Source organism: Mus musculus, chromosome 4, assembly GCF_000001635.26.
Source record: "Mus musculus strain C57BL/6J chromosome 4, GRCm38.p6 C57BL/6J".
Lineage (NCBI taxonomy): Eukaryota > Metazoa > Chordata > Mammalia > Rodentia > Muridae > Mus > Mus musculus.
Window position 1 is genome coordinate 143,842,892 of NC_000070.6, and position 144,179 is coordinate 143,987,070.

At 41.4% G+C, this 144,179-nt stretch overlaps 3 protein-coding genes and 3 pseudogenes across 5 annotated transcripts; 2 read left to right on the forward strand and 4 right to left on the reverse strand.

Moving 5' to 3' along the window:
* Positions 1-3,605: 3,605 nt before the first annotated feature.
* On the forward strand, positions 3,606-10,746 carry Pramel27 (PRAME like 27). Of its 2 annotated transcripts, none has more exons than NM_177571.3 (4): positions 3,606-3,677; positions 7,789-8,099; positions 8,622-9,188; positions 9,864-10,746. In NM_177571.3, exons 1-4 carry the CDS (start codon positions 3,648-3,650, stop codon positions 10,429-10,431), a joined length of 1,476 nt encoding a protein of 491 aa, NP_808239.2. In that variant the 5' UTR covers positions 3,606-3,647; the 3' UTR covers positions 10,432-10,746. The 2 variants fall into 2 exon arrangements, with proteins under 2 accessions (NP_808239.2, XP_030109227.1); XM_030253367.1 differs by having other exon boundaries at positions 8,622-8,763; positions 9,864-9,902.
* A 40,599-nt stretch (positions 10,747-51,345) lies between these two features.
* Positions 51,346-57,489, reverse strand: Pramel11 (PRAME like 11). Of its 2 annotated transcripts, NM_001085414.2 has the most exons (6): positions 57,418-57,489; positions 54,748-55,039; positions 53,837-54,424; positions 52,531-53,017; positions 51,800-51,829; positions 51,346-51,363 (listed from the first exon to the last, which is right to left on the reverse strand). In NM_001085414.2, the coding sequence occupies exons 2-6, from the start codon at positions 55,032-55,034 to the stop codon at positions 51,346-51,348; spliced, it is 1,410 nt and encodes a 469-aa protein (NP_001078883.2). In that variant the 5' UTR covers positions 55,035-55,039; positions 57,418-57,489. The 2 variants fall into 2 exon arrangements, with proteins under 2 accessions (NP_001078883.2, XP_017175573.1); XM_017320084.1 differs by lacking the exons at positions 51,346-51,363; positions 51,800-51,829; positions 57,418-57,489 and having other exon boundaries at positions 52,468-53,017; positions 54,748-55,034.
* On the forward strand, positions 70,941-73,855 carry Gm13100 (predicted gene 13100; annotated as a pseudogene).
* Positions 73,856-85,642: 11,787 nt separating this feature from the next.
* On the reverse strand, positions 85,643-87,845 carry Gm13106 (annotated as a pseudogene).
* Positions 87,846-105,291: 17,446 nt separating this feature from the next.
* Positions 105,292-108,125, reverse strand: Pramel16 (PRAME like 16). Its single transcript, NM_001126315.2, has 3 exons — positions 107,791-108,125; positions 106,725-107,315; positions 105,292-106,446 (listed from the first exon to the last, which is right to left on the reverse strand). Exons 1-3 carry the CDS (start codon positions 108,114-108,116, stop codon positions 105,879-105,881), a joined length of 1,485 nt encoding a protein of 494 aa, NP_001119787.1. The 5' UTR covers positions 108,117-108,125; the 3' UTR covers positions 105,292-105,878.
* On the reverse strand, positions 121,238-124,045 carry Pramel28 (PRAME like 28; annotated as a pseudogene).

Below are 144,179 nucleotides of genomic sequence, written 5' to 3' on the forward strand. Positions count from 1 at the left end.
CAGAGTGAAGCTATATCTTCATTAATATTTGTGAGATGACAGGTGACTCAGGTGTTTAGAGCAGAGACTGATCGTTCAGAGGACTCAACTAAAATTTCCAGTTCCCATATCAGGTACAACCACCTAAAACTCTATATCGAGAGGGACCCAACTCCTTTGGCCTCTGGGAAGTTTCATCCATGTGAACATTTCTCATTAAAGACACACATATACACATAATTAAAAATTAGAAAACTTTAAAGTGTGATGAATGAGATTATCACCCCAGCAATATAATGAATGAAGAAGTAAATGAATAAATGTGTATATATATGTATATATATACAGAGGTGTGTACTAAAATCAAATTAAAGATGATTTCTAAGCAGTATTTTATTTATGCACAGGAGACCAGAGCATCTGTGATAAAATATTAATATTAGTGATTTTCATTTTAAAAGTAGTCTTTATTTTGTTTTTTTTTTGGGGGGGGGCAGTGGTCTTCTTTGTTTCTTTCCCTCTATCTTTCTTTTGACAGTTTATTTGGGTAATGCTGGCTGTCCTAGAACTTTCTTTATAGAAAAGTTTGGCCTCCAACTCAGAGATCTTCCTGCCTCTACCTCTCTAGTTAAGTGGAAACTTCTAGTTTCTTTGGGAAGTTCGTTATATCAAATGATGTTTTGCTGGGCTACACAGGTGAAAGGTTGTCTTACTAAAGCAAACACTAGGAAGATTGTTTTCCTGAGGCAAGTCCAGGTGAAAAAAGTTTTGCTGGAGCAGACACAGGAAAGAATGTTTACCTGAAGCACACACAGGTGAAAGGATGCTTTGACATAGCAGACAAGTAAAGAATACTTGATAAAGGAGTTAATGTAACCTCACAAACAGTGGGAGACTAGCATTGACCTTTGTTTTGGATTGCTCTTCCCCACTATTTTTCCCTAACAGCACCCATGTTTTGGTTTGCCTTACATAGCAATGCTGAGGTCAACTTGTGATTATGTCACTATTGAGAGAAATTTGCCAAGAACTGCTCATGAGTTACTTGTGCCAGCTTGATGCTTCTGTGGCCACTCCTGAGACCAATGGGCAAGCCTGGTGATTTCTTCAGGATTGAACTACAGCTGCAGGCTCTTTGTCTGCCTGCTAAAAGGACTGGAATGAAGATGCTGGTTCCTGTGTCTTGGGCTGCCTTGGTCTCCCTTTAATCTCTCGGTGTGCACAAGCTCTGGACATTACTCATTATAGATCTCCACAGAGTCAGAAGGGGTCTGGTAAAATACTCAGTTACCATATATTCATGCTATAATTTAGTCTCCTCCCCCCATCCCAGGAACCACCAGAAGCCCAGAGTCCCTGATCTGCAATACTAGAGAACTCAGTTTACCCTGTTGTACTCTGCTACATCCACTCCAGTAATGACTCACATTACAGGTTTAGAAACCTGAAAGCAGTCCTGAGGCAAAGAGTTTCAAGGACAGTTTGCCTCCTGGAACCTTGGCATTCCCATAGGCCATATACTCAAACCCTGTCGCCATGTTAGTCTGGTGTATGGATCTGTGTGCTTTCTTGTATTATAGCTGCTTCCAAGTAATGATTTTACAAATACTTAAATCAGGTTGAATTTTACTCCCTGGCCTACACCAGTGTTCGATAATCCTTGAAGTCAACTCTGAGCTTGGAATTCAGTAAGAATGTTACCTATTCAGTAACATTCAAATTCATTTCTAATAGAGACAGTGAAACTAAGTAGGCATTACAATTTACTTGAACAGAGCTAGAAAAGCTCAGGGCTAGTCTGCATAGTAATTACTTAGGACAATAGCCGAGTCACACCCAAACACAGGAATATACATTGGCCTAGGAAATAAGTAGATTGTAGTATTATTCATGAAAGGGTTAGTAGAATGGAATTCCCCTCGTGCAGGTTTTTCCACTAGGCCCAGAAGAATAGCATAATCATGTATTTACTAAAGATCCCCTGGTGGTGGGTTTAACAATATTCTAGCATTGTATCAGAGCATTCACCTGGCTCCTGTGTTTAGCTGATCTTAATTAGGGTTGTTCCTATTCACAGTTGTAAATACTGCCTGGCTCCCACCATCTTTTTATGTATACGTTTTCTTTGTTTTGTGTTAAGAACCAGTGTACCTTGGGATGTACTCACCTAGCCTTCTTGTTTTTCTTCTGTATTGAAATCCTGGTGTTGCTTGGAAAAAAAATACATTCAGATTCAACACTCCCTTGTGTCTGTTTCCTTTTGTCAATTCTCGACAACTCTTTGCCCACCTATCTGGAATCTTAATTCCCCACAGGTTGAGAGAAGCCAACTGAGCCCGGTCCATGGAAGTACTCTCTAGTTGTCTCAAGTCCAAACACTCAACAGCCTCAGGATATGGAGCTCCCAGAAGAACCGACCCAGATACAATTAACCTTTGTCTCACCAGGTACCAAAGCCTGCTTCTTTGACTCTCATTTCCCTTTGGAAAGGTTATTCAGGAGAAGCCAATGTGACCAGCTTCTTGTCATGGCAAAAAGACAGGCCGTTAAAAAAGGCAGTACTACTGTGGTATGCCCAACAACATAGGTTCTGCTTTCCACAGATTGAGTCTTCCATGGACTGAGTGAAGAGAATCTCTGAAATGTATGGCATTTGTCTTTACTTTTGAAGTTATTACAAGGTCCTGTGGACATTGTGCTTTATTACACTAATTTGGAGAATCATGTAGAAGGTCTGTTAACTAGTGACCACCTGGCTGCCCATCCAGACTGTCTAAAATTTAAAAGTGAACCAAGATATGTAAGTTCCTCTGGCAGCTCTGGAGCCATGTGAATCTGAGATAGACTTGTCAGTGAATATCTTCAGCTTGCATTGCTCTCCCTCCTCTCCTTTCTGCTCTCTCTTTCTTGCTGTGGGTAGCTGTGAAATTTGTACACTGAGACAGGATGCTCTAGACTTTAAGACAAATCTGGGCTGTGTGGCGAGACCCAGTGTCAGAAATCAAAGAAGAAGGAATCAAATTCAAATGAATGTTTGCAAAGCCTACACAGGAGAAAAGTGCTAGAACATGGAGGGGGAAACACAGGAATCACTGCAAAGGGACTGGATAAGGGTGAGTGCTTATTGAGGATGCAAGATACCTTTCTATATGAACCATGTTGGCCTGATACAGCCATTTATGTGGTTCCCTTACATACCCTGAATCATGTCCATGGTGATGCTCACAGGCCTAACACTAGCAGTTGTGTGGTCAGAAAACAGAAGTCCTTGCGGTTGACCTAAATTTATAGTCAGGATGTGATTGGTTAGTGCCATATGCTTGGAGACAAGAGTGATCTTGAACTCAGAGATCTACCTGCCTCTGCTTTGCAATTGATGTTATCAAAGGCATCAAGCTCAATCACTTGGCTTCAATAAATAAGTTCTTGACTATCATTCTGGACAAAGATTCTTCCTGAGTACAGATCTGATCCAAATTATCTACAACATTCAAATCTGAATATGAGCAAGTGGTTGGAGACTCAGTTTTTAAATCAGAGGCATACTTTGGCTTGGGGGGGTGTGGCCACAAAGGGGGACTTCACCTGGAAGTTATATAAAGGGTCATACAGGTAGAGGTAGTCTCAGTCTCTTGGAGCTTGGAGTCACAACCTAACTCTGTCTGATTATGGTGATCTGTCAGCAGTGTCCAGATCAAGTAAGTCTTTCAGCTCCATAAGGATACCTCATCTGATAGAACCTAGTCTAGCCTTGCCCTCACTTGAAATTTTTTGTTTTGTTTTGTTTTTTGAGACAGGGTTTCTCTGTATAGCCTTGGCTCTCGTGGAACTCACTTTGTAGACCAAGCTGGCCTCGAACTCAGAAATCTGCCTCCCTCTGCCTCACAAGTGCTGGGATTAAAGGTGTGCACCACCAAAGCCTGGCCCTCACTTGAAATTTTGTTCACATAATTTTTTACTTGCTAGTTCTCTCTCTCTCTCTCTCTCTCTCTCTCTCTCTCTCTCTCTCTCTCTCTCTCTCCCTCTCCCTCTCCCTCTCCCTCTCCCTCTCCCTCTCCCTCTCCCTCTCCCTCTCCCTCTCCCTCTCCCTCTCCCTCTCCCTGTCTCTCTCTCCCTCTCCCTCTCCCTCTCTTTCTCCCCCTCTCTCTCTCTTTGAGATGAGTTCTCTCAACATAAGATTGCCTTGCCTGTATCCTAGATACTCTATAATTTTTACCCAATGGCTCACTTACTAATTAGTACATAAGATGCTTGTCATTTTGAGTCTCATTTACCTCACTCAGGGTAATATTTTCTAGTTCCATTCATGTGTCTGCAAAATTCATGATATCCTCATTTTAAGTAGCTAAATAGTATTTCACTGTGTAAATGAACTACATGTTCTATACCCATTTTTAGGTTGAGGGCTATCTTAAGTTGTTTCCAGTTTTTGGCTATTACAAATAAGCCTGCTGTGAATATAGTGGAGTATATTTCTTTGAGGTATTTTTGGGTATCTTCTGGGTATATGCTCCAGAGTGGTATATCTGGGTCTCCAGGTAGAACTGTTTCCAATTTTCTGAGAAACCACCAGATTGATATCCATTATGGTTGCACTAGTTAGCAATTTCACCAGCAATGCATGTTCCCCTTTCTCCACATTCTCACCAGAATGTGCAGTCACTTGGGTTTTTTATCTTAGCCATTCTGATTATTGTAAAGTGGATTCTTAAGTTCTTTTTGATTTGCATTTCATAATGATTAAGGACTTTGAATATTTTTTAAGTGCTTCTGGACCATTTGTGATTCCTCCTTGGTTGAATAAGGGGAAGATTTAGAGAAGCTGAAGAGGAGGATGACCCCAAAGTAAGACCACCTGTCTCAACTAACCTAGACACTTGGCAGCTCCCAAAGACTGAGCCACACAGCCAGGCAGGATACCCAGCACATACAGGGTAGAGGAATGCCTTGTTTGGTTTCAGTGGTTGAAGATGTGCCTTATTCTGTAAAGACTTGTGGCCCTAGAGAAGGTGGATGTGGAGGATAGGGCTTGGGGGAGAAGAAGAGAACCCTCTTAGTGGAAACAGGGAGGAGAAACTGGATGAGGAACTATAGTGGGGTGAACAATGGCTGGAATGTAAATTTGAAAAAAAATAAAAAATAAAAAAAAAGGATTGCCTGACCTTAAATTCAGAGATTCTCAGCCATGTGAGAACTGCTTAATCAGACTACCGAAATGTGTTCTAAATTATACCTAATTATTAATTGGGTCATTTGGTTTCTGTGGAAATTTTTTAGCTTAGTCTGGATTTTGTTTTTTGAGACAGTCTCATTAAGAATGTCTGGGTGGGGCTGGTGAGATGGCTCAGTGAGTAAGAGCACCCGACTGCTCTTCCGAAGGTCAGGAGTTCAAATCCCAGCAACCACATGGTGGCTCACAACCATCTGTAATGAGATCTGACTCCCTCTTCTGGAGTGTCTGAGGACAGCTACAGTGTACTTACATATAATAAATAAATAAATAAATAAATCTTAAAAAAAAAAAAAAGAATGTCAGGGTGACCTTGAATTCCAGACACTCTAGCCTGGAGTGTCAGATGTGAGTTACACAAGTGCCTTGACTACTGATCTTTTTGTCACTTTAAGCCTGGCATTCTTTGGTGTGCTTTTAATCCCAGCAACAGGGAGGGGGAGAAAGGCTGTGAGTGTCAAAATACCCAGGAATTATATGTGTCTTTAAAAAGGCAAAATAGCTCACAGTCAGCTATTGGATAGAACACAGGGCCCCCAATGGAGGAGCTAGAAAAAGTACCCAAGGAGCTTAAGGGGTCTGCAAACCTATAGGTGGAAGAACAATATGAACTAACCAGTAACCCCAGAGCTTGTAATGTATGCTTCTGCATATTTAACAGAAGATGGCCTAGTTGGCCATCATTGGGAAGAGAGGCCCCTTGGTCTTGAAATTTTTATATGCCCCAGTACAGGGGAACACCAGGGCCAAGAAGTAGGAGTGGGTGGGTAGGGGAGTGGGGGAGGGGTGATATGGGGGACCTTCGGGATAGCATATGAAATGTAAATGAACAAAATACCTAATTAAAAATTGGGGGTGTGTGCAAAATAAGGATCTGGAGAGATGGCTCAGTGGTTAAGAATACCGAGTGCTTGTCCAGAAGTACAGGCTTCCATTCCCAGCAGCCACATGGTGACTCACAACCATTTGTAATGGGATTTGATGCCCTCTTTGGGTGGGTCTGAAGACAGGAAGAGTATACTCATACACATTAAAGAAATAGATAGATAGATAACTTAATAAGTAATGGGAAACAAAGAAACAAACACACAATACCAAAAAACAAATGGGATTTGCATCTGCTCACTAATTCTAATGGAACTCAGGATGTCTTCAAACTTGCAGGAAGAAACCTATATGTATACATACATACATGTATACATATGTGTGTGTAGTGTATGTGTATATATGCATATATGTATATATGTGTGTGTGTGTGAATTTAATAGACATTATGACACAATCACGGCCTTGCTCCCTCCTTCCCTCCCATACTCACTCTTAACAGCAACAGGAAGGCAAAGGCTGGATAGTCTCTCAGTTTGAAGGCAGCCTAAATTATATAGCACATTTCAAAACAGCTGTGGACAATACCATGTCTCAAAGAACAACAACAAAAAAACCCAGATAAACAGAAACAGACAAGGTATTTCTATCTGTTGGTTGATACATGGTCTATTTTTTTTCCAGGAACCCAGCATGTGTTCAAAATTTCAGGAAGAAGCCAGCTGTATTTTATTAAGTGCTCAATGAAAAAGTGTGAATATCAGTTAAAATTGAAATTTCTGCTCCATTTTCTTACTTTTTTGGGTCTTCCTTTACTTTCTATAGGTATCAGGCTAGCTATTCGGGTGCTGTAGAATTAATTGATTATGACATTGAGCTAGTGAGCCTTCTGCATTCAACATGTGAATTATAATCTCAACCTCATAGTCTCTTCTTTAAGGATGCTTTATAAAGAGTTACAGACCATGCCAATGGCTACTGAAAGATTACTGACTTTAGTGTTTCTTTCCCACTCTATTTAGCTCTGTAGTTTCCAGACCTGAAGCTTAAAATTTTACTGTCATACTCTCCAAAAGGCCTGTATGGGTCATGATCAAAGATTGATGTCAATAACTAATGATTATGATTTCAAAGATGCTATGACTTATTCCATGCAGTGTAGATAGATAACTAGAAATTGTGGAAAATTTGGAAACTGTTTCCTTTGCTTTCTTTGAGGGCCTGGAGAGCTAAACACAGTCTATTCATCATCTGACAACTGACTGAGGCTTCAGAGTTCCTGGTGATCCTTTACCAGTGGAATATATTCACCCCAGCTCTGGCTGCAATACGATATGGCTTTTGGGAACTAGGCTACTTTGGAGACACTTCGCAACACCAGAGACAATTATGGCTTTAAAACCAACACAGGCCAGTCCAAGCAGTTCTGGATTAGATATGCTATAGTGGCACAGGCTGAGCAGCGATGGAACACGCATTTAATCTCAGCCTTTGGGAAGTAAAAGCAGGCAACTCTCTGTAGGGTCCAGGCCAGTGTGGTCTATAAAGCAAGTTTCAGGACAGCCAAGGATATACATAGTTCTATAAAGACATTATCTAAAAGAAGAAATAAAAAACAGAGGGTGCTCAAAATGGTAAACTGAGTTCTGAATCCTTATCAGTAGTAATCTAGCCCTCACACTTCCCTCTGTGGGCAGAACGGCTTGCTAAATTTCATGGCAATGATGGTATATTTTTATTCTCTTCTTCCCTAGGATGACTCTTCAGAAGAAGAAACAATTGATGTCTACTCCCCACCCACCCTGCTGAAGCTGGCAATACACAGGCTACTGAGAGAGGAGGCTTTAGCCATTTCTTCTCTCAAGGACCTGCCCAATATGCTGTTCCCAGTGTTGTTTGAGGAGGCCTTCATTTTTGGTTATACAAAGATCTTGAAGGCCATGATACCTGAGTGGCCCTTTTCATACCTTTCTATAGCAGTGCTGATAGACAACTGCAACCTGGAGAGTTTGAAGGCTGTTCTTGAGGGACTAGATATACTTCTTGCACAAAAGCTTCACTCCAGGTAGACAAGATTTGCTGGGGTTGGAGGAAGATTCTCTAATTGCTGAAAGGGAGCAACTAGAGACAGATAATATTTACTTGAGTATGGATCATAGGCTTCTGATCATCAATTGTTTCTTCACCCCTCAATCTGGATTATGCTCTTCTGGGTTTAGAGGTTTAGAGCCGTGTAGAGTCTTGGTCTATGTCTCATATCTCTGGGCAAAGAGTGGATAATGTATTACACAGAAAAGAGTAGACACACCCAATGAAAAATGGGCTACACCTGCATCCCTTAAAGGTACAAATGAAATGACATTGGGTTTAAAGGGCTTGGAATGAAGGGAACTATGACAGGATTAAAGATGCCCCTCTTGCAAAGAATGCTATTCATTTACTGAGCATGAGGCTAGAGGGTTGATTTTAGGCACAGGAAAAAGCAAAATTTTGGAAGAAATAGCTGAAGTGTGATATGTGGGAGAGAATCAGATTGTAAGATGTGTCTTCTTTTACCTTCTGAAAATTATACTCATTTCCCCCACAGTAGGTGCAAACTCAAAGAGATCAGTTGGAGGGATAAAAACCATGGTTTGGATGGAATACGGCCTGGATCCCATGAAGTTGAAGGTTTATCAGAGTTCATGGAACAGAAACATCCTAATTGTGTGGAGAAGAAAAAATTGAAGGTAACAACTGAACTCTCTGTCATGAATGGCAGACTTAATGAATCTGACACATACTTGTTGGAGTGGACCCAGCAAAGAAAAGATTCCATTCATCTATTCTGTAGGAAGCTGGTAATTCAAAGCTTAACCAAAGCCACAGTGATAGAAAACTTCAAAATTGTAAATGCAGATTGTATACCAGAGCTGGAGCTATGTTCTCTTTGCCTACAAGATCTGGCGTTTCTTAATCCCTACCTGAGACAGATGGACAATCTTCTTGAACTCACACTTGATCACATCACAGATTCCCTCAGTATTGGTGATTCTGAAATGCTTGAGGAAAGAATGATCACATTGGTTTCTCAGCTTCCCACATTTCCCTGTCTCCAGAAACTCTGTATAAATGATGTCTACTTTATATACGGCAATCTGAAAGAATTCCTCGGGTAAGGTAGGACTGAGGGGGTCAAGTCATACTCCCAGACAAAACACATCTGTTTTCATTTATTTTAATTTCTTTTGCCTCCATTTGTTTTTTTTTTATTTTGTTTTGTGTTTTGGAAGCTATGGAGTGCTTTATGGTCTGGCCACCATAAACCTAGCACTGTTAGAGACATAGTATATCTGAGCAGATGAGCCCTGTGCTAAGATATATATTACTAGGCATAAGCATGCCTCTTATTGCTCATATGTGAAAGATTTTGAGTCCAGAAACATGTTGACTAGATGAGAAATATGTAACAGTGTGTTTCAGGGTGGAGACAGAATTATGGACCTGGGAGGAGCAAAACCTCTGAGAACTCTTAGCAATAGTACAAAGAAGTTACTCAACTTTGTTTGGGATAAGTAGTCCTTCCTACATCTACCATGTTAACCTGAAATATCCATTGCTGTAGTTTCCAGCAAGGCACTAAATCATGAATATGTTGATATCTACAGGCCTCAAACTAGAATGGTCTGAGTTGTATGAGCAGATAATAGAAGGACATGTCCTGGGTGGAGGGTTGACCACAATATATACTCAGAATGAGTTTGGGAGAAGTGTCATCTGCTTAGTTGCCAAACTTATCAACCTTTTTCAACAAGATTTGCCAGAAAGTAATCATATATTCTCTCCCCAGGTGCCTGAAGAAGCCATTGGTATCATTTTGCATCAGTAACTGTGAACTCTCACAATCAGACTTGGATTACCTGCCCTATTGCCTGAATATTTTTGAGCTAAAATGTTTGTACATTATTAATATACATTTACAATATTTATGCCTTGAGCCTCTTGGGTTTCTCCTTGAGAGTGTTAGACATACCCTGGGTTGCTTGGCATTAAAGTCATGTAATATGGGGGAACCTCATTTCAAATCCCTGCTGCCTGCCCTAAGTCAATGTTCCCACCTCACAGATGTCAATTTCCAGGAAAATGAACTCTCTCTGCTGTCCCTGAAACAACTTCTACAGCACACATCCAAGGTGACCCAGCTGAGCTATGAGATGTATCCCGGCCCTCTTGAGTGCTATGATGACAGGGGTGTAATACTATCACACAGAATAGAACAATTTTGTCCTGAAGTCCTGGATATACCCAGGGCCAAACGACAGCCCAAGGATATCAACTTTGTTACAACCCAATGTTCTAAGTGTGGTATATATTATGTTTATGATCTGGAGACCCAACGTTGTCGTTTTTTAAAATGACTCCTGTAACGTTGATTGTAGAACAGAGAAATGGAAGCTTCCTTAGTATTGGGGATTGATGAAATCTTAATTGAATTTCCCTTGCTTAAAGGAGCATGGATATGTCAACCACCTAAAGGTTTGAGATACACAATTAAAAGGCAAGATCTTCCTCTGAGCTGGTGAATAAATGTAGCATCTGCTAAAAGTTTCAAGCACTCTTCTTCTCTAGCATTATTGTAGTTTGAGTGTGTTACAATAGAGGCACACTTCCATGAGGATATTGTTCTTCTTTGTTGACTACATACAATAAATGTATTAACTTTTTTTCTTTTTATAAAGTTTTTTAAAGATTTATTTACTTACTACATGTAAGTACACTTTAACTATCTTCAAACACTCCAGAAGACAGCATCAGATCTTGTTACAGATGGTTGTAAGTCAACATGTGGTTGCAGGGATTTGAACTCAAGACCTTCAGGAGAGCAGTCGGTGCTCTTAAACACTGAGCCATCTCTCCAGCCCCATGTGTTGACTTACTGAATGGATGGTATGTCCCTATCAGACTACACAGCTTACCCAATCTCAGCATTTCTGTACCTGTGTCTTGTTTCTTCATTCTTCATCACCATAATAAGGTCAATCTCAGATTTGAGCAGTTCCTTGCATCCCAGGAACATGACTCAGGAATGGGACCCAAAGCACTGGGCTTCACAAAGTGCTCAATATTTTGGAAACAAATTAGTATGTAGTACATACAGATCAGAAAAACTGAATAAGATATGGAGAATAATGGGATGAGAGGACAGGTTTTTCAGTAGTCAAGAAAAACGAGGACCAAAGCAGGCACATTTCAGTAACAATATTCTTGTATTTAATCTTCACTGGAAGACATTATTTGCAATATATGAGCACTCAGAGACCCGATATCAAAATGAGAAGGGCATGATGTGACCTTAAGCTATCTAGTTCTTCATACTTTCAGACAGTTTTTAAATTGACTAAGATGAGCTTCACTTAGTCAAAGACATATTTCCTAACACTATCCCCTGATTCCCTGTGACAGGTCCTCATGGGGGTCTCCCAACTTTCATGTGTAGTGCAGTGTCTTTAAGATATTGAGGTGACTCATAGAAGGCTTCTGAGAAGAGGATGTTCTCTCTGAAAATTATCACAGTCTCCTTACTCACTTTAGTTCATCTCTTTAAAATCAATGCTGGCCGCTGTGTATGGACCTAATGCCATGGAGCTTTGCCTCACTTGCTTGTTATGGGTCTTAGTTTCCTCTGTAGAGTCCCTAGAGAGATGAGATTAAATATGTGCATGTCCATGCCAGGCTATTTTCTTTTAAAAAAAAAAGTACCACAGTGTTCTTCATGAGATTGTATGAATAGCCTGAGACAATTTGAAACCCTGATTTTTCTCAAGGAATGCCCATACAGAATGAAAGATGTTTCTGGCTGGAGTCAGGAATGAAATTTTATGTAGGTATCCTCATAATGATGCCAAGATATGCTCAAACCAAGTTCTCAGCACAAAGGAAATCTGTGTGCCTCAGAGAGACAAAGGGAAAGGATAAGAGGCAATGGCAGGAGATAGAAAACAAAGGAGAAAGGGAAGGGAACAAGGGAGAGGGTAAAGGAGTATTTATCCTTGGGAGCAGGGCAGGAGCAAAGGACTGCCTCTGGATAGAGAATAATACCTAGCCCATTGGCAAAAGGCATGTTATGAAAATAAAATTATCAGCCCCATGTGAAAAAAAAAGTATTTTATTCTAATTCAGCTTTGTAATTAGTAAGCCAAAGAAGTGTTTGATTGCTGGACTTGAGAGCTGGGTGTTAGTAGTGAGTCTCAAGAGGAAGAGGTTTCAAAATAAAGGCAAAATAAGTTGGGGGCTACCTTTTGAGTGTAAACTAATGGTTTTCAGCAGGACACAGTGATGGCAGACAAGGACAAAAGCTGCCAGGACCAAGTTTGCTATTCTCAGGCTGGCTAGAGTCCCATCATTGAGGCAGGAGAATTGTTGAGACTTAAAGTTTCAAATTAATCTACAGATCAAGACCCTGTATCAAAAGAAAAGACTTATCAAAAAAAATTCTCCTAAACAAAATACATAAATAGCACCTCACTCAACTTATTAATACAATACTAAATAACCAAAGTTGACTCAGGGATAGGAAATGATTCGATGAATAGGCTCTTGAATCTCAGGCTAGTGTGAATTATTTGGCTTTCACAAAGGGAACTCCAACAATGGAGATAATGAGAATAATCACTGGCAACATCAGTTTGGAACAAAAGCAACCGATCAGAAGGCAGGTTTTCATTGGAATAAGGAGCATAGAGGGAGAGTGATAAAGTTTGAATGAGCCCAGTTATCAGTTTTCATGCACATCAGACTGTATTTAAAACCTATAAATTACATAAAAGGGAATTTTGTAAAATCGTTTTGATTTCATTAGAGAGACAGGTGCAGAGGATTTTTTTGAGAAATAATGTGAAATACTCTAAAATTTTGATTGGTACTTCTTTATAAATCCATGCAAAAGAAGTAAGATACTTCCAATTACAACACACACAAGGATGTTTAGGTATAACATGAATAGAAATAAAAATCTTTGTCAAAAAAAAAAAAAAAAGGAAGCAGAAAAGAAGAATGAAAATTGCTCAGATGGATTTGAAACTGAGTCCCATTGCTCTTCAGGAAGAATCATGGTGATTTCAATGGGTTGGGAGCCAGCCTAATCTAAATAGTGAGTTCTTGTCAGGACTTCTTTAGTGAGATCTTTTCTCAAATGACACTACCACCACCAACAACAAAAAAAGATACAAAACCACCGTGTTTACAATCAAAGCCAGTGTCTTCAGCCAGTTCTTCTTAAGAGACTCTGAATTTGAGCTCCTCTATCCCATCTCCTGTCTAATGATTCTGGATCTCATGGAGTATCCCAGTGGAGGAAGGTGATCTACAGGCAGTGAAGACTGGTAACAAGAAGCTAAATCCAGGACCAGCCAGTAAGTCTCAGTTTCTCTATGCCCAGAGACTTCTCTGATTCTGAAGCAATGAAACAACCATCCCTCATAAATCTCCCTTCCAGATCTACCTGCAACCCAAAAACTGCCATCTTATTGGATGCCTGAGACCTACCAAATAATAAATACATTTTGTTAACTGTATAGATTTCTGATGTTCCCTCAATTAAAAAACAAAATACTTAAGACTTGCTTGAACACCAAGTGCCAATTCATTAAATCTCTGCCCAACGCTGTTTTATTTTATTTATTTAGTTTTGAAAAAATATAAAAGCAAAATTCTAAGCCTTTAGGCCCAGGCTTGGGAATGTGACCTCTGTGACTCAATGCTCCAAGGTATGCTAATCATAAAACAGATAGTGACATTCCTCTACCCACCTCCTTCCTGGGTTTAAAGAGTGTTCATTCAAAGAATGTGCTATTGTTAGGGGCTCTTAGAAACTGTCTTGAGAGATAACCCAAACAATTACCAGGTATTCCTTGTGACTCTTGTGACTGTGCACTTCCTTGTGACTCTTAACTGGTATCTTATTTTTTTTTAAGAAAGAATACCTTTTTTTATTTTAGACTAGGCACTGTGGTGAAGTGACACATCTCATATAGCAATCTTCACAATATATGATTATCACATCTTCACAATATATCATATATCACATCTTCACAATAGCTAACTTTTAAATGACAGGGTATTTTCGAATGTTCCTTTATTCTTGCTGTTCCTGTTTTAGGCAGTAAATTCTGTGAAGGAAGTACAAAATAAGCAGCTACAAGCCATAGTATAGCTACAGTTGTTTGAATACATTTGTTAGTGAGAAAGATTGAAAACTTGGGATTTGCTTAGCTAGTACTAATGAAAATTGTGAAGTTTAACTGACAAAAGCTAGAGAGACCACAGAGACAAAATATTTTGTTCTTCACAAGGGAGAATTACAGACATGGTATGGAAATATGACTCTTTCTTTTTTTTTCAAGAATAGTGGAATTCTTTTTTTTAATTAGGTATTTTCCTCATTTACATTTACATTGCTATCCCAAAAGTCCCCATAACCCCCCAATACTCCCCTACCCCCACACTCCCACTTCTTGGCCCTGGCGTTCCCCTGTACTGAGGCATATAAAGTTTGCAAGACCGATGGGCCTCTCTTTCCAGTGATGGCCTTCTAGGCCATCTTTTGATACATATGCAGGTAGAGTCAAGAGCTCCGGGGTGCTGGTTAGTTCATAATGTTGTTTCACCTATAGGGTTGCAGATCGCTTTAGCTCCTTGGATACTTTCTCTAGCTCCTCCATTGGGGGCCCTGTGATCCATCCAATAGCTGACTGTGAGCATCCACTTATGTGTTTTCAAGGCCCCACCATAGTCTCACAAGAGACAGCTATATAAGGGTCCTTTCAGCAAAATCTTGCTAGTGTATGCAATGGTGTCTGCATTTGGCAGATGATTATGGGATGGATCCCTGGATATGGTAGTCTCTAGATGGTCCATCATTTTGTCTCAGCTCTTTGTCTCTGTAAATCCTTCCATGGGTGTTTTGTTCCCGATTCTAAGAAGGGGCAAAGTGTCCACACTTTGGTCTTCGTTCTTCTTGAGTTTCATGTGCTTTGTATCTTGTATCTTGGGTATTCTAAGTTTCTGGGCTAATATCCACTTACCAGTAAGTACATATCATGTGAGTTCTTTTGTGATTGGGTTACCTCACTCAGGATGATGCCGTCCAGGTCAATCCATTTGCCTAGGTATTTCCTATATTCATTCTTTTTAATAGCTGAGTAACACTTCATTGTGTAAATGTACCACATTTTCTGTATCCATTCCTTTGTTGAGGGGCATCTGGGTTCCTTCGAGCTTCTGGCTATTATTAATAAGGCTGCTATGAACACAGTGGAGCATGTGTCTTTCTTAACAGTTGGAACATCTTCTGGATATATGCCCAGGAGAGGTATTGTGGGGTCCTCCGGTATTACTAAGTACAATTTTCTGAGGAATCGCCAGACTGATTTCCAGAGTGGTTGTACAAGCTTGCAATCCCACCAGCAATGGAGGAGTGTTCCTCTTTCTCCACATCCTCGCCAGCATCTGCTGTCACCTGAATTTTTAATCTTAGCCATTCTGACTGGTGTGAGGTGGAATCTCAGGGCTGTTTTGATTTGCGTTTCCCTGATGATTAAGGATGCTGAACATTTTTTCAGGTGCTTCTCAGCCATTCGGTATTCCTCAGGTGAGAATTCTTGGTTAAGCTCTGAGCCCCATTTTTAATGGGGTTATCTGATTTCCTGGAGCCCACCTTCTTCAGTTCTTTATATATATTAGATATTAGTTCCCTATCTGATTAGGATAGGTAAAGATCCTTTCCCAGTCTGTTGGTAGCCTTTTTGTCTTATTGACTGTGTCCTTTGCCTTACATAAGCTATGCAATTTTATGAGGTTCCATTTGTCAATTTTCGATCTTATAGCACAAGCCATTGCTGTTCTATTCAGGAATTTTCCCCTCTGCCTGAAAGATCCTGGCAGAACGTAAAAGGACACAGAAGCCCTGAAATTGGCAAGATAGATGTCAGTGTTAGCAGAACTAGCTTCACTGATTTAGAAAAATAGAGGTGCACAATGCTCTGGCCACTCCTTGAACCTATGTGTCTGCCAATGTTCTGACCAGGTGTGTGCCCATTGCTGCACCTTTATTAGACTCTTTCCTTGTACCCCTCCCATACCCATTTCTTGAGAATAGACATTGTTTAGATCTGGAAATCCCCTAATCTTCCCCTTCTCCGTTCCCCCCTGAGGGCCTATAAAAACTGGGAACTCTTTCCCTTCGAGGTTGACTCCCTTACCCCTGCGTGGGATATGAGTGGTCCCCAGAGCTCTGGCTTTCCCGAGTAAAGCCTCATGTGGTTTGCAACAAGCTCGGTCTGTCATGAGTTCTTGGGTGTCCTGAGGCCTGAGGGAGGGGCTCCTCTTGGAGTCTTTCATTTGGGGGCTCGTCCCGGGATTGGCGTGACCACCCACGTCTCCGAAGACCCTCTTGGAGGTGAGATTTTTTTATCCAAAAATATTTCTGTAAGCCGGCTAGGTTCTGTGCTGAAATTTGCAGCCAAGACGTTTTGTGAGAAATGGAGACCTTTGCCTTGGGATGAGGCACTGAGTGTGAACAGCAGACGTGCTGGAATCACAGGCTGCTGCTTGCTCTGGGGGACGCCCTGAGTGAGGGGAAGGACTCCAGGAGTCTGTCTGAGGCGGGGAGTGTACTCCCTCGAACATCTGCATTTCTGAGTTGGTTTTGTCTGTTTGATGGAAAACAGGCATCTGTCAGTGTGTGTTTGTTTTTTGTGTCTGTTTTCAGGCATTTGTCAGTGTGTATTGGTTTTTTGTGTCTGTTTTCAGGTATTTGTCAGTGTGTGTATGTGTGTTTTTTGTGTTTGTTTTGTGTTTTACGTGGTGTCAACAATGGGGCAGACTATAACGACCCCCCTAAGTTTGACTTTAGACCACTGGACTGAAGTTAGATCAAGGGCCCATAATCTTTCAGTAGAAATTAAGAAGGGACCTTGGCAGACTTTCTGCGCCTCTGAGTGCCCGACTTTTAATGTAAAATGGTCACTGGAGGGGACTTTTGGTTTACTCTTATTTTTGAAGTTAAAGCCATTGTTTTTCAGAGAGGGCCTGGGTCTCACCCGGATCAACAGCCTTACCTCATTCAGAATTCACTGCCATAAATCAAACCATGGGTTCCCCCGCACCTCTCAGAGCCCTCCCCCCGGCTGTTCCCATGCACGCGAGTGGGTCATCACAGTGCCCTCACTTTCTGCCCTAAGAAGCAGTCCCTGCACCCAGCTCTGAGATTGCTAAAGGCACAGTCTGAGGACCAAGGACCTACAGCTGGGACCCGGAGCCGACAAGGCAAGAGTCCCCCAGCAGATAAAGCTCCTGACATGACATCTGCCTTTTTCTTTGCGAGCTGTGGGCAACTTGCCCACAGACAGGCAGTCTCTGCAGACCCTCCAATATTGGCCTTTCTCATCGGCCGATCTGTACAATTGGAACGCTGGGTTCCCTCTTGACCAGCCAGATTAGAACTACAACACGGTGCAAGGTAAGGAGAGGTTGACAGTTTACCGGCCGGGCTCTAGTCTAAAGGGAGCGATGAGATGCCCCACCAATTTGGCTAAGGTAAGAGAAGTGATGCAGGGCCTTACAGAGCCCCCGTCTGTTTTTTCTAGAAAGATTGATGGAAGCTTATAGATACTATACCCCTTTACTGTCGGTAAAGAAACCTGGCATGAGTGACTACCGACCAGTCCAAGACCTGAGAGAGGTCAATAAGAGGTTCCAAGATATTCACCCAACTGTTCCTAATCCCTATAACCTCCTCAGCTCACTCCCTCTGGAGCAAAAATGGTACACAGTACTTGATTTAAAAGATGCTTTCTTTTGACTGAAGTTATATCCTTCCAGCCAGCCCATATTTGCCTGAGTTGAGAGATTCTGACACTGGACAAACGGGACAATTGACCTGGACACGGTTACCCCAGGGGTTCAAAAACTCTCCCACTCTTTTTGATGAGACTCTACATCGAGATTTAGCCTCCTTCTGAGATGAAATCTCCCAGGTAACTCTGCTTCAATATGTTGATGACTTGCTTCTTGCTACAACCACGGAGAGAGAATACTGGCAGGGGACCAAGAGATTGCTAGCAGAACTGGATGAATTGGGTTACCGGGCCTCTGCTAAAAAAGCCCAGCTATGTCAGATTGAAGTGGTCTACTTGAGATATACCCTCCAGGATGGAAAACGGTGGCTGACAGAGGCTAGAAAAAGGACTGTGACTCAAATACCAACACCAGCTACTCCAAGACAGGTGAGAGAATTCTTGGGCACCGCTGGGTTCTGCAGACGTTGGATACCTGGGTTTGCAACACTGGCCACCTCCCCCTGCCCTATACTCCCTGACCAAGGAAAGTGGATAATTTAGATGGACATCAGAACATCAGAAAGCCTTTGAAAATATTAAGAAGGCCCTGCTGACTGTGCCAGCCTTGGCATTGCCAGATCTAACCAAGCCCTTCATCCTCTATGTTGATGAGAGGGCAGAGGTGGCCAGAGGAGTTCTTACCTAGGCTCTAGGGCCGTGGAAGAGGCCAATAACATATTTGTCTAAGAAGCTAGACCCAGTGGCCAGCGGATGGCCCACATGTTTAAAGGCCGTTGCTGCAGTAGCCCTACTCATTAAGGAGGTTGACAAATTAACTCTGGGACAGCAAATAACTGTCCCAGATGACAAATGCCCAGATGACTCACTACCAGAGTCTGTTGCTGACTGAACGGGTCCTGTTTGCTCCTCCTGCTATTCTCAACCCTGCCTGCAAAGTGATCTATGTGACCAGCCATGGCCAGGTGTTCCAAACTGGTACACAGACGGAAGCAGTTTCCTAGTGGAAGTTTTTGTAGATACCTTTTCAGGATGGGTGGAGGCCTACCCAACAAAAAAGAAACTGCCAATGTTGTGGTTAAGAAAATCCTAGAAGAAATTTTTCCACGGTTTGGAATACCTAAGGTAGTAGGGTCTGACAATGGACCCACCTTTGTTGCCCAGGTAAGTCAGGGACTGGCCATCCAAATGGGGATTGATTAGAAATTACATTGTGCTTATAGACCCCAGAGTTCAGGACAGGTAGAAAGGATGAATAGAACTCTAAAAAAAAAAAATACCTTGACTGAATTAATCTTAGAGACCGGCAGGTATTACTGGACAACCCTCCTTCCTTTTGCCTTGTTCCACGTTAAGAACACACCAGGAACATTTAAGCTCACACCATATGAAATCCTGTATGGGGGGGCTCCCCTGCTCACTGAAGTAAAGAGAGTGTTAGATCCTTTAAAATTTAACCCTGGTCCTTCATTGTTTACATGCATGAAAGCCCTAGTAGTGGTCAGAAACACCGCCTGAGAGCAGCTCAAAGAGGCCTATGAACCAGGAGACTTGATGATACCACACCAGTTCCAGGTGGGAGATGCAGTTCTCGTCTGACGACATTGAGCTGAGAATCTGAAACCTTGTTAAAAAGGCCCTTGCATCGTGCTGCTGACCACCCCCACTGCTCTCAAAGAAGAAGGCATCTCTGCTTAGATTCATGCCTTTCAAGTAAAGCGAGCTCCTAAAAAATAAATCCCCTTGGTTGACCACCCTCATTTCTACTCTGATAGACCCTCTAATAATTTTGCTCTTACTGCTGACGTGTGGCCCATTAATTCTTAATAAACTAATGACCTTTGTTAGAGAGAGGATTGGTGACATCCAGCTGTTAGTATTAAGACAACAATACCAGTCTCTGCAGAACTTTGAAAAAGAGGTTGCAGTTTAGTTCTAAGATTAGAACTAGTAACTAGAAGAAGTGGGGAATGAAAGATCCTGTCAGAATGTAAAAGGACACAGAAGCCCTGAAATTAGCAAGATAGACGTCAGTGTTAGCAGAACTAGCTTCACTGATTTAGAAAAATGGAGGTGCACAATGCTCTGGCCATTCCTTGAACCTGTGTGTCTGCCAATGTTCTGATCAGGTGTGTGCCCATTGCTGCACCTTCATTAGACTCTTTCCTTGTACCCCTCCCATACCCATTTCTTGAGAATAGACATTGTTTAGATCTGGAAATCCCCTAATCTTCCCCTTCTCCTTTCCCCCCTGAGGGCCTATAAAAACTGGGAACTCTTTCCCCTCGAGGTCGACTCCTCTACCCCTGCGTGGGATATGAGTCATCCCCAGAGCTCTGGCTTTCCCGAATAAAGCCTCATGTGGTTTGCAACAAGCTCGGTCTGTCATGAGTTCTTGGGTGTCCACTATTGTCCTGAGGCATGAGCAAGGGGCTCCTCTTGGAGTCTTTCATGCCCATATCTTCGAGGTTTTTCCCCACTTTGTCCTCTATAAGTTTCACTGTCTCTGATTTTAGGTGGAGTTCCTTGATCCACTTAGATTTGACCTTAGTACAAGGAGATCGGAATGGATCAATTAGATTTCTTCTACATGTTAACCGCCAGTTGTGCCAGCACCATTTGTTGAAAATGCTGTCTTTTTTTCCACTGGATGGTTTTAGTTCCCTTGTCAAAGATCAGGTGACCATAGGTGTGTGGGTTCATTTCTGTGTCTTCAATTCTATTCCACTGGTGTACTTGTCTGTCACTATACCAGTACCATGCAGTTTTTATCACAATTTCTCTGTAGTACAGCTTTAGATCAAGCATGGTGATTCCACCAGAGGTTCTTTTATCCTTGAGAAGAATTTTTGCTATCCTGAGTTTTTTGTTATTCCAGATGAATTTGCATATTGCTCTTTCTAATTCATTGAAGAATTGAGTTGGAATTTTGACGGGGATTGCATTGAATCTGTAGATTGCTTTTGGCAAGATAGCCATTTTCACTATATTGATCCTGCCAATCCATGTTCATGGGAGATCTTCCCATCTTCTGAGAATTTCTTTAATTTCTTTCTTCAGAGAATTGAAGTTCTTTTCATACAGATCTTTCACTTCCTTAGTTAGAGTCATGCCAAGGTATGTTATATTATTTGTGACTATTGAGAATGGTGTTATATCCCTAATTTCTTTCTCAGCCTGTTTATTCTTTGTGTAGAGAAAGGCCATTGACTTGTTTGAGTTAATTTTATATCCAGCCACTTCACCGAAGCTATTTGTCAGGTTTAGGAATTCTCTGGTGGAATTTTTAGGGTCACTTATATATACTATCATATCATCTGCAAAAAGTGATGTTTTGTCTTCTTCTTTTCCAATTTGTATCCCCTTGATCTCCTTTTGTTTTCGAATTGCTCTGGCAAGGACTTCAGGTAAAATGTTGAATAGGTAGGGAGAAAGAAGACAGCCTTGTGTAGTCCCTGATTTTAGTGGGATTGCTTCCAGCTTCTCACCATTTACTTCGATGTTGGCTACTGGTTTGCTGTAGATTGCTTTGATCATATTTAGGTATGGGCCTTAAATTCCTGATCTTTCCAAGACTTTTATCATGAATGGATGTTGGATTTTGTCAAATGCTTTCCCCGAGTCTAACGAGATGATCATGTGGTCTTTGTCTTTGAGTTTGTTTATATAATGGATTACGTTGGTGGATTTCCATATATTAAACAATCTCTGCATCCCTGGAATAAAATAAAATAAAATAAAATAAAGTGAATAAAATAAAATAAATAAATAAATTAAATTAAATTAAATTAAATAAATAAAATAAAACCTACCTTTTCGGGATGGATGAATGTTTTGATATGTTCTTAGTTTTGGTTAGCGAGAATTTTATTGAGTATTTTTGCATCTATATTCATATGGGAAACTTGTCTGAAGTTCTCTATCTTTGTTGGATCTTTCTGTGGTTTAGGTATCAGAGTAATTGTGACTTCATATATTAACTGGTATCTTTGGTATTTTCCAACAATGCCCTCCCCACTTCCTTGAGTTTGTGGTTTCTTCCTTTAAATACCCCTTTACCCAGCTACTTGGGGCACCACAGTCCTCTACCCTGAGTGGTGTATGACCATGGGCCCGAGAGCGCTCTTGAATTGAAAGTCCTCTTGCAGATTGCAGCAAGACGGATTCTCATGAGTGATTTGGGGTGTTGCCTCTCCTGAGTCAGAAGGTGGGGGAGTCCTCACATTGTGGGTCTTTCATTTGGTGCATTTGCCGGGAATCACGACTACCCCTCACACCTGGGAACCAACTTGGAGGAACGGGGATCCCCTCTTGTGTGCATGCCGGTAGTGTCTCTGTTTTGAGTGTCTGTTTTCTGAACTAAACATGGGAACATGTGCTTATTGTGTTGTGTTGTTTTTGTCATGTCCTATGTTTTTATAGCATGGCACAGTCTGAGTTTTCGATTCTGATCCGTCTGAGTTTATACTGATCAGCCCAAGATTGGATCTGCCTGAGTTTGGTTTCTCTGGTTCTGGTCATCTAGGTGGAATTGGACAATGGTGTTTGTACACAATGGGGTTTTCTGAAATGAGCGCAGTTTGTATTTGCAGCTGTCCTTTTGGGCCATAAGGACTGGAAGACTGTGGTCGGCAGATGTGCTAGGAGACCCACAGGCTGCAACTTGGAAGACGTTCTAAGGGTAGAAGGGGGTTGATGTGGAATCCAACCCCCATCAGGAAGGGGGTGGACGTGGAACCTCACCTCCTCAAAGGTCGAATTTGGCTGGCTTGATAAGTCCGGATGCAGACAAGCGTGTTCAGAAGTACTAGTGTCTTGTGTCTTTGTTTTGTTTCTGTCTTTTTCTGATTTTTGTTACGTGATTGACAGCATCAATTGGCCTTTGGAGCCCTGCACATGTAGTTAGGAGTCTAGTGTGGCTGAAGAAGCCCTGCTAGAAGATTATTGTAAATGCTTCTCTTAAAGGGACCAGCGGCTTCTCACGTTCTATGGTAAGGTAACTGATGACTGTATTTCCTACAAAACTCTCTGTGCTTGTGAATATTAGATTCATCAGGTGACAAGGTGCTCCTCTCTGGAAATTACAGCTAGAAAAATTAAGAATTTTGTTTGGTTTAAATAAGCAAATGTATGCAGCCATTTCATTTTTGTTTCTGAATAGTTTTAAAGATATAAATATGTTTTATATGTCTTGGTTATAGATTATTGGTTCATAAGTTATTGGTCATGAATAAAATTTGGACCATTGGTAACAAAAGTTGACTTAAAACTGGTAACTCTGGGTTAGAGTAACTTAGAAATACAACATGCAGCATGAGACAACTCATGGAAACAGGTCTCTAAAGATACACCTGAATTGGGTAATATTCTATGTAATTCTTATCCTGGAAGCCCGATTTATAAAAGATAGGATTTAGGGTAGTGTCTTTTTGAGGTATTGGTGGCTACACCTTCTTGTGTTTGTGTGCAGGAACAAGCAGCCACACTTTGTAGCAAGTAATATTTTTGGAGTTCATTTTTAAAGAGAATGGATTGTTTGCTCTGTTAAAATTGGGTTTTGCTTCTCAAAATTGTGGTTATACTCTCTTGTTACAAGAGAAATAGAAGGCTTCTCCCAAATTGGAGCCACAAGCTAAATCTATAGGGTCCTCCAAAATCTATGAAGCCTCCTGACTGGCCTAGTCCTGAGTAGCCTAGTTCACAACCTTCCCCTTATCCACAGCCTCAACCCCCCAATGATGGGGAACCCTGAACCCCTCAGCTGCAGCGGGAGGAGGACCGCTGCAGGTACATGGAGCTGCAGAGTCTGGACCCGCCCAAACTTCAAACCATTCAGTACTGGTCATTTTCCTCTGCTTGTATTTATAACTGGAGAACTAACCACCCCCTTTCTCAGAGGATCCCCAACGCCTCACAGGGTTGGTGGATTTTCTTATGTTCTCTCATAAGCCTACTTGGGATGATTGTCAACAGCTTTTGTAGATGCTCTTCACAACTGAAGAGCGAGAGAGAATTCTGTTAGAGGCTAGAAAAATAGCCCGGGAGCCAATAGGCGGTCTACACAGCTACAAAATGAGATCGACATGGGATTCCTTTTGACACGCCCCAGTTGCAACTGCAACATGACCGAAGGTAGGGAGAGCTTTAAAAAAATTTATCACCAGGCTCTGGTCTCCAAGGTACCTCAAGATGGGCCCACTAATTTGGCTAAGGTAAGAGGTAATTCTGGAGCTGATCGAACCTCCCTCAGTGTTCCTTGAAAGGCTTATGGAAGCCTTCAGGCGGTTCATTCCCTTTGATCTTACCTCGGAAGCCCAGAAGGCCTCAGTGGCCCTGTCCTTCATAAGGCAGTTGGCTCCCAATATCAGAAAGAAACTTCAGAGATTAGAAGGTGTATTACAAGAGGGAGACAGTTAAGCAATCTAGTGAAAGAGGCAGAGAAAGTGTGTGTGTGTGAGACAGAGAGAGGCGGGAGGCAGAGGAAAGAAAAAAACAGGAGGGATCCTAGACAAGAAAGAAATTTGACTAGAATCTTGGTCACAGTGGTAGGAGAGAAAGAAAAGACAGGATCTAGGCAGGAAATCTGGGCAACAAAAGACTGAGCCTCAGCTAAAATGGCTCAGCAGTGTCAGACTGAAGTTACTTATTTGGGATACACCCTTCGAGGCAGGAGGCAGTGGCTAAAGAAAGCCAGAAATGAGGATGAAGAGATGGCTTAGTGGTTAAGAGCACCAGCTGCTCTTCCAAAGGTCCTAAGTTCAAACCCCAGCAATCACATGGTGGCTCACAACCATCTCTAACAAGATCTGACACCCTCTTGTGGATTGTCTGAAAACAGCTACAGTGTGTATTTGCATATAATAAACAAATCTTAAAAAAAAAAAGAAGAGAAAAAAAAAAAGAAAGCCAGACACTGTAACTCAGATCCCCACCCCAGCTACACCAAGGCAAGTAAGAGAATTCTTGGGTACCGCTGGCTTCTACAGACTCTAGGTACCTGGGTTGGCGACCTTAGCTGCCTTGTTGTACCCCCTAACCAAGGAAGGGGAGGTGTTTGTGTGGACCCCAGATCACCAGAAAGCCTTTGAAGAAATTAAAAAGGCCCTACTGATGGCCAGTCTTGGCCTTTGCCTGACCCAACCAAGCCCTTCACTCTTTATGTGGAAGAGAGAGCAGGGGTTGCCAGAGGAGTCCTTGCTCAGACTTTGGGACCTTAAAAAAAGGCCAGTGGCTTACCTATGCAAGAAGTTACACCCTGTTGCCTGCGGGTGGTTTTCTTGCTTGAAAGCTAATGCTGCCATAACTCTGCTTGTCAAGGATGCTGATAAGCTCACTCTGGGACAGCAAATAACTGTAGTGGCACCCCATGCTCTTAAAAGCATTATTCGACAGCCCCCTGACCGATGGATGACTGAACGAGTGACCTTCACTCCTCCTGCTGTCCTCATTCCCACTACCCTACTGCCTGAGACTTCACCTACTCATCATTGTGCTGACATTCTGGCAGAAGAAACTGGTCCTTGAAATGATCTGAAGGATCAGATCAGCCTTGGCCTGGGAGTTCAAGCTGATAAACGGATGGTAGAAGCTTCCTGGTTAAAGGTAAGAGGAAGGTGGGGGCAGCAGTGCAGTGGTGGACAGAAAGCAAGTGATTTAGGCCAGCAGCCTCCCTGAAGGGACGTCAGCCCAGAAAGCAGAACTTGTGGCTTTGGTACAAGCTCTATGAATGGCAAAAGGGAAGTCTACACTGACAGCAGGTATGCTTTTGCCACTGTACGGAGCAATATACAGACAAAGAGGGATGTTGACATCTACAGAGAAAGACCTAAGATGCTGTGGCTAAAGGAAATCAATTGGCAGATCTAACCACCAAACAGGTGGCCCAAGGAGCAATGATCCTGGCAGTCCAGGAGCCTAAAGATTATTATGATGTCAGAGAGACCAGCTTCAGATACACCCCTGAGCACTATCAAGTTATGGACAAATTAGGACTGGTAAAGGAAACCCTGTATGAAATAGTAGAAACAGAAAAAGGAAAACTAGTCCTCCCATGGGAAGAAGAAAGCAAATATGTTACCAACTTACTTTACTTGACCCACTTGGGGGCAAAAAAATAAAAGGCGTGGTTAGGTCCTTTGACTACTATGTTACAGGACTTTCTGACTTGGTAGAAGAAATAGTCAAAAGCTGCAAGGCTGTGCTATGACTAATGCAGGATACTCCATGTATATGCTCCTGAGAAGAGGGTCAGGGGTGATTGGCCTAGAGCCTACTGGGAGGTAAAATTTACAGAAATTAAGCCAGCTAGATATGGCAACAAGTACTTAGGGTTAGAAATGGACACCTTTTCAAGGTGGGTAAAAGTTTGTCCAACCAGGACTGAGACAGCCAATGTGATGGCCAAGAAGATCCTAGAAGAAATCTTCCAGAGATTTGGGATACCCAAAGTAATTGGGTCCAATAACAGACCTGCCTTTGTTGCCCAGGTAAATCAGGGACTGGCCAAGATATTGGTGATTGATTAAAAGAAACATTGTGCATACAGGCCCCAAATCTCAGGACAGGTAGAGAGAATGAATAGAACCATTAAAAGACCCTTACCAAATTGACAGCGGAGGCTGGAGCTAATGATTGGATAGCTCTCCTACCCTTTGTGCTCTTCAGGGTTAGAAACACCCCTTGACAATTTGGACTGACCCTCTATAAATCACTCTATGGGCAGCCCCCTCCACTGGTAAAAATAGCTTCTGTACATAGTGCTGACATGCTGCTTTTCCAGCCTTTGTTCTCTAGGCTGAAGGTGGGTGAGACAGAGAGCGAAGAAGCAGCTCCAGAAGAAGACCTGCAAGCCCCACATCACTTCCAAGTTAGAGATTCGTTCTACATTAGACATCTCCACGCAGAAAACCTTGAAACTCGGTGGAAAGGCCCTTATCTTAAACTCTTGACCACCCTACTTTCTACCTTTATGGGACCCCTTTTGATTTTGCTTCTGCTTTTAATTATAGGTCCATGTGTGTTAAATAGGCAAGTCGCCTTTATTAGAACAAGAATTAATGCAGTGTGGCTTTTAGTTTTGAGACAACAGTAACATGACCTAAAGGATCAAGTGTGTCAGGGAAAAGATAGTGTCTAGTTCTAAGATTAGAACTAATAACAAGTAGAAGTGGGGAATGAAAAAATATAAAAGCAAAATTCTAGGCCTTTAGGCCCAGGCTTGGGAATGTGACCTCTGTGACTCAATGCTCCAAGGTATGCTAATCATAAAACAGATAACGACATTCTTCCACCCACCCGCTTCCTGGGTTCAAAGAGTGTTCATTCAAAGAATGTGCTATTGTTAGAGGCCCTTAGAAACTGTCTTGAGAGATAACCTGAACAATTACCAGGTATTCCTTGTGACTCTTGTGACTGTGCATTTCCTTGTGACTCTTAACTGGTATCTTTGGCATTTTCCAACAATGCCCCCACCCCACTTCCTTGAGTTGTAGTTTCTTCCTTTAAATACCCCCTTGCCCAGCTACTTGGGGCACCACAGTCCTTTATCCCTGCGTGGTGTATGACCATGCGCCCGAGAGCGCTCTTGAATTAAAAGTCCTCTTGCAGTTTGAAGCAAGACCATTTCTCGTGAGTGATTTGGAGTGTCGCCTCTCCTGAGTCAGAATGTGGGGGAGTCCTCACGTTGTGGGTCTTTCAATTTCTGCTTGTTTACTTAGTCTTCGATGTATTTTTTAGACACAGTCTTTTTCTATGACTTAGATTGATTTCAAACACCACCTCTGAGGAATCATCCTACCTCAGCCTTCTTCCTACTAGGATGACAATTTAAAGCCAACCCACCAGGCTGAGCTTTATTTGCCTGTGTCCCACATAATTCAAATATGTCAATTTGGTGTTACCCTATCTTTGAATTAGGGACATGCACACCAAATCTAAAAAAAAAAAAAAATCTTCAGAGAAGCTTGTGGAAAAAACTTGTTACAACTGTGAAATCTGTTCTGAAATATATAATACCTAAGTTGGGAATATCCATCACTCATTGGCTTTGTTGGGTACTCAAATGGCTGAGGCAGGAGGATGGCTTGAATCCATTATTGGTAGGCATAGGTTGTCAATATGTAGCAGAGTACAAAGAGACTTTGAAAATAAATTACAAACTCAGGGTCACTTTCTCCAGCATTGCATAAACTAGATACCTTTAGATATGCCTGTCATCCCAGAATTCAAGCATTTGTGGCATGAGGATCAGAAATTGAAGCACAACTTTGGCTATCTAGCAAGGTTATAGCCAGACTGGGCGTTCCCCCAGCCTTGAGCAGGCAGATTCATATCTATGTTGCCACAGTGAATAAGACCTCCTGGGGTGAAGTCTTCCTTTCTATTGCTCTGTCACCAGAGTGTAACTACCTGCTGAGAGGCTGAACCTGTCTTCCTAAGATATTTCTGAGATAGCTGACAACATGTGGAATTGGTAACCTCATGCTAACACTTCTGGCAGACTAGTGCAAACATCTTGGCAAAAAAGAATCAAGAAGCCTGGCTTGGAAGGGGACAGGCCTCCCCTCTTCACAAGCACAGACTTTTAGTAAACATTGGGCCTTAATCTGTTGTGGTCTCATTTCTTCTCTATTTCTCCCTTACAGCTCCAGCCTCTCACTCAGGAACCCAGTTTTTGTGGCCTTGAGTGTCTACATTTCAAAACTATTTTTCAAAAAAATTTTGAAACTGTGTTAGTAAAGAGACAGCACCCTTGGATCTCTGTCAAGAAGGGCTGCTTTGTTTCCACCAGAGGAGAGGTGTCCACCTGGGAGGGCTCTGACTGCCAGAGCAGGTGAGGGAGCCATCTTGTGTCCCAGTTCCCTCTGAGATCAGTCTGCACAAGTCAGCTTGCTGACTACGAAGGGTGAGCGAGCAGTCTGCAGAAGTGACACAGCTTCTGGGACAGACCCATTTTCGGGATACAGACATCCAGGCACCTTTCCAGCTAGAGAAGAGGAGCCTGCCTAGTAGGACTTGGACTGCCGGAGCAGGTGAGGGAGCCATCTTGTGTCCCGGGTGCCTCATAGAGCAGTCTGTGCAGGTGAGAGTGCAGATTGCAGAGGCAACGCATCTTCTGAGACAGGCCCTATTTCAAGCCTTCATCTTCAGCCAGGAGACAGGTCTTAACACCAGACCTCTGCACCTTCACTGCAAGAAAAGAGCTTGTCTGCAGACAGTACTCTGACCACTGACACTCAGGAGAGAGCTAAACTCCCAGGACTGCTAACAGAGGCTAACATAATCACAGGAGGAACAAGCTCCAACCAGAGACAACTATGACAACTAACGCCAGAGATTACCAGATGGTGAAATGCAAATGTAAGAATCTTACTAAAAGAAACCAAGATCAACTCACCATCATCACCCAACACTCCCACCTCAGTCAGTCCTCGATACCCCCAACACACCTGAAAAGCAAGTCATGGATTTAAAATCATATCTCATGATGCTGGTAAAAGACTTTAAAAGGACATTAATAACTCACTTAACGAAATACAGGAGAACATTGCTAAAGAGGTGAAAGTCCTTAAAGAATTAGAGGAAAACACAAGCAAACAGGTGATGGAATTGAACAGAACGATTCAAGACGTAAAAAGGGAAGTAGAAACAATAAAGAAAACCCAAAGGGAGACAATTCTGGGGATAGAAAACCTAGGAAAGAAATCAGGAACCATAGATGTGAGCATCAGCAACAGAATGCAAGAGATGGAAGAGAGAATCTCAGGTGCAGAAGTGTTCATAGAAAACATGGGCCCAACAATCAAAGAAAATGCAAAATGCAAAAAGATTCTAACTCAAAACATCTAGGAAGTCCAGGACACAATGAGAAGAACAAACCTATGGATAATAGGAGTAGATGAAAGTGAAAATTTTCAACTTAAAGGGCCAGCAAATATCTTCAACAAAATTATAGAAGAAAACTTCCAAAACATAAAGAAAGAGATGCCCATGAAAATACAAGAAGCCTACAGAACTCCAAATAGACTGGGCCAGAAAAGAAATTTCTCCTAACTCATAATAATCAGAACAACAAAAGCACTAAATAAAGACAGAATATTAAAGAAGTAATGGGGAAAGGTCAAGTAACATATAAAGGCAGGCTTTTTAGAATTACACCAGACTACTTACCAGAGACTATGGAAGCCAGAAGATTCTGGACAGATGCTATACAGACACTAAGAGAACACAAATGCCAGGCAAGGCTATTATACCAAGAAAAACACTCAATTACCATAGATGGAGAAACCAAAGTGTTCCATGAAAAAACTGAATTCACACAATACCTTTCCATGAATCCAGCCCTTCAAAGGATAATAAAAGGAAAACACAAACACAAGGACAGAAACTACACCTTAGACAAAGCAAAAAATAATCCTTCAACAAACCTAAAAGAAGACAGCCGCAAGAACAGAATCCCAACTTTAACAACAGAAATAACAGGAAGCAACAATTACGTTTCTTTAATTTCTCTTAACATAAATGGAGTCAAATTCCCCAATAAAAAGACATAGACTAATAAACTGGCTACACAAACAGGACCCAACATTTTGAAGCTTACAGAAAATGCACCTCAGGAAAAAAGACAGACACTACCTCAGAGGAAAAGGCCGGAAAACAATTTTCCAAGCAAATTGTCCAAAGAAATAAGCTGGAGTAGCCATTCTAATATCAAATATAATTGACTACTAACCCTAAGTTATCAAAAAAGACAAGGAGGGGCACTTCATACTCATCAAAGATAAAATCTACCAAGGTGAACTCTCAATACTGAATATCTGTTCTCCAAATAAAAGGGCAGCCACATTCATTAAAAAACCTTTAGGAAAGCTCAAAGCACACATTGCACCTCACATAATAATAGTGGGAGACTTCAACACCCCACTCTTACCAATGGACAGATCCTGGAAACAGAAACTAAACAGAGACCCATGGACACTAACAGAGGTTATGAAACTAATGGATTTAATAGATATCTACAAAACATTTATCCTAAAACAAAGGGATGTACCTTCTTCTCACCACCACATGGTACCTCTTCCAAAATTGACTATATAATTGGTCAAAAAACAGGCCTCAACAGATACAAAAATATTGAAATTGTCCCATGCATCCTATCAGACCACCATGGACTAAGGCTGATCTTCAACAACAACATAAATAATAGAAAGCCTACATTCACGTGGAAAATGAGCAACCCTCTACTCAATGATACCTTGGTCAAGGATGAAATAAAGAAAGAAATTAAAGACTTTTTACAGTTTAATGAAAATGAACTCACAACATACCCAAACTTATGGGACACAATGAAGGCAGTCCAAAGAGGAAAATCCATAGCCCTGATGCCCCCCAAAAGCAAATAGAGAAACCATAAACTAGCAGCCAGACAGCACACCTAGAAGCTCTAGAAATAAAGGAAGCAAGTTCACAGAAGAGGAGTAGAGGGCAGGAAATAATCAATCTCAGTGCTGAAATCAATCAAGTGGAAACAAAAACAACAATTCAAAGAATCAACCAAACGAGGAGCTGGTTCTTTGAGAAAATCAACAAGATAGAAAAATCCTTAGCCAGACTCACTAGAGGGCAGATGGACAGTATCCTAATTAAGAAAATCAGAAATGAAAATGAAGAAATAACAACAGAACCTGAGGAAATCCAAAACATCATCAGATCCTACTACAAAAGTCTATACTCAACAAAACTAGAAAACGTGTATGAAATGGAAAACTTCCTAGACAGATACCAGGTACCAAAGTTAAATCAGCATCAGATTAACGATCAAAACAGTCCCATTTTGGCTAAAGAAATAGTAGTCATCAATAGTCTCCCAACCAAAAAAAAAACCCAGGACCAGATGGGTTTAGTGCAGAGTTCTATCAGACCTTCAAAGAAGACCTAATTCCAAATCTCCTCCAACTATTCCACAAAATAGAAACAGAAGATGCTCTACCCAATTTATTCTATGAAGCCACAATTACTCTGATACCTAAACCACACAAAGATCCAAAAAAGAAAGAGAACTTCAGAAAAAAATCCCTTATGAATATCAATGCAAAAATACTCAATAAAATCCTCGCAAACAGAATCCAAAAACACATCAAAATGATCATCCATCATGACCAAGTAGGCTTCATCCCAGGGATGTAGGGATGGTTTAATATATGGAAATCCATGAACATAATCCACTATATAAACAAACACAAAGACAAAAACCACATGATCATCTCATTAGATACTGAGAAAGCATTTCACAAAATCCAACACCCCTTCATGATAAAAAGTCATGCAAAGATCAGAAAAGCAATCTACAGCAAACCAGTAGCCAACATCAAACTAAATGGAGAGAAACTCGAAGCAATAACACTAAAATCAGGGACTAGATATGGCTGCCCACTTTCTCCCTACCTACTCAATAGAGTCCTGGAAGTCCTAGTCAGAGCAATTCTACAACAAAAGGAGATCAAAGGGATACAAACTGGAAAGGGAAAAGTCAAAATATCACTTTTTGCAGATGATATGCAAGTATATATAAGTGACCCTAAAAATTCCACCAGAGAATTCCAAAACCTTATAAACTGCTTCTGTGCATTAGCTGGATATAGAATTAAGTCAAATAAATCAATGGCCTTTCTCTACAGAAAGTATAAACAGGATGAGAAAGAAATTAGGGAAACAACACCCTTCTCAATAGTCACAAATGATATAAAAATACCTTTATGTGACTCTAACTAATGAACTGAAAGATCTGTGAGAAAAGAACTTCAAGTCTCTGAAAAAGAAATTGAAGATGGAAAGAAGATGGAAAGATCTCCCATGCTCATGGATTGGCAGGATTAATATATTCAAAATGGCTATCCTCTCAAAAGCAATCTACAAATTCAATGCAATCCCCATAAAAATTCCAACTCAATTCTTCAACTGAGTTAGAAAGGTCAATTTGCAAATTCATCTGGAATAATGAAACATGTAGGATAGCAAAAACAATTCTCAACAATAAAAGAACCTCTGGTGGAATCACCATGCCTGACCTAAATCTGTGCTACAGCACAATTGTGATTAAAAACTGCCTGGTACTAGTAAAGCAACAGACAGATCAATCAATGGAATAGAATTGAAGACTCAGAAATGAATCCATACAACTATGGTTACTTGATCTTTGACAAGGGAGCTAGAACCATCCAGTGGAAAAAAGACAGCATTTTCAACAAATGGTGCTGGCACAACTTGCCGTTATCATGTTGAAGAATGGGAATTGATCCATTCTTATCTCCTTGTACAAAGATCAAGTCTAATTGGTCAAAGACCTCCATATAAAACCAGACACACTGAAATTAATAGAGGAGAAAGTAGGGAAAAGCCTCAAAGATATGGTCACAGGGGGAAAATTCCTAAACAGAACAGCAATGAATTGTGCTGTAAGATCAAGAATTGACAAATGGTACCTCATGAAATTGCAAACCGCTCTAAGGCAAAAGACACAGTCAATAAGACAAAAAGGCCACTAACATATTAGGAAAGGATTTTTATCAATCCTAAATCTGGTAGGGGACTAATATCCAATATATGCAAAGAGCTCAAGAAGCTGGACTCCAGAAATTCAAATAACCCCATTAAAAAATGGGCTACAGAGCTAAACAAAGAATTCTCAACTGAGGAATACCAAAGCAGAGAAGCACCTGAAAAAATGTTCAACATTCTGAATCATCAGGGAAATGCAAATCAAAACAACCTTGAGATTACACCTCACTCCAGTCAGAATTGGTAAGGTCAAATATTCAGCTGACACAGATGCTGGAAAGGATATGTAGAAAGATGAACACTCCTCCATTGCTGGCGGGATTACAAGGTTGTACAACCACTCTGGAAGTCAGTCTGGAGGTTCCTCAGAAAATTGGACATAGTACTACCAGAAGATCCAGCTATACCTCTCCTGGGCATATTTCCAGAAGATGTTCCAACTGGTAATAAGAACACATGCTCCACTATGTTCATAGCAGCCTTATTTATAATACCCCGAAGCTGGACAGAACCTAGAAGTCCCTCAACAGGGGAATGGATACAGAAAATATCCATTGGGGTTTTTGCTATCCTACATGTTTTATTATTCCATATGAATTTGCAAATTGCCCTTTCTAACTCAGTGAAGAATTGAGTTGGAATTTTTATGGTGATTGCATTGAATTTGTAGATTGCTTTTGGGATTTACACAATGGAGTACATTTACACAATAAAGTACTACTCAGCTATTAAAAAATGAATTCATGAATTTCTTAGGCAAATGGATGTATCTGGAGGATATCATCCTGAGTGAGGTAACCTAATCACAAAAGAATTCACATGATATGCACTCACTGATAAGTGGATATTAGCCCAGAAACTGAGAATACCCAAGACACAATTTGAAAAAACACATGAAACTTAAGAAGAAAGACCAAAGTGTGTATACTTCATCCCTCCTTGGAATAGGGAACAAAATACCCATAGAAGGAGTTACAGAGATGAACTTTGGAGCTAAGACGATAGGATGGACTAGCCAGAGACTACCCCACCTGGGGAATCCATCCCATAATCAGCCACCAAACTCAGATACTATTTCATATGTCAGCAAGATTTTTCTGAAGGGAGCCTGGTACAGCTGTCTCATATGAGGCTATGCCAGTGCCTGGGAAATACAAAAGTGGATGCTCATAGTCATCTATTAGATGGAAAAAATGGCCACAAACGGAGGAGCTAGAGAAAGTACCCAAGGAACTGAAGGGGTCTATAACCCTATAGGAGGAACAGCAATATGAACTAAACAGTAACCCCTGAGCTCATGTGTCTAGCTGCATATGTAGCAGAAGATGGCCTAATCGGCCATCATTGGGAGGAGAGGCCCTTGGTCTTGCTAAAATTATACACCTCAATACAGGGGAATACCAGGGTCAGGAAGTGGGAATGGATGGTTTGGAGAGCAGGGTGGGGAAAGGGTATAAGGGACTTTTGGAATAGCATTTGAAATGTAAATGAAGAAAATATCTAATAAAAGTAATTCAGGAAAAAAACAATGAATTTATGAAATTCATAGGCCAATAGATGGATCTGGAGGATATCATCCTGAGTGAGGTAACTCAATCACAAAAGTATTAACATGATATTCACTCACTGATAAGTGGATATTAGCCCAGAAACTTAGAATAGTCAAGAAATAATTTGCAAAACACATGAAAATCCAGAAGAAGGAAGACCAAAGTATGGATACTTCATTTCTCCTTAGAATGGAGAGCAAAATACCCATGGAAGGAGTTACAGAGACAAACATTTGAGATGAGATGGAAGGAAGGACTATTCAGAGACTGCCCCACCCGGGGATCCATCTCATAATCAGCCACCAAATGCACACACAATTGCGTATGCCAGCTAGATTTTGCTGAAAGGACCCTGATATAGCTGTCTCTTGTGAGGCTATGCCAGTGCCTGGCAAATACAGAAGTGAATGCTCATAGTAATCTATTGGATGGAACACAGGGCCCCCAATGGAGGAACTAGAGAAAGTACCCAAGGAGCTTAAGGGGTCTATAACCCTATATGAGGAACAACAATATGAGCTAACCATTACCCCCTGAGCTAGTGTCTCTAGCTGTATATGTACCAGAAGATGGCCTAGAATGCCATCCTTGGGAGGAGAGGCCCTTAGTCTTGCAAAGATTATATGCCCAGTACAGGGGAATGCCAGAGCCAGGAAGTGGGAGTGGGTGGGTTGGGGAGGAGGAAGGTGTGGGTATACCCACTTTCAGGGTAGCATTTGAAATGTAAATGAAGAAAATATCTAATAAAAAATTGTTTAAAAATATGCCTCAAAATACATTTTAAAAAAAAGAGAGAGAAAGTAAACAGAGACACAGTGAAACTATCAGATGTTATGAAACAAATGGATTTAACAGTTATCTATAGAACATTTTAACCTAAAAGGATATAACTTCTTCTAAGGACCTCATGGTACCTTCTCCAAAAATGACACCAAACAGGCCTCAACAGATACAAAAGTATTGAAGCAATTCCATGCACCCTATCAGATCACCATGGACTAAGGCTAATCTTCAATAACAATATAAATAATAGAAAACTAACAAACACATGAAGGTGGAACAACACTGTATTCAATGATAACTTGGTCAAGGAAGAAATAAAGAGAGAAATTAACGACTTTTTAGAGTTTAATGAAAATAAAGCCACAACATACAGAAACTTAAAGGACACAGTGAAAGCAGTCCTAATAGGAAAACTTTTAGCTCTGAGTGCCTCCAAAAACAAGCTAGAACAATCAAAAACTAGCAGCTTGACAGTATGCCTGAAAGCCCTAAAACAAAAGGAAGCATATTCACCAAAGAAGAGTAGACTGCAGGAAACAATCAAGCTAAGTCCTGAAATCAACCAAGTGGAAACAAAAAGAACTATACAGAGAATCAACCAAACCAGCAGCTGGTTCTTTGAGAAAATCAACAAGATAGATAAACCCCTAGCCAGACTAATAGAAAGCACAGGGACAGTATCATAATTAACAAAATCAAAAATGAAAAGAGAGATATAACAACAGAATCTGAAGAAATCCAAAAATAAATAAATAAATAAATAAATATCATCAGATCCTACTACAAAAGCCTATACTCAAGAAAACTGCAAAACTTGGTTGAAATGGACAATTTTCTAGACAGATACCAGGTACCAAAGTTCCATCAAGACCAGATTGAAGATCTAAACAGTCCCATATCACCTAAAGAAATAGAAAGTCATTAATAGTCTCCCAACCAAAAAAGGCCCAGAACCAGATGGATTTAGTACAGAGTTGTATCAGACCTTCAAAGAGGACCTAATTCCAATACTACTCAAACTATTCCACAAAATAGAAACAGAAGGTACTCTGCCCAGTTCATTCTATGAAGCCACATACTCTGATACCTAAATCACAAAAAGACCCAACAAAGAAGGGGAATTTCCAACCAATTTCCCTTATGAATATCAATGCAAAAATACTCAATAAAAATCTTGCGAACCAAATTCAAGAGTACATCAAAACAAACATCCATCATGATCAAGTAGGCTTCATCCCAGGGACGCAAGTATGGTTCAATATATGGAAATCCATCAATGTAATTCACTTTTTAAACAAACTCAAAGACAAAAAATCACATGAACATCTTGTTAGATGCTGAGAAAGCATTTGACAAAATCTAACACCCCTTCATGATAAAAGTCTTGGAAAGATCAGGAATTCAAGGTCCATACCTAAACATGATAAAAGCAGTATGTAGCAAACCAGTAGCCAACATCCAACCAAATGGTGAGAAACTGGAAGCAATCCCACTAAAATCAGGGACTAGACAAGGCTGCCCACTCTCTCCCTATTTATGCAGTATAGTACTTGAAGTCCTAGCCAGAGCAATTGAACTACAAAAGGAGATCAAGGAGATACAAATTGGAAAGGAAGAAGTTAAAATATCACTATTTGAAGATAATATCTACTTTGAGTTGCTCTAAACATTCCACCAAAGAACTCTTAAACCTGAAAAATAGCGTCAGTGAAGGAGCTGGATATAAAATTAACTCAAACAAATCAATGGCCTTTCTCTACCCAAATATAAACAGGCTGGGAAAGAAATTAGGGAAACAACACCCTGCACAATAGTCACAAATAATATCAAATATCTTGGTGTAATTCTAACCAAGGAAGTGAAAGATCTCTATGATAAGAACTTCAAGTCTTTGAAGAAAGAAATTGAAGAAGATGTCAGAAGATGGAAAGATCTCCCATGCTCATGGATTGGCAGGATTAATATATTCAAAATGGCTATCTTGCCAAAAGCAATCTACAGATTCAATGCAATCCCCATCAAAATTCCAACTCAATTCTTCACAGAGTTAGAAAAGGTAATTTGCAAATTCATCTGGAATAACAAAAATCCTAGGATAGCAAAAACTATACCCAACAATAAAAGAACCTCTGGGGGAATCACCATGCCTGACCTCAAGCTGTACTACAGATTCTGATAAAAACTGCATGGTACTGGTACAGTGACAGACAGGTCGATCAGTGGAACAGAATTGAAGACCCAGAAATGAACCCACACACCTCTGGTCACTTGATCTTTGACAAAGGAGCTATAACCATCCAGTTGAAAGAGGACAGCATCTTCAAAAAATGGTGCTGGTTCAACTGGCAGTTAGCATGTAGAAGAATTGGAATTGATCCATTCTTATCTCCATGTACAAAGCTCAAGTCTAAGTGGATCAAAGAACTCCACATAAAACCAGAGACACCGAAACTTATAGAGGAGAAAGTGTCAAAGAACCTCGAAGTTATTGGAACAAGGGAAAGATTCCTGAAAAGAACACCAATGGCTCGTGATGTAAGATCAAGAATCGACTAATGGCAAATAAAATTGCCAAGCTTCTGTAAGGAAAAGGACACTTTCGATAAGACCAAAAGGCCACCAACAGATTGGGAAAAGATCTTCACCGATCTTAAATCTGAAAGGGGGCTAATATCCAATATAAATAAAGAACTCAAGATGTTGGACTCCAGAAGACCAAATAACCCTATTTTAAAATAAAATGCAGAGCTCAACAAAGAATTCTCTACTGAGGAATATCAAATGGCTGGGAAGGACCTAAAAAAAAAGTTCAACATCCTTAATCATCAGGATTAAATGCAAATCAAAATAACCCTGAGATTCCACTTCACACAAGTCAGAATGGCTAAGATCAAAATCAGATGTGGAGAAAGAGGAACACTCTTCCATTGCTGGTGGGAATGCTAGCTGGTACAACCACTTTGGAAATCAGTCTGGCAGTTCCTCAGAAAATTGGACATAGTTCTACCAGAAGATCCAGCCATACCTCTCCTGAGCATATATCCAGAAGATGTTCCAACATGTAATAAAACCACATGTTCCACTATGTTCATAGCAGTCTTATTTATAATAGCCAGAAGCTGGAAAGAACCCAGATGTCCCTCAACAGAGGAATGAATACAGAAAATGTGGTACATTTATACAATGGACTACTGCTCAGCTATTAAAAACAATAAGTTGGCAACCTTCCTTCTTAGCCCAGCGGAGAATGCTGAGGGCTCCAGAGTGCTCTCCACTCTGCAGGATCTCGGGATCACAGGAGAGTGGAATGCAACATCAGCTCCAAAGAATCAAGGAGGGTCTTGTGCCAGCAGGAACAGGGACAAAAAAAAAAACCCTGCCCAACCAGAGGCTGAGATCCCTACCGGTCGGGACCACCCCTGCCATCTTCCTTCTGAGCGCAGCGGAGGCAGCTAAGGGCTCCAGAGTGCTCTCCACACCTCAGAACCTCAGGATCACCTCCGGGTCTTGAGTGAGTGGAACACAACATCAGCTCCAAAGAATCGCAGAGGGTCTTGTGCCTGCAGGAACAGGGACAAAGGAACCCACCGGAACAGAGGCTGGAATCCATTCATGTCAGGGCCAGCCCTGACATTCTCTGCATGAACCAGGCTGAGGGAATCTAGGGCTTCAGAGGAATCTCCATGCCACAGGACCCCTAGCACACCCAGGACCTCCTGATCACCTGAGAGCAGGTGGGTGATAGAAGCAACAGAGCTTCTTGGTCAGGATCCCCTCAGGCCTTCATCCTCAGCCAGAAGGTGGAGCTGAGTCCCAGACCCCTGGGCACATTCCTTGCCAGAGGAGAGTTGGCCTACAGGGAGGGTTCTGAACCCAGAACTCAGGAGGTGGATCAGAGCCTCAGACTGCTGGACACCTGCCCTGCAAGAGGAGAGCTTGACTGTCGAGAGTGCTCTGACCACTGGAACTCAGGTGAGAGCTGGACTCCCAGGAGTGCTGACAGAGCCTAACAGAATCAGAGGAGGATCAAGCTCCAACCAGAGACAGCTTGATCATTAACACCAGAGATTTCCAGTTGGTGAAAGGCAAATGTAAGAATCTTACTAACAGAAACCAAGAACACTGGGCATCATCAGAACCCAGTACGCCCACCACAACCATTCCTGGATACCCCAGCACACCTGAAAAGCAAGACTCAGATTTAAAATCACATCTCATGATGGTGGTAGAAGATTTTTCAAGGGCATTAATAACTCACTTAAAGAAATACAGTAGAACAGTGCTAAAGAGGTGGAAGCCCTTAAAGAGGAAGCACAAAAATCCCTCAAGGAATTACAGGAGAACACTGTGAAACAGGTAGAAGTCCTTAAAGAACTACATGCAAACACTCCTAAACAGGGAGAACAAACACAAAAATCCCTTAAAGAATTACAGGAAAACACAACAAAAAAGGCAATAGAATTGAACAAAACCATCCAAGATCTAAAAATGGAAGTAGAAACAATGAAGAAAACCCAAAGGAAGACAACTTGGGAAATAGAAAACCTAGGAAAGAAATCAGGAACCATAGATGTGAGCATCAGAAACAGAATTTAAGAGATGGAAGAGAGAATCTCAGGTGCAGAAGATTCCATAGGGAACATGGACACAACTATCAAAGGAAATGCAAAATGCAAAAAGATCCTAAGTCAAAACATCCAGGAAATCCAGGACACAATGAGAAGACCAAATCTTCGGATAATAAAAGTAGATGAGAATGAAGATTTTCAACTTAAAGGGCCAGCAAATATCTTCAACAAAATTATAGAAGAAAACTTCCCAAACCTAAAGAAAGAGATGCCCATGAACATACAAGAAGCCTACAAAACTTCAAATAGACTGGACCAGAAAAGAAATTTCTCTCGACACATAATAATCAGAACAACAAAAGCACTAAATAAAGACAGACTATTAAAAGCAGTAAGGGAAAAAAGATCAAGTAACATGTAAAGGTAAGCCTATTAGAATTACTGCAGACATCTCACCATAGACTATGTAATCCAGAAGATCCTGGACAGATGTTATACAGACACGAAGAGAACACAAATGCCAGCCCAGGCTACTATACCCAGAAAACTCTCAATTACCATAGATGGAGAAACCAAAGTATACCATGATAAAACCTAATTCACACAGTATCTTTCCACCAATCCAGCCCTTCAAAGGATAATAAAGTAAAAACACCAACACAAAGTTGGAAACTACACCCTAGGAAAAGCAAGAAGTAATCCTTCAACAAACCTAAAAGAAGACAGCCGCAAGAACAGAATTCCAACTTTAACAATGAAAATGACAGGAAGCAGCAATTACTTTTCCTTGATTTATCTTAACATCAATGGACTCAATTCCCCAATAAAAAGACATAGACTAACAGACTGGCTACACAAGCAAGACCAAACTTTTTGCTGCTTACAGGAAAACAATCTCAGGAATAAAGACAGACACTACCTCAGAGTAAAACACTGGAAAACAAATTTCCAAGCAAATTGTGCAAAGAAACAAGCTGGAGTACCCATCCTAATATCAAATAAAATCGACTTCCAACCCAAAGTTACAAAAAAGACAAGGAGAGGCACTTCATACTCATCAAAGGTAAAATCTACCAAGATGACCTCTCAATTCTGAATATCTGTTCTCCAAATAAAAGGGAAGCCACATTCATTAAAGAAACTTTAGTAAAGCTCAAAGCACACATTGCACCTCACACAATAATAGTGAGAGACTTCAACACCCCACTCTCACCAATGGACTGATCCTGGAAACAGAAATTAAACAGAGACACATGGACACTAACAGAAGTTATGAAACTAATGGATTTAACAGATATCTACAGAACATTTTATCCTAAAACAAAAGGATATACCTTCTTCTCAGCACCTAATGGTACCTCCTCCAAAATTGAGCATATAATCGGGCACAAAACAGGCCTCAACAGATACAAAATTATTGAAATTATCTCATGTATTCTATCAGATCACCACCGATTAAGGCTAATCTTCAATGACAGCATAAATAATGGAAAGCCAACATTCTCATGGAAACTGAACAACACTCTACTCAATGATACCTTGGTCAAGGATGAAATAAAGAAAGAAATTAAAGACTTTTTAGAGCTTAATGAAAATTATGGCACAACATACCCGAACTTATGGGACACAATGAAAGCAGTCCTAATTGGAAAACTCATAGTCCTTAGTGCCTCCAAAAAGAAACTAGAGAGAGCAAACACTAACAGTCTGACAGCACACCTAGAAGCTCTAGAATGAAAGGAATCAAATTCACCCAAGAAAAGTAAATGGCAGGAAATAATCAAACTTAGGGCAGAAATCAACCAAGTGGAAAGAAAAAGAACTAAACAAACAACCAAACCAGGAACTGTTTTTTTGAGAAAATCAACACCATAGATAAACCCTTAGCCAGACTCACTAGAGGGCACAGGGACAGTATCCTAATTAACAAAATCAGTAATGAAAAAGGAAACATAAGAACAGATCCTGAGGAAATCTAAAGCATCATCAGATCCTACTACAAAAGGCTATACTCAACAAAACTGAAAAACCTGCATGAAATGGACAACTTCCTAGACAGATACCAGGTACCAAAGTTAAATCAGGATTAGATTAATGATCATTTCCCCTAAAGAAATAGAAGCAGTCATTAATAGTCTCGCAGCCAAAAAAAGCCCAGGACCAGATGGGTTTAGTGCAGAGTTCTACCAGACCTTCAAAGAAGATCTAATCCCAGTTCTGCACAAACTATTCCACAAAATAGAAGTAGAAGGAACTCTACCCAACTCATTCTATGAAGCCACAATTACTCTGATACCTAAAACACAGAAAGATCCAACAAAGATAGAGAACTTCAGACCAATTTCCTTTATGAATTCAATGCAAAAATACTCAATAAAATTCTCACTAAACAAATCTAAGAACACATTAAAACAATCATCCATCCTGACCAAGTAGGTTTTATTCCAGGGATGTGGGGATGGTTTATATACGGAAATCAATCACCGTAATCCATTATATAAACAAACTCAAAGACAAAAACCACATGATCACCTCGTTAGACGCAGGGAAAGCATTTGACAAAATCCAACACCCAATCATGATAAAAGTCTTGGAAAGATTAGGAATGTAAGGTCCATACCTAAACATGATCAAAGCAATCTACAGCCAACCAGTAACCAACATCAAATAAATGGAGAGAAGCTGGAAGCAATTCCACTAAAATGAGGGACTAGATAAGACTGCCCACTTTCTCCCTACCTATTCAATAGAGTACTTGAAGTCCTAGCCAGAGGAATTCGACAACAAAAGGAGATCAAGGGGATCCAAATTGGAAAAGAAGAAGTCAAAATGTCACTTTTTGCGGATAATATGCGAGTATATATAAGTGACCCTAAAAATTCAACCAGAGAACTCCTAAACCAGATAAACAGCTTCAGCACAGTAGCTGGATAAAAAATTAACTCAAACATATCAATGGCCTTTCTCTACACAAAGGATAAACAGGATGAGAAATAAATTAGGAAAACAAAACCCTTCGCAATAGTCACAAATAATATAAAATACGTCGATGTGACTCTAACAAAGGAAGTGAAAGATCTGTATGATAAGAATTTCAAGTCTCTGAAGAAAGAAATCAAAGATCTCAGAAGATGGGAAGATCTCCCATGCTCATGGAATGGCAGGATCAATATAGTAAAAACGTCTATCTTTCCAAAAGCAATCTACAGATTCAATGCAGTACCCATCAAAATTCCAACTCAATTCTTCAACAAATTAGAAAGGGAAATTTGCAAATTCATCTGGAATAACAAAAAACCTAGAATAGCAAAAACTCTTCTCAATGATAAAAGAACTTCTGGTGGAATCACCATGCCTGACATAAAGCTGTACTACAGAGTCATTGGGAAAAAACTGCATGGTACAGTATAGCGACAGACAAGTAGACCAATGGAATAGAATTGAAGACCCAGAAATGAACACACACATCTATGGTCACTTGATCTTTGACCGGGTAGCTAAAACCTTCCAGAGGACAAAAAGACAGCATTTTCAAAAAATGATGCTGGCACAACTGGTGGTTACCATGTAGAAGATTGTGAATAGATCCATTCCTATCTCCTTCTACAAAGCTCAAGTCTCAGTGCATCAAAGACCTCCACATAAGGCAAGAGACACTGAACTTAGTAGAGAAGAAAGTGGGGAAAAGCCTTGAAGATATGGGCAGAGGGGGAAAATTCCTGAATAGAACAGCAATGGCTTGTGCTGTAAGATTGAGAATCGACAAATGGGACTGCATAAAATTGCAAAGCTACTGTAAAGCAAAAGACACTGTCAATAAGACAAAAAGGCCACCAACAGATTGGGAAAGGATCTTTACCAATCCTAAATCAGATAGGGGACTAATATCCAATATATATAAAGAACTCAAAGGTAGACTCCAGAAAACCAAATAATCCCATTAAAAAATGGCGCTCAGAGTTAAGCAAAGAATTCTCACCTGAGGAATACCAAATGGCTGAGAAGCACCTGAAAAAATATTCAGCATCCTTAATCATCAGGGAAATGCAAATCAAAACAACCCTGAGATTCTACCTCACACCAGTCAGAATGGCTAGGATCAAAAATTCAGGTGACAGCAGATGCTGGCAAGGATGTGGAGAAAGGGGAACACTCCTCCATTGCTGGTGGGATTACAGGCTGGTACAACCACTCTGGAAACCTGTCTGGTAGTTCTTCAGAAAACTGGACATAGTACTCCCGGAAGATCCAGCAATCCCTATCCTGGGCATATATACCCAGAAGACATTCCAACTGGTAATAAGGACACATGCTTCATTCACTATGTTCATAGCAGCTCTATTTATAATAGGCAGAAGCTGAAAAGAACCCAGATGTCCCTCAACAGAGGAATGGATACAGAAAATGGATACACAATGGAGTACAACTCAGCTATTAAAAACAATGAATTTATGAAATTCTTGGGCAAATGGATGTATCTGAATGATATCATCCTGAGTGAGGTAACCAAATCATAAAAGAAGTCACTTGATATGCACTCTCTGATAAGTGGATATTAGCCCAGAAACCTTGAATACCCAAGATACAACCTCGAAAACACAAGAAAATCAAGAAGGATGACCAACTCATGGATACTTCATTTCTCCCTAGAATAGGAAATAAAATATCCATGGAAGGAGTTGCAGAGACAAACTTTGGAGCTAAGACAAAAGGATGGACCATCCAGAGACTGCCCTACCTGGGGGTCCATCCCATAATCAGCCACCAAAAGCAGACACTATTGCATACACCAGCAAGATTTTGCTGAAAGAACCCTGATATAGCTGTCTCCTGTGAGGCTTTGCCATTGCCTGGCAAATACATAAGATGATGCTCACAGTCATGTATAGGATGGAACACAGGGCCCCCAATTTAGGAGCTAGAGAAAGTATCCTAGCGCTGAAGGAGTCTGCAACCCTATAGGTGGAACAACAATATGAACTAATTAGTACCCCCAGAGCTCGTGTCTCTAGCTGCATATGTAGCAGAAGATGGCCTAGTCAGCCATCTTTGGGAAGAGAGGCCCCTTTGTCTTGCAAACTTTATATGCCCCAGTACAGGGGAAAGCCAGGGCCAAGAAATGGGAGTGAGTGAGTAGGGGAGCAGGGCAGGGGGAGGGTATAGGGGACTTTTGGGATAGCATTTGAAATGTAAATGAAGAAAATATGTAATATAAAATATTAAAATAAAAAATGAGTTTATGAAATTCTTGACAAATGGATGGAACTGGAGGCTATCATCTTGAGTGAGGTAACCCAATTACAGAAAAACACACGTGATATGCACTCACTTATATGTGGATATTAGCCCAGAAGCTCAGAATCCTTCATAGAAGGGGAAACAAAATACCCATGGAAGGAGTTACAGAGTCAAACTTTGGAGCAGAGACTGAAGGAATGACCATTCAGAGACCGGCCCACTTGGGGATCCATCCCATAAAAATACACCAGACCCAGACACTAGGCAATTGCCAACAAGAGCCTTAAGACAGGAGCCTGATATAGTTGTCTCCTGCGGGCCTTTGTCAGTGTCTGGCAAATTCAGAATCAGATGCTCAAAATCATCCATTGGACAGAGCACAAGGTCCCCTAAGAAGGAGCTAAAGAAAGGACCCAAGGAGCTGAAGGGGTCTGAAGCCTCATAGAGGAACTACAATATGAACTAATCAGTACCCCCAGAGCTCCTTGGTACTAAACCACCAATCAAAGAAATGTAGATGAGGATGGCCTAGTAGGCCATCAATGGGAGGAGAGGCCCTAGGTCTTGTGAATGTTCTATGCCCCCAGTATAGGGGAATGCCAGGACAGGGAATAGAAGTGGAATGGGTTGGGGAGCAGGGGGAGGGAGGAGGTGATAGGGGATTTTCAGAGGGGAAACTGGGAAAGGGGATAACATTTGAAATGTAAATAAAGTATTTTTAAAAAGAAAAAAAGAATGAAAATTGATCAGAAGGATTTGAAACTGTCTTAATTCCTAGGTGTGGTAGCACATGCCATTAGTTCCATTACTCTGCAGGAAGAAGCATGGAGATTTCAATGGGTTGGGGGTCAGCCTAATCTAAGTAGTGAGTTCTGGCCAGAGCAACTTTAGTGAGGTCTTTTCTCAAATGACAGCAACAAGAACAAAATACACAAAAGCACTGCATTTACAATCAAAACCAGTCTTCATCCAGTACTTAAACTACTCTTAATTTGTGTTCTTTTGTCGCATCTCCTTTCTAATGATTCTGGATCTGATGGAGCACCCCAGTGGAGGAAGGTGATCTACAGGTAGTAAGGGCTGATAAGAAGAAGATAAACCCAGGCCCTAGGAGTGAGTCTCAGATTCTCTGCACCCACAGACTTCTCTGATTCTGAAGCAGTGAGACACCTGTCCCTCATAAATCTCTCTTCCAGATCTACCTGCAAAGTAAAAACTGCAATTTTATTGGATGCCTGAGCCCAGGCCCTAGGAGTGAGTCTCAGATTCTCTGCACCCACAGACTTCTCTGATTCTGAAGCAGTGAGACAAGTGTCCCTCATAAATCTCTCTTCCAGATCTACCTGCAAAGTTAAAACTGCAATTTTATTGGATGCCTGAGTCCTACAAATCAATAAATATATTTTGTTTACTGTCTAAATGGTTGATGTTCCCTCTATGAAAAAAAAAAAAGTACCTGAGAATTTCTTGAACTTCAAGAGCCCACTCATTAAATCCCTGCCTAACATTGGTTTATTGTACTTATTTATTTGCTACTTCATTACTCAGTCTTAGATGCATCTTGAGACACAGTTCTTTCTAAGGCTTAGATTGATTTAAAACACCAACTCTCTGGAAACCTTCTACCTCAGCCTTTTTCCTACGAGGACGACAGTTTAGAATAAACCCACCAGGCTGAGTTCTATTTGCCTGTGTCCCACATAATTCTGAGTGTAAGGCAAGTTGGTGTTACTTTATCTTTGATAGTAGGGACATCCACAGCAAACCTCCTGGAAAACATCTTCAGAGAACCTTGTAGAAACATCTTGTTACAATAGTGAAATCTTTTCTGAAACATAGAATACCTAAGTTGGGATGTCTGTCAGTCATCTGCTATGTTAGCTACTCAAAAGTTTGAGGCAGGAGGATGGTTTGCATCCATTAACACTAGGCAATCATTCTAAATATGTAGTAGAGTAGGAAGAGTTTTTGAAAAACAATTACAAACTCAAGGTCACCCCAGAATTCAAGCATTTGTGGCATGAAGATCAGAAACTCAAGCACAACTTCGGCTGTCTAGAAAGGCTGCAGCCAGATTGGGCTTTCCAAAACTATTTCTCAGAACAACTTTAAAACTGTGTTGGAAGAGAGACAGGACCCCTGTATCTCTGTCAGAAAGAGCTGTTTCAGAAAAGTCTAGCCCAGCACAATGTATACAGTTAAGGAAATGATGAATGGGAGCAAAGGCAAGCATGGTCACATATAATTTTAATACGAGCTTCTGAGAGGCCAAGGCATAAGAGATGGACATGAGAATCTCATGTATAAAAGATATTATAGAAGAAACTGATACAATGTTTAAAGGAAAGTTCCTGACACAAAAATATCTGGGAAATTTGGACACTTTGAAAAGATGAAATCTAAAAAAGAGAAAAAAAGAGAAAAGAAAAGATGAAATCTAAGAATAATCACTATGTAAGAAAGAAAGTATGCAAAGATCAAATAGCCAGAAAAAGTGTTCAACAAAATCATACCAAGGTTCAACATCCTTAGTGATCATGGAAATGCAAATCAAAACAACCCTAAGATTCTATCTCACACCAGTCAGAATGGCTAAGATCAAAAACTCAGGTGACAGCAGATGCTGACAAGGATGAAGAGAAAGAGGAACACTCCTCCATTGTTGGTGGGATTGCAAGCTTGTACAACCACTCTGGGTATCAGTTTGGGGGTTCCTCAGAAAATTGGACATAGTACTACGTGAGAATTCAACTATACCACTTCTGGGCAAGCACCCAAAAGATGTTCCAACATGTAGTAAGAACACATGCCCCACTACTTTTATAGCAGCTTTATTTATAATAGCCAGAAGCTGGAAAGAACACAGATATCCTTCAACAGAAGAATGGATACAGAAAATGTGGTACATTTGCACAATGGAGTGCAGCTATTAAAAATGATGAATTTATGAAGTTCTTAGGCAAATGGCTGGAACTAGAAAATATCATCCTTAGTGAGTCAACCTAATCACAAAAGAACACACATGATATGCATTCACTGGTAAGTGGATATTTGCCCAGATGTGTGGAATACGCAAGATAAAATTCACAGACCATATAAAGCTCAAGAAAAAAGAAGACCACAGTACTGATACTTTGGTCTTTCTTAAAAGGAGAATCAAAATACCCATGGGGGGGAGATACAGAGACAAAGTTTGGAGGAGAAAGTGAAGGAAAGGCCATCCAGACACTGTCCCACCTGATCAATCCCATATACAGTTATCAAACCCAGACATTACTGTGGATGCCAACAAATACTTGCAGACAGGAGCCTGATACAGTTGTCTCCTGAGAAGCTCTGACAGTGCCTGACAAATACAGAAGTGGATGTTCAAAGCCATCCATTGAACTGAGTACATGGTCCCCAATTAAAGAGCTAGAGAAAGGACCTAAGGAGCTTAAAGGGTTTGCAGCCCCATAGGAGGAATCACAATATGAACCAACCAGTAGCCCCAGAACTCCCAGGGACTAAACCAGCAACCAAAGAGTACATAAAGAGGAATGCATGGCTCCAGCTGCATATGTAGAAGTGTATGGCCTTATTGGACATTAATGAGACAAGAGGCCCTTGCTCTAATGAAGGCTTGATATCCCAGTGTTTGGGAATCCCAGGACAGTGGAGCAAGAGTGTGTGGTTTAGTGAGCAGGGGGAGAGGGAACAGGATGGGGGGGGGTTCTGAGGGGAAATGGGGAAAAGGGATAAAATTTTAAATGTAATTAAGAAAATATCTAATAGAAAATAAGAAAAAAAACTAGGATATGGTTAACATTAACTCGTTTGTTTTGGGAGCTCAGTGAGTAAATTCCTGGAAAATATTTGAAGCAGTACACTCTATGTGAAAAATATGTATTGACACACACACAAAAATAGAAATTCCTAATGTCACATAAATAAAAAAAAATCGCTAAATTAAAAAACAAAACAAAGACAGACTATTAAAAGCTGGAAGACAAAACAGCCAAAAATACACCAAGACACACCTATAAGAATTACATATAACTACTCAATTAAGATTGGAAGAACCAGAAGGCCTTGGCCAGATGTCTTACAGATTCTAATAGACCATAGATGCCAGGCTATATACTGGTGTACACAGTAAGCTTTAAATTGTCATAGATAAAGAAAAAAGATATCCCATTGCAAAATCAAATTTTATTTTCTTTATTGCTTACTTTATTTATTAACATTTTAAATGTCCACCTTTCTGGTCTCCCCTCTGCAGCTCCTTCTCCCATCCCTATCCTGTTTGCCTCTAACTGGGTACTCTTCTACCCATCCAAGAAAACCTATCCTATCACAGCTAGACAACAGCTATTCTGAAAGGTCTAGTAGTACACACCTTTAATCCCTATATGCAGATTGCATGAGAATCTTATAACTTGGATGCTAGCCTTGTCACCAAAATGACTTCCAGACAGCCAGAGATACAGAGATACACACACAGACACACACAGAGAGAAAGATAGGTGGGTAAAGACAGAGAAAGAGAGGGAAAGAGAGCAAGAAGAAAACATAGCTGTGTGGCTTTTGTCTCTAGAGGCATTTAAGATGGCAGGGGCTGGGAAGAGATTGCTGAGTATGTGCTGCTGCCATTTCTCAAGAGTAAAACATTTAATCCTGCATCCTAAAAGTACTAAAAGTTGTCCTTCCTCATAAAGGACATGGCTAGAATCCATAAAATCTTCATCTAGAATAGCAGAATTTTCCCTGATCAATTGCTTTAAGTATTAATACAACAATAAGCCTGTGATTAAACAGGGAAAGGGGGGTGGAGCAAAGAGTTGAGAGATGGAGACTGAGGAGACATGTAGAAAAAAGGAAGAAAGGCAGAGCAAGAAAAAGATGATCCAGATTCTGAATGGCTTTAAATAGACACAGGTAGGTATTAATATCATTAAGGATAGAATAATTGGATAATTTGTCTAATCTAGGTGGACAGCTTGTACCAATTGGCTCTGAAATTATTGTGTGGGCATTTTCTGAATTGAGAATTTATTGGTATATAAATCTGACTAATTATGTTTCTAGAGTTTTGATGTACTGGGTTACTGCAAAATGGGATCACTAACCACAGGTGGCTTATGGCTGAAAAGGACCTGGCAGCTCTGAAGCAAGTGAAGCAGAGCTGGGAAGACTGGGATTGGTTGCTGCATGGGGCTAGCCATGCAGGCTGCAGCGATTCCACATCAGAGTGTATCCAGGTATAGTGAGGGAACTTGGGGATCTTTTTATTATTTCCCCCAACAATACAAAGCACATATTTATCACTGAGATGGAGCCATAGCCCTCAACCACTAACGCACATAATTCTCCAGCCTTATCCTCTACTCTAAAGATTATACATGTGCATCACCAGCGGACCTACTTTAGATTTTTGAATTTTGCTCAGAAGATTCCAATGCATTGACCAATATATAAAGGGATTTAATGTTTCTTTTGATGTATTCACTTTCATTTTTAAATATTAATTTTCATTTGTTTCTAATTAGGTATGTGAGTTTTTGTGTTTCAGTGTGTTCGGGTTAATCAAGTGTCCCTAGAGACTAGGAGAAAATACCAGACACTTGGAATTGGAGATACAGGTGGGTGTGGGTTCTGGGAAACAAACACTCCTCCTCAGGAAGAGCAGCAAGCATTGTATACCTCTGAGCCACATCTTCAAAAGATTATATATAAAATTTCGGGTAGGGTCTCGTGAAGGATAAAATTATAAAGTCTCTCCAAGAAAAGAACATGTTGTGTCATTATACAGTCTGAAAGATCTAGGGAGCAGAAGAGGCAAAAACAAGGGCACATGAGATTATTGGGTCAGGGTAAACACAGTACACAAGTATGATGTTCTATGAGAACTTGACAGCTTAAAAACAAACAAACAAACATGTTCTTATAGAAACTGATTTATTAGAACATATGACAAATTATAATGCTAATGGTGGTGATAAATGAAAATATCAGGCTGCAGGACTTCCCCCAAGAAAGAGCTGCAGCTTAATAGTGATAACATGTAGCCTCCCTCAGCCTTGAAGCAGGCTGATCCAGACGTTGACCTTGCTGCCACTAAGAAGATTACCTAGGGTTGAGCCCTCTGACCTTGATGGCTCTATTTGCTCTTCTCCAAGACTCTGCTTCCTGCTGAAAGGTCCTTGAGACATTCCAGGGACACACCCTGTAGATCGCCTACGGGCTGGCTCCAGGCACCAAGAATGAGCTGGCAGGGGAAGGGCCTACCTCTTTATAAGCACAGAGTCTCAGTAACCTTCAGAGGCTTTGAACAGAAAAGTTTGTCTTGACCTCATACTTTTCTCATGTCTGATTTCTATTAGCCCCAGCTCACCTTTCATGGGAACCCAGTTCACATAGCCACAGGCGGCTACAATAACAGTCTAATACGAAAATACTCCAAGATTCAGTCAGGCAGGCTTATACTTCATAAAAATATGTCCACATACTGTAGAGCAGAGTTAATGGCAGAGCCAAATGGTGGATGCCATCCACAGGGATAATGAAACAATGCCCTCCTACTCATGTCCATTATGCTCTTTATAATGTCCTCTCTCTTTATCCCCTTCCCTACTTCTATGGTCCCTCGTACTCTGAAAGTGCTGGGATGCAGCCCTACAGTTTTCAGATGTAGTTGCTGTTCAAGGGTGGGTCTTTACTGTAGACATCAGGCTGAAAATAAGCTCATGGTTTTCCATCTCAACACAACTACCTCAAATCAGAAGAATTTGACTGACATTCAAAGAAAATGAAATAATTATCTTTCCAAAGTACATCCAAAAATGCTTGAATACATATGTTCTATGCCTCTAATGAGTCACTTGAGACCTGCCTTCCATTTGTCAGAGCCTAGCAATGACCTCACCTTATATATTGCCAACAAAACTATAGATACAGAAATTCCGACAATATAAACACATCTTACTCACAAAGTAGACCTGCTTTGGCTGCCTTACACCCTTGAGTGTGTCCATAAGCTCAGAACAAAGTTGCACAAATCTGTCTGGAATAACACCATCACTGTCATCATAGACTTCATTAGGGGCAGGGTACTTCTCCAGGGTCAGCTTTGTGAGGTTGGCAGTATGCTGCAGCAGCTTCTTCAGGCTGTCCATGGACAAGAAGTTCTTCACAAAATCGACTTCAGTGAGCTGGGAACACTGGCTCAGCACAGGCAGGAGGTCACTGATTTGCCAGTCCATGAGCATACAGCCTTTCAATTTTAATGTCTGCAGAGTAGCTGTCAGTCTTTCTAGCAGGCTTCCTAGGAATGGATGGCTTAAAATGAAGGTGACACCACTGAGGTCCAGGTGTTTGAGCTGGTGGGTGCTTGGACACTGGGACAGATACCTCATATCTGATTCTGACAGTGTGCAGTGAGTAATAGCAAGGGTCTCTAATGGACTCTCAAAGCACCTAAAGAGGAAAAGAGAGAGAGAAAGAGATAAAGGACTTTACCTCACTCAAGTTCAATAGTGGCAGAGAAAAGGCTGTGACTTCAAGGTTGCAGAACCTCCTTAGCCCAAGGTCATTCTCAGACCATTATAAGGGTCAAGGCCAAGTTGCTCCCTGATGAGGAGCTAACAAATCCTCTCATGCTCTTCAAGGTAGGACATTTTTAGTCACTGTCTGCTACTGCCTCACCTCTGCAGGTCCCTCTAAACTGGTAAGCACAAAACATATTTGGGGACAGGTGATATAAACAGAAGAACCCAGAAGGATCAACTGGGAAGCACTCAGAACCACCCCCAGCTCTGCCATTATTTATCTCAATGTGTTCAAGCTTCCACACAGAGACTGTGTTCTGTTCATAAAGTTTCCTTATGAAACACCGTAATTCACTTGCTTCCCATCTATGCAATCCCTTCCTGTGCTCAAATTTCCTTTGACCCATGGGAAGTCAGAGGCAAATGGAAACTGTTCATATAGATCTGAGGACAGACTTGACAGGAGGACATGTGGTGTAACATCACATATATTCTACAGATCAATTTTCCCATCATCAGGATTTCTCAAGAAACCTTTTTTTAAAACATGGGCACATACATGACAGTCTGGTTTTACTAAGTCAGGATACAACAATAGCATAAAGTACTATATCAGTTATGCTAAGCTCACATCTATATAAATTTAACACTGGCTGTGAGCGACTATATAATCTCATATTTGATGTAAAACAAAACAACAACAAAATACTTTGCTCACCCTTGGATAAAGCTCTCTCTTCTTTCTTACCTGAGCATTTGGTCCAGGCGTTCAGTCAGAAAGTAGACATCATTCAAATAGAGATGCTGGAGTTTATGCAGTTTGGAGAACTGGGAAAAGATCTCTGTAAGAATAAGGGCTTCCTTCTCTACGTCCCAAGGCCTATCCCAAGGTATGCAGATTTCCTTGAAAAGGAGTTTCTGGAGGTTTTTCATCCGGCCCACGCCAGGGGCTAGTGATGCAAGGGTATATATATCCCAGCGTGTGTTTATCGCCAATTCCTGGATTGAGGCTGCATCAAAAACCTTCAAAATATTCAGTGGGTCATAGGCAGGAATGGCCCCAAACTCCAGCTTCTCACAGATCACCTGTATCCCATTTTTTCTCTCCTTGGCCCACCGATACAAATATTTTAGGTATTTGGAGGGACGGCGGGACATGAGGGAAAGATTCATTTTTATAGTCACGGTCTGTTTCTCCCCTAGGATGGGATGATTTCCCACTGGTTGGTTCTTGCCAAAGACATCTTGAGAGCAGACTTCATGAAGTAATCCAGCCCAACCATCCCAGAAGTCCTGGTGGGCATCTCGTAAATCAAGCACTTGTAGGTTCCACCTGCTGTGGGTAAAGTAGAAGGACATTCATAGGACAGGAGACACAATGTGTAATCTGCAGGACCCATGATTCAAATTCCCTTAATTCACTTCATTTAACAGAGAAATCTTACATTTCTATAGTGGCTGGGGTAGAGGCAGGGACAGACTCATTGCATACAGACTACCTCTGTTCTCAGCTGTTCTACATAAACCACAGTCCTGTTTCTTTGTTTCCATTCTAGAAGATACTGACCCCTATAAACAGAAGCCTCTGATTCAACTTGGACCTCTATTCACTTGCTCTCATCCACACACATCCCTCCATGCTACCTTGGACTCACATACCTAGGTCGATCCTTTTGTGACATTAGCAAATCAAGGCCATCAAGCACAGCTTTAAGGGTCTCCAGGTCAGGAATCTCCATCAGGGCTCCCACAGGAAGGGTTGGGAAAGGCCATGCTGCCACCATCTGCCTTAGTATGTTAGGATGTCTGCTGGTGAATGCATCCTTGAAGAGTGGTGGGAAGAGTTGCACAGGCAGGTTCGGCAGAGCAGAGATGGTCAAGGCTTCATCTTTCAGCAGGCTTCTTCTTGCCAGCTGCTGGAGTGTTGGTGGGTCCTTGAAGCTCATTGTAGCTTTTAGATATGCAGATGATAAGGGAATAACCAAAGGAACAAATATTTCATCTAAAACACTTTTAGCAAGCCTCTTACCCCCCCCCCCTTCCCAATTACATAAACCATGATGTGGTCCAATCACTGGTCTGGTGACATTGAAAACCTTGTTATTCAGATATCTTTATCTTTCTCATTGCCAAAGATCCTTCAAGGTCCTCCTGGTAATATATAAGGACCCATTTCAACAGCTTTTCCCTGATATTCTGTGAGTCCTAATCTACTCTGTAACAGAAGACTCACGCTTGATTTTGACACTTTTGTGGGAAACAATTGTGCTTTTTCTACAACCAATGTAGCAATATATTGTATCAAACAGACACAAATTTTACTTCTATGAGATTTAGAAGCAGGAGCCATGCTGAGCTCTAATCTTTCTTTAAGAGGTAGAATGCATTGAGGTCCTGAACAGCCTGCTATTTGAAGAGGTCCTTCATCCTTCCATCACCTTTCCTCCCAACTTCATCAGAACAGGGTAACCTGAACCCTTCAGGTAAGCTTCCTCCCACCATCTTCCCTCCTCATTGAGTCCTCCCAGGCATTATAATCTGCCCAAAGCACCCTGAATTCCCTCTGGATATTCAATCTCCTACCACCTTCAGCAGACCTGTGGATCACAAACTATACAGGTATGCATCCATTCCCTCTCCTGCCTTCCCTGTTCACCTAGTCTTTTGGGGAAAGTCAAGCTACCTTGAGCAGCCTGCTATCTCAGAGGACCCCAATTCTCTTGCCACCTCTACTTCCACCTTAAACAGACTTGTAGATCCTGAACTATACATATAAGCCACTCATCTTCTCCACTTGATGGAGTTCTCTGCGACAAGTTAAGCTGCCATGAGCAGAGTTCTATCCCAAAGGAACCTACATTCTCTAGTGACCTCAAAGATGCTCATCCATGGCACAAAAACACTTGTTCAACTATGTTCATAGAAGCTTTCTGTTAATAGCCCCAAACGGGAAACAACCAGAGATGGTCACAGATGAAGACTGGTAAAGTAAATGGGTTACATCTCCACAATGGAATATTATTAAAATCAAAGACAGTATAAATTGTGCAGGCAAATGAATGGAATAGGAGAATATCATGCTAAGTAAGATGATAAATCCAGAAAGGACATGCATGGTATATCCTCACTAATAAGTGGATATTAGCCTCAAAATACAGGATACCCATGAAGACACAATGAAACTAACCAGAAGGAAGGACAAGTGAGAATGCTTGAATATCACATAGAAGGAAGATATAATAATCATAAGAGGCTGATTGAACAGAGACTAAAGGAACAGCCAAATAATAATGGCTCCAACATGAGACCATCCTCATGGACAAACACCAATTCCTAAAATTAATGATACTCTGTTATACTTCCAGACATGAAGTTAGAATACCTATTCTGAGAGGCTCCATCCTGAAGCTGACTCAGAGACCCATAGACAAAAAGTGAATGGAGCTTGAGGACTCCTATGGAATAGGGGGTAGGTCTGCAGGCATGGAAGGGAGTAGGAACTCTACAGGAAGACTGAAACTTTCAAGTAACATAGACCCTTGGGGCTCTCAGAGACTGAGCTACACTCAAAAGAGCATACAGAGACAGGACATAGTGTTACCCATGCATATGTAGCTTTAATGCAGCTTGGTTTCACATAGGCCCACACATATACTTAAGTGGTCTATGCCAAAAGCAGTTGCCTGTACGTGTAATATATTCTTGTAGTTGCTCTTCCATGTGGGACCACAGCAGGGGAGGAAGCACATAATCTTGCAGACTTAATGTACCAGGGTGGGGAGAGATCCATGAAGGGCCCACTCACTCAGACCAGAAGGCTAGGAGAGTGGGAGAAGTTTAAGGGAGGGCTTAGTGAGCTGGATTTAGAAAGTAAAATCAATCAATCAATTAAACAAGAGAATGAATGCTTCAGATTGTCAATTTGATGCTTTGCTTGAAATCATACCGAATTTTTCAGCCCTATAGAAGTTTCTTCCTTGACACTTATAAATCTATATCACTTTGAATTAAAATTTTTGAAAGGACAGTAGGTGAGGATATATGGTGATTGTCCAGTGTGCCAGAGTCTTGAATATTGCCTCCTTAGCCAATAAACAAGCAGGGCAGGATAGCCTCAGATCTCAGAAGGTAGAGGCTGAGCATTCAGTGTTTCATGACACTTGGCTACATACAGATTTCTTGCTATCCTGGGCTAAATGAGGTTGGCTGCTTCAAAATAACAACACAATAGCAAGCAAGCACAGGAAACAAACACACAAAGAACATTAAGATCAAATGTCAGATCAGGCAATGTCAGATGGGGTGTCCTGATGGGCATAAATGACTTACCTGCTTTGGACACAGCTCTCAGAAGCTCCAATCTCAGCAAGGTCAGGAAGTCACACCACACTCCAAGGCTCAGAGTGTCTTGTGGAGCCATTTGAGTCCTTATATACTCCTTCTCCCTCAAACCTCCATTTTTTAGCCACACCTCTCAGGCCAAAGTTACCATCTGATAGGATTATGAACTCTCCACCCACTTAATCTTATTTTGACATAGTTGAGTGAATCAGATCTTCATGAGGGAATGTATTGAACTGTCGTCTATGGTCCCAAGCCCATCCAGGATACTTCTCAAACTTTGAGCCCTGGGACTTTTTATTCTTCCATATTATTTTCAGCCTATTTCTCAGGTCTCTCTGAAACTATTATATAGCCTGAGCTAAGAGGTAGGTCTCAGTAACAGGATTGACTTGGTAGTAGGAGATAGGGTGTGCCCAGTATGATTAGATCTTTTGGCAGGCAAGTGAGGACCCATAAATGAAGAACCATTCACCAAGTCAGTGTTAAAACACCAAATACATCTCTTTCTCTGTTTGTTTTTCTCTCTGTCTCTATCCCTTTCTTTGTCTGTCTCCCTCATTCTCTGTCTCTGTCTCTGTCTCTGTCTCTGTCTCTCTCTCTCCTATCTTTATTTGATTTGATTTCTGTCCCAGATTTGCCTTTGAGTAAATCATTGGAGGAGATGAGTTCAAATCTGTTTAGAGTCTTTATGAATGCCTCAGTAGTTTCAAGAAGAGCTACTCTTCCACAGGAAGAACGTTGTATTCCTAGCTTCCATATGTCAGCTCATAACAATTTGCAACTCCAATCATAGGAGCTCTGTTACTCTCCTTGCTGACTTATAAGCATGGAAAACATATATGTCCCCCAAAATACTAAAAGAGCTTGATGTGTTATTGTGTTATAGGCCTTTAATACCAGATCTTGTGAGTCACAGAGTAATCTCTCTGAGTTCAAGGCCTGCATGCCATCTCTAGGGAGTTCAAGTCAAGTCTCAGCTACAAAGGAACACAATAACTCAAAACAAACAAACGAATTTCTAAAAAAGAAAAGAGAGCCAGGCAGTGGTGGTGCATGCCTTTAATCCTAGCCCTTGGGAGGCAGAAGTAGGCAGATTTCAGAGTTCCAGGCCAGCCTGGTCTACAGAGTGAGTTCCAGACAGCCAGGGCTATACAAAGAAACCCTGTCTCGAAAAACCAAGCAAGCAAGCAAGCAAGCAAGCAAGGAAGAAAGAAGGAAGGAAGGAAGGAAGGAAGAAGGAAGGAAGGAAGGAAAGAAAGAAAGAAAGAAAGAAAGAAAGAAAGAAAGAAAGAAAGAAAGAAAGGAAGGAAGGAAGAAAGAAAAAAAAGAAAAAAAGAAAGAAAGGAAAAAGAAAGAAGGAAGGAAGGAAGGAAGGAAGGAAGGAAGGACGGAAGGAAGGAAGGAAGGCAGGCAGGCAAGAAAGCAAGCAAGCAGAGAACCTAGTGTTTACATCTCGCACTTTAACCCTATCACACCACAGGAAGAAGCTGGGAGATCCCAAATGTGTTTGACACCAGTCTGTATAAGATATTTTTCATTACCTAGACTGAAATTGTTCCTTTTGGTAAAGCCAAAAACCTGAGAGTGGCCTGATAGTTATAAGCCCATTAACTAAACCAGTTTGATTCACTGAGTTTTATTTGTTCTTTAGTTAGTAGTAGTTTAGTTTTTAAATTTATTTTTGAGGAAGAGTCTTTCACTCTAACTGTAGTAATCTGATACTCCAATTAGCAACAATCCTCCAGCCTCAACATCCTACCCAGGAGGCTAGCTGTTGTGAGCCAACACCTGGCTGAGTTTTCTTCACAGGTGATATACATGGCTCTGAGTGTGTGGCACATTGGCTTTACTCTGCTCCTGACACTAGATATGCACTCAAAACCTCCTCAAATATCCTCTGAAAATGTGTGGCAACCATATTGTCACAAAAGCACATTCTCTTCTGGAATATGTAGGTGAATTGGAAGCTTTATCCTCTCAGCTTGTTATCTACTCAAAAGGCTGAGGCAGGAGGATGGCTTGTATCTATTTTTCCTAGGCAGTAATTCTAAAGATGCAGCCAATTGGAAATTATTCCTGAGAACCAGTAACCCTGATTCTCTCTCTACAGAGCTCTGGTTTCTATTCTATCTACATAATTTAGTTAAGTAGACATGCTGGGTTCTCCCCCTCTCTTCTCTCTATCTCTTTTCTCACACTCTATCTCTTCTCTCTCTTTCTAAAAATGTGTGTGACTGGGATGCCTGAGAGTGAGAACCTGTTATCTCTGGCCTCAGTGAGGCCCAGAGACCTAGGACTGCCCCTTGTCCACCACCTGCAGCCTGGATCCCTAGCTTCCCACAACCAGACACCAACATGGGGCAGTGTGGAAAACATATTGCAGTCTTCTGCATTTTCAAGGCCAGAGTACCGGAACTCTGGTGGGGTGAGGGTTTTCTCCTACTCCTTTTATTGCCCCATGCCTACTGCCCAGAAGAGTATTGCAGCATTGATCTTCAGGCAGAATTATTTGCAAATTTTGGAGGAACCACCAGTTTGATTTTCAAAGAGTGCAAAAGACATTAATGGCATGCCCATGAAAGTGACTTCACTTCCTTAGAACCATTTCTTCTATGTGACCTGACCTGCAATAGATAACATATAAAAGTTTTTCCCTACTTTGATGGTAGGGAAAAATATGTGGTCAGGCATGGTGACCAATGCCCTTAACCTCAGCAAAACAGAAGCAGAGGACAGCAGATTACTGTAACATCTTATGCAGCCTGGTCATCAAAGCACATTGCAGAGAAGCCAGGACTCCATAGTAAAACATTGTCTCAACAGACATATGGAGATAGAGTTGGTGCTGAGGGATGGTTCATAATTAAAGAGCATGTCTACTGTTTCAACGACCCCTGTATCACATATAAGCATTCATAGATTGAATACAGCATTCTATACTGCCAATGACAGGTAAGGCAGTATGCTTTTCTGGTCTCCACTGATACTGTGGAGATAGGATACAAAAGAGTAAGTGAAGGAAAACTCTCAGACACATGCAGGAAAGTTTATGTGGTTTCATTTTTTTCTACCTGATAAATACAGTCTGTGAATATGCATGTGATGTAGATAATATCAAATTCTGATATCTAGTAGAGATCAACCTCAAGGGGAATCTAACTCAAGTGTCCTATACCAGCTCTCACTTCTGTCTAGGACATCCCCATTGAGTAGTTCCTGAAAGGAACTGTTTCATGGACACCAGATAACAAAAGTGACGTTGAATCAGCGGAGCCACCAGACTATATGTTCATAAACATACCAATGAAAATTTTTTTTAAAGTATGAATTCTTTGATTTATTGCTACTGGTCATGGCTACAAAAGGAGTACAGAGGTCAGTTTAGCAAAATGTTACCAAAGCACAGACAGAAATCACAAATGAATAGTGACAACCCAGGTTTGGACAGAGCAAAGGCTGTAGAGAAGGAGAGAGATATTTGATATCCACTAGTGTTCTTTTACTACAAGATGATCTATGAAGAATATGGCCCCATAAACATTTGAGGTGAATGATGGGTAAGGTAGTCCAGCACTCATTGAGACAAAGTTGGTGAATGAGGAGCTCAAGTCCCATGTGCGATACAGGAGAGAATTTTTGAAAAGTAAATTAAAATGTAAAAGAAGCAGGAACACTCTCTTCTTTGCTCTATTGAATCTTTCTCTGATACTGTTGAGTCTATCATCTTTTGTTCCCATAGAAATTTGGTGTTATCATGGATAGCAATCCCCATATATCCGGAAAATTTGATTCATAGGAGGTAAATTGACATCAAAAACATTAGTTTCACAGTTGTTTAGATACAAGCCATTGGAGAGCAATACAAGAAAAGTGTTACAATGAGCAAGGGAAACATATAGGATAAATTTTCAAAATAGCTTTATTTGAATTGATCCCAATAGGTCATGGACCTCAGTGTGGCCCAGACAACACAGTCAATCTCCTCTACTCCCAACACTGCAACTGACTCAGACTGCCTCAAAACCCTCAAAATATGCATGAAGTTAGAACAAAGTTGTACAGTTCTCTCTACTACAATACAACTCATGTCACCATAGCAATCCAGAGAGGAAGGATGCATCTCCATGATTCAATTCACACTGGAATAACAATGGAATATCCTCAATTACAGTTTCTCTCCCTCTCCATCTCCCTCTTCCTCTCCCTCTCCCTCTCCCTCTTCCTTCTCCCTCTCCCTCTCTCATACACACATACACACACACACACACACACACACACACACACACACACACACACACACCATATTCGGGGACCCACCACTACCAAAACCTTCCTGTATGTCTGTGGTATACTGGGACTGCCCAAGCTAGCTGGTATAAAATACTCTGCTGTGAGTTGCATCCAATCTGCTCCTGTCTACTTTTCAGAGTTCAAACAATTCCTCACCTCTACAGGAGTTGCCTCACTCGCACTGCCAAATATGCCATTCAGCCCCAAATTAAACAACAAAATATTTCAGAATAGCTGATCAGACAGTGAAACCTGATACTGTGCTATTTACAGAAAAAAAATTCTATATGTGGTAAGACCAAGCACTTAACACACACCTTTAATCTCTTGGATAGAATGTGGATACACCTGTAGTAAACAACTTTAATACCAAAATAATTAAGGTAAAGTTAGTTTGTTGTAGAATGAAGCACCCATATTTGAAAGTAATGTCTAATTGAGTGGCAGACAAAGTGACAAATCAAAGAAAGATGTCCAACCATCTTGAACAGAAAGAGGAGAGAGAAATTACTTGAGGGGCAGTAAAGACAGACAGAGCAAGCACTTATGTTGAAAGAATTCTACAGAGACAATTTCCAGAGAGTAAACAAGCTACACACATGGGAAAACACAATGAGCAAGAGAATGAAAAGGATAATGAGTTTAAAATATATTTTTAAAGTTAGTATGAGAAATATGCAGTCAAAAGACCAGAGAAGTCAGATTGAATCAATCAGCTCAGGCAGAGTTTGAAGAAGAAAAGATGAGTTGAACCAGTCAGACACAGTTCAGAAAGTATAAGAAAGGCTAAGCTTGTTCAGTAGAATACTTCAAAGGCTGAAAACATTCTAGATATAAATGAGATTGTACAGAGTCTAGAAGCATCTAGGACTAGAACTAAGTTAGCAGAGTGAAAGAGTGAGCCTCCAAGATGACAATTACAACAGGAGGATAAAAGATGTTAACAAAAAAACAAAAATACAGGAGCTAACAGATATTGTAAACCAAATGGACATAACAAATACTATACAACATTTCATTGAAACACCAAAGAATATACATGCTTCTCAGCACTCAACAACTTTCTCCAAAATTAACCACATACTTGGTCAAAAAGCAAATCTCAACAGATACAAAATGAGACACTGTGAAACTAACAGAAGTTATTAAACAAATGGATTTAACTGATATCTATAGAACATTTTATCCTAAAACAAAAGAAAATACCCTTTTCTCAGCATGTCATGATACCTTTTCCAAAGTTGGCCATATAATCGGTCACAAAACAGGCCTCAAAAATACAAAAATATTGAAATGATCCCATGCAGCCGATCAGATCACCACGGACTAAGGCTGATCTTCAATAACAACATAAATAATAGAAAGCCAACTGTAGTGGCTATTCCTGGTTGTCAACTTAACTATATTTGGAATGAACTACAACCCAGAATTGGAAGGCTCACCAGTTGACCCTTATCTGGAGGCTTGGAGATCCTTATCTGGATTTTGGTATGGAGATCTTGAGCCATAGTGGCTATGGATTCCAGAAGATTACATCTCCGAGTTCAAGGAACACACCTTTAATCTGGGCTACACCTTCTGCTGGAGACAATATAAGGACATTGGAAGGAGGGAGTCTAGCTCTTACTCCTTCGCCTGCTTGCTGCATGAGACTGAGTAACTGCTAGATCCTTGGACTTCCATTCACAGCTGCAACTAAACCATTGTTGGGAATTGGGCTGCCAACTGTAAGTCATCAATAAATTCCTTTACTATCTAGAGACTATCCATAAGTTCTGTGACTCTAGAGAACCCTGACTAATACCCAACATTCACGTGGAAACTGAACAAAACTCTACTCAATGATAACTTGGTCAAAGAAAAAAGAAAGAAAGAAATTAAAGCCTTTTCAGAACTTAATGAAAATGAAGACACAACATACCCAAAATTATGGGACAGAATGAAAGCTGTCCTAAGAGTAAAACTCATAGCACTGAGTGCCTCCAAGAAGAATCTGGAGAGAGCATACACGAGCAGCTTAATAGCACACATAAAAGCCCTAGGACAAAAGGAAGCAAATTCAAAAAAGAGGAGTAGACAACAGGAAATAATCAAACTCAGGGCTGAAATGAACCAAATAGAAACAAAAAGAAATATACTCAGAATCAAACAAACCAGGGGCTGGTTCTTTAAGAAAATCAAGATAGATAAGCACAAATCAGACTAACTAGAGGGAACATGGACAGTATCATAATTAACAAAATCCGAAATGAAAAGGGAGAAATATCAACAGAATCTAAGGAAATCCAAAAAATGTGTCAGATCCTACTAGAAAAGCCTATACTCAACACAACTGGAAAACCTGTTTGAAATGGACAATTTTCTAGACAGATACCAGGTACCAAGGTTAAATCAGGATCAGATTAACAATCTAAGCAATCCCATATCCACTAAAGAAATAGAAACAGTCATTAATAGTCTCCCAAACAGAAAAAGCCCAAGACCAAATGGTTTTAGTGCAGAGTTCTCTCAGACCTCCAAAGAAGACCTAATTTCAATACTCCTCAAACTTTTTCCACAAAGTAGAAACAGAAGGTACTCTCTGTAATTCATTCTATGAAGGTACAATTACTCTGATAACTAAACCACCCAAAGACCCAACAAAGAAAGAGAACTTCAGACCAATTTCCCTTATGAATATTGATGCAAAAATACTCAATGAAATTCTTGAAAACTGAATCCAAGAACACATGAAAATGATCATCCATCTTGACCAAGCCGGCTTCATCCCAGAAATGCAAGGATGGTTCAATTTATGGAAATCCATCAATTTATAGTGGATTTTGTTAACAATTAGACAACATAATCCACTATATACAAATTCAAAGACGAAAAACACATGATCATCTCATTAGATGCTGAGAAAACATTTGACAAAATCCAACACCCATTTGTGATAAAAGTCTTAGAAAGATTAGCAATTCAAGACCCATATCTAAACATAATAAAAGCGATATACAGCAAACTATTAGCCAACATCAAAGTAAATGGAGAGAAGTGGGAAGCAATGGCACTACAACCAGGGAGGAACTAGACAAGGTTGCCCACTCTCTCCCTAACTAATCAATATAGTACTTGAAGTCCTAGCTAGAGCAATTAGACAACAAAAGGTGATCAAGGGGATACAAATTGGATAGGAAGTAATCAAAACATCACTATTTGCAGATGATATTATACTACTGTGAGCGACCCTAAAAATAACACCAGAGAACTCCTAAATCTGATTAAAAGCTTCAGTGAAGGAGCTGGATATAAAATTAACTCAAACAAATCAATGGCCTTTCTCTACACAAAGGCTAAATAGGCTGAGACAGAAATTAGGGAAACAACACCCTTCACAATAGTCACAAATAATATAAAATACCTTGGTGTGACTCTAACTAAGAAAGTGAAAGACCATGGTATGAACATCAAGTCTCTGAAGATAGAAATCAAAGAAGATCTCAGAAGATAAAAATATCTCCCATGATCTTGGATTGGCAGGATTAATATAGTAAAAAAGGCTATCTTGCAAAAAGCAATCTACAGATTCAATGCAATCACCATCAAAATTCCCACTCAGTTCTTCACAGAGTTAGAAAGGGCAATTTGTAAATTCATCTGGAATAACAAAAAACCTAGGATAGCAAAAACTGTTCTCAACAGTAAAAGAACCTCTGGTAGAATTACCATCCCGGACCTTAACCTGAACTACAGAGTAATTATGATAAAAACAGCATAGTACTGGTAAAGTGATAGAAAAGTAGATCAATGGAATAGAATTGAAGGCCCAAAAATGAACCCATACACCTCTGGTCACTTGATCTTGTACAAAGGAGCTAAAACCATTCAGTGGAAAGAAGACAGCATTTTCAACAAATGGCACTGACTCAACTGGTGGTTAGCATGTATAAGAATGTGAATTGATCCATTCTTATCTCCGTGTACAAATCTTAAGTCTAAGTGGATTAAGGAACTCCACATAAAATCAAAGACACTGAAACTTATAGAAGAGAAAGTAGGTAAGAGCCTTGAAGATATGGGCACAGGGGAAAAATTTCTGAACACAACAGAAATGGCTTGTGCTGTAAGATCAAGGATCGACAAATGGGACCTCATAAAATTGCAAAGCATCAGTAAGGCAAAGGATACTGTCAATTAGACAAAAAGGCAATGAACAAATTGGGAAAAGTTCTTAACCAGTCCTAAATCCCATAGGGGGATAATAGCCAATATATATAAAGAACTTAGGAAATTGGACTCCGAAAATAAATAAATAACCCTATTAAAAAAATGGGGAACAGAACGAAACAAAGAATTCTCACCTGAAGAATACGGAATGGCTGAGAAACACCTGAAGAAAATTTTCAACACCCTTAATCATCAGGGAAATGCAAATCAAGACAACACTGAGATTCCACCTCACACCAGTCAGAATGTCTAAGATCAAAAACTCAACTGACAGCAGATGCTGGTGAAGATGTGGAAAAAGAGTAACACTCTTGCTGGTGGCATTGCAAGTGGGTACAAACACTCTGGAAATCATTTTGGTGGTTCCTCAGAAAATTGGACATAGTTCTACTGGAAGATCCAGCAATACCCCTTCTGGGCATATACTCAGAAGATGCTCCAACTTGTAACAAGGACACATGCTCAACTATGTTCATAGTAGTCTTATTTATAATAGAAAGAAGCCTGGAAAAAGCCAGATGTCCCTCAACAGAGGAATGGATACAGAAAATGTTATACATTTACACAATGGACTACTGCTCACCCATTAAAAACAATGAATTCATGATATTCTTAGGCCAATGAATGGATCGGGAGGATATCATCCTAAGTGAGGAAACCCAATTGCAAAAGAACACACATGATATGCACTCACAGATAAGTGGATGCACATCCAAACTGTGTCTGAAATTTAAAAGTGATCCAAGACATTTAAATTTCCCCAAGCAGCTCTAGAGCCATGTGGCTACCTAAGAGTACCCTGAAAGATTGAATGTGAGAGAGACATGCCACTGAATGGTTCAGCTTGCATTGCTTTCCCTCCTCCCCCTTTCTCCTTTATCTTTCTTTCTGTGGTAGCTCTGGACTTTGCACACAAAGACAGAATGCTCTAGATTTTCAGACCAGTTGGGGCTGTGTGGTGAACCCAGTGTCATAAATCAAAGAAGAAGGTATTGAACACAAATGGGTTTTGGGAAACACTACACAGGAGAGAAGAATAAGAACAAGCACCTTGGTCATTTCCATATCATTTTCCATGAAGAAATGGAGCATGGAGGATGAAACACAGGAATCACTCGGCTGGGACTGAGATAAGGACGAGACTTATGGGGGATGCAAGAGGCCTTCTCACATGTTGGCCTTGTACAGCCATTGCTGTGGTTTCCAGCCATGCCACGCTGATACTCACAGGCCTCAGACTAAGATGCTATGAATTGTGTGGGCAGAAGACAGAAGGTCATGTCCTGGTTGTTGACCTCAATATAGAGTCACAATGAGTTTGGGTAAGTGCTATATGCTTAGAGTCTAAGAGTGGTCTTGAACTCACAGATTTGCCTGTCTCTGCTTACATTTGCTGTGATGAAAGGCATGATGCAAACCACTTTACTTCAATACATCAGTTCTTGACTCTCCATCTCTAGCCTAAGAGTCTTCCTGTGTATGGATCTGATCCAATTTACCTACTGCATCCAAATCTGAAAATGAGCAAGTAGGTAGAGACTTGACTATTGAACCTTTGGCTGGGAGGGTGTGGCTACAAAGGGAGTGTTCAGCTGAAAACTATATAAAGAGTCAAAGCAGACAGAGACACAGTCTCTTGAAGGCTGTAGTTAGTCTTTCCCTGCCTGAATCTGTCTCCATTGTTCAAATCAAGTAAGTACCTCAGCTGCATGAGGATTCTCATCTCATGTAACCTACGCGAGCCTGGTCCTCACTTAAAAGTGTGTTCATATAATGTATTACTTGGTGGTTCTTCTTTTTTAAGATGATTTCTTGCTAAGTAAGATTGCCTGGCCTGTATCCTAGATATTCTATATATTTTGGCTTATATGAAATTACAAGTTAGTACATACCATGCATATCATTTTGAGTATTCATTACCTCACTCAAGATAATGTTTTCTAGTTCCTTCCATTTGCCTGCAAAATTCTTGATGTCCTCAGTTTTTATTATCCAGATTGTATTCCCTTGTGTAAATGAACTGCATTTTCTGTATCCATTCTTCAGTTCAGTGCTTTCTGTGCTGTTTCCAGCTTCTGACTATTACAAATATGACTGCTAGGAACATAGAGGAACAAGTGTCCTTTGGGTATAGTGGGTAACTTCTGGGTATATAACTAGGAATGGTATACCTGGCTTGTCAGGTAAAAGTGTTTTCAATTTTCTGAGGAACAACCACATAGATTTCCAGAGTGGTTGCACCGGTTTGTAATCCCACCAGAAATGGAGGAGTCTTCTCTTTCTTCACATCCTCACCAACGTGTGAAGTCACTGGAAGTTTTTAATTTTAGCCATTTTGGATCTTGTAAGGTGGACTTAAGGTCATTTTGATTTGCATTTCCCTCTGAACATTTCTTTAAGTGCTTCCTGTTCATTCTAGTTTTTTTTTTCTAGATTTGAATTAGGGGAAGGTTTGGAGAAGCTGAAGGGGAGTGCAACCCCATAGTAAGTCTCAATGAACCCGGATGCCTGGGAGCTGCCAGAGAGTGATCCACTCAACCTGGCAGCATACACAGTCTGATCCAAAGCACCCAGCACATATATAGAAGAGGACTTCCTGTTCTAGCTTCAGTGGGAAAGACTTGGGGCCCTAGAGAAGGGGGATGCCAGAAGGGTTGGGGAGGAGGAAAGCACCCTCTTGGAGGAAAGGGGGAGTAGAAATTATATGAGGAACTGTGGGAAGGGTCAATGGTTGGAATATAAATTAAAAAAAAAAATTTCCAGGCCTTAAACTCACAAAGATTCTCCTGCCATATCCACCTGAGGGCTGCTTAACCAGAATGTCCAAGTGTGTTCTCAATTACATCTAATTATTAATTAGGTCATAATGGTTTCTTTGGAACGTTTTAGTTTTATTTAGTTTTGGTTTTGTTTTTTGAGACAGTCTCACTAAGAATGTCAGGGTGACCTTGAATTCTAGGCACTCTATACTGGAGTGTCAGATGTGACATACTTGAGTGTGTTGAGTACTGGTATTTAAGTCACTTTAAGCCCGGGATTCTTTGGTGGACTTTTATTCCCAGTGACAGAGGGGCAGAGGGAGACTGTGAGTATCAAGATAGTCAGATATTATATATGTCTTTTAAGAAGGCAAAACAAGGGGCTGGAGTGATTGCTCAGTGCTTAAGAACATTGAATGTTCTTCCAGAGGTACTGTGTTTAATTCCCAGTAACTACATGGTGGCTCACAACCTTTCATGAGGAATCTGATGCCCTCTTCAGGAGTGTCTGAAGACAGGCACAGTGTACTCTATATATTAAATAAATAAATAAATAAATAAATAATGCAAAACTAGCAAACAAACACAAAATACCAAAAAAGAAATGGTATAGTCTCTTATTTTAATGAAACTCAGGATGTCCTCAATTTGCAGGAAGAAATCTACATATACACATACATACATATGTGTGTATGTAGTGTATATGTACATGTATATGTATATTTATGTGTGTGTGTGTGTGTGTGTAAAAGGCATTATATCACAATCACAGTCTAGCTCCCTCCTCTACTCCTGTACTCACCCTTGACTGCAACAGGAAGGCAGAGGGTTGATAGTCTCTAAGTTTAGTGGCAGCCTATTTTACATAGAAGGTTTCAAACAGCTGTAGATAGAATCCTGTCTCAAACAAGCAAAACAAAACAAACAAAAGCAAGCAAGGTGTTTCTATCTGCTGTTTGATACGTGGTCTATTCTTTACAAGGTGTTCTAAATTTCAAGAATAAGCCAGCCTGGTTTGTATTAAGTATTCAATGAAAAGTCTGAATATAACTTAAAATTAAAATTTCTGCTGCTTTTTCTTATATTTATTTATTTATTGGTCTTCCATTTGTTTTTGCATGACTCAGGCTAGCTTTTCTGGTACTATAGAAGTAACCAATTATGTCATTGAGCCTTCAGCATGTGCATTATAATCTGCACCTCATAATCTCTTCTTTCTGGATGCTTTATAAAGAGTTACAGGCCATGCCAATGTCTTGAAGGATTACTGACTTTAGTGTTTCTTTCCTACTCTATTTAGCTTTGTAGTTTGCAGACCACAAGCTTGGAACTTTACCAACACCTTCTCCAAAAGGCCTGTATGGGTCAAAGCCAAAGATGGATGTCAATAACTAATGATGGGAATTTCAAAGATGCTGTGACTTACTCCATGCAGTGTAGCTTGATAAATAGAGATTGTGGATAATTTTGGTTTTGGTTTTGGTTTTGGTTTTGGTTTTGGTTTTGGTTTTGGTTTTGGTTTTGGTTTTGGTTTTTTTGAGACAGGGTTTCTCTGGGTAGCCTGGCTGTCCTGGAATTCACTCTGTAGAGCAGGCTGGCCTTGAACTCAGAAATCTGCCTGCCTCTGCCTCCCAAGTGCTGAGATCAAAGGCTTGCGCCACCATGCCCAGCAATTGTGAATAATTTTAAAATTGACTTTCTTTTTTTTTCTTTGAGGAAGTGGAGAGCTAAACACCATCTATTTATCATCCAACAACTGAGTGAGGCTTCAGAGTTCCTGGTGATCCCTTCCCAGTGTGATGTATTCAACCCAGCTGTGGCTACAATTAGATGTGGCCTTTGGGAACTAAGATATTTTGAAAACACATCATAATACCAGAGAGAATTAGGGCTTTAAAATCAGCACAGGCCAGCCTAAGTAGTTCTGGACTAGACATATTATGGTAGTACAGACTGAGCAGTGATGGAACACACATGTAATCTTAGCATTTGGCAGGCACAGGCAGGCAATTCTCTGTGGAGTCCAGGCCAGTGTGGTCTATAAGTAAGTTTCAGGACAGCCAAGGATATAGATAGCTCTGTAAAGATATTATCTCAAAGAACAAAGAAAAAATAACTGAGTGAGCTCAAATTGGTAAACTGAGTTCTCCATCATGAGCACTAGTGGTCAAGGGCCCACACTTCCTGTCTAGGCAAAAAGACATGCTAAGTTTCTTGTCATTAATGATATATTTCTTCCTGGCTTCCCTGGCATGACTCTTTAGAAGAAGACACAATGAATTTCTACCCCTCACCCACCCTGGTGAAGCTGGCAAAACAGAGTCTACTGAGGGATGAATACTTGGCCATTTCTGCTCTCAGGGACCTGCCCAATATGATGTTCCCAGTGATGTTTAAGGAGGCATTTATTGATAGACATACAAATATCTTTACCGCCATGATACCTGTGTGGCCATTCCCATACCTTTCTTTAGAAATGTCGATAAAGAAACTCAGCCTAGACATTTTGAAGGCTATTTTTGAGGGGCTAAATATACTGTTTTCAAAACCAGTTCTTTCCAGGTAGGCAGGATCATCTGGGGTTGGTGAAAGTTTCCCTGAGTGCTGAGAATGAACAATTAGGGACAGAGAATATTTATGGATCAGAGGCTTCTAATCTTCAATTTTTTCTTCACCCCATACTCAGAACTGTTATTTCCTGGGTTAAGAGGCCAAGAGGGGTGTAGAGGCTTGGGCTCAGTCTCAGCAATCTGGGCAAATAATGTTTAATATAGAAGATAAAAGAGAGTAAACACACCCAGTGAGGAAGAGGCCTTTTCCTGCATCCTTCAAAGGTTCAAGTAAAATGAGGAGGGGATTAAGCGGCCTGGAATGAAGGGAAGTATGACAGGCTAAAGATACCCTTCTTCCAAAGAACGCTATTCATTTACTCAGTATTAGGCTCAGGGATTTATTCCAGGCACAGGAATAAGCAAAGTTTTGGAAGAAAAGGCTGAAGTGTGAGATGTGGAAGGGAAGCAAACTGTAAAATGTATTGTCTCTTACCTTCTGGAAATTATACTTTTTCTCCCACAGTAGGTGCAAACTCAGAGATCATTTTGGGGCAAACAGATTATGATGGTTGTGGGACATAGAGTGGATCCCATGAAGTTGAAGGCTTACCAGAGTTCATGGAACAGGAGCAGCCAATGGAGAACAGTCCTGACTATGAGATGAAGAAACAACTACAGGTGAAGATGCAATTACAACTCAAGGAGTACAGCCTTGATGCATGTGCCACATACTTGTTGCAGTGGGCCCAGCAAAGAAAAGATTCCATTCTTCTATTCTGTAGAAAGCTGAAGATTCAGGGCTCAAGCAAAGCCATAGTCATAGAAATCTTCAAAATTGTACATGCAGACTGTATAAAAGACCTAGAGCTAAGTTGTCTTTGCCTAGATGATTGGGATTTTCTTAATCCCTACCTGAAACAGATGAACAATATTCTCTCACTCACACTAAGTCATAGCACAGATTCTTCAGTATGGGTGACTCTAGAAATCTTGATGAGGAGAATGTGATCACAGTGATTTATCAACTTCCCACTCTCCACCACCTCCAGGAACTCTATGTAGAGGATGTCTTTTTTATAGATGGCAACCTGAAAGAATGCCTCAGATAAGGAAAAACTGAAAGAGTCCAGTAAACCAGAGAAAACACATCTCTTCTCTTTGCTTTTCTATTTCCTTGTTTGTTTTGTTTTATTTTGTTTTTCAAGCTTTGTAGCCCATGATAGTATGGCCACCATAAACCTAGCAATCTTAGAGACATAGCATGTCTGAGCAGATGACCTCTGTGATAAGATATATATGACCAGGCATAAACATGGCTCTGGTTGCTCATGTTTTGAGTCCAGAAATAGGTTAACTAGATGATAAATATGTAACACGGGGTTTCATGGTGAAGACAGGGTCATGACCTTGGAGGAACAAAAATTCTGAGAACTTTGAAAAATAGCACTAGGAGGTGGTTGAATTTTATTTGGAGTAGGTAGTTCTTCCTATGTGCACCATGTTGGCCTAGTATATCCATTGATGTGCTTTTCTGCCAGGTCCTGAATCATATTGATATAGACAGGCCTCAGAATAGAATGATCTGAGTTGTGTGAACAGACAACAGAAGGCAATGTCTTGGGTGGGGGTTGACCTCAATGTATTGTCAGACTGAGTCTGTGAGAAGTGTCATCTGCTTATCTGCCAATCTATCAACCCTGTTCAGCACAATTTGCTAGAAAGCAATCATTTCTTCTCTTTCCAGGTGCCCAAAGAAGCCCTTGGAGGTACTTTGGATCACTAGATGTTACCTCTTCCAGTTAGACTTGGATTACCTGCCCTATTGCCCGAATATTTTTGAACTCAAATGTTTCCACCTGATTAATATAAGTTTAAGTCATTTACTCCTTGAACCTCTTGGGTTTCTCCTTGAGAGACTTAGAGATACACTGGAATGCCTATAATTGAAGTCCTGTGAAATGGGGGAAACTCACTTCAATGCCCTGCTGCCTGCCCTAAGTCAATGTTACCAACTCGCAGAAGTCAATTTCTATGGTAATAAACTCTCTCTGCTTTTCCTGAAACAAATTCTACACCACACAACCAACCTTAGCCAGCTAATTGGTGAACTGTACCCTGCCCCTCAGAAGTGCTATGATAAAAGAGATGTAATACTACCTCACAGATTAGAAAAATTTTGCCCTGAACTCCTGGATATACTCATGGCCATAAGACAGCCAGAGGATATCACCTTTGCTACAACCAGATGCTCTAAGTATGGTGTGTCCTATGTTTATGATCTGGAGAACCAATGTTGCTTTTTTGAAAAAAAAAAAAAAACCACTGTGCGATTGATTGTGGAAGACAGAAATGGAAGCTTAATATTGGGGATTGATGAAATTGCTGAAAAGAGCATGGATATGTCAATTACCTAAATGTCTGAGACACACTGGAAAGGCAAGCACATCCTCACAGCAGGTAAATGAGTGTTGCATCTGCAAAACATATCAAGCACTCTTTTCTTCTCTAGGATTATTGTAGTTTTAGTGTGTTACAATAGAGGCACCCTTCCATGAGGATATTGTTTCACTCTGTTGACTGCATACAATAAATGTGTTGACTTTCTGGGTTGCTGGTATGTCTCTATCAAAGCACAGAGCCAGCATTTCTCTGTACATGTGTCTGATTTCTTCATTCCTCATCACGATAATTAGGTCAATCTCAGGTTTGTGCAGTTCCTTGCATCTCAGGAACAGATCTTATAAATGGGACCCAAACCCCAGGGCTTCACAAAGTGCTCAGTGTTTGGGAAACAAATTTGTATGTAGTACATTCAGATCACAACTGAGTTAGATATGGAGAACAATGGGATGAGGGGACAGTCAAGAAAATGAGGACCAATTGAATACCAAGGCAGGCATATTTCAGGAACTATGTCCTTGTATTTAACCTTTGCTAGAAGACATTATTTGCAATATAAACACTCAGATACCTGATAACAAAATAAGGACATAATATGACCTTGAGCTATCTAATTCTTTATACTTCCAGAACAGTTTATATGTTGGGTAAGAAGAGCTTCACTTATTAAGAGAAATATGTTCTAATACCATCCCTTGGTTCCCTGTGATAGGTCCTCATTGCGGGGGTGGGGGGGTTGGGTTGTCTCTCAATCTTCATGTGTAATGTAGTCGAACTCCACATAAAATCAGAGACACTGAAACTAATAGAGGAGAAAGTCGGGGAAAGCTTAAAAGACATGGGCACTGGGGGAAAATTCCTGAACAAAACAGCAATGGCTTGTGCAGTAAGATCAAGAATTGACAAATGGGACCTCATAAAATTGCAAAGCTTCTGTAAGGCAAAAGACAATGTCAATAAGACAAAAAGGCCACCTTTACCAATCCTAAATCAGGTAGGGGACTAATGGAGTACAGAGCTAAACAAAGAATTTTCAACTGAAGAATACCAAAGGACTGAGAAGCACCTGAAAAAAATATTCAACATCCTTAATTATCAGGGAAATGCAAATCAAGACAACACTGAGATTCTACCTCACACCAGTCAGAATGGCTAAATTCAAAAATTCAGGTAACAGCAGATGCTGGTGAGGATGTGGAGAAAGAGGGACACTCCTCCATTGTTGGTGGGATTGCAAGCTGGTACAACCACTCTGGAAATCAGTCTGACAGTTCCTCAGAAAATTGAACATAGTACTACTAGAAAATCCAGCAATTCCTCTCCTGGTCATATACCCAGAAGATGTTTCAACTTGTAATAAGGACACATGCTCCACTATGTTCATAGCAGCCTTATTTATAATAGCCAGAAGCTGGAAAGAACCCAGATGTCCCTCAACAGAGGAATGGATTCAGAAAATGTGGTACATTTACACAATGGAGTATACTCATCAATTAAAAACAACAAATTCATGAAATTCTTAGGCAAATTGATGCATCTGGAGGATATCATTCTGAGTGAGGTAACTAAATCACGAAAGTACACACATGATATGCACTCACTGATAAGTGGATATTAGCCTAGAAACTTAGAATATTAAAGATACAATTTGCAAAACATGTGAAACTCAAGAAGGAAGACCAAAGTGTGGATACTTCGTTCCTTCTTAGAATGGGGAACAAAATAACCATGGAAGGAGTTACAGAGACAAAAGTGAGAGCTAAGATGGAAGGAAGACCATCCAGAGACTGCCCCATCTTACGCGAGTTCACAACCGGCCAGGAAAGACGCAACAAGCCAGAATCTTCTGCGGCAAAGCTTTATTGCTTACTCAGGAGCAAGAGAGGAAGAGCGCGGCAGAGAGAGGCAGAGAGGAAGAGAGAGAGACGCAGAGAGATGCAGAGAGAGAGGCAGAGAGAGGGGAAGAGAGAGAGAGAGGCAGAGAGCAGAGGAAGAGAGCAGAGGAAAAGACGAAGAGAAAGAGACAAAGAGACGAAGAGGAAGAAGAGAGGGAGTGCCAGAACCCCGTCCCTTTTAAGGAGAATTATCCTCCGCCTAGGACGTGTCACTCCCTGATTGGCTGCAGCCCATCGGCCCAGTTGTCATCACGAGAAAGGCAGAGCACATGGTGGGAAAACTGCCCCTGCACATGTGCAGATTATTTACTACTTAGAACACAGCTGTCAGTGCCATCTTGTAATGGCAAATGTGAGTGCGGCTCCCCACAGCCCCACTCAGGGATCCATCCCATATACAACCAACAAACCCAGACACTATTGCATATGCCAGAAAGATTTTGCTGACAAGACCCTGACACAGCTCTCTCGTGTGTGTATATGCCAATGCCTGGCAAATACAGAAGTGGATGCTCACAGTCATCTATTGGATGCAACACAGGGCTCCTAATGAAGGAGCTATAGAAAGTACCCAAGGAGCTAAAGAGGTCTGCAACCCTATAGGAGAAATAACAATATGAACTAACCAGTACCCCCCAACACACCCAGAGCTGTGTCTCTAGTTGCACACGTAGCAGAGGATGGCCTAGTCAGCCGTCAATGGGAGGAGAGGCCCTTGGTATTGTGAAGATCATATGCCCCAGTACAGGTTAGTGCCAGGGCCAGGAAGCTGGAGTGGATGGGTTGGAGAGCAAGACGGGGTAAGGGTATAGGGGGCTTTGGGGATAGCATTTGAAATGTAAATGAAGAAAATATCTAATAAAAAATAGATGAATGGAAAAAAAGAAGATCTCCTTACTCACTTTAGTTCATAACTTTGACATCCAGGCTGGCCACTGTGTCTGGACCTAACTCCATAGAGCTCTGCCTCACTTGCTTATTATGGGTCTTTTTTGTTTGTTTGTTTTGTTTTGTTTGTTTTTTTCCAGACAGGGTTTTGCTATATAGCCCTGGCTGTCCTGGAACTCACTTTGTAAACCAAGCTGGCCTTGAACTCAGAAATACACCTGCCTCTGCCTCCAAAGTGCTGGGAGTAAAGGCATGTGCCACCATGCCCAGCTTTATTTTGGGTCTTATTTTCCTCTGTAGAGTCCCCGAAGAGCTGAGGTTAAATATGTACATCCATGACAGGCTACTTTCTCTCTCTCTCTCCCTCCCTCTCTAAAGAACCAGGATGTTCTTTATGAGATTCTATGAATAGCCTGAGACAATTTAAAATCATGAGTTTTCTGGAAGGATGCCCATAGAGAATAGAAAGTGTTCCTGGCTGGAGTCAGGAATGAACTATTATGTAGGTATACTCAGAGTCTGCCCAAGATACCATGAGACCAAGTTCTCAGCCCAAAGGAGATCTATGTGCCTCAGAGGGGAAAAGGTTGAAGGACAAGAGACAATGACAGGAAATAGAAGACAAATTGAAGGTGAAGAGAACAAGGGAGAGGGTAAAGGAGTATTTGTCCTTGGGGGCCAGGCAGGAACAAAGGACTACCTCTGGCTAGAAAGAGACAGAATACCAAGCCTATAGGTCAAAGGCATAATATAAAGGTAAAAGGTAAACCCTAAGTGAGAATGAGATATTTAATTATAATTGGGGTGCATAATTACATAAGCCAAAAGAGACTAGACTTGAATGTTCAGCTTTGGTAGTGATCTCAAGAATAGTAAGTATCAAAATAAATGAAGGGACCTTCCGGGCTACATTTAGAAATGTAATATAATGGTTTTCAGCAAGGCACAATGATGGGGAACAAAGAAAAGGAAACAAAGAAAAGGACCGCCAGGGCTATATTTGCTGTTGTCAGGGATTGGCAACAGTCCCATCACTGAGGCAGGAGGGTTTGAGAGACTAGGAGTTTCAAATTAATCTACAGATCAAGATAATGCATCAAAAAAAGCAAAACAAAAAATAAATCTTTCTCCATAACAAAGTACATGCGTAGCACCTCACTCAATTTACTAGTACATAAATAAACAACCAAGACTCTACTGTGGGGAATACTACACTGAATGGACCTCTGGAATTTCAGGCTAGTGTGAATTTTTTGACTTTCACAAAGGGAACTTCGTGATATCCATCAATGGTGATAATGAAAATAATCCCAGGCAGCATGGGACACAAGCAACCAATTAGACACAAGCAACCAATTAGAAGGCATGTTTTGGTTGAAGCTGGAGCAGAGAGTAAGAGCAGTGAGTGTTTAATAAGCCTGATTCTCATTTTTCATGCACCTGGTACTGTGTTAAATTCGAAAATTATGTAAATGGGATTTTTTTTTAAATTTTGCTACTTTCAATAGAGAGATGGGTGCAGAGGATTTTTTAGAGAAATAATGTGAAGTACTCTAAAAATTAGGTTGATAGTTTTTTATACAAACATGCAACAAAGAAAGGGATTTTCAATTACAAAACACACATGGATATTTAGGTATAACCTCAATAGAAATAAAGATCTATGTCATAAAAAAATGAAAAGAAAAAAATGATGATAGTTGATCACATGAATTTGAAATTTTCTTGCATGCTAGGTGTGGTAGCACATGCCATTTGTCCCATTACTCTGCAGGAAGAAGCTTGGAGATTTCAATAGGTTGGGAGCCAGCGTAATCTAAGTAGTGAGTTCTAGCCAAGACTACTTTAGTGAGGCCTTTTCTCAAACAACAACAACAACAACAAAAACAACAAAAGATACAAAAACACTGCATTTACAATCAAGACCAGTGTCTTCATCCAGTTCTTCTTAAAAGACTCTGAAATTGTGCTCTTCTGTCCCATCTCCTTTCTAATGATTCTAGATCTGATGGAGTATGCCAGTGGAGGAAAGTGATCTACAGGCAGTGAAGACTGATAACAAGAAGTTAAACTCAGGATCAGGCAGCAAATCACAGACTCTCTACTCCCAGAGAGTTCTGATTCAGAAGTAGTGAGTGCCTCATAAATCTCCCTTCCAGATCTACCTGCAAAGTTAAAACTGCCAGTTTATAGGATGTGTAAGTCCTACCAAATAATAAATACATTTTGTTTACTGTCTAAATGGATGATGTTCCCTCTATGAAAAACAAAATACCTGAGAACTGATTGAACTTCAAGAACCAATTCAATAAATCCCTGCCCAACACAGTTTTATTTTATTTAGTTAGTTGCTACTACTTTACTAAGTCTTAGATGTATCTTTGAGACACAGTCACTTTCTTTTTTTTATATTTTTATTAGGTATCTTCCTCATTTACATTTCCAATGCTATCCCAAAAGTCCCCTATACCCTCCCCCCCCACACACCCCTACCCACCCCTCCAACATTTAGGCCCTGGTGTTCCCCTGTAATGGGGCATATAAAGTTTGCAAGTCCAATGGGCCTCTCTTTCCAGTGATGGCCAATTAGGCCATCTTTTGATACATATGCAGCTGGAGTAAAGAGCTCCGGGGTACTGGTTAGTTCATATTGTTGTTCCACCTATAGGGTTGCAGATCCCTTTAGCTCCTTGGGTACTTTCTCTAGCTCTTCCATTGGGGGCCCTGTGATCCATCCAATAGCTGACTGTGAGCATCCACTTATGTGTTTGCAAGGCCCCGGCATAGTCTCACAAGAGACAACTATATCTGGGTCCTTTCAGCAAAATCTTGCAAGTGTATGCATTGGTGTCATAATTTGGAAGCTGATTATGGGATGAATTCCCAGATATGTCAGTCTCTAGATGGTCCATCCTTTCGTCACAGCTCCAAACTTTGTCTCTGTAACTCCTTCCATGGGTGTTTTGTTCCCAATTCTAAGAAAGGGCAAAGTGTCCACACTTTGGTCTTCGTTCTTCTTGGGTTTCATGCATTTAGCAAATTGTATCTAATATCTTGGGTATCCTAAGTTTCTGGGCTAATATCCACATATTAGTGAGTACATATTGTGTGAGTTCCTTTGTGATTGGGGTACCTCACTCAGGATGATGCCCTCCAAGTCCATACATTTGCCTAGGAATTTCATCAATTCATTCTTTTTAATAGCTGAGTAGTACTCCATTGTGTAAATGTACCACATTTTCTCTATCCATTCCTCTGTTGAGGGGCATCTGGGTTCTTTCCAGCTTCTGGCTATTATAAATAAGGCTGCTATGAACATAGTGGAGCATGTGTCCTTCTTACTGGTTGGGACATCTTCTGAATATATGCCCAGGAGAGGTATTGCTGGATCCTCCGGTAGTACTATATCCAGTTTTCTGAGGAACCGCCAGACTGATTTTCAGAATGGTTGTACAAGCTTGCAATCCCACCAAAAATGGAGGAGTGTTCCTCTTTCTCCACATCCTCGCCAGCATCTGCTGTCACCTGAATTTTTGATCTTAGCCATTCTGACTTGTGTGAGGTGGAATCTGAGGGTTGTTTTGATTTACATTTCCCTGATGATTAAGGATGCTGAACATTTTTTTCAGGTGCTACTCTGCCATTTGGTATTCCTCAGGTGAGAATTCTTTGTTAAGATCTGCACCCCATTTTTAATGGGGTTATTTGATTTTTTTGGTGTCCACCTTCTTAAGTTCTTTATATATATTGGATAATAGTCCCCTATCTGAATTAGGATAGGTAAAGATCCTTTCCCCATCTGTTGGTGGTCTTTCTGTCTTATTGACAATGTCTTTTGCCTTACATTAGCTTTGCAATTTCATGAGGTCCCATTCGTCGATTCTCGATCTTAGAGCACAAGCCATTGCACTTCTATTCAGGAATTTTTCTCCTGTGCCCATATCTTCGAAGCTTTTCCCCACTTTCTCCTCTATAAGTTTCACTGTCTCTGGTTTTATGTAGAGTTCCTTGATCCACTTAGATTTGACCTTAGTACAAGGAGATAGGAATGGATCAATTCGCATTCTTCTACATGTTAACCGCCAGTTGTGACAGCACCATTTGTTGAAAATGCTGTCTTTTTTCCACTGGAAGGTTTTTGCTCCCTTGTGACCATAGATTTGTGGGTTCATTTCTGGGTCTTCAATTCTATTCCATTGGTCTACGTGTCTGTCGCTATACCAGTACCATGCAGTTATTATCACAATTGCTCTATAGTATACCTTTAGGTCAGGCATGGTGATTCCACCAGAGGTTCTTTTATCCTTGAGAAGACTTTTTGCTATCCTAGGTTTTTTGTTATTTGGAGTTGCTCTTTCTAATTAGTTGAAGAATTGAATTGGAATTTTGATGTGGATTGCACTGAATCTGTAGATTGCTTTTGGCAAGATAGCCATTTTTACTATATTGATCCTGCCAATCCATGAGCATGAGAGATCTTTCCATCTTTGGAGATCTTCTTTAATTTCTTTCTTCAGCGACTTGAAGTTCTTATCATACAGATCTTCCACTTCCTTAGAATCACGCCAAGGTATTTTATATTATTTGTGACTATTGAGAAGGGTGTTGTTTCCCTAATTTCTTTCTCAGCCTGTTTATCCTTTGTGTACAGAAAGGCCATTGACTTGTTTGACTTAATTTTATATCTAGCTAATGCACAGAAGCAGTTTATCAGGTTTAGGAGTTCTCTGGTGGAATTTTTAGGTTCACTCATAAATACTATCATATCATCTGCAAAAAGTGATATTTTGACTTCTCCCTTTTCAATTTGTATTCCCTTGATCTCCTTTTGTTGTCGAATTGCTCTGGCTAGGATTTCAAGTACTATATTGAATAGGTAGTGAGAAAGTGGGCAGGCTTGCCTAGTCCCTGATTTTACTGGGAATGCTTCCAGCTTCTCGCTATTTACTTTGATGTTGGCTACTGGTGGATAAGAGTGGAAGGGTAAATAACTGACAAAGTAGCCAAAGTCCTGCTACACAGAATGACATGGCCTTATTTTAAATAATGAGTGTGCTTATGAGTTCAACACCAAGGTGGGAAAATCTCCCCAACTCCAATCATTATAGAATTCTATAAGAGTAGGATACAGGACAATGGCCAGAAGGCTCATTTTGATTCTATAATACATAAGTCATTTAGTGCAGCCATGAAGATGTCATTGTCATAGAAATTGACTCTTGTAAACTTCACAAATTGGATCAGAAAAGGCACAAGGAGACTGGGCTAAGACTTCCCCATCCCCCATTCAACAATCTTCTAATTCCATGGTATTCATAGCATATACAACACTCTAAGGAAAATTTGATAGGCATGACATTCAAATCAGTTAAAAGGACTCCTCTCTCAAGTACAGATGTTTAAGCTGACAGAGATTAAAACATTGGCAGAGGACTCCATGTGTTAATGTGAAAGCTTGATGAGAGTGATCAAAATGATCTCTAAGGGGGTCTTCAGGCACTTAGGAGAGAACAAGAGATTAGTTTGCCACATGGTGAGGAACCAGCTCTCTGGCCTCTTCTGTGGTGAAGGTAACCTGTAGAATGTGGTAGACATAACCTGTCTCATATTAATAAGTACATCAAATTCAAAGTCACTTTATCAAAGTCACCTCATAAAAATTATCTTATCAAAAATATTACATCTTCAAAGTCATCTGACAAAGTTATCTGTCAAAGTCATCTCCTCAAAGTTATCTCATCAATGTCATCTTTTAACGTGAAACACAAACATAACATATAAAAACATAATATAACCTTTTCTCTTTATTGGGCAGAAATAAGAAACAACCAGAAAATTGTACTCATAAAAGAGATCTCTCTATGCCACCCAAAACACAAGTCTAATAATTGCTTTCTATCAGAGAGAGATGAGAAACAACCAGAAAGTGGTGCACACACACACAAGAAAAGAACCAAAATAGACAATGTCTCTCAGCTTCCCTGAGCCCATGCCCACCTTAGACCAAGATTCAGCATGTCTCCTGGCCCTGTCATAGCCACAGCTCCTAGATACATCTATCCCTAACTACAACTGGCAACGGGTATAAAATCAAGGCCTTGTTCCCGAACGGGTGGTCCTCTCAGCTCCCTGAGCCAAGCCCACCCTAACCTAGGCTCAAGATATCTCTTGGCCCATGCCATTGCCACATATCCCAGACATGTCTGTTCTAACCTCAAAGTGGCAATGGAATAATGCCTTGTTCCCAGAAAGATAAGTGGCACCATTTAGAATCAGTGAACAGAAAAGGGCACAACCAGAAACAAAAACCAATCAAAACCAGAAAATAAAATAACTATACAGGTACTACAGAAGCTAAGAGCTTCTGGGACAAGCGGGAGCCACAGAGCTGCTGAGGCAGCGCCCTTTTCAGGCTCCAGACATCCGGCCACCTTCCCAGCCAGAGGACAGGTGCCCGCTCGGCCCGGGAGGGCTTTACCTCAGCAACTCCTGGAGCCATTTTGGTTCCTGGACTTCGCCAAAAGTAGTCTGCACAGGTGAGAGTGTGCACTACAGAAGCTAACAGCTGGACAGGCTGGAGCCACAGAGCTTCTGAGGCAGCACCCTTTTCGGGCTCCAGACATCCGGCCACCTTCAAGGCCAGAGGACAGGTGTCTGCCCGGCCTGGGATGGTTTTCCCTCAGCATTGGCCGAAGCCATTTAGGTTCCAGGACACCGCAGAAAGTAGTCTGCACAGGTGGGAGTGTGCACTACAGAAGCTAACAGCTTCTGTGACAGGCAACGCAACACAGCTTCTGGTAAAGGTTGTTTTCGGTCTTCAAATTCGGCCAGGAGGGCGGTCCAAACACCAGATACCTGTGTACCTTCCCTGTAAGAAGAGAGCTTGCCTGCAGAGAGTGCTCTGACCACTGAAACTCAGAGGAGAGAGCTAGTCTCCCAGATCTGCTGATAGAGGGTAACAGAATCACCAGAGGAACAATCTCTAAACAGAGACAACTATAACAACTAACTCCAGAGATTACCAGATGGCGAAAGGTAAACATAAGAATCTTACTAACAGAAACAAAGACCACTCACCATCATCAGAACCCAGCAATCCCACTTCACCCAGTCCAGGGCACCCCAACACACCGGAAAAGCTAGACCCAGATTTAAAAGCATATCGTATGATAATGGTAGAGGACATCAAGAAGGACTTTAATAACTCACTTAAAGAAATACAGGAGAACACCGCTAAACAGGTAGAAGACATTAAAGAGGAAGCACAAAAAACCCTTAAAGAATTGCAGGACAACACAATCAAACAGGTGATGGGATTGAAAAAAAAATCCAAGACCTAAAAATGAAAGTAAACACAATAAAGAAAACCCAAAGTGAGGCAACACTGGAGATAGAAACCCTAGGAAAGAAATCTGGAACCATAGATACAAGCAAATTTTGAATCCAAATTTTGAAATGCACAACTGTATGATTCCATTAGTCATTTCTCTTCACACATCCAGTCTCTAGATGACACAGTCAGCCCCTCTGTCTCCAATACATTGATCAATGTCAAAAGACATGTGTTCAGGAACCCCTCATACTTTAAGGCCTTCAAATTGCAGGTCTTGCAGATTGATCGGTATAGGTCAACATATATATGGAGACTAGTGGCCATAGTCTACCCAAAGAAGTAAGCTCTAGGTTCAGTGAGAGACCCTGCTTCAAAAAAGCTTAGGTGGAGAAAAAATGTAGACCTCTGAAGTCCACATAGGCATTGAAACTTGCACACTGCCCACACTCAAACCCTTCCTCGAGCACAGAAAACTTTATTAAATGATGCTAAGCAGCTGGGTGTGGTGGTGCACACCTTTAATATTCCCAGCACTCAGGCGGATTTCTGAGTTCGAGGCCAGCCTGGTGTACAGAGTGAGTTCCAGGACAGCCAGAGCTATCCAAAGAAACCCTGTCTCAAAGCACCAAAAAAAAAAAAAAAAAAAAAAAAAAAGATGCTAAGCATTGTAGAGAATAGCTGAGTTCCCATAATGATGAGGCAGAAAGATCATAAGTTTAAGACTAGCTTGAGGCCAGATAGCCTTCTCAATTCTCCATTTAAAACATACTAAGGATTTTTAGAACACATATTTACTAAACACATAGGGCTACATGCCAAAGGAAGCGCTAGCCTGCTTAGGAAAGAGTCTCCATCATAGCACAGATGCCTTCTCTGAACCAAGGTTCCTGGCATGAGCATCATGTGTTTTGTAACTACAGACCCATCTTTCAGGACCCCTTTAGTTCACGAGTTTTACTTTTGCTCACATAATAAGTGGTGAGGGGGTGCTTAGGAGTTTCTCATGTTTTATGGAAATCATCATTCAACTACAGTGCTGGACTACTACTATATATTTTTAATTTCATTTTGTGGATACCTGCTCTTTACATAGCATAACCACTGTTGAAGGCTCATGGAGGTGAAAAGTCAACTTTGGGAGTCAGTGCTCCCTGCTTCCATCATGTGGTTCTCATGCATGGATCAAAGTCAGACTGGTAAGCTTGGCTACAGTTATGCTTTGCATGTTGAGCAATCTTGGCTACACATATTTTAAAATAAACATAACAATGAGAAAAAATAACAAAAGGTGTGGTATTATTATTATTATTGTTTATTGCTACATGATTATTCAGACACAAAGAAACACAATGGCTAGGTCCAGGAATCATGAACAAAATAGAGTTCCCCACTGGAAATTTATAATGCAATCCTTCAGGGGAGGACAGGGACTTGTCTATTTCCTAGAGATCTTTCTATATAGGTGGCCAACAGAGCTTGGGAGCCCTAAAGAACAGTGTTCTACAGTAAGGTTGCCTGCATGCAAGCTGAGCATGGTGGCATTTATCAGTGACTTCAGCAATCATGGAGAAGAGAAAAGCATGAGTTCAAGTCCAGCATGGGCTAATATAACACTGTTAAGTAGAAAGAAAGACTGGAAGAATATCCTTTAGAGAGTAACACATTGTTCCCATCTATTACTGGACAAATACACATTTTAAAATGCACAATTGTATGATTCCATTAGTCATTTCTCCTTACACGTCCACTCCATAGATAACACAGTCAGCCCCTTTGTCTCCAATACATTGATCAATGTCAGAAGACATGTGTTCAGGAAACCTTTGATCGTACACTTGTCCTTAGACTTTCATTTCTCAGTTACCAAAAGCATCCTCCTCCTATTTACTGGCAACAATGGCAAAGTCTGGTCTCCAGACCGTATGTACAGTGCTGTGAACATATAAGGCATAACTGAGAGGCAAAACAGATAGAGTGGGGCTGCCTAACAGTGCAATTTATGTTCATGAGCTCAGAAGAAAGGTGGACAAATCTCTCTGCTCTAAGAACAAACCGGATTCACAACACTCCAGAGGAGAAAGATAAAGCTCCATGATCAGCTGGTTTAGGTTGGCTGTGTGATGCAGAAGGTTCGTTAGGACAGAAGTGGAGATGTCATTGTCACAGAAGTTGACCGAGATGAGCTGAGAGCGGTTATACAGGGCAGGGACAAAAGTGCTGACCTGAGAGTCTGTCATTCTACAATGTTCTAGTTCCAAGGTCTTCAGAGTGTTTGCAACGTTTTCTAGGAAAATCCCGAGAGGCACAAGACTCATATCATGCAAAATGACACTTGCCAAATGCAGATGTTTGAGATGATGGGGACTCTGACACTGGGCAAAGGACTCTATGTCTGACTGTTAGTACTTGCAGAGAGCAATTGACAGGAACTCCAGCGGAGTCTTCAGGCACCTAATGAGAGACTAGAGGGTTAGTTTGGTATACAGTGACAAGGCTAACCTAGAGTAGGAGAGGCCACATATCCTGAGTCAGTGTCACCACAGGATGGCAGTGAGCATCCAGTGCAACCTGTTGGAGTCAGCCAACTCAAGTCCCACCATTCTAGGCTGTGACCAGTCACCATCATGATAAGACTTGATCATTATTGTTACCTCTACCATGGCCCCTAGTCTATATGGGAAACAGAAAATGTTTGCTGTGGAATCAGAAAGAACTCTTCCTCCTTCCTTATCCAAGCAATTCATTCATGCAGCCAGTGAGAAAGTAGAGGCCAGTCAGGTCGAGATGCTGGAGACTGTTGAGTTTGGAGAACTGAGAAATGAACTTGGTGACACTCTTCTACTGTATGTCTGTTGACGTACGTAGAAAAGTGAAGAGTTTCTCGTGGACTAGTGTTAGATGGAGTTTACGAAGATTCTTCATCTGACCAAGGCAAGGTGTGAAGCATGCCAGTGTGGACAGAGTCCAGCCTGTATTCAATTCCAACTCCTCAATGCAATATGGTTGGAAAATCTGCAAGATCTTCCTGACAGTGTGCATAGTCAATCCCCTAATCTGCATCTTCACACAGCACAGGTTCAGGGAACATCTTCTCTCCTGTGCCCACTGCAAGAAGTAAGTTTGATGTTCTTCTAGATTCAAACTGAAGGTGAAGGTCAGTGACCACCTTTAAATGTCACCTCAGTGCATATCTATGAGGGTTTGTTGCTTTCTGCTTTTGACACACTGTCTCTGCTGAGCCGTCTCCATCCTCTGGTCCAGCTGAAACATCCCAGAAGTGATGGTGCACATTTCTCAGGTCCAGCATGTGAAGCATCTGCTTTCTGTGGGTAAAACTGTTAGAAATGTAGGAAGATACAAAAGACCAAAAACATTAGCCAGCTTTTTCTAGGCATCTTTCTTGTCAGCTGTTCACTCTTCTGCTCTGTCTCCTACAGTTTTTGTTTCCAGTGCTGGGTCTACACATAGCAACTCAAGCCTTCTGGGCAAGGGCTTTCTGCCTTAACTGCATCTGGAGATCTGCCCTGCTTCCTCCATTTATTACTCTGAACTTCCACTGATACTATATCTATTACTCGGTAGAGACATAGGGCCATGTAGGTACATGGGCTCTAAGCTGTACTTCATACTTAATGGACATTTGTTACCAGGATTCAACAACTGTACAGGACACTGCAGCTCTTCAAGATGATACCAACATAAACCTCTGTTCTACCTTTGACCTCTTTTTCCATGAGCCCAGATGTCCTTCTCCTTACACTTAAATGTAAGCTGTTTAGCATTACATAGTTCTTGTTTACCTTGGGGAAAAATTTCCTGTCATCTGCTTGTCTACACCATCCAGCACAGCTTGCAATATTTTCATGTCAGGGACATTCATCAGTGCCCCCACAGGGAGGCAAGGTAAAGGCCAGGCTCCCACCATTTCCTTCAGTATCTTCGTGTTTCTGCCAGTGAAGGCTGCCTTGAAGAGTGGTGGGAACAACTCCCTGGGCAGCTCCTGCAGAGCATTGATGGCCAAGGCTTCATTCTTCACTAGGCTCTGTACTGCCAAGCTCAGGAGTGTGGGTGGATCCTGGAAGCTCATCCTGATGAACCTTTACAATGAATAGACCTGTTGAAGCATCGAGAAATACAATTTTCAAGATTGTCTTAGGAATCTTTAAATTCCTGCATCAAAGGAACCACCAAAGAGCCAGAATCCCTGCTTTGGTCACAGTGTGGAACTCATTGTGTCCTGTTTTAAGATCTGGTGGTCACAAAGCCAAACCCTTATCACTCCCTACATATGGGGTCTCTTATAAGAATCTGCATCAGTGCACAAATTAACCATTGACACATGAGGTAACTACCACTGGTCCTTGCTCCTCTGAATCTCATTCCCATTTGGAAAAGGCAAGCAGTCTGATCAGCATCTTTTTGTGGCAAAACATGCACTGTTCACCTTTCTGCTTTTCAAGTACCTCAAAGAAAGACATTGCCATTGGGTGGTGGTAACACATAACTTAGTTTTCAACACTCAACAGGCAGAGGCAAGGAGGTCTGTTAGTTTGAGGCCAGCTTAGTCTTCAGAACTAGTTCTAGGACAACTAATGCTACACAAAGGAACCATGTGTGGAAAACTAAAAACAAAGGAAGGAAGGAAGCAAGGAAGGAAGGAAGGAAGGAAGGAAGGAAGGAAGGAAGGAAGGAAGAAAGAAAGAAAGAAAGAAAGAAAGAAAGAAAGAAAGAAAGAAAGAAAGAAAGAAAGAAAGAAAGAAAGAAAGAAAGAAAGAAAGAAAGAAAGAAAGGAAAAAGAAAGAAAGAAAAAGTGCCCAAGGGTCTGGTAGGTACCTCAGCCAGACCCTGTCTGAATTGTAAGGCCAAACCAAGACTGATATCTTTCCTCAAAGCAACTCTAAAACCATGACTGAATGAGAGGACCCAGAAAGACTGAGTCTGAGGTGGTGATGCCAGTGCTTGGTGGCTACAAGGGAGGACATTTCCCATATTGTATTGAGGTATAGGAAAAGAATGGCTTTAGGAAAAACATCTAGATTTGTATACTTTTTAAAATATGGTATTGCATAGAGTGGAGGTTAGAGTGAAATTGAGCACACTTCCAAACCTTTATAGTCTAAGCTTGCCTGCCTCACCATGTTCCTAACTGTCACTGGGAGGGTTAGACTATAAGTACCAAAAGAGCTGAAAGGGTTTGCAGCTTTATAGGAGGAACAACAATATGAACTAACCAGTACCCCCAGAGCTCCTTGAGACTAAGCCACCAACCAAAGAAATCACATGGAGAGACTCATGTCTATAGCTGCATTTGTTGCAAAGGATGGCCTAATTGGTCATCAATGGGAGGAGAGGCCCTTTGTCTTGTGAAGGTTCTATGGCCCAGTAGAGGGGAATGCCAGGGCCAGGAATCGTGAGTGGGTGGGTTGGGGAGCAGGGGAAGGGGGGAGGGGATAGGGGATTTTCAGAGAGGAAACTTGGAAAGGGGATAACATTTGAAATGAAAATGAAGAAAATATCTAAAGAAAAAAGGAATATTCAGTTTTAGCTACAACACCTGACTCGTGCACTTTGCTTTAAATTGTGCATAGATGCCAGGTGTGGTGGTAGGCACCTCTAATATCAGCACTTCGAAGGAGGAGTAAGAAGGATTATCAGGAAACCTAAGCTACATATTATACTTTCATGACTGTCCCGGGTAGTAAATTTCAAATAAAATATGATAGGAAATGTCTTGATAGAGGTGGTTTGGTAGTAGGGTTTTTGGTGGTTTGAATATGATTGGGTTTGTCTCCTGGGATTAAAGATGTGTACCACCACTCCTGGGCCTAAGGTTTTCATGATCACTGTTCTTCAAGATCTAGATCAAAAGATTGTGTCTTCCAGTCTCAAGATCTGGATGACAAGCGTGCCCTCCATTTCTAGATTATAGTTCTTTCCAGATTTAAACTCCAAATTACTCCTTGTTCAACTACAAATACAAATGGTAAGATTAGCTGAGTGGGATCTTGCCCTGAGATCACCACTTCTTTAAGCTCTTTATCTCCTTCAGCACAGGATTAAGTTCTATTTCATGTCCTGGTGTCCCTTTATTATTGCTTGTATATATATATATATATATATATATATATATATATATATATATATATATCTCCTTTAAAGCATGCTATATTTGATTTTAAAAATGCTCTTCATGATAGAAAGTTAGAAGACAAAGTCTATGCTGGCCTTTGCTGATATTTCCTTTGTCAATGCAATTAATCTGATTATCTTCGCTTTAGTCTTAGCCTCAGGCACTCTCTTCAGACAAAGGCAAAAGACAGCCACATTCTTCACAGAAACACCACATACTATAATTCTTCTCCACTGAAAATTCTTATGCCAAGTCTGCACAGTTCAAATCACTCTCAACAACCAACTCGTCCTTATTCCTACTAGGATAGCCTATTAAGCTCCACTGAAAACGTTCTGAGATTTTCCAAATCCAAAGACCTAAAATCCACACTCTTCCAAACAAAAGCATAGTCAGACTTATCACAACAATACCCTGGTAGCAACTTTGGATCTTTAGTTTTTGCTGCTGTGAATAGAAACCATGAACAAGGCAACTCTCATCAAAACAACATTTAATTGGGTCTGGCTTACAACTTCAGAGGTTCCATCCATCGTCATCAAAATGGGAGCATGTCAGTGTCCAGGCAGGCATGGTTCAGGAGGAGCTGGGAGTTCTACATCTTCATTTGAAGACCACTTGCAGAAGACTGGCTCCTATGTGGTTAGGAGGAGGGACAAAGGCACATTTCCTAATAGTGCTACTCCCTGGACCAAGTTTATTTAAATGCCCCCAGGGTTTGATCCCATTGGACCAGTGCTCTTATACTGAGCCACTTTTATAGGTCATCTATTTGATTTTTTTTAATTTAATGTATAGTCATGGAATCTTTATGCAGCCATGTCCAGCCTGGAAATGGGATTGTCTGTGCTCAGGGCTATATATTTATTTTCCAGACAGGATTTCTCTATATAGCCCTGGCTGTCCTGGAACTCACTTTGTAGACCAGGCTGGCCTTGAACTCAGAAATCTGCCTGTCTCTGCCTCCCGAGTGCTGGGATTAAAGGTGTGCACCACCACTACCGACTAGGACTATAATTCTTGTACCAAGGGATGCTGGTGTGTCCTACCTGGATCCCCTCTACAAGTTTTTTGTTTTGTTTTGTTTTGTTTTGTTTTGTTTTTTTAATTCCAGTATACACGATATCATGTCAAACAACCAAAGCTATAATAACACATTACTAAATCTCCAGTTCTCAGAGTAGCTGAGTCAGGTGGGTTGAATTAGAAAACTATTAGTAGTTCACATGTCTATGTATAAGCTACAGTTAGGAGCAAAGTTCAATTCAACCAACTGCAAAGCCTTAATCGATGAAACATAGTTGAAGCAATTCCAAAGGATTTAAACTATAAGCAGATCCTATCTTGAATTGCCTATCTTGAATGAGCTTAGGAGGTTGTCCAGAGCCAGAAGAATCTGAAGTTCAAGACTAGCCTTTCCATTTGAAACACTGTCCCAAAAATACTCAAATGAACCAATTAACATGAAAGTTCCAGTGCAATGTGGGTTTCTCAATAACACCAAACCTAATGTAGTCATCACCACCACCATCATCATCATTGGAGGGAGAGCAACCAGAGTTTGCCCTATTTTATTTTAAGCCCAGCATCTTGAAATGTCCAGACTGTGAGAGGCCTCCTGGTGGAGGAGAGTGATCAGTGACTTACCTGATCAGGATATCCACATCTATTCTCAGCAGGGTCAGGCAGAAACTGTGCACTCCAGGACTCTGAGTGTCTTAACCCTTTTATATTTCTTTTCTCTCACACCCACCTTATATAGCTCCACCCCCTACCTACCCCCAGCACAAGATTCAATTTACTGGATTTTTATGATTGAATTTATTTTTATTCAATCATAGTTATTTGTGTGAACTCAAAAATAATAATAAATTAGAAAGTGAAGAGTTGGGGTTGGAGAGACAGCTCAGTGATTAAGAGCACTGAATGCTCTTCAGAAGGTCCTGAGTTCAAATCCCAGCAACCACATGGTGGTTCACAACCACCTATAATGAGATCTGATGCCTTCTTTGGGTGTGTCTGGAGACAGCTACAGTGTACTTACACATAATAATAAATAAATGAATCTTTAAAGGAAGAAAGAAAGTGAAGAGTCCATTGATTGAATTGTTCATTGTGTGTTTACATACTCAAATGTGTGAGCGTTTTGGTGTGTGTGCTTTTTGAGTGTAAATGTGCTATTTATTTCCGTTTCCATGATTCTTTTGCATGTGTATTTGAGTGTGTGCGTTTGTTTGAAGTTGACCTTAGTGGTTCACTTCTGACAAACTAAAACTTTATCATTGAGTTGTCTTACTGGACCCATGTAATTTAATCAGGAAGTTTATTATTTTTGTCAACAATTCACTTATTTTATTGGAGACTTGGTATGGCTTGAGAAAATGGATTATGGGAAGCTCTTCATGTAGATCAAATTGACTATAAACAGAGTAATCCAGCTGCCTTTGCCTCCTGAGTGCTGAGATTATAAGTATGAGGCCTCATGACTGGTTGTTAAAGGTTTTTGTTTTTTAAATAGCCCAGAGTAGCATGTGATCAACTCCTTTCGCAAAGCTGGCCAAGAACTTCCTTTGGCCTCTCTGGTACTACACCCAAGCAGGCTCAACACCAGATCTTCAATATGGTCATCTGAGAAATCAGGAAGAAATATCTGTCAGTCATTTTGTGATGCTTGCCACCCTGAGAAGCTGCCTGAGGGTGGGTTGAGTCCCATCTCCTTGTGGTCACTGATTGAAGAGGAAGAGCAGCTTAATAGAGCTATGAGATCCACAGATGCTCAGCCAGTACTCCTCTTACCCTATTCACACTTCCAGGATTATGGACCTCCCCTTGGCTACTTTTCTAGGGCTTTTTGTTGCTGTTGCTCAGACAGGTCCTAATGAATTCCATCATAGAATTTGTTCTCTGATTAAGGCTTATGAAGAGCAGCATAGCAAGATGAGAAATTAAAAATATAAAATATATGGTTTGAGTATTAAAGGGGCACCAGGGAATGAAATGGAACTGAATCCTGTGTTCAAGAATATTGAACCGAATGAAGGGAGTAGTGACCTTGGGTCAATATCTCACCCCCAAAATTTGAGTAGTGGTAGTACAATCCTTTAATCCCAGGAGGCAAAGACAAGCAGATCTCTTGAGTTCCCCATCAGCCTAGAACAAAGCAAGTTCTAGGTGAAAAAACAAACAAACCAACAAACAACTTAAAAACAGGTTTTGGTGGAACACACCTTCAACCCCAGTGATTAGGAAACATACATGCAGACCTCTGAGTTCAGACAGTCTATGAAGCACATTACAGGACAGCCAAGCTTACAAAGTGAAAAAGTTGCAAAGCAGAAAGCTGGTGATAATGTAATAGAACTGAGATGCCAAAGCTTTTAAATTCAGACTTTGTTTTAGAGAACCTGACCTAAATTTGAACTCAAGTAGACTAGCATACTGGTGTCTAACATTAGTTTCCAATTTGGCCCCCAACAAAACCTGAGCCTAACTCCAGTCTCTTGGCTAATCCCCAAGAAGAACAGAATTTCCAGGTTACAACTCAAATGAGATCAGTGTCATATGATTATTCCCACAATAAACCTGCATCCAAGGTTACAAGGCCACCTCCTGTCTAATGGCCACCACTGCAGAAGGGAGCAGAAATCAAGTTTATGAAATGACTCCCAGTATCATCCAATTATGTTAAATGCCACAGTGGCTTTCCAATTAGATGGTTGCACACATACTCTCTGTTTGCTGTTGACTAGAATGCTTTACCCCAGTAGACATTCGGACTCCTCCACCACCAAAATCATCCTGGTGCATTGGCAGGGCCTGAGCAAACTCAAATAGAATAAAGACTCTGCTGTGAATTGCAGCAGATTGGCTCCTGTGTGTCTTGGGGGATCACTAACATTTCCCTGGGACAACATTTTGGTGTGTTGGCCGGGAATTTCTCCATTACACACAAGACTATCCATCTGGAGGGTCTTAAAGCTGGCAAAACTGATCTAGGAGTTTCTGTTTTTATGTTTGTAGAACTGTGTTAAACTCCCTGCTTTTTCCCTGTCTGAGAGCTGAATTGTCTGAGCTTTCTTTGTGAGATATGTAGAGTAGAATGGAGCAAGCTTGTCCAGAGGTAAATGTGGAACCATTCCAGCCGTGCAGCGATGATTTATTTGTGTGGAACTTGGTGGCTTGTGTTGTGGTGGTGATTGTTCTAGGTTTGAGCAGTGCTGAGGAATCTATCTGAGTGTCAGAAATGTGACACTATGTGGTCTGAGCAGGTAAGTACTTGCAAAATGGTGCAAAACTTGTGACTTATGTGGTGGCTAATTGGTCTGAATGTTAGAAACTTTCTGTGAGATCTACAGAGTGTAAAGAAAGCTGGTTTCCACAGCCAGTTAGGATAGATGTATCTGCAAGCCAAGGAAGGCTACAGCAGGGCCAGAAGTACTGAGTCTCTGTCTGGGGTACAAGTGGGCTCAGGTGTGCCAAGAGATGTTCACCAGTTTGGTTCTGTTTTTCTGGGTGTGCACCATTTTCTGGTTGTTTCTCATTTCTGCCTGAGAGAGAAAAGTTTGGGCTTTTGTTTTAGGTGTCATAGAGAGACCTATTTTTTTTCCATTTTTAATTAGGTATTTAGCTCATTTACATTTCCAATGCTATACCAAAAGTTCCCCATACCCCCCCCCCACTCCCCTACCCACCAACTCCTCCTTGTTGGCCCTGGAATTCCCCTGTACTGGGGCATATAAAGTTTGCAAGTCCAATGGGCCTCTCTTTGCACTGATGGCTGACTAGGCCATCTTTTGATACATATGCAGCTAGAGACAAGAGCTCCGGGGTACTGCTTAGTTCATATTGTTGTTCCACCTATAGGGTTGCAGTTCCCCTTAGTTACTTGGGTGCTTTCTCTACTACCTCCATTGGGGGCCCTGTGGTCCATTCAATAGCTGACTGTGAGCATCCACTTCTGTGTTTGCTAGGCCCTGGCATAGTCTCACAAGACACAGCTATATCTGGGTCCTTTCAGCAAAATCTTGCTAGTGTATACAATGGTGTCAGCGTTTGGAAGCTGATCATGGGATGGATCTCTGGATATGGCAATCACTAGATGGTCCATCCTTTCGTCACACTTCCAGATTTTGTCTCTGTAACTCCTTCCATGGGTGTTTTGTTTTCTATTCTAAGAAGGGGCAAAGTGTCCACACTTTGGTCTTCGTTCTCTTGAGTTTAATGTCTTTAGCAAATTATATCTTATATCTTGGGTATCCTAAGTTTCTGGGCTAATATCCACTTATCAGTGAGTACATATTGTGAGAGTTCCTTTGTGATTGGGTTACCTCACTCAGGATGATGCCCTCCAGGTCCATCCATTTGGCTAGGAATTTCATAAATTCATTCTTTTTCATAGCTGAGTAGTACTCCATTGTGTAAATGTACCACATTTTCTGTATCCATTCCTCTGTTGAGGGGCATCTGGGTTCTTTCCAGCTTCTGGCTATTATAAATAAGGCTGCTATGAACATAGTGGAGCATGTGTCCTTCTTATTGGTTGGGGCATCTTCTGGATATATGCCCAGAAGAGGTATTGCTGGATCTTCCGGTAGTACTGTGTCCAATTTTCTGAGGACCCGCCAGACTGCTTTCCAGAGTGGTTGTACAAGCTTGCAATCCCACCAACAATGGAGGAGTGTTCCCCTTTCTCCACATCCTCGCCAGCATCTGCTGTCACCTGAATTTTTCATCTTAGCCATTCTGACTGGTGTGAGGTAGAATCTCAGGGTTGTTTTGATTTGCATTTCCCTGATGATTAAAGATGTTAAACATTTTTTCAGGTGCTTCTCTGCCATTCGGTATTCCTCAGGTGAGAAATCTTTGTTCAGTTCTGAGCCCCATTTTTTAATGGGGTTATTTGATTTTATGGAGTCTACCTTCTTGAGTTCTTTATATATATTGGATATTAGCCCCCTGTCCGATTTGGGATAGGTAAAGATACTTTCCCAATCTGTTGGTGGTCTTTTTATCTTATTGATGGTGTCTTTTGCCTTGCAGAAGCTTTGCAATTTTATGAGGTCCCATTTATCGATTCTTGATCTTACAGCACAAGCCATTGCTGTTCTAGTCAGGAATTTTTCCCCTGTACCCATATCTTAGAGACTTTTCCCTACTTTCTCCTCTATAAGTTTCAGTGTCTCTGGTTTTATGTGGAGATCCTTAATCCACTTAGATTTGACCTTAGTACAAAGAGATAGTACTGGATCAATTCGAAATCTTCTACATGATAACAGCCAGTTGTGCCAGCACCATTTGTTGAAAATGATCTCTTTTTTCCACTGGATGGTTTTAGCTCCCTTGTCAAAGATCAAGTGACCATAGGTGTGTGGGTTCATCTATGGGTCTTCAATTCTGTTCGATTGGTCTACTTGTCTTTCATTATACCAGTACCATGCAGTTTTATCACAATTGCTCTGTAGTATATCTTTAGGTCGGGCATGGTGATTCCACCAGAGGTTCTTTTATCCTTGAGAAGAGTTTTTGCTATCCTAGGTTTTTTGTTATTCCAGATGAATCTGCCGATTGCCCTTTCTAATTTGTTGAAGAATTGAGTTGGAATTTTGATGGGGATTGCATTGAATCTGTAGATTGCTTTTGGCAAGATAGCCAGAGAGACCTATTTTTATGAGTGACGCTTTGTAGTTGTTTCTTGTTTCTGCTTGAATGACAGGGAAGGAGACATCTTGGTTCAGGGATTCCGCCGAGACTACTCTGCACAGTGGAGAATGTGGACTACAGAAGCTAACATCTTCTGGGACAAGCCGAAGCAACACAGCTTCTGGGTGGGACAGGTCCTGATTTGGGCCTTCATCTTCGGCCAGGAGGGAGGTCCAAATGCCAGATATCTGTGCACCTTCCTTGTAAGAGGAGAGCTTGCCTGCAGAGAGTGCTCTGACCACTGAAACTCAGAAGAGAGAGCTAGTTTCGCAGGTCTACTGATAGAGGCTAATAGAATCACAAGAGGAACAATCTCTAACCAGAGACAACTTAATCAACTAACTCCAGAGATTACCAGGTCTCAAAAGGTAAACGTAAGAATCTTACTAACAGAAACGAAGACCACTCACCATCATCAGAACCCAGCATTCGAACCTCACCCAGTCCAGGGCACCCCAACACACCCAAAAAGGTAGACCCGGATTTAAAAGCATATCTCATGATGATGGTAGAGGACATCAAGAAAGACTTTAATAACTCACTCAAAGAAATACAGGAGAACACCGCTAAACAGGTAGAAGACCTTAAAGAGGAAGCACAAAAATCCCTTAAAGAATTGCAGGAAAACACAACCAAACAGGTGATGGAATTGAATAAAACAATCCAAGACCTAAAAAGGGAAGTAGACACAATAAAGAAAATCCAAAGTGAGGCAACACTAAAGATAGAAACCCTAGGAAAGAAAGCTGGAACCATAGATGTGAGCATCAGCAACAAAATACAAGAGATGGAAGAGAGAATCTCAGGTGTAGAAGATTCTAGAGAGAACATCGGCACAACAATCAAAGAAAATGAAAAATGCAAAAAGATCCTAACTCAAAACATCCAGGAAATCCAGGACACAATGAGAAGACCAAACCTACAGATAATAGGAGTAGATGAGAATGAAGATTTTCAACTCAAAGGGCCAGCAAACATCTTCAACAACATTATAGAAGAAAACTTCCCAAACATAAAGAAAGAGATGCCCATTAACATACAAGAAGCCTACAAAACTGCAAATATACTGGACCAGAAAAGAAATTCCTCCCAACACATAACAATCAGAACAACAAATGCACTAAATAAAGTAGAATATTCAATGCAGTAAGGGAAATAAGTCAAGTAACATACAAAGGCAAGCCTATCAGAATTACACAAGAGTTTTCACCAGAGACTATGAAAACCAGAAGAGCCTGGACAGATGGTATACAGACACTAAGAAAACACAAATGCCAATCAGGCTACTATACCCAGCCAAACTTTCAATTACCTTAGATGAAGAAACAAAAGTATTCAAAGACAGAACCAAATTCACAAATTATCTTTCCACGAATCCTGCCCTTCAAAGGATAATAACAGAAAAAAAAAAACAATACAAGGACAGAAACCACATCCTAGAAAAATCAAGAAGGTAATCCATCAACAAACCTAAAAGAAGACAGCCAGAAGAACAGAATGCCAACTTCAACAACAAAAATATTAGGAAGCAACAATTACTTTTCCTTAATATCTCTTAATATCAATGGACTCAACTCCCCAGTAAAAAACATAGACTAACAGACTGGCTACACAAACAAGAACCAATATTATGCTGCTTACAGGAAACCCATCTCAGGGAAAGAGATAGACATTACCTCAGAATGAAAGGCTCGAAAACAATTTTCCAAGCAAATGGTCTGAAGAAACAAGCTGGAGTAGCCATTCTAATATCTAATAAAATCGACCTCCAACCCAAACTCATCAAAAAAGACAAGGAGGGGCACTTCATACACATCAAAGTTAAAATTTTCCAAGAGGAAATCTCAATTCTGAATATCTATGCTCCAAATGCAAAGGCAGCCACATTCATTAAAGAAACTTTAGTAAATCTCAAAGCACACATTGCACCTCACACAATAATAGTGGGAGACTTCAACACACCACTTTCACCAATGGACAGATCATGGGCACAGAAACTAAACAGGGACACAGTAAAACTAACAGAAGTTATGAAACAAATGGATATAACAGATATCTGCAGAACATTTTATCCTAAAACAAAAGGTTATAACTTCTTCTCAGCACCTCATGGTACCTTCTCCAAAATTGACCACATAATTGGTCACAAAATAAGCCTCAACATATACAAAAGTATTGAAATGGTCCCATGCATCCTATCAGACCACCATGGACTAAGGCTGATCTTCAATAACAAAATAAATAATAGAAAGCCAACATTCACGTGGAAACTGAACAACACTCTTCTCAATGATACCTTGGTCAAGGAAGGAATAAAGAACGAAATTAAGGACTTTTTGGAGTTTAATGAAAATGAAGCCACAACATACCCAAACTTATGGGACACAATGAAAGGATTTCTAAGAGGAAAACTCATAGCTCTGAGTGCCTCCAAAAAGAAACCAGAGAGAGAGAGAGCACACCTTAGCAGCTTGACATCACACCTCAAGGCTCTAGAACAAAAGGAACCAAATTCACCCAAGAGGAGTAGTCCGCAGGAAATAATCAAATGCAGGGGCAAAATCAACCAACTGGAAACAAGAAGAACTATTCAAAAAATCAACCAAATGAGGAGCTGGTTCTTTGAGAAAATCAACAAGATAGATAAACCCTTAGCCAGACTCACTAGAGGAAACAGGAAAATCATCCTAATTAACAAAATCAGAATTGAAAAGGGAGACATAACAACAGATCCTGAAGAAATTCAAAATACCATCAGATCCTTCTATAAAAGCTATACTCAACAAAACTGGAGAACCTGGATGAAATGAACAAGTTTCTAGACAGATACCAGATACCCAAAGTTAAATCAAGAACAGGTTAATGATGTAAACAGTCCTATATTCCCTAAAGAAATAGAAGCAGTCATTAATAGTCCCCCAACCAAAAAAAGCCCAGGACCAGATGCTTTTAGTGCAGAGTTCTATTAGACCTTCAAAGAAGATCTAATCCCAGTTCTTCACAAACTATTCCACAAAATAGAAACAGAAGGTACTCTACACAGAAGGTACTCTACGCAACTCATTCTGTGAATCCACAATTACTCTGATACCTAAACCACAAAAAACCCCAACAAAGATAGAGAACTTCAGACCAATTTTCCTTATGAATATCATGCAAAAATCCTCAATAAAGTTCTTGCTAACTGAATCCAAGAACACATCAAAACAATCATCCATCCTGACCTAGTAGGATTCATCCCAGGGATGCAGGGATGGTTCAATATAGGGAAATCCATTAATGAAATCCAGTATATAAATAAACTCAAAGACAAAAACCACATGATTATCTCATTAGATGCAGAGAATACATTTCACAAAATCCAACACCCATTCATGATAAAAGTCTTGGAAAGATCAGGAATTCAAGGCCCATACCTAAACATGATCAAAGCAATCTACAGCAAACCAGTAGCCAACATCAAAGTAAATGGTGAAAAGCTGGAATCAATCCCACTAAAATCAGGGACTAGACAAGGATGCCCACTTTCTCCCCACCTATTAAACATTGTATTTGAAGTCCTAGCCAGAGCAATTCAACAACAAAAGGAGATCAAGTGGATACAAATTGGAAAGGAAGAAGTCAAAACATCACTTTTTTTCCGATGATATGATAGTATATATATATGTGTGTGTGTGTGTGTGTGTGTGTGTGTGTGTGTGTGTGTGACCCTAAAAATTCCACCAGAAAACTCCTAAGCCTGAGAAACAGTTTCATTGAAGTAGCTGGATATAAAATTAACTCAAACAAGTCAATGTCCTTTCTCTACACGAAGGATAAATAGGCTGAGAAAGAAATTAGGGAAACAACACCCTTCTCAATAGTCACAAATAATATAAAATACCATGGCATGACTCTAACTAAGGAAGTGAAAGATCTGTATGATAAGAACTTCAAGTCTCTGAAGAAAGAAATTAAAGAGGATCTCAGAAGATGGAAAGATCTCCCATGCTCAAGGATTGGCAGGATCAATATCGTAAAAATGGCTATCTTGCCAAAAGCAATCTATAGATTCAATGCAATCCCCATCAAAATTTCAACTCAATTCTTCAATGAATTAGAAAGGGCAATCGGCAGATTCATCTGGAATAACAAAAAACCTAGGATAGCAAAAACTCTTCTCAAGGGTAAAAGAACCTCTGGTGGAATCACCATGCCTGACCTAAAGCTTTACTACAGAGCAATTGTGATAAAAACTGCATGGTACTGGTATAGCGACGGACAAGTAGACCAATGGAATAGAATTGAAGACCCAGAAATGAACCCACACCCCTATGGTCACTTGATCTCTGACAAGGAAGCAAAAACCATCCAGTGGAAAAAAGACAGCATTTTCAACAAATGGTGCTGGCACAACTGGCGGTAATCATGTAGAAGAATGCGAATTGATTCATTCATATCTCTTTGTACTAATGTCAAATCTAAGTGGATTAAGGAACTCCACATAAAACCAGAGACAGTGAAACTTATAGAGGAGAAAGTGGGAAAACGTTCTTTGAAGATATGGGTACAGGGGGAAAAATCCTGAATACAAGAGCAATGGCTTGTGCTTTAAGATCGAGAATCTACAAGTGGGACCTCATAAAATTGCAAAGCTTGTGCAAGGGAAAAGACACAATTAGACAAAAAGGCCACCAACAGATTGGGAAAGGATCTTTACCTATTCTAAATCAGATAGGGGACTAATATCCAATATATATAAAGAACACAAAAAGGTGGACTCCATAAAATCAAATAACCCCATTAAAAAATGGGGCTCAGAGCTAAACAAAGAATTCTCATCTGAGGAATACCCAATGGCTGAGAAGCACCTGAAAAAATGTTCAACATCCTTAATGATCAGGGAAATGCAAATCAAAACAACCTTGAGATTCCACCTCACACCAGTCAGAATGGCTAAGATCAAAAATTCAGGTGACAGCAGATGCTGGCGAGGATGTGGAGAAAGAGAAACACTCCTCCATTGTTGGTGAGATTGCAAGCTTGTACAGCCACTCTGGAAATCAGTCTCAGAAAATTGGACATAGTACTACTGGAAGATCCTGCAATACCTCTCCTGGGCATATATCCAGAAGATGTCCCAACCGGTAAGAAGGACACATGCTCCACTATGTTCATAGCAGCCTTATTTATAATAGACAGGAGCTGGAAGAACCCAGATGCCCCTCAACAGAGGAATGGATACAGAAAATGTGGTACATTTACACAATGAAGTACTACTCAGCTATTAAAAAGAATGAATTTATGAAATTCATAGGCAAAGGGTTGGACCTGGAGGGCATCATCCTGAGTGAGGTAACCCAATCACAAAGGAACTCACACAATATGTACTCACTGATAAGTGGATATTATCCCAGAACTTAGGATACCCAAGATATATGATACAATTTGCTAAACACATGAAAATCAAGAAGAACGAAGACCAAATGTGGACACTGTGCCCCTTCTTAGAATTGGAAGCAAAACACCCATGGAAGGAGTTACAGAGACAAAGTTCAGAGCTGTGAGGAAAGGATGAATGATCTAGAGACTGCCATATCTGGGGATCCATCCCATAATCAGCTTCCAAACGCTGACGCCATTGCATACACTAGCAAGATTTTGCTGAAAGGACCCAGATAGAGCTGTCTTTTGTGAGACTATGCCAGAGGCCTAGCAAACACAGAAGTGGATGCTCACAGTCAGCTATTGGATGGACCACAAGTCCCCCAATGGAGGAGCTAGAGAAAGTACCCAAGGAGCTAAAGGGATCTGCAACCCTATAGGTGGAACATCAATATGAACTAACTAGTCCTCCTCTGGAGCTCCTGTCTCTAGCTGCAAATGAATCAGAAAATGGCCTAGTTGGCCATCAGTGGAAAGAGAGGCCCATTAGTCGTGCAAACTTTATATGCCTCAGTACAGGGGAACGACAGGGCCAAGAAGTGGGATTGGTTGGGGGTAGTGTGTGGGAGACTTTTGGGATAGCATTGGAAATGTAAATGAAATAAATACCCAATTAAAAAAAAGAATAAAAAGAAAAAAAAAAGAAAATACCTAATAAAAATAAAGGGAAGAATTACCACCACACAACTGATATTTGTTTTTTTTTAAGATTTATTTATTTATTATATATAAGTACACTGTAGCTGTCTTTAGACACTTTCTTCTTGCTCCAGTCCCACTTGCTTTGGCTGAATAATTATTTATGTATTATATACATATAATAGTGCACTGTAGTTGTCTTCAAACACCCCAGAAGAGGGCATTAGATCTCATTACAGATGGTTGTGAGCTACCATGTGTTTGCTGGGATTTGAATTCAGGACCTTCAGAAGAGCAGTAAGTTCTCCTAACTGCTGAGACATGTAACTCACAGATCCATCTGCCTCTGCCTCCCCAGTTAAGGATTAAAGGGATACATCATTTTGCTGGCATAAACTTCTTTTTTAAACAAAACAATCTATTTAATTATCATCCATTATAGTGAATTTCTAAAAGAATTTTTCATATGCCCCTGTGATCCTGCTGCCTCAGCCTTCAGGGTAGCTGAGATTACAGGCTTTTGCCAACAGGCCTTGTTCTTCCTTGGTCTAATGTTGGTATCATGTCCTTGACTCAAGTCATTATTTTGGTTTTATTTTTATTTTAAGACATGGTCTTAATCTGTAGTCCAGGCTGATCTTGAATTCTGGATTCTCCTGCCTCTACCTCCTATGTGCTGGGATTGTGGGCATCTGTCACTATGCTTGGCTTGCTACAGCTTAACTTGGATGTTTTTTTTTGTTTGTTTGTTTGTTTTGTTTTGTTTTTTTTGAGACAGGGTTTCTCTGTGTAGCCCTGGCTGTCCTGGCACTCACTTTGTAGACCAGGCTGGCCTCGAACTCAGAAATCAGCCTGCCTCTGCCTCCCGAGTGCTGGGATTACAGGCGTGTGCCACCATGCCCGACTGCCCTTTTCTTTTAAGAAGTTTTATATACTATGGTGTCTTTCAGGCTTGAAGTGGCTCCATTTCATAAGTGCAGTTTACTTCATTTGTGTTCAAAAGCTATGATTGAGTAATTGGTCTTATCTATGAGTAAAATTATCTTCAGTGATACTTGCAATGCTGCCACCATGAGCTGAGCAAATTGAATCAGGAATATATGCATTGTTGGGCCTTGTGCAGAGATGATTTTAAATATTTATGTGCAAGTTCTTTGTATCATTGTTTTCTTTATTACATTTGTGCATAAAAACTACTCTGAAACTGGAGTAAATTCTGCAGCATTAAACTGAAGTCTGCCTCATACTTTAAGGCCTTCAAATTGCAGGTCTTGCAGATTGGTCGGTATAGGTCAACATATATATGGAGACAAGTGGCCATAATCTACCCAAAGAAGTAAGCTCTAGGTTCAGTGAGAGACCCTGTTTCAAAAGAGCTTAGGTGGAGAAAAATGTAGACCTCTGAAGTCCACATAGGCATTGAAACATGCACACTGCCCACACTCAAACAATTCCTCAAGCAGAGAAAACTTTATTAAATGATGCTAAGCAGCCAGGTGTGGTGGCGCACACCTTTAATAATCCCAGCACTGGGGAGGCAGAGCCAGGCGGATTTCCGAGTTCAAGGGCAGCATGGTCTACTGAGTGAGTTCCAGGACAGCCAGAGCTTTCCAAAGAAACCCTGTCTCAAAACACACACACACACACACACACAAAAAGATGCTAAGCATTTAAGCATTGTAGTGAATAGCTGCATTCCAATAATGGTGAGACAGAAAGATTGTTAGGAGCCGCCCACACACTCGCTATTACAAGATGGCGCTGACATCTGTTGCTCATAGTAAAATGTGTGCAGACCTCAGGGTATCTTTCTATTACCTGAGCCCTGCCTCTCTCGTGGCGTTAACTGACTGATAGTGGGCAGCCAATCCTGGTGGTGCACGTCTCCAAACGATTTTCACAGCCTATAAAAGGGAAGGGTTTTCTGCTCTCTGGGTCTCCTCTCCTGAAGCTGATCATCTATTTCTCGAGATGTATTAAAGCTTTACTGCAGAAGGATCCCAGTGGCCTGCATGTGTTTTGCTGGCGAGACGGTAGCGTGGGTCAAAAGATTATAAGGTTAAGACTAGCTTGAGGCCAGATAGCCTTCTCAAGTCTACATTTTAAAAATACTAAGGATTTTTAGAGCACATATTTACTAAACACATAGGGCTACATGCCAAAGGAAGCGCTAGCCTGCTTAGGAAAGAGTCTCCATCATAGCACAGATGCCTTCTCTGAACCAAGGTTCCTGGCATGAGCATCATGTGTTGTGTAACTACTGAGCCATCTTTCAGGACCCCTTTAGTTCACGAGTTTTACTTTTGCTCACATTATACTTGGGGAGGGGTGCTTCTGAGTTTCTCATGTTTTATGGAAATCATCATTCACCTACAGTGCTGGGACTACTACTATATAGTTTTAATTTCATTTTGTAGATACCTGCACTTTACATAGCATACCCACTGTTGAAGGCTTATGGAGGTGAAAGGTCAACTTTGGGAGTCAGTGCTCCCTGCTTCCATCATGTGAGTCTCATGCATGGATCAAAGTCAGACTGGTAAGCTTGGCTACAGTTATCCTTTGCATGTTGAGCAATCTTGGCTACACATATTTTAAAATAAACATAACAATGAGAAAAAATAACACAAGGTGTGGTATTATTGTTATTATTGTTTATTGCTACATGATTATTCAGACACAAAGAAACACAATGGCTAGGTCCAGGAATCAGGAACAAAATAGAGTTCCCCACTGGACATTTATAATGCAATCCTTCAGGGGAGGACAGAGACTTGTCTATCTCCTAGAGATCTTTATATATAGGTGGCCAACAGAGCTTGGGAGCCCTAATGAATAGCATCCTCCAGTGAGGTTGCTTGCATGCAAGCTGAGCATGGTGGCATTTATCAGTGACTTCAGCAATCATGGAGAAGAGAAAAGCATGAGTTCAAGTCCAGCATGGGCTAATATGACACTGTTAAGTAGAAAGAAAGACTGGAAGAATATCCTTTAGAGAGAGAACACACCGTTCCCATCTATTCCTGGACAAATCCACGTTTTGAAATGCACAACTATATGATTCCATTAGTCATTTCTCCTCACACGTCCACTCTCTAGATGTCACAGTCAGCCCCTTTGTCTCCAATACAATGATCAATGTCAGAAGACATGTGTTCAGGAACCCCTTGATCATAGACTTGTCCTTAGACTTTCATTTCTCAGTTACCAAACGAATCCTCCTCCTATTTACTGGCAACAATGGCAAAGTCTGGTCTCCAGACCATATGTACAGCGCTGTGAACATATAAGGCATAACTGAGAGGCAAAACAGATAGAGTGGGGCTGCCTAACAGTGCAAAGTATGTTCATGAGCTCAGAAGAAAGCTGGACAAATCTCTCTGCTCTAAGAACAAAACCGGTTTCATAGCACTCCAGAGGAGCAGGATAAAGCTCCATGATCAGCTGGCTTAGGTTGGCTGTGTGATGCAGAAGGTTCATTAGGACAGACGTGGAGATGTCATTGTCACAGAAGTTGACCTCGATGAGCTGAGAGCACTTATTCAGGGCAGGGATAAAAGCGCTGACCTGAGAGTCTGTCATCCTACAATGTTCTAGTTCCAAGGTCTTCAGAGTGTTTGCAACGTTTTCTAGGAAAATCCCAAGAGGCACAAGACTCAGATCATGCAAAATGATACCTGCCAAATGCAAGTGTTTGAGATGATGGAGACTCTGACACTGGGCAAAGGACTCCATGTCTGACTGTGAGTACTTGCAGAGAGCAATTGACAGGAACTCCAGCGGAGTCTTCAGACACCTAAGGAGAGACTAGAGGGTTAGTTTGGTATAGAGTGACAAGGCTAATCTAGAGTAGGAGAGACCACATGTCGTGAGTCAGTGTCACCACAGGATGGTAGTGAGCATCCAGTGCAACCTGTTTGAGTCAGCCAACTCAAGTCCCATTTCTAGGCTGTGACCAGTCACCATCATGATAAGACTTGATCATTATTGTTACATCTACCATGGCCACTAGTCTATATGGGAAACAGAAAATGTTTGCTGTGGAATCAGAAAGAACTCTTCCTCCTTCCTTACCCGAGCAATTCATTTATGTGGCCAGTGAGAAAGTAGAGGCCAGTCAGGTTGAGATGCTGGAGACTGTTGAGTTTGGAGAACTGAGAAATGAACTTGGTGACACTCTTCTCCTGTATGTCTGTTGACGTACGTAGAAAAGTGAAGAGTTTCTCGTGGACTAGTGTTAGATGGAGTTTACGAAGATTCTTCATCTGACCAAGGCAAGGTGTGAAGCATGCCAGTGTGGACAGAGTCCAGCCTGTATTCAATTCCAACTCTTCAATGCAATATGGTTGGAAAATCTGCAAGATCTTCCTGACAGTGTGAATAGGCAATTCCCTAATTTGCATCTTCACACAGCACAGGTTCAGGGAACATCTTCTCTCCTGTGCCCACTGCAAGAAGTAAGTTTGATGTTCCTCTAGATCAAACTGAAGGCAAAGGTCAGTGACCACCTTTAAACGTCGCCTCAGTGCATATCTATGAGGGCGTGTTGCTTTCTGCTTTTGACACACTGTCTCTGCTGAGCCGTCTCCATCCTCTGGTCCAGCTGAAACATCCCAGAAGTGATGGTGCACATTTCTCAGGTCCAGCACTTGAAGCTTCCTCTTTCTGTGGGTAAAATAGATAGAAATGTAGGAAGATACAAAAGACCAGACACATTAGCCAGCTTTTTCTAGGCATCTTTCTTGTCAGCTGTTCACTGTTCTGCTCTGTCTCCTACAGATTTAAGTTTCCAGTGCTGGGTCTCCACATAGCAACTCAAGCCTCTGGGCAAGGGCTCTCTGCCTTAACTGCATCTGGAGATCTTCCCTGCTTCCTCCATTTATTACTCTGAACTTCCACTGATCCTATTTCTATTACTCAGGAGAGACACAGGGCCATGTAGCTACATGGGCTCTAGCTGTACTTCATATTTAATGGACATTTGTTGACAGGATTCAACAACTGTCCAGGACACTGCAGCTCTTCAAGATGATACCAACATAAGCCTCTGATCTACTTTGACTCCAATTTCCATGAGCCCAGATGTCCTTCTCCTTACACTTAAATATAAGCCATTTAGTATTACATAGTTCTTGTTTACCTTGGGTGAAAATTTCCTGTCAGCTGCATGTCTACACCATCCAGCACAGCTTGCAATATTGACATGTCAGGGACATTCATCAGTGCCCCCACAGGGAGGCAAAGTAAAGGCCAGGATCCCACCATTTCCTTCAGTATCTTCGTGTGTCTGCCAGTGAAGGCTGCCTTGAAGAGTGGTGGGAACAACTCCCTGGGCAGCTCCTGCAGAGCATTGATGGCCAAGGCTTCATTCTTCACTAGGCTCTGTACTGCCAAGCTCAGGAGTGTGGGTGGATCCTGGAAGCTCATCCTGATGAATCTGTACAATGAATAGACCTGTTGAAGCATCTTGAAATACAATTTTCAAGATTGTCTTAGGAATCTTTAAATGCCTGCATCAAAGGAACCATCAAAGTGCCAGAATCCCTGCTTGGGCCACAATGTGGAACTCATTGTGTCCTGTTTTAAGATCTGGTGATCACAAAGCCAAACCCTTATCACTCTCTACATATCGGGTCTCTTATAAGAATCTACATGACTGCACAAATTAACCATTTTCACATGAGGTAACTACCACTGGTCCTTGCTCCTCTGAATCTCATTCCCCTTTGGAAAGGGCAAGCAGTCTGATCAGCATCTTTTTGTGGCAAAACATGCATTGTTCACCTTTCTGCCTATGAAGTGCCTCAAAGAAAGACATTGCCATTGGGTGGTGGTAACACATAACTTTGTTTTCAACAATCAAGAGGCAGAGGGAAGTAGGTCTCTTAGTTGGAGGCCAGCTTGGTCTACAGAGATAGTTCTAGGACAACTAATGCTACAAAAAGGAACCATGTGTGGAAAACTAAAAACAAAGCAAGGATGGAAGGAAGGAAGGAAGGAAGGAAGGAAGGAAGGAAGAAAGAAAGAAAGAAAGAAAGAAAGAAAGAAAGAAAGAAAGAAAGAAAGAAAGAAAGAAAGAAAGAAAGAAAGGGTGCCCAAGGGTCTGGTAGGTAACTCAGCCAGACCCTGTCTGAAATGTAAAGCCAAACCAAGACTGATATCTTTCCTCAAAGCAACTCTAAAACCATGACTGAATGAGAGGACCCAGAAAGACTGAGTCTGAGGTGGCGATGCCAGTGCTTGGGGGCTACAAGGAAGGGCATTTCCCATATTGTATTGAGCTACAAGAAAAGAATGGCTTTAGGAAAAACATCTAGATTTGTATACTGTTTAAAATTCGGTATTGCATAGAGTGGAGGTTAGAGTGAAATTGAGCTCACTTCCAAACCTTTGTAGTCTAAGGTTGCCCAGCCTCACCATGTTCCTAACTGTCACTGGGAGGGTTAGACTATAAGTACCCAAAGAGCTGAAAGGGTTTTCTGCTTTATAGGAGGAACAACAATATAAACTAACCAGTACCCCCAGAACTCCTTGGGACTAAGCCACCAACCAAAGAAAACACATGGAGAGACTCGTGTCTATAGCTGCAATTGTAGCAAAGGATGGCCTAGTTGGTCATCAATGGCAGGAGAGACCCTTGGTCTTGTGAAGGTTCTATGCCCCAGTACAGGAGAATGCCAGGGCCAGGAATCGTGAGTGCGTGGGTTGGGGACCAGGGGGAGTGGTGAAGGGATAGGGGATTTTTCAGAGAGGAAACTAGGAAAGGGGATAACATTTGAAATGTTAATAAAGAAAATATCTAATAAAAAAAAAGGAATATTCAGTTTTAGCTACAACACCTGGCTAGTGCACGTTGCTTTAAAATAGTGCATAGATGACAGGTGTGGTGGTAGGAGCCTCTAATATCAGCACTTCGAAGGAGGAGTAAGGAGGATTCTGGGGATACCTAAGCTACATATTATACTTTCATGCCTGTCCTGGGGAGTAGATTTCAAATAATACATGATAGGAAATGTCTTGATAGAGGTGGTTTGGTAGTGGAGTTTTTGGTGGTTTGAATATGGTTGGGTTTGAATCCTGGGGTTAAAGATATGTACCACCACTTCTGGGCCTACTAAGCTTTTCATGATCACTGTTCTTCAAGATCTAGATCAAAAGATTGTGTCTTCCAGGCTCAAGATCTGGATGACAAGCGTGCCCTCCATTCCTAGATTATACTTCTTTCCAGATTTAAACTCCAAATTACTCCTTGTTAAACTGGAAATACAAATGGTAAGATTAGCTGAGTGGGATCTTGCCCTGAGATCACCACTTCCTTAAGCTCTTTATCTCCTTCAGCACAGGATTAAGTTCCAGTTCATGTCCTGGTGTCCCTTTATTATTGCTTGTATATATATATATATATATATATATATATATATATATATATATATATATATATGTATGTATGTATGTATATGTATATATATATATATTTCCTTTCTAAGCTTGCTATATTTGATTTAAAAAATGCTCTTCATTATAGAAAGCTAGAAAACAAAATCTATGCTAGCCTTTGCTGATATTTCCTTTGTCAATGCAATTGATCTGATTCTCTTCACTTTAGTCTTAGCCTCAGGCAGTCTCTTCAGACAAAGGCAAAAGACAGCCACATTCTTCACAAAAACACCACATACTATAATTCTTCTCCACTGAAACCTCTTATGCCAAGTCTGCACAGTTCAAATCCCTCTCAACAACCAACTCGTCCGTATTCCTACTAGGATAGCCTATTAAGCTCCACTGAAAACATTCCGTGATTTTCCAAATCCAAAGGCCTAAAATCCACACTCTTCCAAACAAAAGCATAGTCAGACATAACACAACAATACCCTGGTAGCAACTTTGGATCTTTAGTTTTTGCTGCTGTGAATAGAAACCATGAACAAGGCAACTCTTATCAAAACAACATTTAATTGGGTCTGGCTTACAACTTCAGAAGTTCCATCCATTGTCATCAAAATGGTAGCATGTCAGTGTCCAGGCAGGCATGGTTCAGGAGGATCTGGAAGTTCTACATCTTCATTTGAAGACCACTTGCAGAAGACTGGCTCCCATGTGGTTAGGAAGAGAGACAAAGGCACATCTCCTAATAGTGCTACTCCCTGGGTCAAGCATATTTAAATGCCCCCAGGGTTTGATCCCATTAGACCAGTGCTCTAATACTGAGCCACTTTTATAGGTCATCTATTTGATTTTTTTTTAATTTAATGCATAGTCAAGGAATATTTATGCAGCCATGTCCAGCCTGGAACTTGGATTGTCTGTGCTCAGGGCTATAATTTGGTTTTTTTTCCAGACAAGGTTTTTCTGTATAGCCCTGGCTCTCCTGGAACTCACTTTGTAGACCAGGTTGGCCTTGAACTCAGAAATCTGCCTGTCTCTGCCCCCCCCCCAAGTGCTGGGATTAAAGGCGTGCACCAACACTACCGGCTAGGACTATAATTCTTGTTCCCAAGTGATGCTGGTGTGTCCTACCTGGATCCCCTCTACAAGTTTTTTGTTTTGTTTAGTTTTGTTTTTTTTAATTCCAGTATTACACAATATCATGTCAAACCAAGGCTATATATAATAACACATTACTAAAGCTCCAGTTCTCAGAGTAGCTGAGACAGGTGGGTTGAATTACAAAACTATTAGTAGTTCACATATCTATGTGTAAGCTACAGTTAGGAGCAAAGTTCAATTCAACCAACTGCAAAGCCTTAATCGATGAAACATAGTTGAAGCAATTCCAAAGGATTTAAACTATAAGCAGATCCTATCTTGAACTGGCTATCTTGAATGAGCCTAGGAAGCTGTCTAGAGACATAAGAATCTGAAGTTCAAGACTAGCCTTTCCATTTGGAACAGTGTCCCAAAAATACTCAAGTGAACATATTAACATGAAAGTTCCAGTGCAATGTGGGTTTCTCAATAACACCAAACCTAATGTAATCATCACCACCACCACCACCATCATCATTGGAGGGAGAGCAACCAGAATTTGCCCTATTTTATTTTAAGCCCAGCATCTTGAAATGTCCAGACTATGAGAGGCCTCCTGGTGGAGGAGAGTGATCAGTGACTTACCTGATCAGGATATCCACATCTATTCTCAGCAGGGTCAGGCAGAAACTGTGCACTCCCAGACTCTGAGTGCCTTAACCCTTTTATACTTCTTTTCTCTCACACCCACCTTACGTAGCTCCACCCCCTACCTGCCCCCAGCACAAGATTCAATCTACTGGAACTTTATGATTGAATTTTTTTATTCAATCATAGTTATTTGTGTGAACTCAAAAATAAAGTAAAATAGAAAGTGAAGAGTCGGGGCTGGAGAGATGGCTCAGTGATTAAGAGCACTGACTGCTCTTCTGGAGGTCCTGAATTCAAATCCCAACAACCACATGGTGGTTCACAACCACCTATAATGAGATCTGATGCCTTCTTTGGGTGTGTCTGGAGACAGCTACAGTGTACTTACACATAATAATAAGTAAATGAATCTTTAAAGGAAGAAAGAAAGTGAAAAGTCCACTGATTGAATTGTTCATTGCGTTTTTACATACTCAAATGTGTGAGGGTTTTCGTTTTTGTGCTTTTTGAGTGAAAATGTGCTATTTATTTCAGTTTCCATGATTCCATTGCATGTGAATTTGAGTATGTGTGTTTGTTTGAAGTTGACCTCAGTGGTTCACTTCTGACAGAGTAAATCTTTATCATTGAGTTGTCTTACTGGACCCATGTAATTTAATCAGGAAGTTTATTATTTTTGTCAACAATTCACTTATTTTATTGGAGACTTGGTATGGCTTGAGAAAATGGATTATGGGAAGCTCTTCATGTAGATCAAATTGACTATAAACAGAGTAATCCAGCTGCCTTTGCCTCCTGAGTGCTGAGATTATAAGTATGAGGCCTCATGACTGGTTGTTAAAGGTTTTTGTTTTTTAAATAGCCCAGAGTAGCATGTGATCAACTCCTTTCGCAAAGCTGGCCAAGAACTTCCTTTGGCCCCTCTAGTTCAACACCCAAGCTGGCTCAACACTAGATCTTCAATATGGTCATGTGAGAAATCAAGAAGAAATATCTGTCGGTCATTCTGTGACGCTTGCCATCCTGAGAAGCTGCCTGAGGGTGGGTTGAGTCCCATTCCCTTGTGGTCACTGATTGAAGAGGAAGAGCAGCTTAATAGAGCTATGAGATCCACAGGTGCTCAGCTAGTACTCTCCTTACCCTATTCACACCTCCAGGATTCTGGACCTCCCCTTGGCAGCTTTGCTGGGGCTTTTTGTTGCTGTTGCCCAGACAGGTCCTAATGAATACCATCATAGAATTTGTTCTCTGATTAAGGCTTATGAAGAGCAGCATAGCAAGATGAGAAAGCAAAAATATAAAATATATGCTTTGAGTATTAAAGGGGCACCAGGAAGTGAAATGGAACTGAATCCTGTGTTCAAGGATATTGAATTGAATTAAGGGAGTAGTGACCTTGGGTCAAGATCTCACCCCAAAAATTTGAGTATTGGCAGTACAATCCTTTAATCCCAGGAGACAAAGACAAGCAGATCTCTTGAGTTCCCCACCAGCCTAGAACAAAGCAAGTTCTAGGTGAAAAACAAACAAAAACAAAAAAACAAAAAAACAAAAAAAAAACAACTTAAACGCAGTTTTGGTGGAACACACCTTCAACCCCAGTGGTTAGGAAACATGCATGCAGACCTCTGAGTTCAGTCAGTCTACTAAGCACATTACAGGAGAGCCAAGCTTACGTAGTGAAAAAGTTGCAAAACAGAAAGCTGTTGATAATGTAATCGAACTGAGATGCCAACGCTTTCATTCAGACTGTTTCAGAGAACATGACCTAAGTTTGAACTCAGGTAGACTAGCATACTGCTATCTAGCATTAGTTTCCAACTTGGCCCTCAACAAAACCTGAGCCTAACTCCAGTCCCTAGGCTGATCCCCAACAAGGGCAGAATTTCCAAGTTACAACTCCCAACAAGATCAGTGTCTCCTGATTATTCCCACAATAAACCTGCACCCAAGGTTACAAGCCCACCTCCTGTCTAATGGCCACCCATGCAGAAGGGAGCAGAAATCAAGTTTATGAAATGACTCCCAGTACCAGCCAATTATGTTAAATGCCACAGTGGCTTTCCATTTAGATGGTTGCACACATACTCTCTGTTTGCTGTTGACTATAATGCTTTACCCCAGTAGACATTCGGACTCCTCCACCACCAAAATCATCCTGGTGCATTGGCAGGGCCTGAGCAAACTCAAATAGAATAAAGACTCTGCTGTGAATTGCAGCAGATTGGCTCCTGTGTGTCTTGGGGGATCACTAACATTTCCCTGGGACAACATTTTGGTGTGTTGGCCGGGAATTTCCCCATTACCACAATACTATCCGTCTGGAGGGTCTTAAAGCTGGCAAAACTGGTCTAGGAGTTTGGGTTTTTATGTTTGTAGCACTGTGTTAAACTCCGAGCTTATTCCCTGTCTGAGAGCTGAAGTGTCTGAGCTTTCTGTGTGAGATCTGTAGAGTAGAATGGAGCAAGTTTGTGCAGAGGTAAATGTGGAACCCATCCAGCCATGAAGAGATAATTTATTTGTGTGGAACCTGGTGGCTTGTGTAGCCATGGTGATTGTTCTAGGTTTGAGCGGTGCTGAGGAATCTATCTGAGTGTCAGAAATGTGACACTATGTGGTCTGAGCAGGTGAGTACTTGCAAAATGGTGCAAAAGCTTGTGACTTATGTGGTGGCTAATTGGTCTGAATGTTAGAAACTTTCTGTGAGATCTACAGAGTGTAAAGAAAGCTTGTTTCCACAGCCAGTTTGGATAGACGTATCTGGAAGCCAAGAAAGGCTACAGCAGGGCCAGAAGTACTGAGTCTTGGTCTGGGGTATAAGTGGGCTCAGGTGTACCAGGAGACGTCCACGAATCTGGTTCTAATTTTCTGGGTGTGTACCACTTTCTGGATGTTTCTCATTTCTGCCTGATAGAGAAAAGTTTGGACTTGTGTTTTAGGTGTCATAGAGAGATCCTTTTATGAGTGACGCTTTCTAGTTTTTTCTTGTTTCTCCTTGAATGACAGGGAAAGCGACATCTTGGTTCCAGGACTCCGCCAAGACTACTCTGCACAGGGGAGAATGTGGACTACAGAAGCTAACAGCTTCTGGGACAGGCAGAAGCCACAGAGCTTCTGAGGCAGCCTCTTTTCCGGGCCCCAGACATCCGGGCACCTTCCCGGCCAGAGGATAGGTGTCTGCCCGGCCCAGGAAGACTTTGCCTGAGCATTGGTGGCATACGTCTTGGGTACGGGACTCCGCTGAGAGCAGTCTGCACAGGTGAGAGAGTGGACTACAGAAGCTAACAGCTTCTGTGACAGGCTGAAGCAACACAGCTTCTAGGACAGGTCCTGTTTTGGGCCTTCATCATTGGCCAGGAGGGAGGTCCGAATGCCAGATATCTGTGAACCTTCTCTGTAAGAGGAGAGCTTACCTGCAGAGAGTGCTCTGAGCACTGAAACTCAGAAGAGAAAGCTAGTTTCACAGGTCTACTGATAGAGGCTAAGAGAATCACGAGAGGAACAATCTCTAACCAGAGACAACTAAATCAACGAACTCCACAGATTACCAGGTGGCAAAAGGTAATCCAAAACACCATCAGATCCTTCCACAAAAGGCTATACTCAACAAAATGGGAGAACCTTGATGAAATGGATACGTTTCTAGACAGATACCAGGTACCAAAGTTAAATCAAGATCAGGTTAATGATCTAAACAGTCCTATATCCCCTAAAGAAATAGAAGCAGTCATTAATAGTCTCCCAACCAGCAAAAGCCGACGACCAGATGGGTTTTGTGCAGAGTTCTATCAGAACTTCAAAGAAGATCTAAGCCCAGTTCCTCACAAACTATTCCACAAAATAGAAGTAGAAGGAACTCTACCCAACTCATTCTATGAAGCCACAATTACTCTGATATCTAAAACACAGAAAGATCCAACAAAGATAGAGAACTTCAGACCAATTTCCCTTATGAATTCAATGCAAAAATACTCAATAAAATTCTCGCTAAACAAATCTAAGAACACATTAAAACAATCATCCATCCTGACCAAGTAGGTTTTATTCCAGGGATGTGGGGATGGTTTAATATACAGAAATCAATCACCGTAATCCATTATATAAACAAACTCAAAGACAAAAACCACATGATCACCTCGTTAGACACAGGGAAAGCATTTGACAAAATCCAACACCCATTCATGATAAAAGGCTTGGAAAGATCAGGAATTCAAGGCTCACACCTAAACATGATCAAAGCAATCTATAGCAAACCAGTAGCCAACATCAAAGTAAATGGTGAGAAGCTGGAAGCAATCCCACTAAAATCAGGGACGAGACAAGGATGCCCACATTCTCCCTACCTATTCAACATTGTACTTGAAGTCCTAGCCAGAGCAATTCGACAACAAAAGGAGAGTAAGGGGATGCCAATTAGAAAGGAAGGAATCAAAATATCACATTTTGCAGATGATATGATAGTATATATAAGCGACCCTAAAAATTCAACCAGAGAACTCCTAAGCCTGAGAAACAGCTTCAATCAAGTAGTTGGATATAAAATTCACTCAAACAAGTCAATGGCCTTTCTGTACACAAAGGATAAACAGGCTGAGAAAGAAATTAGGGAAACAACACCTTCTCAATAGTCACAAATAATATAAAATACCTTGGCGTGACTCTAACTAAGAAAGTGAAAGATCTGTATGATAAGAACTTCAAGTCTCTGAAGAAAGAAATTAAAGAAGATCTCAGAAGATGGAAAGATCTCCCATGCTCATGGATTGGCAGGATCAATATAGTAAAAATGGCTATCTTGCCAAAAGCAATCTACAGATTCAATGAAATCGCCATCAAAATTCCAACTCAATTCTTCAACGAATTAGAAAGGGCAATCTGCAAATTCATCTGGAATAACAAAAAACCTAGGATACTGTATTAGTCAGGGTTCTCTAGAGTCACAGAACTTATGGATAGTTTCTATATAGTAAAAGAATTTATTGATGACTTACAGTCAGCAGCCCAATTCCCAACAATGGTTCAGTCGCAGCTGTGAATGGAAGTCCAAGGATCAAGCAGTTAATCAGTCTCACACAGCAAGCAGGCGAAGAAGCAAGAGCTCAACTCCCTTCTTCCAATGTCCTTATATAGTCTCCAGCAGAAGGTGTAGTCCAGATTAAAGGTGTGTTCCACCACACCTTTAATCCAGATAAAAGGTGTGGCCCAGATTAAAGGTGTGTTCCTTAAACTCGGAGATTTAATCTTCTGGAATCCATAGCCACTATGGCTCAAGCTCTCCATACCAAGATCCAGATAAGGATCTCCAAGCCTCCAGATAAGGGTCACTGGTGAGCCTTCCAATTCTGGATTGTAGTTCATTCCATATATAGTCAAGTTGACAACCAGGAATAGCCACTACAGATACCAAAAACTCTTCTCAAGGATAAAAGAACCTCTGGTGGAATCACCATGCCTGACCTAAAGATTTACTACAGAGCAATTGTGATAAAATCGGCATGGTACTGGTATAGCAACAGACAAGTAGACCACTGGAATAGAATTGAAGACCCAGAAATGAACCCAGACACCTATGGTCACTTGATCTTTAACAAAGAATCAAAAAACTTCCAGTGGAAAATGGACAGCATTCTCAACAAATGGTGCTGGCACAACTGGGGGTTATCATATAGAAGAATGTGAGTTGATCCATTCCTATCTCCTTGTACTAAGGTCAAATCTAAGTGGATTAAGGAACTCCACATAAAACCAGAGACACTGAACCTCATAGAGGAGAAAGTAGGGAAAACCCTCAAAGATATGGGTACGGGGGGAAAATTCCTGAATAGAACTGCAGTGGCTTGTGCTGTAAGATCAAGAATCGACAAGTGGGACCTCATAAAATTACAAAGCTTCTGCAAGGAAAAAGACACCATCAGTAAGACAAAAAGGCCATCAAGAGATGTGGAAAGTATCTTTACTTATCCTAAATCAGATAGGGGACTAATATCAAATATATATAATGAACTCAAGAAGGTGGACTCCATAAAATCAAATAACCCCATTAAAAAATGGGGCTCAGAGCTAAACAAAGAATTCTCACCTGAGGAATACCAAATGGCTGAGAAGCACCTGAAAAAATGTTCAACATCCTTAATCGTCAGGGAAATGCATTCAAAACAACCCTGAGTTCCACCTCACACCAGTCAGAATGGCTAAGATAAAAAAAAAATATCAGGTGACAGCAGCTGCTGTCGAGGATGTGAAGAAAGAGGAACACTCCTCCATTGTTGGTTAGATTGCAAGCTTATACAACCACTCTGGAAATCAGTCTCAGAAAATTAATCATAGTACTACCGGAGGATCCTGCAATACCCCTCCTGGGCATATATCCAGAAGATGTTCCAACCAGTAAGAAGGACACATGCTCCACTATGTTCATAGCAGCCTTATTTATAATAGACAGAAGCTGGAAAGAACCCAGATGCCCCTCAACAGAGGAATGGATACAGAAAATGTGGTACATTTACACAATGGAGTACTACTCAGCTATTAAAAAGAATGAATTTATGAAATTCCTAGGCAAATGGTTGGACCTGAAAGGCATCATCCTGAGTGAGGTAACCCAATTACAAAGGATCTCAAACAATATGTACTCACTGATAAGTGGATATTATCCCAGAACTTAGGATACCCATGATATAAGATACAATTTGCTAAACACATGAAAATCAAGAAGAACGAAGACCAAATGTGGACACTGTGCCCCTTCTTAGAATTGGGAACAAAACACCCATGGAAGGAGTTACAGAGACAAAGTTTGGAGCTGTGATGAAAGGATTGACCATCTAGAGACTGCCATATCTCTGAATCCTTCCCATAATCAGCTTCCAAACGCTGACACCGTTGCATACACTATTAAGATTTTGCTGAAAGGACCCAGATAGAGCTGTCTCTTGTGAGACTATGCCAGGGCCTAGCAAACACAAAAGTGGATGTTCGCAGTCAGCTATTGGATGGACCATAGGACCCCCAATGGAGGAGCTAGAGAAAGTACCCAAGGAGCTAAAGGGATCTGCAACCCTATAGGTGGAACAACAATATGAACTAACCAGTACTCCCCGGTGCTCGTGTCTCTACCTGCAAATGAATCAGAAAATGGCCTTGTCGGCCATCAGTGGAAAGAGAGGCCCATTAGTCGTGCAAACATTATATGCCTCAGGACAGGGGAACGACAGGGCCAAGAAGGGAGTGGGTTGGTGGCGGAGTGGGTGGGGGAGTGTGTAGCGGACTTTTGGGATAGCATTGGAAATGTAAATGAAATAAGTACCCAATTTAAAAAAAAAACAGAAAAAAAGCAAAAAAAGAAAATACCTAATAAAAAATAAAGGGAAGAACCACCACCACACAACTGATATTTGGTTTTTTTAAGATTTATTTATTTATTATATATAAGTACACTGTAGCTGTCTTTAGACACTTTCTTCTTGCTCCAGTCCTGCTCGCTCTAGCCTAACCATTATTTATTTATTATTTATATATTATAGTGCACTATAGCTGTCTTCAGACACCCCAGAAGAGGGCATTAGATCTCATTACTGATGGTTGTGAGCTACCATGTGGTTGCTGGGATTTGAACTCAGGACCTTCAGAAGAGCAGTCAGTTCTCCTAACTACTGAGACATGTAACTCACAGATCCATCTGCCTCTGCCTCCCCAGTTAAGGATTAAAGGGATACATCATTTTGCCGGCATAAACTTCTTTTTTAAACAAAATAATCTATTTAATTTTCATCCATTATAGTGAATTTCTAAAAGAATTTTTCATATGCCCCTGTGATCCTACTGCCTCAGCCTTCTGAGTAGCTGAGATTACAGGATTTTGCCAACAGGCCTTGTTCTTCCTTGGTCTAATGTTGGTATCATGTCCTTGACTCAAGTCATTATTTTGGTTTTATTTTTATTTTGAGACATGGTCTTAATCTGTAGTCCAGGCTGGTCTTGAATTCTGGATTCTCCTGCCTCTACCTCCTATGTGCTGGGATTGTGGGCATGTGTCACTATGCTTGGCTTGCTACAGCTTAACTTGGATGTTTTGGAGGTCAATCTGTGCCCTTTTCTGTTAAGTAGTTTTATATAATATGGTGTCTTTCAGCCTTGGAGTGGCTCCATTTCATAAGTGCAGTTTACTTCGTTTGTGTTCAAACACTATGATTGAAAAATTGGTCTTATCTGTGAGTAAACTTATCTTCAGTGATACATGAAATGCTGTCACCCATGAGCTGAGCAAATTGAATCAGAAATATATGGGTTGTTGGGCCTTGTGCAGAGATGATTTTAAATATTTATGTGCACGTTTTTTTGTATCATTGTTTTTTTTTATTACATTTGTGCATAAAAACTACTCTGAAACTGGAGTAAAGTCTGCAGCATTAAACTGAAGTCTGCCTCATTCTTTAAGGCCTTCAAATTCCTGGTCTTGCAGATTGATTGGTATAGGTCAACATATATATGGAGACTAATGGCTATCTATCCAAAGAAGTAAGCTCTAGGTTCAGTGAGAGACCCTGTTTCAAAAAAGCTTAGGTGGAGAAAAAATGTAGACCTCTGAAGTCCACATAGGCATTGAAACTTGCACACTGGCCACACTCAAACCCTTCCTCGAGCACAGAAAACTTTATTAAATGATGCTAAGCAGCTGGGTGTGGTGGTGCACGCCTTTAATATTCCCAGCACTCAGGCGGATTTCTGAGTTCGAGGCCAGCCTGGTGTACAGAGTGAGTTCCAGGACAGCCAGAGCTATCCAAAGAAACCCTGTCTCAAAGCACAAAAAAAAAAAAAAAAAGATGCTAAGCATTGTAGTGAATAGCTTTGTTCTCATAATGGTGAGGCAGAAAGATCATAAGTTTAAGACTAGCTTGAGGCCAGATAGCCTTCTCAAGTCTCCATTTAAAAAATACTAAGGATTTTTATAACACATATTTACTAAACACATAGGGCTACATGCCAAAGGAAGCGCTAGCCTGCTTAGGAAAGAGTCTCCATCATAGCACAGATGCCTTTTCTGAACCAAGGTTCCTGGCATGAGCATCATGTGTTGTGTAACTACTGAGCCATCTTTCAGGACCCCTTTAGTTCACGAGTTTTATTTTGCTCACATTATACTTGGGGAGGGGTGCTTCTGAGTTTCTCATGTTTTATGGAAATCATCATTCACCTACAGTGCTGGGACTACTACTATATAGTTTTAATTTTATTTTGTGGACACCTGCACTTTACATAGCATACCCACTGTTGAAAGCTCATGGAGGTGAAAGGTCCACTTTGAGAGTCAATGCTCCCTGCTTCCATCATGTGGGTCTCATGCATGGATCAAAGTCAGACTGGTAAGCTTGGCTACACTTATGCTTTGCATGGTGAGCAATCTTGGCTACACATATTTTAAAATAAATATAACAATGAGGAAAAAACAACAAAGGTGTGGTATTATTATCATTATTATTATTTATTACTACATGAACATTCAGACACAAAGAAACACAATGGCTTGGTTCAGGAATCATGAACAAAATAGTGTTCCCCACTGGACATTTATAATGCAATCCTTCAGGGGAGGACAGGGACTTGTCTATCTCCTAGAGATCTTTATATGTAGGTGGCCAACAGAGCTTGGGAGCCCTAATGAATAGCATCCTACAGTGAAGGTGCCTGCAACCTAAGCATGGTGGCATTTATCAGTGACTTCGGCAATCATGGAGAAGAGAAAAGCATGAGTTCAAGTCCAGCATGGGCTAATATGACACTGTTAAGTAGAAAGAAAGACTGGAAGAATATCCTTTAGAGAGTAACACATTGTTCCCATCTATTCCTGGACAAATCCACATTTTGATGCACAACTGTATGATTCCATTAGTCATTTCTCCTCACACGTCCACTCTCTAGATGTCACAGTCAGCCCCTTTGTCTCCAATACATTGATCAATGTCAGAAGACATGTGTTCAGGAACCCCTTGATCATAGACATGTCCTTAGACTTTCATTTCTCAGTTACCAAACGAATCCTCCTCCTATTTACTGGCAACAATGGCAAAGTCTGGTCTCCAGACCATATGTACAGTGCTGTGAACATATAAGGCATAACTGAGAGGCAAAACAGATAGAGTGGGGCTGCCTAACAGTGCAAAGTGTGTTCATGAGCTCAGAAGAAAGCTGGACAAATCTCTCTGCTCTAAGAACAAAACCGGTTTCATAGCACTCCAGAGGAGCAGGAAAAAGCTCCATGATTAGCTGGCTTAGGTTGGCTGTGTGATGCAGAAGGTTCGTTAGGACAGATATGGAGATGTCATTGTCACAGAAGTTGACCGAGATGAGCTGAGAGCACTTATTCAGGGCAGGGATAAAAGCGCTGACTTGAGAGTCTGTCATCCTACAATGTTCTAGTTCCAAGGTCTTCAGAGTGTTTGCAACGTTTTCTAGGAAAATCCCAAGAGGCACAAGACTCAGATCATGCAAAATGATACCTGCCAAATGCAGGTGTTTGAGATGATGGAGACTCTGACACTGGGCAAAGGACTCCATGTCTGACTGTGAGTACTTGCAGAGAGCAATTGACAGGAACTCCAGCGGAGTCTTCAGACACCTAAGGAGAGACTAGAGGGTTAGTTTGGTATAGAGTGACAAGGCTAATCTAGAGTAGGAGAGACCACATGTCGTGAGTCAGTGTCACCACAGGATGGTAGTGAGCATCCAGTGCAACCTGTTTGAGTCAGCCAACTCAAGTCCCATTTCTAGGCTGTGACCAGTCACCATCATGATAAGACTTGATCATTATTGTTACTTCTACCATGGCCCCTAGTCTATATGGGAAACAGAAAATGTTTGCTGTGGAATCAGAAAGAACTCTTCCTCCTTCCTTACCCGAGCAATTCATTCATGTGGCCAGTGAGAAAGTAGAGGCCAGTCAGGTCGAGATGCTGGAGACTGTTGAGTTTGGGGAACTGAGAAATGACCTTGATGACGCTCTTCTCCTGTATGTCTGTTGATGTACGTAGAAAAGTGAAGAGTTTCTCATGGACTAGTGTTAGATGGAGTTTACAAAGATTCTTCATCTGACCAAGGCAAGGTGTGAAGCATGCCAGTGTGGACAGAGTCCAGCCTGTATTCAATTCCAACTCCTCAATGCAATATGGTTGGAAAATCTGCAAGATCTTCCTGACAGTGTGAATAGTCAATCCCCTAATCTGCATCTTCATACAGCACAGGTGCAGGAAACCTCTTCTCTCCTGTGCCCACTGCAAGAAGTAAGTTTGATTTTCCTCTAGATCAAACTGAAGGGGTAGGTCAGTGACCACCTTTAAACGTCTCCTTAGTGCATATCTATGAGGGCGTGTTGCTTTCTGCTTTTGACACACTGTCTCTGCTGAGCCGTCTCCATCCTCTGGTCCAGCTGAAACATCCCAGAAGTGATGGTGCACATTTCTCAGGTCCAGCACTTGAAGCTTCTGATTTCTGTGGGTGAAACAGATAGAAATGTAGGAAGATACAAAAGACCAGACACATTAGCCAGCTTTTTCTATGCATCTTTTTGTCAGCTGTTCACTGTTCTGCTCTGTCTCCTACAGATTTAAGTTTCCAGTGCTGGGTCTTCACATAACAACTCAAGCCTTCTGGGCAAGGGCTCTCTGCCTTAACTGCATCTGGAGATCTGCCCTGCTTCCTCCATTTATTACTCTGAACTTCCACTGATCCTATTTCTATTACTCAGGAGAGACACAGGGCCGTGTAGCTACATAGACTCTAAGCTGTACTTCATAATTAATGGATATTTGTTAGCAGGATTCAACAACTGTCCAGGACAGTGTAGCTCTTCAAGATGATACCAACATAAACCTCTGTTCTACCTTTGACCTCTTTTTCCATGGGCCCAGATGTCCTTCTCCTTACGCGTAAATGTAAGCTGTTTAGCATTACATAGTTCTTGTTTACCTTGGGGAAAAATTTCCTGTCATCTGCTTGTCTACACCATCCAGCACAGCTTGCAATACTGTCATGTCAGGGATGTTCATCAGTGCCCCCACAGGGAGGCAAGGTAAAGGCCAGGCTCCCACCATTTCCTTCAGTATCTTCGTGTGTCTGCCAGTGAAGGCTGCCTTGAAGAGTGGTGGGAACAACTCCCTGGGCAGCTCCTGCAGAGCATTGATGGCCAAGGCTTCATTCTTCGCCAGGCTCTGTACTGCCAAGCTCAGGAGTGTGGGTGGAGCCTGGAAGTTCATCCTGATGAATCTGTACAATGAATAGACCTGGTGAAGCATCCAGAAATACAATTTTCAAGATTGTCTTAGGAATCTTTAAATTCCTGCATCAAAGGAACCACCATCTCCCATGTTCATGGATTGGCAGGATCAATATAATAAAAATGGCTATCTTGCCAAAAGCAATCTACAGATTCAATGTAATCCCCATCAAAATTCCAACCCAATTCTTCAACGAATTAGAAAAGGCAATCTGCAAATTCATCTGGAATAACTAAAAACCTAGGATAGCAAAATCTCTTCTCAAGGATAAAAGAACCTCTGGTGGAATCACCATGCCTGACCTAAAGCTTTACTACAGAGCAATTGTGATAAAAACTGCATGGTAGACTAATGGAATAGAATTGAAGATCACAGTCCTCCCAATGGAGGAGCTAGAGAAAGTAGCCAAGGAGCTAAAGGGATCTGCAACCCTATAGGTGGAACAACAGTATGAACTAACCAGTACCCCGGAGCTCTTGACTCTAGCTGCATATGTATCAAAAGATGGTCTAGTCGGCCATCACTGCAAAGAGAGGCCCATTGGACACGCAAACTTTATATGTCCCAGTACAGAGGAACGCCAGGGCCAAAAAGGGGGAGTGGGTGGGTAGGGGAGTGGGGGTGGGTGGGTATGGGGGACTTTTGGTATAGCATTGGAAATGTAAATGAGCTAAATACCTAATAAAAATGGAAAAAAAAAGAAAACAGTCATTTAGTGATGAGCCATGGCATCCTTAAAAAAATAAATAAATAAAAATAAGGTCAGACCTTCAAATAGTGCCGTTGCCTGGGCCAAGCATATTCAAACCATGCCACAGAGTAAGGGCTGGTGTTGACATTATCTTTCCACTGATATGGTTGTGTTCTTGAAAGTGCAGAGGAAACTGTACAGATGGGGGTAGAAAGAGGCACAGTGATGGTATATGTTCTCTACATAAAGTGATATGATTTGTGTTGGTAACTCTCCATCAGGGAACATTCTGATCTTGACCTTTATGATGTTCTTAGATGGGCCTAACTAATCTTTGCTATTTGAAAGTCAAAGCCTTCTCCCTACCATTATTTTGAAATTTTCTGAGATCAACTCCCTTCCCCATCCCTAGGTGCTTAGAGAATCCTTTAGAGACCCTGGAAATCACTTGGAGTATGGTGTCAGAGTCAGACATGAGTTATCTGTGCCAATGTCCATCAGCTCAAACACATGGACCTGAGTGTCATCATCTTTTTAGATTTAAGTCATACACTTCTAGAATCTATTGCTAGAAAGACTGATAGCTACACTGCACACCCTAAAATTGAAGGACTGTATGACTGTGGAGTAGCAAATTAGTACCCTCCTGTCTGCCCCGATCCAGTGCTCCCAGCTCACTGAGGTCAATTTTGTGAAGAACTTCCTGTCCATGTATAGCCTGAAGAAGCCGCTGAAGCACACAGCTGACTTGGGAGGTGTACCCTGGCCTCACTGAGATCTATGTCATTGGTGGTGTCCTGCCAGATAATTTGCACAACATTGTTTTGAGCTCACAGAAACACAGTCAGAAACACTCATAGAAACAAAGAAACTTTCACTCATAGAAATGATGAGTATTTTCTTAGTAAGAGATGTCTAGATTGTCATGGATTCTGTGGTTGTAACATGGAGGCCACATTGTTTCTGTTGGTATTAAATCAGGAGAGGTCACTACTGGGCTCTGAAAAATGAAAGCCGGGACTCAAGTAACTCATTGGAAATACAGAAAATGTATATTCAAGCATTTTTGGATGTACTTGGGAAAGAAGACTGTTCCATTGGTAATTTCAGATTATAGGGAGAAGTTTTGACATGGAGAACCAGGGACTCATCTTCAGTCTAAAGTAAACAGTAGAGACCCACCCTTGAACAGCAAAAGATTTGAAAACTGTAGGGATTTCATTGCAGCACAGTGTATGAGTGATCATAAACACAGGGAAGGGGACAAAGTAAGAAGACAATACAAAGAACAAGACAAACTGGATGGGAGGGTGTATTAGTTAGGGTTTTACTGCTGTGACCAGACACCAAGGCCGGTCTTATAAAAAACAACATTTAATTGGGGCTGGCTTACAGGTTCAGAGGTTCAGTCCATTATCATCAAGGCAGGAAGGAGCATGGCAGTATCCAGGCTGGCATGGTGCAGGCAGAGCTGAAAAGTTTTACATCTTCATCCAAAGGCTGCTAGTGGAAGACTGACTTCCAGGCAACTAGGGTGAAGATCTTATGCCCACTCCCACAGTGACACACCCATTCCAACCAGGTCACACCTATTCTAACAAGGCCACACCTCCAGATGGTGCCACTCTCTGGTCCAAGAATATACAACCCATCACAGAGGGGGATCCATATCTCCCTGCCTCTGATTGGCTTCCGTCTTTGGGTTGTCCACTTTGCATAAAGATTTGTAATATATGGATATATATATTTCTTTCTTGAACTATAAGATTTACTGAAGTATGAACTGGTGTTGAGCATACAGTATTTTTACTATTCAGCTGTGATCTCTCTTTTTCTTCCTTGAGGAGGCCCTCAAGCTATATATATTTTTTCCCCACCATCCTTAGTACTACAATTTCCTATAGGTCTCAGTAAAATACTTTGTTATGAGAGTGTGTTGCATACTTTAGTTTCTCAGTGAGTTCAATGACCAATTCCCACTTGTATCTAGTGTTTACTGTGTTTCTACACTCTTTTATCTCCTCCTCTCTGCCTTTTCCTCCTCTTGAATCTTTCAGAATAAAAAAGATCCAACATTTCCTGCTCTTTGAAATTTTATCCATTTCAACTTCATGAGACCCAAGACAAAAAGTTACAACAATTCTATTGGAGATATATCTCAACGGTTAAGAATGCTTCACAAACATCTGGAACTAGTGTTTTCTGACATTTTCTTCCAGACTCTGTGAGCACTTGAAGTCGTCTACACACACACACACACACACACACACACACACAAACACACACACACACACTCTTAAAGATAAATAAAAATAAAATATTTTTAAAATAAAAATAAGCTGGGCAGTGGTGGCACATGCCTTTAATCCCAGCACTTGGGAGGCAGAGACAGACTGATTTCTGAGTTTGAGGCCAGCCTCTTCTACAAAGTGAGTTCCAGGACGGCCAGGACTATACAGAGAAACCCTGTCTTGAAAAACCCAAGTAAATAAATAAATATAAAAATAAATTCATAAGAATCAAAAATGAAGCTCCTTTGATGATTTTGCCATACCAAAGTCTACAAAAGCCAATGGCATATAGGCTGGTTATGCACATGTGTGATTTCCACAGCAGAGGATAAAGTTGGAGGATTATGTGTTTTTATGGTTGACGGCTGTGGTTCATCTCAGTTGTAAATACTTGTCCTAAATGAGGGATTATATTGATCCCAAATTTATCTTCTATGTGGAAAGAAGGCTTCAAGCGCCTTTGGGATGTAGGGTTCAATTCTCTACTCATGAGAAGAAATGTCAGCCTCAATTGCAGAAAACTCTTCCCAGGCTCTGCCATCTTTAGACCCTCAGAAAACTAAAGCTTCATAGCTATGTTTTCAGAATGTGCTTTTTTATTATATTTTTTATCATTGAGCATGTCTGTGTGTGTATGTGTGTGTGCCTGTGTGTGCATGCTGAGGTTCCATGGATCACACTAAGATTTGTGACCTTGTTTGGCAAACTCTCCCCCACTGAGCTATCCTAGTGATCTACAATCAAAGACTATTCTGGTCTAAGCCAAGAGCAGATGAAGCCTTTCCCCAGGCAATGCTCTGAATGCTGTAGCAACATGTCAGTAATACTAAGTCAATGCTCATGGAGTGTGCACTTTGATTTATTTTATATATTTATTTCATATATTTAAGCTATTTATGAACTTAGTTTTTGGATTCACATTTAAGACAAGGTCTTGCTTTATAGCTTAAGTTGATTTGGAATTCTAACTATCCTCCTGCCTCAGTCTTCCTCCTAGTTGGATGACAGTGTCCCTGATAATAGACATGCACACAAAGTCTCCTGAAGATATCCTTAGAGGACCTTGTAATTACCATCTGACCACAATTGTGAAATCTATTTCGGCATAAAGAGCTGAGTTGGATGCTGTCAGTCATCTGCTCAGTTGGCTACTGGGAAGGCTATTTAAGATGGGAAGATGGCTTTATCCATTAATGTCAGGGAGGGTTTTTTTTTTCTGGAAATATAACAAAGTTGGGTGAGTATCTACCTAAAATCATAAACCCTAGACCTTCTCTCCACCATTGCATGAACTAGACACATTGGGATATGCCTGCCATACCATAACTCAAGAGTTTGAAGCATGATTGCCCTTCTAGTTTGTACCTACAACTGTACCCATGAGAGATGGATGTGCCAGCCCCCACCCACTCCATTGCCTGATTGTCTCTCTGGAGGTCTGCCCTAACCAGGTACACAGGTGAGAGCCCTGGATTCAATACCCAAGGCCATGGAACCAAGACTTGATCTTTGAAAAAGAAGCAAAAAACCCGATTCAGGGTGGGGGAAGCATCTTCAACAATTGGTGCTGTTCTAACTGGTGGTCCTCTTGTAGAAAAATGCAAATTGATTCATATTTACCACCCTGCACAAATTTCATGTACAAGTGGATCAAGGACCTCAACATAAAACCAGATACACTGAATCTAATAGAAGAGAAAAATGGGAAATAGCCTCAAATGCATTGGCTCAAGGGAAAATTTCCTAACAGAATACCAAATGGCTCAGGCTCTTAAGATCAACAATTGATAAATGGTACCACTTGAAACGGAAAAACTTCTGTAAGGAAAAGGACACTGTCAATTAGACAAAAGGGTAACCTACAGATTGGGAAAACATTTTCACTAACCCTATATCCGATAGAGGGTTAATATCCAAAATATATAAAGAACTCAAGACATTAGTCTCCAAAACAACAAGAACAAAACAAATAGCCCAATTGAAAAATGGGGTACAGCCGGGTGTGGTGGCACACGCCTTTAATCCCAGCACTCGGGAGGCAGAGGCAAGCGGATTTCTGAGTTCGAGGCCAGCCTGGTCTACAAAGTGAGCTCCAGGACAGCCAGAGCTATAAAGAGAAACCCTGTCTCGAAAAGCCAAAAAAAAAAAAAAAAAAAAAAAAAGAAAAAGAAAAAAAAGAAAAATGGGGTACAGAGCTGAACAGAATTTTCAATAGTGGAATCTCCACTATTGACTGAGAAGCACTTAAAGAAATGTTCAACATCCTTAGTTATCAGGGAAATGTAAATAAAAACAACTCTGAGAAGATTACACTTTATACCAATCAGAATGACTACAATCAAAAACTCAAGTGAAACCACTTGCTGGCAAAACTATGGGGAAAGGGAAACACTCCTCTATGTGAGATTACACACTTTCCTGGAGGTTCACAGCCTGGAGAGGGTTGAGACAGGGCACAGAGTAGGACTCTGGTGTGGCTTTAAAGTCTGAAGGTCTCCAGAATTTCTAGCTCTTAAATTGTACTGAAATGCTGATGATTACTTCTGAAAAGTCTTAAAAACTTTCTTGCTCTTTCTGAGGCTTAGGTGATTGACACCTGGGGGGCGGGGTAGGGGGGGGTGGGGGTGGGAATTAAGTCATGTGGCCTTTGTTCTATCTCAGCAGGAACTATGAGGCTCTACCTTTCAGCTTGCTAGTGGAAGTCACAGAAAGAAAAGGGGACACTTTAAAGAGTGATTATATTGCATTTATTACTAAGTTGTAAAAAGTTTCCTATGAGAGCTATCTCAGAAAAGGGGAAAGCAGAAAGATCCTAAGAGGGGCAAAGGAAAAATTGTTCTTCTTGTCTCTTTGTCCTCAGTACTTAAGCATCTTTCAGAACACATGATCACATGTTAAAAAGTTCATCACAAGTTCACACACAAAATCAAATCATAAATTGAAATAGAAGTTTACAATGGAGAATGTTTACATGTATGTCCATTAGGAGTAATTATCTAGCTAAACAACCATCACCTGTCACAGCTCCACAGGCTCACTGAAAGTTAAAAACCAGGCTGGAGAGATGGCTCAGTGATTAAGAGCAATGACTGCTCTTCCAAAGATCCTGAGTGTGGGGAGCCGCCCTCACATTTGCCATTACAAGATGGTGCTGACATCCTGTGTTCTCAGTAGTAAACAAATAATCTGCGCATGTGCCAGGGTAATTTTCCACTCCATGTGCTCTGCCTTCCCCGTGACAACAACTTGGCCAATGGGCTGCAGCCAATCAGGGAGTGACACGTCCTAGGCGGAGGATAATTCTTAAAAGGGACGGGGTTTTGCCATTTTCTCTCTTGCTCCTGAAGAAGGAAGCAATAAAGCTTTTGCCGCAGAAGATTCTGATTGTCCTGAGCGTGTTCTTGTCAGCGGGCACAAAAGCTCAGGATACCTGAGTTCAATTCCCAGCAATCACATGGTGGCTCACAGCCATCTGTAATGAGATCTGATGCCCTCTCCTGGTGTGCCTGAAGACTGTGTATTTACATATAAGAAACAAATCTTAAAAAAGAAAAAGAAAGTTAAAAAACATAACTAAGTTATTAGTTAAGTTTTGTATAGGTAAACCCAGACAATATTTTATCATCCATCCTAGCACTTATAAATTGTTAGTTCCCTTTTTATGAACTTGGTTAATTGTTTTACAACCTCTTGGAATGTGCTCTGAGTAGGAGAAAGTCTGGTTACTATCTAAGAGTCAATTAACTGGTGATCCATGGGAAACGGACAGAGTTCTCATTGCAGTTTTGACTATTAGAAAAGGATCTAATAAAAGAGCTTAATAATCACTAATAAAATTTTAGGAATTCACCGGGCGTGGTGGCCCACGCCTTTAGTCCCAGCACTTGGGAAGCAGAGGCAGGTGGATTTCTGAGTTCGAGGCCAGCCTGGTCTACAGAGTGAGTTCCAGGACAGCCAGGGCTACACAGAGAAACCCTGTCTTGAAAACCAACAGCAACAAAAAAAATTAGGAATTCTTATAGATCATCATTAAGAATTAACAAGTTGGGGCTGGAGAGATGGCTTAGCGGTTAAGAGCACTGACTGTTCTTCCAAAGGTTCAGAGTTCAATCCCCAGCAACCACATGGTGGCTCACCCTCTCTAGTGGGGATCTGATGCCCTCTTCTGGTGTGTCTGAAGACAGCAATAGTGTAGTCACATATATGAAATAAATAAATCTTAAAAAAAGAATTAACAAGTCATCTATTTGTCTATATAGCATCACTACAAGACAGTATATCTTCATAGATCTGTAGAGATCTGCTCCAAAGGGGTGGACTAATACCTAGTGATTGTTATATATGTTTAATAAGAACAGGAAAAGCATATTAAGAGCAGGAATCTTCCATAAAATGATTTCTTCTAGGTCTTGTCCATTGGATCAAATCCAATGGCTTATAATTCGAAGCAGACCTCATCTGGGGAAGATTACCTGCTAGTTATTAGCTTATCCTATGATGGCTCCTGACACATACTGGTACAAACACCCTGGATATCAATCTGGCCATTCCTTAGAAAACTGGAAATAGTTCTACTTGAGGACCCAGCTATACCACTGTTGGGCATATCCCCAGAAAATGTTCCACAATACCACAAGGACAGGTGCTCTACTGTGTTCATAGCAGCCTTGCTCATTATAGCCAGAGACTGGAAACAACGCAGATGTCCCTCAACTGAAGAAAAGATACAGAAAATGTGGTTCATTTACACAATGGGATTCTATACAGCTATTAAAAATCAAGGACATCATGAATCTTGCAGGCAAATGGATATAACTGGAAAATATCATCCTGAGTGAGGTAACCCAGACCTAGAAGCATGTGCATAGTATATACTCATTGATAAGTGGATTATCAGCCAAAAAGTATGGAATACCCATGATACCACAGATCTGAAGATGTTAAACAAGAAGGAAGGCCCAAGTGAGGATGCTTCAAACCCACTTAGAAAGGGGAACAAAATAATCATGGGAGGCAGAGGGAGGGAGGGTCTGGGTGGGAGAGGAGAAGGGGAAGGGGGCAGAATCAGCTCTGGGGGAGGCAAGAGAGAAGCCCAAAAGGCTGGGAGAATCTGGAAATATGCAGCTGATGGGGTGGGGAACCTCTAGAAAGTTTCAGAGACCTGGAATATAAGAGGATCTCAGGACTCAATGTGGGTGACTAAGTCATCAATCAAAGAGCCTACAAGAGACGATTCCTGTCCCCCTGGCATATGTAGTAGAGGACTGCCTTGAATGGCCTCAGTGGGAAAGGATGAGCCTAATCCAGTAAAGACTTGATGCCCCAGGGATTTGGGGGCAGGGAGGGCACTCTCTCAGAGGGGAAGGGGAGAATGGTTTGGGTAAATAACTCTTAGAAGGGGCCCTGGAGGGGAGCAACATTTGGGGTGTGAATAAATAAAATAATTAATTTTAAAAAAGAGTTTGAGTCTTGAGGAACAGAAGTTCGAGTTCATCTTTGGCTATCTAGCAAGTCTGAAGTCAGGCTAGAATGTACAAAAAGCTGTGTAGTAAAGCAAGCCAGGGGGCTGGTGAGATGGCTCAGGGGGTAAAAGCACTGACTGTTCTTCTGAAGGTCCTGAGTTTGAAAGACCCCCGAAGGGAGACCCTTACTCAGACACTCAAGTCCCGGGACAGCCGCGTACCCAAGAAGACACTGAGACCATACATAAAATGTAGAAGGCAAGATTTAATAAGGCAGCAACATGAAAGCACACAGACCAGAGCTCTGGGGTCGAAATAAAGCGGCAACATGAAAGCACACAGAGCTCTGGGGTCGAAACTCATACACCTTAGCACAGGGTAGAGGAGTCTCGACAGTCAGCCAAAATTTTTCACAGGCTTATATAGTAAAACTCAAAGGGGGAGAACTGGGCAGGAAAAGTACAAGTTTACATCACTAGGGAGTTCTGCCAAAGGAATCTACATAACTAAGGAGTCATGTCCTATCAAGGAATCTACGTAACTAAGGAGTCATGTCCTATCATTTGGCAATGTACCCGGTTCATTTTGAGGTTGTTCCAGGAGGCCTTTATCTCAAAAATGTTCTTGGAACAGTTTTTTCGAACTTTAGGGTGAGGAGTTTTGGGGTGAAAAGTTTAGGAGTGTTCCGAGAACAACCTCTAGATGGGAGGGGGTGGGCTCCGAGGTAAAAAGTTCATGTTCTTACAAGAGGCCAGTAATTTTTCATTCTTCATTCCCCACTTCTTCTTGTAAGTAATTCTAATCTTAGAATTTCAGAAGTCTATATCTCTATGTGGAGAATACTGCATTTACTCTATCTTTAACATGGGAACAGAAACAGAATAAGGCAGATTAGTAAACAGAACTAGGCAGGGACCCTTCTAGTGAGGCTTGAGGGTCTCAGCATGACGCAGGTGTACGTAGATCAGATCTCTGGCTGGAACTGGTGAGTTGTCCTTGGGGTACCCAGCTCGTTCACTGTAGCCAGTTGTGACCAGACTTCTTTCTGCACCACCTGTAAGCCTTATAACTTAGTATACAGATCATTATTATAACAACATAGGTTTAAACACATTATTTAAGACAGTGATGGGCATAGGAGCCCCATAAAGGATCTCAAAAAGAGTAAAACCGAATCAAGAGGGAGTATTTTCAGTTTTAAATAGGGCAAGGGGAAGGAGTACCAAGTAAGTCTGTGCCAGTCTCTAGGATTAATTTTGTCAAGGTCTGTTTAGAGTTTTATTCATTATTTCTATCTGTCCTGAGTTCTGAGGTCTGTACACATAATATTTGACCTCTAAATACTTGGCCACACCCTGGCTTACCTGGGCAACAAAGGCAGGACCATTATCTGACACTATTGTTTTTGGCACTCCGAACCTTGGAAAATTTTTAATAATCTTCTTGATGACTATCTGAGCAGTCTCAGTTTTACAAGGAAAAGCTTTTATCCATCTTGAGAACGTTCACAAAAACCATAAGGTATTCATACACATATTTTTTTCAGTAAAGTCTATTTTTCAGTAGATGTCAGGTCTGTCTTCTCATGAGAGGACTAGTTTTTTTTTCTTCAGTTTCTACTATGTCATACAGGGTTTCTTTTACCAGTCTTAATTTGTCTATAACTTGATAGTCTTTAGACTGTCAGGATCATTGCTCTTTAGGATGCCTGGGCGGTTAGATTTGCCACCTGATTTTTTTTTTTAGCCACAGCATCTTAGGTCTTTTTCTGTAGATGTCAACAGCTCTCTTTGTCTGTATATATAGAGCTTGTATTAAAGCCACAAGTTTAGCTTTCAGGGCTGAAGTTCCTTTAGGGAGGCTGCTGGCCTAGATCACTTGCTTTCTGTCCATCACTGCACTGCTGTCCCCGCCTTCCGCTTACCTTTAACCTCTAGGCTACTGCCATCCGTGTACCAGTTCAAACTCTCAGGCCAAGGCTGATCTGATCCTTCAGATCATTTCGAGTATGAGTTCCTTCTGCCAGAATGTCAGCACAATGATGAGTAGGTGAAGTCTCAGGCAGTAGTGAGATTGAGGATAGCAGGGGGAGCGAAGGTCACTCGTTCAGTCAACAAAAAGCTCTGACAATGTGTCCATCCGTCAGGGGAACAGTTGGATAATGCTTTCAAGAGCGTTAGTCAGCCATCGGTCATGGGGGCTGAACCACACTTTCTAGGACATGTGCCAAGTTTTGTCTCAGAGTCAATTTATCTGCGTCCTTGACCAGAAGCCACTATGTGCAGACAAGCAGGCCATCCTACAGCCACCAGGTCTAATTTTTTACAAGTATGCCACAGGTCTTTTTCAGGGTCCCAATCTCTGAGTAAGAACTTCTTTGGCAATACCTTTGTTCTCAGTCACATCTAGGAGTCCCATAGCTGGGGATAACATTAGGGCAGTTTCAATAGCATCCAAGGCCATGTAAGATTGTTCTCTTTTTTTATATACGAAGGGCTGTTTATCTCTTTAACTCAGCAAAACCTGGAATCCACAATCTGCAAAAGCCCGCAGTGCCCAGGAACTTTTTAGCTTGTTTTGCACTGGTCAGTGGAGGAGTATGAAACACAGTCTCTTTTTCTAGCTGCTTCAACAGGTAGGCCACCGGACTCTTTTAAGGACTCAGCTTCTGTATTAGCACCCCTTTTGTTATCTCTTAAACACATTGATCTTTAGCCAAAAGCTTTCGTTTGTTGCCAGGTACTATCTAAGTTTTCTAATTTTCCTGACTTTTGTGGCCAGCATTTTATTTTTTTTATCTCTTTGTCTCACAGCACAGCTCTGATTCTGACTCTGATCTCTGTCTTTGTCTTAACTTCCTGTTACCTTGGTCAGATTGTTGGGACTTTCTAGTCCCACAGAGACGAGACCCCCATCAGAGCCTGGCAGTTAGACTCACAGGTGCTCCTTACCTTGGACAGAAGCCCCAAGTGGGCGGATGCCTCCCTCACTGGAACTTGGAACAGACTCACTGCCAGCAACTCAGGGTGGTGCCACCTTCTGAGAAGAGGGAACTTTAGAGCAGAGACGGGAGTGCAGCTCTCACAGCTGGCTGTATCGGGCCACTCATATCTCAAAGTGAAAGCAGTTTTTCTGTTAACAAGAGACGGGATGCAAGGGACAGGGGAATGAGAAGCTGCCTGGGAACCTGCAGCGCTCTTGGCCAGCTACTCGAACAGCCTCCTCTTCTTTTTTTTTTCAGCAGCCACAACATCTAGGCCACTGACTTTTCAGGGACCACTCCTCTTTTGCTCCGGATTTCCGAGCTCATTTTTCCCTAGGCTCCAGGTCCATGGGCGGGACCACTGTGACCCGCTGACTGCTCTCTGGAGTTGGAGTGGGAGGCAGGGCAGCTGAGGATGTGAAAGGAAGTGGTCAGCATAGGGATCTGACAGGATTTTTAGGCTTATTTCAGAAGGCATAACTTAAAAACAGTCGTCAGTCATCAGTCCAAGTCCGAACACAAAGAGACACACAAGACACACACAGAAACCGTAAACCACAAACAAAAACAAGATAGTAACAGAGAAAAAGAAACCTGACGGGGTCGGATTCTACATCGACTCCCTTCCTCCTGAAAAACAATTTGCCTGACCTAAAAGGGCGATTAGTGACAAGTCAAAAGCACCCTTAGGTGGCCAGCCCACTCCAAACGTTGACTACTCGGAGGTGCAAAAGGTCTGCCACGGACCCTTTCTGACCTCCACTGACTGGTTGTGGGCTCTGACCCGCACCTCCTTCCAATGCTCCAGAGTCAGAGAAAGGGGAGTGGACACAGATTGTCCCATTTCTAGAAAAACAGTAGTCACAACAAGAGCGGACACGAGACTAAGTCAAAAAAGAAACCAGAAGAATCAGATGGCCTCTCTAAGGCCGGCCGATTGAGACCCTCTGCACGAGGTGGGACTCGAACCCACGATCCCGTGACCAGACGCGAGGTGGGACTCGAACCCACGATCTCGCAACAAAACACGAGGTGGGACTCGAACCCACGATCCCGTGACCAGACGCGAGGTGGGACTCGAACCCACGATCTCGCAACAAAACACGAGGTGGGACTCGAACCCACGATCTCGCAACAAAACACGAGGTGGGACTCGAACCCACGATCTCGCAACTGGGCACGAGGTGGGACTTGAACCCACGATCTCGCAACCCCAAATGGTCTCTTGGCCTTCAAAGGGGTCCACCAGGCGTCCCTGATCCTCCCCTGTTCCTCCTGGGACGTCTCCCAGGGCGAACGGACGGTGGACACCTGGACACGTCTATACTTATCCACCCCGCACTCCCTCTCGGAGCGCAGTCTCACTGAGCGTCCGCAAAACTGAAACTGCGATCGCACCAAACTTAGAAACAGAACACAGACATCAGACCAAAGCAGAACAAAGAATCTTACCTCTAAGTGGGTCTAGGACCTCTGGGTGGTCGCGCTGTTTCCCGGCCAACGCACCAAATGAAAGACCCCCGAAGGGAGACCCTTACTCAGACACTCAAGTCCCGGGACAGCCGCGTACCCAAGAAGACACTGAGACCATACATAAAATGTAGAAGGCAAGATTTAATAAGGCAGCAACATGAAAGCACACAGACCAGAGCTCTGGGGTCGAAATAAAGCGGCAACATGAAAGCACACAGAGCTCTGGGGTCGAAACTCATACACCTTAGCACAGGGTAGAGGAGTCTCGACAGTCAGCCAAAATTTTTCACAGGCTTATATAGTAAAACTCAAAGGGGGAGAACTGGGCAGGAAAAGTACAAGTTTACATCACTAGGGAGTTCTGCCAAAGGAATCTACATAACTAAGGAGTCATGTCCTATCAAGGAATCTACGTAACTAAGGAGTCATGTCCTATCATTTGGCAATGTACCCGGTTCATTTTGAGGTTGTTCCAGGAGGCCTTTATCTCAAAAATGTTCTTGGAACAGTTTTTTCGAACTTTAGGGTGAGGAGTTTTGGGGTGAAAAGTTTAGGAGTGTTCCGAGAACAACCTCTAGATGGGAGGGGGTGGGCTCCGAGGTTAAAAGTTCATGTTCTTACAAGAGGCCAGTAATTTTTCATTCTTCAAGTTCAAATCCCAGCAACCACATGGTGGCTCACAACCATCCATAATGAGATCTGACGCCCTCTTCTGGCACATCTAAAGACAGCTACAGTGTACTTATGTGTAGTAATAAATCCTTTAAAAAAAAAAAAAAGCAAGGAAGGGCCCTTGGCTCTCTGTCAGAAGAGGGCATTTTAGAAAAGATCAGCCCAGCACACCGAGTGGAGAAAAGGAAATAAAAAATGATAGCTGAGGCAGGCATGGTGCCATACACCTTTAATGCTAGCATCTGGGAGGCAGCAGAAGGCTCATTTCCATGAGCTGGAGGCCAGATCTACAAAAATGTTTCAGGACACCCAAAGATTTATGGTAAGATCCTGTCTCAAAAACAGTGTAACTTGAGATCATCAGGAAGCAGAAAAGGTATTATGACTTCTGAACAAACACAAACATCAAAACAAACAAATAATCAGCCAAGCTAATAATTATTAGCTATGAACCCCTTTCATTTTAGTGCTCCAGTGCTAAAGAAGTCTGATCTCTGTGTGTTCAGGCCCAGCCTGGTCTACATAGTAGCTTCCAGGCTAGTCATGTCTACATAGTGAGATCCAGTCTTCACAAATATCTGTGGGCTGAAGAGATGGCAGCTCAGGTCTTTAGAGCACAAACTGCTCTTTTGGAGGACTTGAGTTCAGTTCCTAGCATCAATTTTAGGTAGCACACAACGATCTCAACCTCCAGATCCAGAGGGATCTAACTCCTCCAGCCTTTGTGCTCATCTTGAAAGATTCCCGGAGGGAGACCCTCTGCACGAGGTGGGACTCGAACCCACGATCCCGTGACCAGACGCGAGGTGGGACTCGAACCCACGATCTCGCAACAAAACACGAGGTGGGACTCGAACCCACGATCTCGCAACTGGGCACGAGGTGGGACTCGAACCCACGATCTCGCAACCCCAAATGGTCTCTTGGCCTTCAAAGGGGTCCACCAGGCGTCCCTGATCCTCCCCTGTTCCTCCTGGGACGTCTCCCAGGGCGAACGGACGGTGGACACCTGGACACGTCTATCCTTATCCACCCCACACTCCCTCTCGGAGCGCGGTCTCACTGAGCGTCCGCAAAACTGAAACTGCGATCGCACCAAACTTAGAAACAGAACACAGACATCAGACCAAAGCAGAACAAAGAATCTTACCTCTAAGTGGGTCTAGGACCTCTGAGTGGTCGCGCTGTTTCCCGGCCAATGCACCAAATGAAAGATTCTCAAATTCCCGGCCAATGTACCAAATGAAAGACCCCCGAAGGGAGACCCTTACTCAGACACTCAAGACCCGGGACAGCCGCGTACCCAAGAAGACACTGAGACCATACATAAAATGTAGAAGGCAAGATTTAATAAGGCAGCAACATGAAAGCACACAGACCAGAGCTCTGGGGTCGAAATAAAGCAGCAACATGAAAGCACACAGAGCTCTGGGGTCGAAACTCATACACCTTAGCACAGGGTAGAGGAGTCTCGACGACCACTCAAATTTTTCACAAGCTTTTAAAGGAAAAAACCACAAACTGGGAGGGGGAATGGGGAGGGAATAGGGGAAGTTTAACAACCACAAGTTTACTCAACCAAAGAGTCATATCCTGTGATTGGCAATACATCTGGCTTGTTGAAACATTCTGTGGTTGTTCCAGAAAATGTTTTTTCTCAAGTATGTTTTCCAGATGGGAGGGGGTGGGCTCCGAGGTAAAAAGTTCATGTTCTTACAAGAGGCCAGTAATTTTTCATTCTTCAATCTTCATCTCTGTGAACATTTCTCAACAAAGAGAACACAAACACATTGCTAAAAATAATAAAAACAAATCTTTAAAACAGGACAACTGAAGCTATCCCTACACAAATTTAATGAATGAATGAATAAATGTATAAGTGTGGGTTAAAACTAAATAAAGATAATTTCTAAGCAGTGTTTACTTTATGCATAGCAGACTGGTATTATCTTGTGATTAAAGGTGCACAAATACTTTAATATTTTTAAAAGTGTATTTATAGCTGGGCGTAGTGGTGCATGCCTTTAATCTCAGCACTCGGGAGGCAGAGGCAGGCAGATTTCTGAGTTCAAGGCCAGCCTGGTCTACAAAGTGAGTTCCAGGACAGCCAGGGCTATACAGAGAAACCCTGTCTCAAAACAAAAACAAACAAAAAAGTGTATCCATTTAAAATGTTATGAGTGTTTTGCCTGCATGTATGGCTGTGAATCCAGCATATAAACTGGTGCTTATGGAAGCCAGAAGAGGGTGCTGGAATTCCAAGACTTGGAGTGACAGAGGAATTTGAGCCAACATATGAGTACTTGGAATTGAACCCCAGTCCTCTAGAAGAATATCCAGTGCATTTAGATGCTAAGACACCTCTCCATTCCTTCATTTACAAAATTTTTGTAATCTTTTATTTTCTACAATGATACATGCATGATAAATGTAAGCACTTCCCCATTGAACTATATCCCAAGCCCTTTCATAATTTCTTGAGTAATATATATATATTCATTAATGCATTCATGTTTATGTTACTCTATAATGCAGGGTGCTCAGGGGTTCTTGGAGTAGACAGGCTAGTGGTAAACATAAGGGAACCTGCCTGCCTGCCTTAGAGTTTGGTTATAGGCATGAGCCTGCAGTAATAGGTTTTTTCTATGAGTAGGGATTGGACATGCATCCAGAACTAGCCTCTAACTCATGCTGTGAACACTGCTGCTTCTAATAAGTGACACTCCATCCTTAACATCATAGTGTATCACCAAGCCTGGTCCATAAACCAGGTCTGAAACATTCACATTGGATAAGACAAGCATCAATAATTTTGTGTCACCTTAAGTAGGGTATCATCCCTGAAGATTGCCTTCAGGGATGTAGACTCAGTGGTGACTGCTTGGGGTAACAAAATCTTCAGGAATTTAAGCAGTTGACTCTAGGTTCTAGGATTCTGACATTCTCCATTCCCTACTCTGAGATTTATTTTCATTTGCTTAACTGCTTGATTTTATGTGTATAGTTTTGATATAAGACAGGCTATCAAGTTCCCAAAGCTATCAATTAACACTGTAGCAGAGCATGACCTTGAACTTAAGGATCCTGCTGCCTTTCCCACCCAAATGCAGGAATTTCAGTTACAGTGCACTATGACTCATCTGTATCACAATATCTAAGAACCTTTAGACTTCACACACCCTTTTCTAAAAGTGGCTTCCAGTCATGACCAGATTCCTGAATCCCCACCCAGCTCATCTTCCAGGGGTCCTAGATAGTCTGGGAATTGATTGCATCAAATGTCATTCAAAGGTGCCAAGAACTAGGGATGAGATGAAGACAAAAGGCCATACATGTCGTGCCCCATGAGCACTGACTGCTGATACTGGTCCACAGTATCAGAATTTGGGAGAAGAAAGACCTGCCTGGCCTCTATGAGATCACGTTTCTCCTTTGAGTGAAGAGCAAGATCAGCTGTTATTAGACGCGTTCTCACGACCGGCCAGGAAGAACACCACAGACCAAAATCTTCTGCGGCAAAACTTTATTGCTTACATCTTCAGGAGCAGGAGTGTAAGCAGCAAGAGAGCAAGAAGCAAGAGAGCTATTGCTTACATCTTCAGGAGCCAGAGTGCAGGAAGCAAGAGAGCAAGAAGCAAGAGAGCCGAAAAGGGAGAATGGCGGGAACCCCGTCCCCTTTAAGGAGGAGTTATCCTTCACTTAGGACGTGTCACTCCCTGATTGGCTGCAGCCCATCGGCCGAGTTGACGTCACGGGGAAAGCAGAGCACAAGTAGTCATAAGATACCCTTGGCACATGCGCAGATTATTTGTTTACCACTTAGAACACAGGATGTCAGCGCCATCTTGTAACGGCGAATGTGGGGGCGGCTCCCAACATCTCCCCCTTTTTCTTTTAATAAGAGCAAATAGGCCACCCATATTAATGAGAGTGGAGATAGAGGTCAAATCCCCAGTGTGTAGGTAAAGGAGCCATGTACAGGATTAGCTCTTAGGCTTACAGGCTTTTACCCAGAGCAACCCTGACCTGCTCCCGTGTCGTTTTGCCTGGGGGAAGGGAACTAGGACACTGAACCTTCATGAAAGATGACATGTCTCCCTAGAATAGGCTCATATATGCCGCAGAGCCTTTCCATTGCAGTGCTTAGCCTTGCAACTCTCTCGGGCTGCTGAAGCACACTCACTCTATCCCGTGCAATGAGTCTAGCCTCATGGGATATAAGAGCTGAGTGGCCAGCGACCTATTGCCTAAGCATAGATAACCATATATCAGGGGGAGTTCCATGTTCTAGTCCTGCAAGCGCCTGGGCAATAACCACCTTGTCTCTCCTAGTTTAGGCCTTAAGCTTACAGACCAATCAAAGAAGCAACACTAATCCACAGCAAAGTGTATCTCCAAATAATATTAATCCCACCCATTTTTTAAAGAAAGAAAATGCTGAGGAGATCCAATTGGGTAATCCTTTGGTCAGCGACAGGTCCAAGCGCGTGGAGTTGACCTGAAGTCTCAATTCTCGAAGGATCTGTTCAAATTCAGCCATCCAATTCTGTAACATATACTGAAAAAGACTTTTTGACAATTTAGCTGCCCTAGTAAATTTAACATACTGAATGGAAATAACACACAATCCCGGAAACTTTTGTTCACATCCCAGCTGAGTTATTTGTCATAATACATCTAGTTGTTTCTGGACAAGATCTATGAGTTGATTAACCAGCATGAGACCTCTCTGTATTTTGACATTAGCTGAGGCCTGTTCATCTATGACTGTAGTCACTGAGGCTGACAAAGTGTTAATGGTGTCAGTCGTCTGGACCTGTCCAGACAGAGCCAAGGCTGTCTGAATTAAGGCCAAACCCAGTTCCTAGTTAGTGTAAAAAAGCAGGAGAATACTTGAGCATTATACATCACCGTCATTGGGAGTGGAAATGTCGACATTATCCCCCAACGCTGCTCTCTCTTTATTATTGACGCCCTGGACATCACCAAGACGAGGGACATCAGTATTCCCTTGGTCAGTCTGGATTTTTCGGGTGAGTCTTTCTGGTATCCAAAATGGGTTGTCTTCATTCTGTGGGAAAACACAGACCGCTCCCCTGGATCTTATCAAAATAGGATCCGGGCCATACCATTTATTATCAAGGACATTTTTCCATTTAACCATCTCATTGGGCCTATCTGGCTCTGAACAATGACGTTCAGCCGCAGTATGGCCATGAGCATCAATATTTAAAAAATTGAGTGTAAAGAGTGCCAAAGACACCGACACTCTTGGTGCTCGGGGTACAGTCTCCTCAAAAGTTCCCCTCTTCTGTTTTATAAGATAGGCTTTGAGGGTGCGATGCGCACGCTCAACAATACCCTGTCCTTGAGGGTTGTATGGAAGTCCAGTCAGGTGGGTTACGTCCATCTGACGGCAGAACTGCTGAAATTTTTGTGATGTATAAGCTGGTCCATTATCAGTCTTAAGGAGTCTGGGTTTCCCCCAAGCACTCCATGCCTCAAGACAATGTTGAATCACATGTGAGGCCTTTTCTCCGGTTAACGGAGAAGCAAACATGATGCCAGAACATGTGTCAATGGACACATGGAGATATTGAAGTTTTCCAAAGGAAGAAACATGTGTAACATCCATTTGCCAGACCTGTAGAGGTCGAATACCGCGTGGGTTAATTCCCACATGAGGAACTGGCAAGAACTCACAGCAGCTTTGACATTGAGTAACAATGTCACGGGCTTCTTTTCTTGTCAGGGAGAAACGACTGCGTAATGTTTCAGCCGTCACATGAAAATTGTTATGAAAATTTCTTGCAGCCTCTACCGGGGATGATAGGGCAGCAGCCACCACTTTAGTGGCCTTATCTGCCAAATCGTTTCCCAGAGCCATGGGGCCAGGTAGGCCTGAATGGGCTCTAACATGAGTAATATAAACAGGAGATCTTCTAGATAACAAAACTAATTGTATCTGCTGAAAAATATTGGCAACTCTACTGGAAGGCTTAATCACTCCAGCCACTTCTAAAAGATTTACTGCATTTACCACATAACAGGAATCTGACACAATATTAAGGGGTTCTAAAAAGGTTTTTAAAACTTCTAAAACCACTAAACATTCTACCACTTGAGGTGAATTTTCATTATATTGTTTGGATACCACTTTACCATTAGCCACATAGGCACCTATGCCAGTTTTTGATCCATCAGTATATACCACAATCCCATTTTTAAGTGGGTTTCTTACTGTTATTTGTGGAAACACAACAGATTGATTTTGGGCAAACTGTAAGATTGGATGCTTTGGATAATGGTTATCTATTTTTCCTGAAAAGGAGGTAACTAAAACTGCCCAATCATTAGATGCGGCTGCCAAGGTTTGAACCTGTGCAGCGGTATAAGGTACAATTAAAAGATATGGACTTTGCCCAAAGTGGGTGATTGCTGCTTTTAGGCCTTTAAGGGCAAGCTGTGCAATTGCATCAGGATACCAATCTATTATTTTAGCTGGGGATACGTTTGGATGGATCCACAACAATGGCCCATTCTGCCACAAAACTGCAGTTGGCAATTGTGC

Bases quoted from the DNA above. Each gene is read 5' to 3' on its own strand.
- Pramel11 (XM_017320084.1), bottom strand. From the start codon at position 55,034: ATGAGCTTCAAGGACCCACCAACACTCCAGCAGCTGGCAAGAAGAAGC. The intron at 54,425-54,747 runs GTATGTGAGTCC...CTTTACCCACAG, and splicing joins TCACAAAAGGATCGACCTAG to CAGGTGGAACCTACAAGTGC. The intron at 53,018-53,836 runs GTAAGAAAGAAG...TTTCCTCTTTAG, and splicing joins CGCCTGGACCAAATGCTCAG to GTGCTTTGAGAGTCCATTAG.
- Pramel16 (NM_001126315.2), bottom strand. From the start codon at position 108,116: ATGCTTCAACAGGTCTATTCATTGTACAGATTCATCAGGATGAGCTTC. The intron at 107,316-107,790 runs GTAAACAAGAAC...TTTTACCCACAG, and splicing joins ACAGGAAATTTTCACCCAAG to AAAGAGGAAGCTTCAAGTGC. The intron at 106,447-106,724 runs GTAAGGAAGGAG...GTCTCTCCTTAG, and splicing joins CACATAAATGAATTGCTCGG to GTGTCTGAAGACTCCGCTGG.
- Pramel27 (NM_177571.3), top strand. From the start codon at position 3,648: ATGGTGATCTGTCAGCAGTGTCCAGATCAA. The intron at 3,678-7,788 runs GTAAGTCTTTCA...CTTCTTCCCTAG, and splicing joins GTCAGCAGTGTCCAGATCAA to GATGACTCTTCAGAAGAAGA. The intron at 8,100-8,621 runs GTAGACAAGATT...TTTCCCCCACAG, and splicing joins GCACAAAAGCTTCACTCCAG to TAGGTGCAAACTCAAAGAGA.